At 38.8% G+C, this 144179-nt stretch overlaps 1 protein-coding gene across 2 annotated transcripts; it reads right to left on the bottom strand.

Annotated features, from left to right (window-relative positions):
• Window positions 1–32362: 32362 nt before the first annotated feature.
• On the bottom strand, window positions 32363–97034 carry SP3 (Sp3 transcription factor). 2 transcript variants are annotated; one of them, XM_037020624.2, is made up of 7 exons: window positions 96347–97034; window positions 95604–95740; window positions 95040–95165; window positions 86533–87892; window positions 46231–46423; window positions 36521–36717; window positions 32363–34097 (listed from the first exon to the last, which is right to left on the bottom strand). In XM_037020624.2, exons 1-7 carry the CDS (start codon window positions 96351–96353, stop codon window positions 33781–33783), a joined length of 2337 nt encoding a protein of 778 aa, XP_036876519.1. In that variant the 5' UTR covers window positions 96354–97034; the 3' UTR covers window positions 32363–33780. The 2 variants fall into 2 exon arrangements, with proteins under 2 accessions (XP_036876519.1, XP_036876520.1); XM_037020625.2 differs by lacking the exon at window positions 95040–95165.
• Between the last annotated feature and the right edge of the window lie 47145 nt (window positions 97035–144179).

The raw sequence follows: 144179 nt of genomic DNA, 5'->3' as shown, positions 1-144179 counted from the left end.
TTGAAGGTGCTAGTATGAATTCATGTTTTTTTAAATATATATTCAGATGCATAGATAGATTTCTGGTATACTCAGAAATAAGTACATGTGTGTGCATGCATGGGTTAGTATGATCTATTTCCTAGTCTTATCTTCTGAGAAGGCCTAAACTCAATGACACCACAGTGGTGATGAGCATACCCAGGATATAGATCTTGGGTTCTAAGTACCATTCTCCGGTAAAAGGAAAAGTGTGCAGCAAGGAAAGCAGGGCTTCTTAAAGAAGCAACTGACTCCAGGACTAGGGTAGACAAAACAAAAGATGAGTCTGGAGTAACTCAAGGTATTTGAAGAAGGAAAAGTCTCAAGAAAAAGGATGGAGGCATATCAAAGAGCATGAAAGAGCTCCCAATAGCCAAAGCTGACTAAATCATGCAACAAATAATAATGAGAGCATTGGATTATAATTCCTGGAATTAAAAAAATGCCCATGAGTCCATAATAATATCAATAAAAAAACTGAATAAATAAATCAATGAAAGAGATGGGACAGCACTTTTTTTTACAGAAAAAGGCCAACCAATAAATGTAGATGGAATAAGGGAAATAGAAAATTACTGTTAGAATAAAATAGTAATAATTGTTCCAGGCAAGATTCACTGATGGTTTCTAAAATTAGTGGGTAAAAGTTTGAGGAGAAATAAGATATTTGTGTAGTCTCAAAATATCTTCCCCAAGATATTTGCTAATTACAAAGGGGGTTATAATAACTGCAGAAACCTAGCAGACATCACTTTAGATTAACATAACCAGTAATGTGACATACTGACATCATGTACCCCTAATATCAGACTGAGAATATATCATTTCTGAGGCATTCTTACCACGAATCCATAACCTCAGTCTAATCATGAGAAAACTTCAGACAAAACCAAACTGAAGGATACTCAACAAAAAAACTGTAAAATCAGTACTCTTTACAAGGTCATGAGAAACAAAAAAGATGGAGGAAATATCACAAAATGGCAGCAATACTAAGAATCTAAAAATGATGTACAATCTTCCATTGGCTGTTGGAACAGACTTCAGTGGAAAAACTGGTGAAATTCAAATAGTCTTAGTTTATGTATATTATACCAATGGTAAGTTCCTAGTTTTGATCATTGTACTATTGTCATGCAAGGTGCTAACATTAAGGGAAGCTGGGTGAACTTTCTGAAATATTTATATTTCAGAACTTATAACTCATCTATAAGTTGAAAATTGTTTCAAAATAGTTTTTGTATTCTTTGTACCATTTTGCACAGAATATACAGCATAGAAAGCATAGTTATAGTACTGTATTGCGTATTTGAATATTACTAAGATAATGTATCATTAAAGTTCTCATCAGAAGAAAAAAGTGTAACTATGAATGGCAATGGATGTTAATTAAACATATTGCAGTGACCATTAAACAATATGTACAAATATTGAATCATTATGTTGTCCACCTGAAGTTAATAGGAGGTTATATGCCAATTAAATCTTACTTAAAAATTTATTTTATTTTATTTCTTTTAATACAGAGGGTGAGACTCAAGGGTCATTGATAATTAAAGGGCAAAGGAGCAGGAGGAGGAAAACCAGGGCCTGATGATACCATGTGAGCTTCTGGACCAAGCGAGGACCAAACCTAATTTACTCCAGGACTTTTTGGTTGTTCCCGGACAAGAGTACAAATGAGCAATTCCTAACATTATACTACACTGAAATAAGCATGACAAATTCACAGGCCTTTGCAAATAAAGAAGAGGAAAAGTGTGCAGCAAGGAAAGCAGATAACAGTTGAATCTACAAAATATTAAAACAGTGTCATATTGTTTTTTTTAAACTGAAATGTTTGTAAATATGCTTCTCTAATTTGCTGTACACTTTTGAATGCCACTTTCAGTTTGCAACTGACTTCACTTTGTGCATAGGGCTACCATTCACCTAAATAGTGTGCCTGAGAATGCAAGAACACTCAGCCCTAAATAATCATTCCACTGGCCATGCCATTGAATAGGCATCCATCTCCTTTTGGGTTAAGGCCTTGATGGTCTCTGCTAAAATGTAAATCCTGTGGCCCAATCTATATTAATCCAGATTTTATTTGGAAGACTAATATATTATCAATCATTAACAAGTTAGTAGCAATTTATTCATCAAATTAATTTTTGCCCCCAGGAGGGACTTGGAGGAATGGGACCAAGGGTGAGCTAATTTGTGATGAAGGCCTAGGAGGGAAGAAGGCTTTGAAGTCTAGGAGGAGAGACCTGGATAGTGTGCTGAATTTGGGAGTCCAGCTCGAAGGCACCAGAGAGAGAGAAGAGGCAGGAGCAGAGAGGAAAGGAATAGAGAAGAAGATGCCACAGGACAGGAGCAAGCCTGCCACAGACTCCTGTCCCCAGCTGCCATCTGCAGTAAGAACATCAGCCTGTTGAAGAGGCTCATCAGATCAGGGCCACCACGCATGGTTATACAGGTTGTCTCTGAACAAAGATTCAGGCAGGGATTGAAAGTCAGCCCAACCAAGCTCCCCTTGCCCGAGCCCTGAGCCCTGGGAGAGGCTGGCCCTGCCAGACCATGGCTTTGTCTAATAGATGCAAATATTCGGTGGCAGCTCTGCACCAATATAACTGACAAGGCTGTTTCATGGAGGAACAAGAGCCTGTTGGCACTTTCTGGTGGCACAGTCCTCCTCTACTTTGGGGAGTTGGACAGGGACCTTGGTGCCTTCCATGCTATGTACCCACTTCCCCATCATGCCAGTCGCCCTCCTGACACTCAGGCTTGTTTGGAGCGGGCAGAGGACAGGAGGCTGCAGGTCAGGAAAGAGCTTCATAGCAATTGCCAAATTATTTTTCAGTGGCAGAGCTGCTGGAGCAAAGTTTGTCCTGGAAAGTTGGCATATAAGGTCTACCTTTCGGAATGGTCAGAGGAGAAGGACAATGGAGCTTCCACTCTGCTAGAATTCTACTTAACAAAATTCAAAAAGGGAACATCTTTATCTTCTCTTTTTTCTGCTACACTATTTACTGCAAAAAATCCTAGAGTCCAAGTTAGAGAAACCACCATGCCCTGTAAGTCACTTCTCCAGACTGTTCTTAGGGGAGTGTTGATTTGCAAGACTGCTTCTCACATATTTTGACAGGGAGAAAGTAGCAGATTAACTCATTGTCTTTAGAGCAGTGTGGAGAGGCTTAGAAAAGAATCCCATCTGGCCTTAGAGTATCTTACCTGATGAAGATAACCAGCAAATGATCTATTTGTTTTTTCCCAACTCCTTTCTGCAACTTTTTCTCGGGCCAGAAGTGGAATTTGAAGCTAATGTTGGTCTAGTAGTTGCCTCGTGTCCCCCGATGACTGCTGCTGGCTCCCTAAAGCCCTGCGCACCTCAGTGAACCCAGATGCGAGCCCAAATCTCACTCAGGAAGGAAGCTGAGGCAGTCGTCACTGGCATTTACTTCCTTGTTTTTTCTTTCAGTATTCCCAAACAATGACCTAACGCAGCTGCTGAATCTAGAGAAGGCAGCCTCCTAGGAGCTTTTACTCTGAGGCACCCTCTGCCATGAAGCTCTTCTCCCTGCAGTCCACTGTCAAAATATTTGCGTAGGGTTAAATTAAGGTATGCATCTCCAAATGGCCCTACTAAATGGAAGCATGTCACTTTGGAAGGACAGCACATCATAGCTCTTTCCTCAATCATGCAACAATTATTCATTGACCATCTACTACATTTAATCAGGTTTCTGCTAAGCTCTGAGATATTGTGGTAGCCAAAATAGATAAGCGGAGTTTCCTGTCTTATTTGCCATTCTTATCAATCCAACTCTCAGCTTTTGTCACTCCTCCAGGTAGCCTTCCATGAGCATCAATTCTGGCTTAAATAACTCTCTTCTATAACGTTCTGTGCATACCCTGAGGGCATTTAGCACTAACAGGGAACTCCCAGCTCCCAGGATTTCAAATCCAGGCAAAGGTTAGTTTACATCTCAAAATCTCTCATTTTCATTTCAGTTGTAAAGGAGCACACAAAATATCTCTTTGTACTACTCAGAGGGGGGAAACATTGATATTCATTGCACAGAATCTGGAAAAAAAGTAGGTCTATATTGTTTCATGAATCTGGTCTAAATCACTAAAATCCATAAAAATAGTTACATCTTGTGAATAAAACATCTCTTGTGAGACCTTCCATAAGAAACTTTAGAAGATAATAAAACATGTGATAATGGGGAGTGCTAATTAACTCTGGCAAAGCCTTGAGAAGCTGTGTTTTGCTGCCTTAGGTGGGTCGTGCACACTGCACCCGTAGACAGGGGCCTTTTTCACCCAAGTCTCCCACCTCAATGGGCAAAAGAACTGAAGCTCTTCCCGCCACAAGACCCATAGACCAGATTTTATTTTTGAGTTTCACAATGTACCATCTTATGCCTTCCAGCACATTCCTAGGTCACTAGAAAGAATGATTTTGGTGACTAGAGCCTATAATTGAGAATTAAGACTGTTAAGGGCCCAGGTCCCATGTTCAAAATTTGAAATTAAAAACAGCCCTATAAATCATAGTAAAAGAGGTAAAACCAAAGTGAAACTGAAGTAGAGGGGCAAAAAATTATCAAGCAGGCTAAGAAAACCCCTTTATATCTAGTTTCTTTCATGATATGGAGTCTTCAGGAAATTCACAGTGTCTTGGATTCAGAAAGCCCTTTTTAAACTTTTCTCCTCTTTGTATTAAAAAAAAAAAATCCATGACAGTGTCAGCCTATGTTCTTAGGTTTCCTGGGCCTTAGAACCATTAGCCATTCTGTATTATCATGACGTATATTATCATTTTGAGCTCTTGATAAAAGTAAAGGCAATTTTCCATCACAGGGAAACAGTTGCCAAGTACTGACAAATAATATTTGCATATCTCCAAATGGGGTTTAATTTTGACTTGCTAAAATAAAACAAGGTTACAAGTATGTAAACTTCATAATGACCCATTTGGTTTCACAAAATAATTCAAAGGGAGATGGGGAAATCCACCAAATTACTGTCAAAAATATACTAAGGGACATCAAGACAAGTATGAAGTTAATAGGTTAATCTATGGAAACCTTGCTTTCTCTGAATTCTCTCCCAATCTTCTGTTGAATATTTAGTCTGTTGATAGTATGCTTTAATAATCTTAAAACAGGAAAAATAATTAGCATGTTTGTAATAAAAGGTGTATGGACATTGATGCTGTAATTATACATCATAATAAAGGATATAATTCAACACCCTAAAAGACAACTTGCCTGAAAACATGTAGGAGATGATGTGGGGATGTGTTTGGAGATGGAGCCATTTGGTAGTTGGAAAATAATTCAGGCAGCAAGCACTGTGTTCTCTTACCCAAGCCACAGAGCAAATGTAATTAAAAGGGGGAATGGAAAATATTGTGAGTTTGACTAAAACAAAAATGATCAGGACTTTTCCTGACTACAATCTCTTATTAGGAATGTCAGCATAAGGCAATATTGATGCCAAGAACATGAAACCATGGCAGATTGTCCAGGCTCTGCTTCATAACTACCTGTATGCAGACAAAGTGAAAAAGGCAGAAATAAGTCTGGATAGTAAGGATAGTAAATTTCGGTACTTCATCCCCTTTGATAAAAACCTTGCACTAGTCCCCTTCTAGTCTCTTAGCTGAATTAACATGCAAGAAAAAGAAGAGGCAGAGAGAAGGAAGATATAAAAAATCTGAGATTAACATAAAAAGAGAAAGGCATGTTCAGATAAAACATGGCTACCCTCCCCTTTTCTACCATCAAGGTCGCTACAGAAATGCCAGAGGAGTCTGAGGGCTGGGAAAGCACCATGCTCTCCAGTGTCTTCCTACTTGGAATTCTTCACAATGTTCAAGTTTTACTCAAGTCTTTCTGGTAAGCACAAGGTCCTGAAAAAAATAGTTAGGTCAGCATAACTTAGGTATATTTGACTAATACTAATGCCATACTCCAGACTAGAGGAATCAGTTATTTTTCTTCTAACATCAGGTTCCCCAAGGGGAGTGAGGTGGGTGAGATGGGAGAGCCAAAGGACCCGGTGCCAGAGGCTGGCAGCACAGAGAACAGCCCCTCCGAGGGGGGTCAGAGAGTGAAAGGATCACACAGACGTGCAGAGCGGTTCTTCACTTTGAGCTCAGACTGACCATTGCCATCAATTCATATTTCCCCCTGGGATGGGAACTGAGAATGCATCCATGCTCTGTCCTACTCAGCAGGCCCCATCTGCCCTACAAGGCACACAGTAGGTCTTCCCAGTGGACATTTTGCTAGCTGGGGCTGCCCCTCTCCTGGTGCCATGAAGATGCAATAGAAGCACCTCAGACAGAATGAATAGAAGGCAAGGTCCTCTTCGTCATTAGGCAGAGGAGGCGCAGTGCCTAGGTTCACAATATGTTTAGGGGTCCATGAAAATGTCTTTAATTCCTTTTAAAATCAGGAGAATAATGAATCCAATGATAATACTCCTAGGCATATACCCAAAGAATTGGAAGAGACATAAACATTCACAGCAGCACTATTCACAACAGCAAAAATGTTAAACAACTCAAATGCCCATCAGTGGATGAGCAGATAAACAAAATATTTATCAAAATGTTTATCAGAGGCCGAGCCAAGATGGTGGCGTGAGTAGAGCAGCAGAAATCTCCTCCCAAAATCACATATATTTTTGAAAATACAACAAAGACAACTCTCCCTAAAAGAGAGACCAGAAGACACAGGACAACAGCCAGACTACATCCACACCCATGAGGACCCAGTGCCTCGTGAAGGGGGTAAGATACAAGCTGCGGCCCAGCGGGACCCGAGCACCCGTCACCCCAGTTCCTGGCGGGAGGAGAGGAGTCAGAGCAGGAGGGAGAGGGAGCCCAGGACTGCTAAACACCCAGCCTTAGCCATCTGCACCAGAGCACAGACACAGTGTGTGCATGGGGTGCTGGAAATTAGGGAAACAGGAGAGTAAGACCTGTGAGCGGGTCCCCACAGCCGGCACCATGGGGACAAAGAAAAGCAAGTGCTTTTTGAAAGTCTTAAAGGGACAGGGACCCCACGGCTGGATGGAAACGTCCCAGGACACTTAGCCCAGAAGCTGAGAATCCCGGGGAACTCTGGGCATCCTAACCCTGTGGGCAGCAGGGTGGCTCGGAGGCCCCTCATGAAGATAAACAGCCTCCCGGCCGTTTCCCCTCCAACACAGCTCTGCCATATCAGAGCAGCAGCCCGAGGCAGGCCACGCCCACTTCAACAGCAGAGATAAACTCCATAGCAGCTGGGCAAGAATCAGAGGCCCCGTCTGCATGCAGCTGCCCAGCACAAGCCACTAGAGGTCGCTGTTCTCCAAGGAAAGGAAGGCCACAAACCAACAAGAAGGAACGTTCTCCCAGCCGTCACTCGCCCCAGCTCCGCAATCTATCTCTATCCCCATGAAAAGGCAGAATCTGAGACAGACAAAAATCACAGGACAACACCTGAGAAGGAGATAGACCTAACCAGTCTTCCTGAAAAAGAATTCAAAATAAAAATCATAAACATACTGACGGAGATGCAGAGAAATATACAAGAGCTAAGGGATAAAGTCTGGAGGGAGATTACATAAGTGAAACAATCTCTGAAAGGATTTATAAGCAGAATGGAAAAGATACAAGAGGCCATTGATGGAATAGAAACCAGAGAACAGGAACACATAGAAGCTGATGCAGAGACAGAAAAGGATCTCCAGGAATGAAATATTATTAAGAGAACTGTGTGACCAATCCAAAAGGAACAATATCTGCATTATAGGGGTTCCAGAAGAAGAAGAGAGAGAAAAAGGGATAGAAAGTGTCTTTGAAGAAATAACTGCTGAGAACTTCCCCAAACTGGGGGAAGAAATAGTTGCTCAGACTACAGAGGCACACAGAACTCCCAACAGAAGGGACCCAAAGAGGACAACACCAAGACACATAAAATCAAAATGGCAAAGATCAAGGACAAGAACAGAGAATTTAAAGGCAGCAAGAGAGAACAAAAAGGTCACCTACAAAGGAAAACCCATCAGGCTATCATCAGACATCTCAACAGAAACCTTACAGGCCAGAAGAGAACGGCATGATATATTTAATGCAATGAAACAGAAGGGCCTTGAACCAAGGATACTGTATCCAGTACGATTATCATTTAAATACAAAGGAGGGATTAAACAGTTCCCAGAACAAGCAAAAGTTGAGGGAATTTGCATCCCACAAACCACCTCTACAGGGTATTTTAGAGGGACTGCTCTAGATGGGAGCACTCCTAAAAAGAGCATAGAACAAAACACCCAACATATGAAGAATGGAGGAGGAGGAATAAAAAGGGAGAGAAATAATCATCAGGCTGCATTTATAACAGCTCAATAAGTGAGTTAAGTTAGACAGTAAGGTAGTAAATAAGCTAACCTTGAACTTTTGGTAACCACAAATCTAAAGCCTGCAATGGCAGTAAGTACATATCTTTCAATAATCACCCTAAATGTAAATGGACTGAATGCACCAATCAAAAGACATAGAGCCACTGAGTGGATAAAAAAACAAGACCCACCTATATGCTGGTTACAAAAGAGTCACCTCAAACCCAAAGACATGCACAGACTAAAAGTCAAGGGATGGAAAAAGATATTTCATGCAAACAATAGGGAGAAAAAAGCAGGTGTTGCAGTACCAGGATCAGACAAAATAGACTTCAAAACAAAGAAAGTAACAAGAGATAGAGAAGGACATTACATAATGATAAAGGGCTCAGTCCAACAAGAGGATATAACCATTATAAACATAAATGCACCCAATACAGGAGCACCAGCATATGTGAAAAAAATACTAACAGAACTAACGGACGAAATAGAATGCAATGCATTCATTTCAGGAGACTTAAACACTCCATTCAATCCAAAGGACAGATCCACCAGACAGAAAATAAGTAAGGACATGGAGGCACTGAACAACACAGTAGAACAGATGGACCTAATAGACATCTATAGAACTCTACATCCAAAAGCAACAGAATACACATTCTTCTCAAGTGCACATGGAACATTCTCTAGAATAGACCACATACTAGGCCACAAAAAGAGCCTCAGTAAATTCCAAAAGATTGAAATCCTACCAACCAACTTTTCAGACCACAAAGGTATAAAACTAGAAATAAATTGTACAAAGAAAGCAAAAAGGCCCACAAACACATGGAGGCTTAATAACATGCTCCTAAATAATCAATGGATCAATGACCAAATTAAAATGGAGATACAGCAATATATGAAAACAAATGACAATAACAACACAAAGCCCCAACTTCTGTAGGATGCAGCAAAAGCAGTCTTAAGAGGAAAATATATATCAATCCAGGCATATTTAAAGAAGGAAGAACAATCACAAATGAATGGTCTAATGTCACAATTATCAAAATTGGAAAAAGAAGAACAAATGAGGCCTAAGGTCAGCAGAAGGAGGGACATAATAAAGATCAGAGAAGAAATAAATAAAATAGAGAAGAATAAAGCAATAGAAAAAAATCAATGAAACAAAAAGCTGGTTCTTCAAGAAAATAAACAAAATACATAAGCATCTAGCCAGAATTATTAAGAGAAAAAGAGTCAACACACATCAACAGAATCAGAAACGAGAAAGGAAAAATCATGACAGACCCCACAGAAATACAAAGAATTATTAGAGAATACTATGAAAACCTATATATGCTAACAAGCTGGAAAACCTAGGATAAATGGACAACTTCCTAGAAAAATACAACCTTCCAAGACTGACCTAGAAAGAAACAAAATCTAAACAGACCAATTACCAGCAACGAAATTGAAGCAGTAATCAAAAAACTACCCAAGAACAAAACCCCCGGGCCAGATGGATTTACTTCAGAATTTTATCAGACATACAGAGAAGACATAATACCCATTCTCCTTAAATATTTCCAATAAATAGAAGAGGAGGGAATACTCCCAAACTCATTCTGTGAAGCCAACATCACTCTAATACGAAAACCAGTTAAAGACCCCACCAAAAAAGAAAACTACAGACCAATATCCCTGATGAACATAGATGCAAAAATATTCAACAAAATATTAGCAAACTAAACTCAAAAATACATCAAATGGATCATACACCATGACCAAGTGGGATTCATCCCAGGGATGCAAAGATGGTACAACATTCAAAAATCCATCAACATCATCCACCACATCAACAAAAAGAAGGATAAAAACCACATGATTATCTCCATAGATGCTGAAAAAGCATTCGACAAAATTCAACATCCATTCATGATAAAAACTCTCAGCAAAATGGGTATAGAGGGCAAGTACCTCAACATAATAAAGGCCATATATGATAAACCCACTGCTAGCATCATACTGAACAGAGTGAGGCTGAGAGCTTTTCCTCTGAGATCGGGAACAAGACAGGGAAGCCCACTCTCCCCACTGTTATTCAACATAGTACTGGAGGTCCTAACCACAGCAATTAGACAAAACAAAGAAATACAAGGAATCCAAATTGGTAAAGAAGAAGTCAAACTGTCACTATTTGCAGATGATATGATATTGTACATAAAAAACCCTAAAGACTCTACTCCAAAACTACTACAACTGATATCAGAATTCAGCAAAGTTGCAGGATACAAAATTAGCACACAGAAATCTGTGGCTTTCCTATACACTAACAATGAACTAATAGAAAGAGAAATCAGAAAAACAATTCCATTCACAATAGCATCGAAAAGCATAAAATACCTAGGAATAAACCTAACCAAGGAAGTGAAAGACCTATACCCTGAAAACTATAAGACACTCTTAAGAGAAATCAAAGAGGATACTAACAAATGGAAACTCATCCCATGATCCTGGCTAGGAAGAATTAATATCATCAAAATGGTCATCCTGCCCAAAGCAATATACAGATTTGATGTAATCCCTATCAAATTACCAACAGCATTCTTCAATGAACTAGAACAAATAGTCAAAAATTCATATGGAACCACAAAAGACCCCGAATAGCCAAAGCAATCCTGAGAAGGAAGAATAAAGTGGGGAGTATCTCGTTCTCCAACTTCAAGCTCTACTACAAAGCCACAGTAATCAAGACAGTTTGGTACTGGCACAAGAACAGACCCGAAGACCAGTGGAACAGAATAGAGACTCCAAACATTAACCCAAACATATATGGCCAATTAATATACAATAAAGGAGTCATGAACATACAATGGGGAAATGACAGAATCTTCAACAGATGGTGCTGGCAAAACTGGACAGCTACATGCAAGAGAATGAAACTGGATCACTGTCTAACCCCATACACGAAAGTAAATTTGAAATGGATCAAAGACCTGAATGTAAGTCATGAAGCCATAAAACTCTTAGAAAATCATAGGCAAAAATCTCATGGACATAAACATGAGTGACTTCTTCATGAACATATCTCCCTGGGCAAGGGAAACAAAAACAAAAATGAACAAGTGGGACTATATCAAGATGAAAAGCTTCTGTACAGCAAAGGACACCATCAATAGAACAAAAGGTATCCTACAGTATGGGAGAATATATTCATAAATGACAGATCCAATAAAGGGTTGACATCCAAAATATGTAAAGAGCTCACACACCTCAACAAGCAAAAAGCAAATAATCTAATTAAAAAATGGGCAGAGGAGCTGAAAAGACACTTCTCCAAAGAAGAAATTCAGATGGCCAACAGACATATGAAAAGATGTTCCACATCACTTGTCATCAGAGAAATGCAAATTAAAATCACAATGAGATATCATCTCACACGAGTAAGGATTGCCATCATCGAAAAGACAATCAACAGCAATGTTGGCGAGGTTGTGGAGAAAGAGGAACCCTCCTACACTGCTGGTGGGAATGTAAATTAGTTCAACCATTGTGGAAAGCAGTTTGGAGGTTCCTCAAAATGCTCAAAATAGAAATACCATTTGACCCAGGAATTCCACTCTTAGGAATTAACCCTAAGAATGCAGCAGACCAGTTTGAAAAAGACAGATGCACCCCTATGTTTATCGCTGCACTATTTACAATAGCCAAGATATGAAAGCAACCTAAGTGTCCATCAGTAGATGAGTGGATAAAGAAGATGTGGTACATATATACAATGGAATATTACTCAGCCATAAGAAAAAACAGATCCTACCATTTGCAACAACATGAATGGAGCTAGAGGGTATTATGCTCAGTGAAATAAGCCAGGCGGAGAAAGACAAGTACCAAATTATTTCACTCATATGTGGAGTATAAGAACAAAGGAAAACTGAAGGAACAAAATAGCAGCAGAATCACAGAACCCAAGAATGGGCTAATAGTTAACAAAGGGAAAGGGAGTGGGAAGGATGGGTGGGAAGTGAAGGACAAGGGAGGGGAAAAAGAAAGGGGGCATTACAATTAGCATGTATAGTGTGTGTGGGGTATGGGGAGGGCTGTACAACACAGAGAAGACAAGTAGTGATTTTACAGCATCTTACTATGCAGATGGACAGTGACTGTGAAGGGGTATGTGGGGCGGACTTGGTGAAGGGGGAAGCATAGTAAACATAATGTTCTTCATGTAATTGTAGATTAATGATACCAAAATAAATAAAATAAAATAAATGTTTATCAAAAAATACAATGGAATATTGTTCAGCCACCAAAAGGAATGAGGCGGTAGTAGATACTACTATACAGATGAATCCCCAAGACATCATGCTAAGGGGAAGCAGCCTGGCACAAAAGGGCTGCACATGGCATGACCCCACCTATATGGAACACCTGCTGTGGGTAAACCCATAGAATCAGAAAGTAGATTAGTGGTTCTTGGGCCTGGGGGGTGGCGGGGAGCCTTATGGAGAGTAACTGCTTCACAAGCACAGAGTTGCCTTCTTAGGTTAAGCTTTGGAATGAGATAGAGTTGGTAGTTGCTCAACACTGGCTGCATCAAATACCACTGAATTACACATTTTTAAATGATCACTTTTATGTTATGTGAATTTTATCTCAATAGAAAAAAGAAAAAAATATCCAACGTGGATTATATCCATCTTTACACCAATGTTGCCATAAAATACAATTTTTAAAAATTGTCTGAAGAGGCCCATAAGGCAAAAGTGCCTAGAGCCCACATGAGCTATAATGAATGCACTCCTGACTGAACATGCAAAGCCCAGGGGCAAGCCAGCAGTGGCATGAGATGTCGGTGGGAGGGGGAAGGCCCCGTGGCTGCAGCAGAGCAGATGAGGGACGCCTCACTGAGGGGGCTGGTGAACCCAGTGAACGACCAGCCAGGCAACAGCAAACACTCAGGGTGCCATTTGCAGTGCCACTAAAGTGTTTTAATGAGGTTGCCATTTTTAAAAAAGAATCACTCTGGGCTGCTATTTGGAGAATAGACTACTAGGGGGTCAAGAAGAATGTTTACAGCTAACCCAGATTAGAGAATATTGCCATAAACCAGGCAAAAAAAATGATGGCTCCTGGATAGGGGGGCAACAGAGGAGGTGTAGAGAGATACATGGCTTTGATACACTTGAACTCTCCACAGGACCAGTCTGGGAGATGAGAAGAGGAGGGCTATCAGGGCTTACTTCCACTTCTCTGGCATGGCCATTTAGGTGCATATGGTGATGCTATTTATTAAGATAAATACTGAAGGTCCAGGCTTAGGGGCAGACATTCAGGAACTGAGTTTTGAACACAAAGTTTGAGGTACCTGTGAAACTTGCAATAGAGAGATCAAATAGATTCAAAAATCTTGGCTGCAACTTAAATGAGGAGTGGAATAGAGATAGAAAACTTGGCAGCTATCCATGTCTGGAGTAAAAGGAAACCCCGGAATGAATGGGATCACCTTGTAAAAGCTTGCAAAGTGAGAAGGGAAATCAACTCAAGGTCAAGCTTTGAGAAAACTTGACATTTAAGTGTCAGGTAGAAGAAAAGTTAGCAAAGGAGAGAAGGGGAATGAGGTAGAAGGAAAGGCCATAGATGTCAAGGAAAGAGACTGTTTCAAAAAGGTGAGAACAATCAGCTGACCCAAACATCCTTGAGGTCAAACAGGATTTGAAAGTTTAAATGTTACATAGTTTAGTGACATGGAGTCATCACTGACCTTTCAAGAGTATTTTCAGTGGAGTGATTGAGCAGAAACCAAGTGAGAGTAAATTGAGAAGAGGTGCGGAAAAGGGAGGCAGAATGTGGACGATTCTTTCAAAAAGCTGATTATGAGGGTGAGGAGCAGGCAATAGGTGCTAAACCCCGACTTCACTCATTTCAGCTGCCTGCCCATCTGGCAGGAGGGAATTAAGCAGAAGAAACTTTACTGAAAACAAAGGAGTTAGCCACCTGGTGCGGCTCCTTCTTAGATCAGTGACTAGCATGACCTAGAAGCCTGACTGTCCAGCAACTTCCAGAAGCCACACTGTCCTGCTAATTTTATGACTGCAAAGGGACAGTTTTCTCTGCCCTTGTAGAGCAAAACCAAAGATAAATTGAAGTTTGTGCCTTGCTCACCAGCAGCCCTCAAGTTGTGGGGGAAAGCCTCATGAACAAAGAATAGACCACCTTGAGTTGGAGCCCAAAAAGCCATCCTCAAATACTGTTAAGCCTCTATGCCAACAGCAAGAAGTTGGCTCCCGTGAATCTCAGTTGTTCTTCACGCACAGATTGTTAAGCCACCCAGTGCCCACACTGAAGGCTGAGCAACCCCTCAGGGATTCTCCTGCATACGCCCCACACCAGCGGTTCTTAACCACTTACTTTGTCCCTCCAAACCTCTCCTGCCTGTATCCTAAATTTAAATTCTGGGGTACAAGAAACATCCCAAAAGCTATCCTTTTATCCTTTGCTGATTGAAGAAGGAAGCAGCCCAGCAGAGAGGAGCCCAGACAGTTCCAGAAGCCTGGCTCTGCCCCTTTTGCCATGCATGTCAGTCAAATGATTTCACAGGGCAAATACAACATTTTCCTTCCTCACCGACTGTGATCAGAAGGTTGGGGGTGTGCCTATGCAGTCTCTAGTTTCCATTTCAGGGCAGATGCACCAACTCCAGGATTAGAGTAGATGTGAAGAGACTTCAGCCAAGAAGACCCCAGAAGCAACTTTCTTTGTTTTACTTTTGTTTCCTGCCCTGAATTCAGCCTCTCAAATAAGCCTTGAGCTGAACTGTAGAGCCTGAGTTGATCAGCCCTGATGCTTTTTCTCTGAATGTCATAGGAGGTTTGCTAGGTGCCCTTAGGCACACAGCCCATGCTAAGCCGACGGAAGGCCCACACTCAGGCTCATGCCTGCCTGAGGTGCCATGCATGCTCCAGACATCACATCTGTGCACACTTAGCAGGATTATGTTGCAGCTCTCAGAGAATTGTGTTTAAGAAAAAAAAAAAAAACTCGTTTTCCCCTAACTTTGAAATACAGGGAATAATACGTTGTTATAATGGGAAAAAGTATGGGAAACTAGAGAAACCAGATATAGAAGTTTTTCAAAGTCAGAAAGGTGATTGTAGTGAGAATGTCATTGGCCTCTCTGACTACATCTTTCAGGACAGAAACTATGAATGGATCAATCTTTTTATCCCAAGGGCCAAGCAAATAGCATCAGGAGCAAATGATGTTCCATGTGGGAAAGAAAAATAAATGGCAGTCAGAAGAGGACAGAGAACCCCATTCCTGCTCTCCCTGGTTCACACAGTGCTGCCCAATGCAATAAGGTATTTTTACAAAGTAGAAGTATCAGAACTGGAAAAGGAGAGAAAACCTTTTTCTGACTTGAAGACAGTGTAAGTGCAGAAAATCTTATAGAATCTATAGGCACACTATTAGGACTCATTAAGAGAATTATGTAGATTGTTAGACACAATCAACTGATAAAAATCAGCAGCATTTATATAGACCAACATTGATCAGTTTACACATTTAGCTTAAAAAAGCCTGTTTCTCATACCACAACTTAAAAATACACTACATGGGAATAAATGTTAAACAAAGATGTGTAAGACCTTTCAAAGAGAAAATAATTAATAAAAAAGACATTAAAATAGACTTAAATAAGAGGAGATACAGAATGTCCATGGATGGGAAGATTATGTGCATCCTCCAAATAATATAAACTCAATGTAATTCCCTTAAAAATCTTAACATAGTTTTTCAATGGTACATGACAATTTAATCCTAAAACTCATAGAAAGTGGAGGTCTTGAGATGGTGGTGTGAGTAGGGTCGTGGAAATCATCTCCCAAAACCATATATATTTTGAAAATACACCAAATACAACTATTCATAAAAGAGTGACCAGAAGATAGAGTATACCCGCCAGGCTACATCTACATCTGCGAGAACTCAGCACCTCACATAAAGGGTAAAATACAAAGCTGTGACCCAGTGGGACCCAAGCACTCCCCCCACCCCAGCTCACTGGCAGAAGGAAAAGAATCAGAGTGGGGAGGGAGTGGAAGCAGAGGACTGCTAAATAACCAGCCCTAGTAATCTGCACCTGGAGCACAGACACACATTGCATGGTGTACTGGATATTAGAGGAATGGAAAAGCAAAATCCAAGACTAAGACTGCAAACAGGTTCCCACAGCCAGCTGCCCAGGGACAAAAGAAAAGCAGGCACTTTAAAAGTATTAAGGGACAAGGGCATAACAGGTGTACAAAATCGTCCTGGCACATTCCCAGCAGGCTGGGAACTTTAAGGAAATTCAGGCGCCCTAAGCCCCTGGGTGGCAATGCAGCTCTGAAGTCCCTCATGGGAATAAGCAGCCTGCCATTCATAGCCCCCACACAGGCACTGCAAGCACTGGCTGGCCCACCATTGCTGCAGAACAGCCAGTGAGCAGCCCCACCCACAGCAACCACACAGAGGCTTCTCCCAGCACATGGCTAACTGGGCCAAACCCAGAGGCTGATCCTTGCCCACAGTCAACTGACACCGACAGTGGAGACCAGTGCAGAGTCTGGAAGGCACAAAGGGGCTTTATTCTCACGGAGAACATGCGCTGCTCATCTACAACCCCCACCAGTACCCTAGGCTATCTCAAGAGCCACCCCACCCATGGCAGCTCAGGAGAATAACCCAGAGGCTGCCTCCTGCACCTGCCTGACTGGCACAGGCAGAGGAAACTGGCACAGAGTTCAGGAAGCATGTAGGGGCTCTGTTCTCGCAGCAAACACACACTGTTCATCTGCAACCATCACTAGTGACCCAGGCCATCCCAAGGGCTGCCCTACCAATGGCAACTGAGGGTATCAACCCAGAGGCTGCTCCTTGTATGCAGTTGCCTGGCACAGGCAGTGGAAAATGGCACAGAGTCTGGAAACAAGAAGGGGAGCCATTCATGCGAGAGAACCTGTGACCCGCTCACCTGTGACCCCTGCCAGTACCCTAGGCCATCCCAAGGGCCATGCAACACATGGCAGCTCAGAGGATTAACCCAAAGGCTGCTCCCTGTATGCAGTTGACCAGCACAGGCAGCGGAGATGGTCAAGGTGACCAGAACACAGAAAGGGACTTTGTTCTCTGAGCTAATACACACGCCACTCACTAGTGAACACTTCCATCACAATGAAAAGGCAGAAGAAACTTGTTCAGTCCAAAGTCCCACAAACACGAAAGAGAGGGCCTGGTGAGATGGAAATCACCAATCTTCCTGAAAAAGAATTCAAAATAAAAGTCATAAGCATGAGGATGGAGCTAAAGAGAAATATTCAAGAGCTAAGGGATGAATTCAGGAGAGAGATAACAAAAATGAAACAAACAATGGAAGGATTTAAGAGCAGACTGGATGAGGTGCAAGAGATTGTTAATGCAACAGAAATCAGAGAACAGGAATACAGAGAACCTGAGACAGTATATCTCTAGGAATGAAAGAATATTAAGAGAACTGTTTGACCAATCCAAACAGAACAATATTTGCATTATAGGGGTACCAGAAGAAGAGAGAGAGAAAAGGATAGAAAGTGTCTTTGAAGAAACAATTGCTGAAAAGTTCCCCAAACTGGGGGAGGAAATAGCTTATCAGACCATGGCAGCCCACAGATCTCCCAACACAAGGAACCCAAGGAAGACAACACCAAGACACATAATAATTAAAATGGCAAAGATCAAAGACAAGTACAGAGTAGTAAAAGCAGCCAGAGAGAGAAAAGACATAACCTACAAAGGAAAACCTATCAGGCTATCATCAGACTTCTCAGAAGAAACCTTACAGGCCAGAAGGGAGTGGCATGATATATTCAATGCAATGAAGCAGAAGGGCTCAAACCAAGAATACTGTATTCAACAAGATTATCATTTAAATTAGAAGGAGGGATTAAACAATTCCCACATAAGCAAAAGCTGAGGGAATTTACCTCCTACAAACCAACTCTATAATGTATTTTAAAGAGACTGCTCTAGATGGAAGTATGCCTAAGGCAAAATAGCTGTTACCAGAGAAAATAAAACCACAGAAAAGAAAGCACACCAAACAAATACTACCTAAAAGCAAAATAAAATCAGCTCTCCACAAAATAAGTCAAGGGAAACACAACAAGAACAGAATAAAACACCTAACTTAAGAGTGGAAGAGGAAGAAAAAGAAGGGAGAGAAATAAACAATCATCAGACTGTGTTTATAATAGCATAATAAGTGGGTTAAGGTAGACGTTTAGATAGTAAAGAAGCTGCCTTTCAACCTTTGGTAACCACGAATCCAAAGCCTGCCATGGGAATACGTACATATCTATCAATAATCACCCTAAGTGTAAATGGACTGAATGCACCAATCAGAAGACACTGAGTAATAGAATGGATAAAAAAGCAAGACCCATCTATATGCTGCTTACAAGAGACTCACCTCAAACCCAAAGACATACACAGACTAAAAGTGAATGATGGAAAAAGATATTTCATGCAAATAATAAGGAGAAAAAAGCAGGTGTTGCAGTACTTGTATCAGACAAAATAGACTTCAAAACAAAGAAAGTAACAAGAGATAAAGAAGGACATTACATAATGATAAAGGGGTCAGTCCAACAAGAGGATATAACCATTATAAATATCTATGCACCCAACACAGAAGCACCTACATATGTGAAAGAAATACTAACAGAGTTAAAGGAGGAAACAGAATGAAATGCATTCATTTTAGGAGACTTTAACACACCACTCACTCCAAAGGGACAGAGCCACCAGATAGAAAATAAGTAAGGACACAGAGGCACTGAATAACACATTAGAGCACATGTACCTAAAAGAAATCTAGAGAACTCTACACTCAAAAGCAGCAGGATACACATTCTTCTCAAGTGCACATGGAACATTTTTCAGAATAGACCATACAAAAAGAGCCTCAGTAAATTCAAAAAGATTGAAATTGTACCAACCAACTTCTCAAATCACAAAAGTATAAAAATAGAAATAAATTGTACAAAGAAACCAAAAAGGCTCACAAACACATGGACGCTTAACAACATGCTCCTAAATAATCAATGGATCAATGACCAAATTAAAACAGAGATCAAGCAATATATGGAAACAAATGAAAACAGCAGTACAATGCCCCAACTCCTGTGGGTCACAGTGAAAGCAGTTCTAAGAGGAAAGTATATAGCAATCCAGGCCTATTTAAGGAAGGAAGAACAATCCCAAAGGAATAGTCTAAATTCACAATTACTGAAACTGGTAAAAGAAGAACAAATGAGGCCCAAAGTCAGCAGAAGGAGGGACATAATAAAGATCAGAGAAGAAATAAACAAAATTGAGAGGAATAAAACATTAGAGAAAATTAATGAAACCAAGAGCTGGTTCTTTGAGAAAATAAACAAATAGATAAACCCCTAGCCAGACTTATTAAGAGAAAAAGAGAGTCTACTCACATAAACAGAATCAGAAATTAGAAAGAAAAAATCATGATGGACACCACAGAAATACAAAGAATTATTAGAGAATACTATGAAAATCTATATGTTAACAAACTGGATAACCTAGAAGAAATGGACAACTTTCTAGAAAAATACAACCTTCCAAGACTGACCCAGGAAGAAACAGAAAATCTTAACAGACCAATTACCAGCAATGAAATTGAATTGCTAATCAAAAAACTACCCAAGAACAAAATCCCAGGCCAGATGGATTCGCCACTGAATTTTATCAGACATTTAGAGAAGACATAATACCCATTCTCCTTAAACTTTTCCAAAAAACAGAAGAGGAGGGAATACTCCCAAACTCATTCTATGAAGCCAACCGAAACCAAGCAAAGACACCACAAAAAAAGAAAACTACAGACCAATATCCCTGATGAACATAGATGCAAAAATACTCAACAAATATCAGCAAACCAAGTTCAAAAATACATCAGGAGCATCATACATCATGATCAAGAAGGATTCATCTCAGGGATGCAAGGATGGTACCACATTCAAAAATCCATCATCAATACCCACCACATCAACAAAAAGAAGAAAACCACATGATCATCTCCATAGATGCTGAAAAAGCATTTGACAAAATTCAACATCCATTCATGACAAAAACTTTCAACAAAATGGGGATAGAGGGCAAATACCCCAACATAATAAAGCCCATATATGATAAACCAACAGCCAACAACAAACTTAACAGCAACAAGCTGAAAGCTTTTCCTTTAAGACTGGGAACAAGACAAGGATGCCCTCTCTCCCACTTTTATTCAACACAGTACCGGAGGTCCTAGCTACAGCAATCAGACAACACAAAGAAATAAAGGGCATCCAGATTGGTAAGGAAGAAGTCAAACTGTCACTGTTTGCAGATGGCATGATATTGTATATAACAAACCCTAAAGAATCCACTCCAAAACTATTAGAACCAGTATCTGAATTCAGCAAAGTTGCAGGATACAAAATTAATACATAGAAATCTGTTGCATTCCTGTACACTTAATGATGAACTAGCAGAAAGAGAAACCAGGAAAAAATTCCATTCCCAATTGCATCAAAAAGAATAAAATACCTAGGAATAAACCTAACCAAGGCAGTGAAAGACTGCAAGACACTCCTAAGAGAAATTAAAGAGGACACTAATAAATGGAAATTCATCCCATGCTCTTGGGTAGGAAGAATTAATATTGTCAAAAATGGCCATCCTGCCTAACACAGTGTACAGATTCAATGCAATCCCTATCAAAGTACCAACAGCATTCTTCAACAAACGGGAACAAATAGTTCTAAAATTCATATGGAATTACAAAAGACCCCAAATAGCCAAAGCAGTCCTGAGAAGGAAGAATAAAGCAAGGTGGATCTCACTTCCCAACTTCAAGCTCTACTACAAAGCCACAGTAATCAAGACAAATTGGTACTGGCACAAGAACAGAGCCACAGACCAGTGGAATAGAATAGAGAGTCCAGATATTAACACAAACATATATGGTCAATTAATATATGATGAAGGAGCCATGCATATACAATGGGGAAATGACAGCCTCTTCAACAGCTGGTGTTGGCAAAACTGGACAGCTACATGTAAGAGAATGAAACTGGATCACTGTCTAAATCCATACACAAAAGTAAACTCGAAATGGATCAAAGACCTGAATGTAAGTCATGAAACCATAAAACTCTACTTGAGTTGGAGTGGGGCTGGGCCTGGAGGAGAACTGGAGAGAACAGGGCGAAAACAAGAGGACATTGCACAGTAACCTATACTTCCAGGCCCAGGATGAAGTTGAATGAAGTGAACGCCATGGAGGGAGCTAGCTGGGCTTGAGATTTCCTTACACTGCATTTAATCCAAAGGGTTTTGTCTACAGCGTGAATGGACCTCTAGAGTGAGAGGCTGTGGAAGGTACCATGCCAGGGCAGGTGTTGAATGGGGGTTAAAAGGTGGAACCATTAAGAAAAATATATATTGTTTCTGCTACAGTTAATGTTTGGTTATGCTTATTGGTGTCAATTGTTTAGATTTTCTGATACCTTTTTAACTTGTTATAGTTGCTTGTTTTAATCCCAGATGAAATTTAAATCCTTTTGTCAAATTCCAAAATAAAATTGCACTTTTTTCATTGCAAAGGCCAAGGCCAAGGCTTGGGACGAGTACGGGAAAATGTGAACTCCTATACACTGCAGATACATGTAATTTGGTATGTACACTGTGGAGATCAATTTGGCTGTATCTGGTAAAATTTGCAGATACATACCTCAGAGAAACACACATGGTACAAGGAGACATGTCAAGTTTCATTGCAGCGATGTTTATATTAGCCTAACTGGGAATCATTGAAATGTGCATCAACAAGGAAATGGATAACAATTGTGACAGACTCATTCAATGCCCTACAGCACTTAAAATGAATAATTTAAACATGCGTTAGCATGGATACATCTCAAAAACATGAGTGAAAAAACAAACTTTAGGTTATATACACTATGAAACCACTTATATCGTTTCAAAAACAAACCTACCTATGTACACAGATACTAAGCATACAAAACCATTCATTCATGGTATCATTATGAAAAACATCAAATTCAGAGCAGCAGTTACCTCTGACTGAAGGGAGAGAAATGGAACAAGGCAGGGCTACGTAGAATTCAGCTATAGCTATAACAGTTTCTTCTTAAAAGAGACAAGCAAATATGTGTAAAATGATAAAACTGTAAAAGCTGGATGGTGGGTAGATAATCGTTATATTGTTTTTTCTGCATGTTTGAAATGCTTTATAATAAAAGACAATACGAATACTAACGATTTTGTTAATAATTGGTTGCTGACAAAAACAGCTAGGTGGATCAAACGAATGAATAACAATATAGGGTGGGGATAATTATTTCCAAGTGAAATAATATTGATTTCTCCAAGGCTTTCATTTACCAATACTCGACTGTGTGCCAAGCACCGTGGGAAGTAGTTTACATGCAATAGTTTAACTAATCTCTTCCATCACCTTAAGAAGATGATGCTATTATTTTCACCATTTTACATATTAGAAAGCTGAGGCTGAGTGGAAAAGTAGAGTCCAAGGTCACATAGCTAGTAGGTAGCACAGCCAGGACATAAATCCAGGTGTGTTCAAGTCCAAAATCGATGCACTACATTGTATTGTGAAAGGTTTCACCTTTATTGAATGACTCAAGATGAAAAAGCTATAGAAAGTTACCAAGAGTAAAAATGAGAAAGGTGCAATTAACTAAGAATTTTTAAAGGATCGGACTGTGAGGAAGACTAAGTAACTGGGTAAACAATTAAAAGTGAGGGCCAAACTGAACCTGAGTCTAAATACATAATGAGAATACACCATGTGGTGTGAGATTAACTGTAAAGGTAATGTTGGCATAGAGTCAGTATTCTTTAAGACCAACTACAGACACAGACTCAGCCCTCTGATAAGAGCATCCTGACCATAGTTACACTTCTAGGTCTTTTAAATCAGTTCACTTGGGCACATTTTGTGGCCCTTCAAGGTTCACCCCTTCTGAATCATTCAGGCTCTCTATTAAGTTCTCCCTCATCTAAACCTGACTTCCCTGGCACTAACCATGACTTTTTGCTATTATCTTCTACATGACCAAATCATCAACTATTTCAAACCATTGTATTTTATGCAAGAAGGAATTCTGTTGTAGTTGGCATTTATTTTGTAGCAATCAGCAGATCCCAAAATTAAGAAAAAACCTAAAGATGATAGTAGGAGAGTCTCTGTAAGGTTTAAAGAGTTCTTTTAAGGACGAGGAGTAGGAACTGCAGACAGGCACAAAACAGTGGGACAAAACTCCAATTATTGGGACTCAAAGCAAACATCTTCATCTTTTTCTTCTGGGGTTGTGGTCTCCCATTTTGCCTTATTCTCTTTCTGCTTCACATCCATGCTACAAAGGAAACCTCCCGAGACACCAGTTTTCCAATTTCACATCTTCAGGAGAAATCTTTGACCCAATATCCACTCCTTGTTCAATCATCTGAACAGCTCTTTCCTGAAGAGGCAGGAAGTAATATTCAGAAAACAGGAAAGTTGGGCAGATGTCCTAAAAGTTATCTACCCTAACATTCCCGGTATTTTTATTGTCTATTAATTGAAGGATTAGACACTATTTGGAGTAGGCTGCATTTCTTTAATGATGTTCCAACTTAAGGTTGGAAGCACTAAATGATAAGTTGAATCAAAATGAACCTAAATATTCTTTGGCTCGTGCCGACACATTAACATGATAATATACACTTACAGGAGCAACATTGTGGTTACCAGATTCAACCCATTATCAAGTCCCCACCACATACCCCATTACAGTCACTGTCCATCAGCATAGTAAGATGCTGTACAGTCACTACTTGTCTTCTCTGTGCTTCCTCCTGCCCTGCCCCCTACCCTACCACATTAAATGTGCTAATCGTAATGCCCCTTTTTCCCCTTATCCCTCTCTTCTCACCCATCCTCCCCAGTCCCTTTCCCTTTGGTAACTGTTAGTCCATTCTTGGGTTCTGTGATTCTGCTGCTGTTTTGTTCCTTCAGTTTTTGCTTTGTTGTTATCCTTGACAGATGAGTGAAATCATTTGATACTTGTCTTTCTCCTCCTGGCTTATTTCACTGAGCATAATACCCTCTAGCTCCATCCATGTTGTTGCAAATGATAGGACTTGTTTTCTTCTTATGGCTGAATAATATTCCATTGTGTATATATACCATACCCTCTTTATCCATTCATCTACTGATGGATACTTAGGTTGCTTCCATTTCTTGGTTATAGTAAATAGTGCTGCGATAAACATAGGGGTGCATCTGTCTTTTTGAAACTGGGCTCCTGCATTCTTAGGATAATTTCCTAGGAGTAGAATTCCTAAGTTAAATGGTATTTCTACTTTTAGTGTTTTGAGGAACCTCCATACTACTTTCCACAATGGTTGAACTAATTTACATTCCCACCAGCAGTGTAGGAAGGTTCCCCTTTCTCCACAACCTTGCCAACATTTGTTGTTGTTTGCCTTTTGGATAGTGGCCATCCTAAAGATATCTCATTGTGGTTTTAATTTGCATTTCTCTGATACTTCGCAATGGGGAGCAACTTTTCATGCACCTGTCCATTGGCCTTCTGAATTTCTTCTTTGGAGAAGTGTCTGTTCAGATACTCTGCCCACTTTTTTAATTGAATTGTTTGCTTTTTGTTTGTTGAGGTGTGTGAGCTCTTTATATATTTTGGATATATTTCAACCCCTTATCGGATATGTCAATTATGAATATATTCTCCCATACTGTAGGATGTCTTTTTGTTCTACTGATGGTGTCCTTTGCTGTACAGAAGCTTTTTAGTTTGATATAATCCCACTTGTTCATTTTTGTTTTTGTTTCCCTTGCCTAGGGAGGTATGTTCATGCAGAAGTTGCCCATGTTTATGTCCAAGAGATTTTTGCATATGTGTTTTTCTAAGAGTTTTATGGTTTCATGACTTACATTCAGGTCTTTGATCCATTTCAAGTTTACTTTTGTGTATGGGGTGAGACAATGATCCAGTTTCATTCTCTTACATGTAGCTGTCCAGTTTTGCCAACACTGACTGTTGAAGAGGCTGCCATTTCCCCATTGTATATCCATGGCTCCTTTATCATATATTAATTGACCATATATGCTAGGGTTAATAGCTGGACTCTATTATGTTCCACAGGTCTATGGGTCTGTTCTTGTACCAGTGCCAATTTGTCTTGATTACTGTGGCTTTGTAGAAGACCTTGAAGTTGGGAAGCGAGATCCCCCTGCTTCATTCTTCCTTCTCAGGTTTGCTTTGGCTGTTCGGGGTCTTTTGTGGGTCCATACAAATTTTAGAACTATTGGTTCCAGTCTGTTGAAGAATGCTGTCGGTATTTTGATAGGGATTGCATAGATTACATTAGGCAGGATGGGTATTTTGACAGTATTAATTCTTCCTGCCCAAGATCATGGGATGAATTTCCATTTATTAATGTCCTCTTTAATTTCTCTTAGGAGTATTCAGGGTTTAGGTCTTCCCCTTCCTTCATTAAGTTTATTCCTAGGTATTTTATTCTTTTTGATGCAATTGTGAATGGAGTTATTTTCCTGATTTCTCTTTCTGCTAGTTCATCGTTAGTGTATAGGAATGCAACAGATTTCTGTGCATTAGTTTTGTATCCTGCAACTTTGCTGAATTCAGATATTGGTTCTAATAGTTTTGGAGTGGATTCTTTAGGGTTTGTTATGTACAATATCATGCCATCTGCAAACAATGACAGTTTGACTTCTTCCTTACCAATCTGGATGCCCTTTATTTCTTTGTGTTGTCTGACTGCTGTAGCTAGGATGTCCAGTACTATGTTTAATAAAAGCGGGGAGAGTGGGCATCCTTGTCTTGTTCCCCATTATTAAGGAAAAGCTTTCAGCTTCTCACTGTTAAGTATGATATTGCCTGTTGGTTTGTCATATATGGGCTTTATTATGTTGAGGTACTTGCCCTCTATCCCCATTTTGTTGAGAGTTTATATCATGAATGCATGTTGGATTTTGTCGAATGCTTCTTCAGCATCTATGGAAATCTTCATGTGGTTTTTGTCCTTTTTGTTGATGTGGTGATGATGATGGATTTTTTAATATTGTACCATCCTTGCACCCCTGGGATGAGTACCACTTGATCATGATGTATGATCCTGTTGATGTATTTTTGAATTCTGTTTGCTAATATTTTGTTGAGTATTTTTGCATCTATGTTCATCAGGGATATTGGTCTGTAGTTTTCTTTTTTTGTGGTGTCTTTGCCCGGTTTTGTTATTAGAGTGATGCTATCTTCATAGAATGAGTTTGGAAGTATTCCCTCCTCTTGTATTTTCTGGAAAAGATTAAGGAAGATGGGTATTATGCCTTCTCTAAATGTCTGTTAATATTCAGAGGTGAATCCATCTGGCCCTGGAGTTTTGTTCTTGGGTAGTTTTTTGATCACCGATTCAATTTTGTTGATGGTAATTGGTCTGTTTAGATTTTGTTTCTTCCTGGGTCAGTCTTGGAAGGTTGCATTTTTCTAGAAAGTTGTCCATTTCTTCTAGGTTATCCAGTTTGTTAGCATATAGATTTTCATAGTATTCTCTAATAATTCTTTGTATTTCTGTGGTGTCCATCATAATTTTTCCTTTCTCATTTCTGATTGTTTATGTGTGTAGATTCTGCTTTTTTATTAATAAGTCTGGCTAAGGGTTTATCTGTTTATCAAAGAACCAGCTCTCAGTTTAATTTTTTTCTATTTTTATTCTTCTCAATTTTATTTATTTATTTTGTTTTTTATTATGTCTTCTCATGACTTTGGACCTTTGTTCTTCTTTTTCCTATTTCAATCATCATGTATTTAGACTTTTCCTTTGGGATTGTTCTTCCTTCTTTGAATAGGCCTGGATTGCTATATACTTTCCTCTTAGAACTGCCTTTGCTGTGTCCCACAGAAGTTGGGACATTGTGCTGTTTTCATCTGTCTCCATATATTGGTTGATCTGTTTTAATTTGGTCATTGACCCATTGATTATTTAGGAGCATGTTGTTAAGCCTCCATGTGTTTGTGAGCCTTTTTGTTTTACTTGTATAATTTCTTTCTAGTTTTCTAAGTTTGTGATCTGAAAAGTTGGTTGGTACAATTTCAGTCTTTTTGAATTTACTGAGGCTCTATTTGTAGCCTAGTATGTGGCCTATTCTGGGAAATGTTCCATGTGCACTTGAGAAGAATGTGTATCCTGCTGCTTTTGGGTGTAGAGTTCTCTAGATTTCTTTTAGATTCATGTGTTCTAATGTGCTGTTCAATGCTTTTGTGTCCTTATTTTCTGTCTGGTTGATCTGTCCTTTGGAGTGAGGGTGTGTTGAAGTCTCCTAAAATGAATGCATTTCATTCTATTTCCTCCTTTAACTCTGTATTTGTTTCACATATGTAGGTGCTCCTGTTGGTTGCATACTTACAATGGTTATATCCTCTTTTGGATTGACCCCTTTATTATGTAATGTCCTTCTTTGTCTCGTTACTTTCTTTGTTTTGAAGTCTATTTTGTCTGATACTAGTACTGCAACACCTGCTTTTTTCTCCCTATTTGCATGAAATATCTTTTTCCATCCCTTCACTTTTAGTCTGTGTGTCTTTGGGTTTGAGGTCTCTTGTAGGCAGCATGTAGATGGATCTTGCTTTGTATCCATTCTATTACTCTGTCTTTTGATTGGTGCATTCAGACCATTTACATTTAGGGTGATTATCGATAGATTTGTACTCGTTGCCACTGAAGGCTTTGGATTCATGGTTACCAAAGTTCAAGGGAAGCCTCTTTATTATCTAACCATTGAACTTATCTCACTTATGCTATTATAAAGTCTGATGATTCTCTCTCCCTTCTTTTTCTTCCTCCTCCACTCTTTGTATGTTATGTTTTATTCTGTATTCTTTGTTTCCCTTGACTGATTTTGTGCATAGCTGATTTTATTTTGCTTTTAGTTAGTATTTGGTAGGTCTACTTTTTTTGCTGTGGTTTTTTCTCTGGTGACAGCTACTTAGCCTTAGGCATACTTCCATCAACAGCAGTCCCTTTGTTGGGGTCTCAGAAATGTAGCCTGGCTCGTGTACTGTATCTTCCATTCACTCTTTAAGGAATAGTTTTATACGCTGTATTTTCAAAATATATATGGTTTTGGGAGATTTCTGCCACCTTACTCACGCCGTCATCTTGAGATCCCCTTGGTGTTTGTTTTTCTTGAGCTGTTTCTTCACCAGTCTTTATTGAGAGAGAATTGGAAAGGGTCCTGGGCTCCATGCATGTTGAATTGTAAGGAGGAAAGCCCAAAATTGGAAGCAGAGATCAGGGTGGGTAAAATACTGAGGCTGAATCTCAACTCTGCTACTACCTCTTTGTGGGACCTTGATCAAGTCTCTTCAATTCACCATAAAGCTGTGGTTAGCCTGCTCAGGTATCCTGCTTCCCTTCTGCTCATCTTCCTGCTCACAGGTAGTGAAGTCCACTATCAATTTAAGATTCTACAGTTCTCTTTTCACGTTTTTGTATTTAAAAGTCAATTGTGAAGCAATCCGCACATGAACCACAGTGAAATAGTTAGAACCCCCAAACACTAGTATTTTCACTACAGAAAAACACCATCTCCGATTAACAAAGAAATGTGGGGAAAAAAATACTGAGTCCCAGCCAGGCACTATGCTAAATGCTTACATTTTAATCCTCACAACATTGTTATCCTTTTTATGGATGATGAAAAGGACTTAAGAAGGTAAGAAATACACACCCAGTATCCCACATCTACTATGTAACATAATATGGCTTTAGAAGGGGGAAAATGGGTTTAGAAGAGAAGGGAGTTGAAAGCTGGGGTGTGGGAACAGAAAGGTAAAGGAAATAGAGACCCCTATTCAGCATATTTTTACTACTAAAAAACTATTTTAAATATACAATGATGAATTATTATGGATGTTACATGACAGCATACCATGCAGCTTTTTTAAAGTTCAATTTTGTTATGCATTTCCAAAGTAAACAACGGTTACCTCTGGGTAGCTGAGGTCATTTAAATGACTTTATACTCATTATTTCCTCAGTATCAATATAAAATGTGTCACTTTCATAGAGAAATTTTTCCAAGTTTCTTCTTTTCTGACTCAGCCACACATCGGCCCTTCTCTTCACCACTAAATTTAATAATCTAGGCTTGCTGCCTCCATAGCCCTATCCCCTGTACCCTCAACGAGTCTTTTACTCAAATACTCTTAACTGCTTCTATAGATCACTAGGAACTCCTTACTGCCAAAATCAACAGCCTTTTCATCCAACTTAACTGCATCTGATGTTCATCACTACCTTAACATTTTCTGTATTATCTATGACAGCCTTCTTGGTAACTTCCTCGACAAATTCCTTAAGTGCAACTCTTTTCCAAGGTTCAGGCCTTTGCAAACAGACCCCCATGTAGTATTTGAACACTCTGGACTTGAATGAATTTGACATGCATTTTTCTAACATCTATGATTCCAGAAAGATTAGGAATCACCAGTAAAGATTAAATTCTTAACTCCTTTGCAATTTGACACCCCTCCTCCTCCAAAACTTTTCCACTCTATGTCTCACATATTCCCCTATCACTCCTAAGGTATCACTGCCCGGGTTTCCCAGACATCTCCATGCAGAATTCTCCCTCTTCTAAGTTTCCAGAGCACTTTGTATCTGCCATTAATACATATTTACCACAACATATTTGGTTATATACAAATTTGTCTGAACAAAGCAAGGGGTCAAATCAGTTTATCTTTCTGAAAGAAATAGAGGTGATTTCACCAAGATATCAAATCTTGTTTCCAAGGTATCAACCAATTTGTTTTATGCTCATTATCACACTTATTACACAAAGTTTTAAACATACTAAAACTGAAAACCAAATTGTCTAATAAATAGCATGACCATGTCAATTTATGTATTTAAAAAAGCATTATTAGTAATAACCCATTTCAAACAATATTGAATACAATAAAAATTCTAATGAACAAAAACTTTGGGGTGTGTAGTTTTAGGACCTTAACTACAATTAAGGAGATGCTTGCTTTATTTAAGTGGTTCTAATCCAGGAATGTTTATCAGCCACTTGAGAATCTGTTATGAAATATATACTCTCCATCCTCAGAAATGTAGATTTAATAGGTCAAGGATAGAGCAAGGCATGTGGACTTTTAAGTGTTCCCAGCATTCTCTGATAAACACTGGCTAAGAATTTTCTATGAAATATATTTAACATGACTTCAACTTATAGTTTTCCACTGTTTAAGCCTTTTCACTATGCTTAAATTATCTTAAACAGTTTCACTATTTTGCTCAAAGTTACTAATAGGGCACCTTTTTGCAATAGGTGTACTCTAAAGCTTTATGTTCTTTTGGTTTATTTAATTACCTCTCAAAGTCATTAAGTTTTGATCTACAGAAAATGTAATTTTCTTAAGTGGTGCTGTCTTTAAATTGAGGTACACAGAGTATAGACACCCTAGGTACCCTAGATGAGCATGCTGATTATGGAATTATTTGTATGTAATGCTATGTACTAACTACAGACTTTACAAAAATAATTGATGAAAACACCAATTAAGGAGTATACTTACACTAAGAAATATTATACTCATACATGATACTAATACTCTACAATTAGAAAAAACTTTACAATTCTTCAAATGGTAAGTTTCCAGAGTATACTCAGAAATTTTTAAATAAAAAAATAGAAATAATTTCCTAGGGAGACATTGAATACTAACTTTGATTTGTTTGGTAAAGATTCAAAGTTTTCTGGTATATTCCTAGTGGGCACTCAAAATCTGAGAACTTAAATAATTCTCAACACTACTTTCTTCATTGTATTAAAGTACTAAGAACTGATAAAATATGCTTGGACACTCATGATCAGAAACACTTTATAAACTTACTGTAAATTTTCAACAGTATGTAAAAACATCTCTACTATCACACTCTAAAAAGCTTTTTAATCTCTTGACTTAATGGGTATTTGCTCAAGGAGCAATCTCTTCACATAATCCTCTTCACACATCCTAAGCAATAAAAATTATCTAAAAGGCGTTTCAAGACTCAAATTCTAATCCTTGTAATTTAAAAATAACTGTTATGTTCCACTGATTAATTTCTAAGCTTCCAAGCAATACTTCCTATTTCACAGCACAAACTCAAGGGTCACGTTTAGAAAATCTTTGTGTTTATATGTGTATCCAGAGTTGCCCTATGCATTCGAAGATATTACTGAAAGTATCAGATTGGGCCTGGAAAGTAGACAATGGAAATCTTTACCCCCACTACATACATGTGGAAAGTAACTGGATTAATTTTAAAAATATCTAAAATTCAGTCATATTAGTATTCTGTTAATTTTTCCTTTCCTCCTGCCCTGGTTTTTTCATGATTAGAAAATACACATTTCAGAACATAACCTTTTCAAATAACTCTTGCCATAGTTAACCAAAGACCGTCTTATTTTATTATTTTCAACAATCTTGAAATGTAAATTCAAGTTTTTGATAAATCAAAATATTCTGCACTGCTTTAACAGGAAACTGAAAAAAGGTTTGCAAAATAGATTGATAAAACTTATGAATCAGTGTGGGCTAAGAGTTAAAAGATTTTTTTTTTATTTATTATTTAATAAGCTAATTCTTAGGTGAAAAATTAGTCATCTGCTGCCTCTATTCTTCCCTTTTTAATATACCTGTTCATTAATTTCAGTCTAAAATCAATAATCTGCAAATAAAAGGCTAAATGAAGAAAACTAAATGACACAGATCTTCTTACCCCATAACCACTTAAGTATTTTAAATGCATAGGAATACAACAAACTCAAAAGAAAAAAAAATAGTGTTTTATTAACTACCACACTGTTATGATACACTTTAAACGTACAATAAGGTAGCCTTTAAATTTGAGGTGGTCTTAAAAATAACAAATGAACAGAATTCCAAATTTTTGAAATAGGTGAACTGCTGCAGTTATAGGATACATTTATGAAAATTGTATAGCTCTTACAAGACCAGCAATGAAACTTTATTTTGTACATTTTTAATAATTGAAAATATAAACAATTAAAAAATAAAAAGAAAATACAGAATAAAAAAACATACATTTCTCAATTAAATGTACTGGATACATATAAATTTTAAGGGAAGAAGCGAAAAAGGAAAATGGTTGATATTTAAGTGCAGACTGACTACCTAGACAAAAAAAAAAAAAAAAAAAAGACTTAAAAAAATATCATAAAACCTCTAGTTTACTATGACTAACATCCATATAGTTGGAGTATCGTCACTATGGAAGTGATTTTGTTATGTTTGCATATGTTATACTTTACTGGTAATTTACATGATGGCTTTTAAGGCCCTGGCAGACATAATGGATTTTGGAAACAAGATTGGATTAAAAAAATCACTGCTAAGACGCAATACACCTTATGTTTTGGTCCTCCAATATTCAAGAAAAGGGATAATTCACTATAACATTTTCTTACCACCCAAATGCCTCAACCTATACATTTTAAACTTTTTTTTAAACATTGGTTATATTGCCCAACTTCATTATTGAAAGGATATTAACAAGACATTATTTTGGCAAATTAAATCTTTAAACATGGCTTTTCAATAGGATTTAAAAGGTGACTATCCCTAGAGTTCCATGTTAAAATGTAGTTTTCAAAATCTTACAAGAGTAATGCTTAAAATATTGTACATAGTTAACCTAATTAAAATAATTAGCTTCAAAATGACAAATCGATAAAGCTAAGTAAAGCCTACACTATGTAACATTTGCTTGGAAACTTGATTTGTCAGTTATGCATAATAAAAATTCCAGTCATCAAGAAAATTACAAAAATTTTTTAATCATAACATGATTTCTTTCACCCACCAACTTTTTTTATCTTACAATAGATAAATACCAACATGTTCTCATTTTTACACTAAACCACACAGGATTGATGCATTTGGTTAGACTACCATTCGCATTGTTAAATTCAATTTTCTCTTTATATAACTTGGTAAAATTTCATTTCTTCTAGATTCCAAAAGTACCTACAAAACCCATGCAATTTTACCATTTTTAATATACTATGGAATATCATACAAAGTAAGGCATTTCAGTGTCTGTATAACCAAGTTACTGTCAATCCAAAAAGTTTTGCACATCAATAAAAAGATATCTAAGAACTTAGGAACAATATTCTTCTCACTACTGTATAAAAATAACCACAATGAATAAGTATTTGTGTAATATTTACTCCATTGTCTCATTTCCAGAAACTGTGACAAGCTGTAAAGGTATTTCAGTGTTGGTAAGGATATCCTGATTGCTGGTGGTGGAAGTATTAACAGTTCCTATTCCTGAAACAGAACCTTGTTGAATATTTGCAAGGATAAGTGTCGTTCCTCCTGCAGTAATCAAAGTATCATCTCGTGTAGCTTCCACAGATGCCAGCACTGTACTGCTAGAGTGAATACCTTTTTTATTCTGATGTGTTTTAATATGTTTGGCAAGGTGGTCACTTCTCATGAAGCGTTTTGAACATTCTGGACAAACAAATTTCTTCTCACCTGTTAAGACAAAAATTCAGTTACTTAGTTTTTTAAATTCAACATAATACACTGCTAATTCACTGAAGAAGAAATAGGTCATCACTGATAGTTGGGACAGGGAGCAGAGTACAATAATCATATTGGTTTCATGAGCTGCCACTGAGAGATTTCTCTCAGAATATTTTCCCTCAAAATAAATGTCATCTTTATTTTTTGATGAAAAGCAAACTTCAAACTTAATAAATTACCAACTGATATTAAGGTAATATTTTAAAACCTCAACTATGCTAATAGTTGACTTTGAAACATCTGTCACAAGATACCATTCAGCTAAAAAATGACCAACTGTAACATACCTCTTTAAAGAAAATACACTGTTTTAAGCTGTATTTAAGATAGTATTATGTCATATCCATGATACTAAACTTTTAACTCTTAAATCTGAATTCAACCACACAGAGTATTTCTAGATTAAGCAAGGACACAAGCTTTGGTCCAATAAAATTGCATAACCCCAAGAACAATGGAGATAGCTAGCTCACTTGATTTCAGCTGGAACAATCAGTATCAAAAACAAGCTAACTATATCATGACATTAAAGTTAGTAAGACCCTAATGCCTAAAATTTACTTCCAGGCATGAACAAAATACTTTTTTTTAGTACAAAAGACAGACTGACTTTCTATTATGTTAAAAACCTACTATGTAAGAGGATTACTTGGAAGATAAGGTAAAAAGTCAAGCTAAAAGGAATCCAGAGAAATCAATCAATCAACAAATCTGGTATTTTCTTAAATGTCTTATTTCTTATTCTAGCACCTCTAACTCTATATTGCAATGACACCCTAAGTCTTTCCCTCTTCAATCCAACAAATCAACATCAGACCACCTTCTTTAAATACCAAAGTTTATTACAGTACTTCACCACTGTACTAAGTGGCATGGGAAGGCAAGAGCAATTCACAGATAACTAAACAGTTTATATTCTCATTCTCCACTGCCTAAATTGCAAGGACCTCCATAATGTGGCTTAATCCTACTTAACAGAAATGTGTTATATAAATCTCTTTACTCATGTCAAATGACCTCTTACCTCTTCTATTCACATACTATTCTATTCTTCTAGGAAGATGTTTCCCAAAGTTTCTCTTGGAAGAGAACTAGAGAATTAGTTAGATGCTCCACAGCAAATGGTACAATTTGCTACACACACACTACCATCCCCCAACTTCTGAGATGCATGGTGCTAAGATTCAATTATAAAAATTAAACATTCATTTAAAAAAAACCTAAAAGGTGCTGCCTTGAAAGTACTATAGTAACCCGCTTTAATCCAGAGTTTCCTACACTTATTTAATCATATAGACCTTTTCTTTCTTTTTACATTATTTTTACATCCTGCTAAAGAAATTTCATAGGAAAATTTTGTTATAGGGCCTTTAAGGTCTCCTAACCCAGCTCATTGCCCCAAAATGTCTTACTATCCCAAGCAATCGTGACCTTGCTTCTGAGCATACTTTATCTACTTTCTTGTATTGTTTGTTTTAGTTTCAAACCAGTTATGCTCACCTGACTACCTACCTGATGAGACAGAAACTAAAACAAGTAGAGCACCTATGTACTACTAAGCACTTCAGTTTATTTTCAGTTTATTTTATATATTTAAAGCCAGTGTTGGAGATGTAAAAGGAGAATCAGGTTATTTGCTTCATCTAACAGAGAACTTGGATTTGAATTCGGATCTAGAAGGTTTCAAAATTCATACTGTCCTCCATTTCACCAACTTCTTTCTTCTAAGCTCTCTAGAGATTGTATATACATTATATATTTTTCAATTCTTCAGTGTTGGGCACAGACTGAACACTTTGATCATTACATGGTAGCAGGAGAAAACGAGCTGTAAGATATATTAAAAGGCTGGGTCATTCCAACCACACAACACCATGTAAAAATAATTAAATGCTATGGTATCAACAATGTTTGGCTATTCCTCAATGAAAAATCTTTTGCTTACCTCACAGATATTAAAACAAGAGAAAAGGTGAAATGCCTGAATTTATCAGAAGAAAGGAATTACTCTTTATTATAGTGTTAAAGAGGAGGATAAATAAGACAGATCAAGAGTAGAAGCAGACAACTAATTTAGAAGGTTAACACAGTAATAGCATAAATAGGGCTTAAGAAATTCAGTAATGTCAAAACAAAACCGAAAAGGTAACCACCTAAACTAACTTAAAAAAAAAAAGCTAACTAAAGTCTGCATAATCCATACCGGCTTGTCTGGAATTAAGTGTTTTTAAACTGGTATTACTAAAGACAAAAATTCGATATAATCGGTCATATTTTAAGAGTCCATTCAAGTAAGAAGTGCTGAAAAAAACTTTCCAGGCAGTATGTAGCCCTATAATTACTTTTGTCTGTTAAAAGTAAGTATTAGTAACCTGTATGTGTTCTTCTGTGCCTCTGTAACTCATCACTTCGAGTAAATCTTTTACCACAGAACATCCAGTTACAAACAAAAGGGCGCTCCCCAGAATGCCAACGCAGATGTGCTCTCAGATGTGAGGTCTTCCCATAGACTTTACCACATCCTGGTATATGACAAATGTGTTGCTTCTTCTTCCCAAGATTGGTACCTCTATAAAACACACACAGAATATATACTTACATGAAAATACTCAAATGGATATTACCAGTTATATCATATATCCCCATGTTGAAATTTAAATAGAAGACATCACCATGAGGTCAATCAGCAACCAAGACCATGTAAAATCAATTTAAATAAATTTTTATATTTGAATCTTTAAAGTCTTAAGTTATTAATTTTACTATAGGATTAATGGGATCATTGTCTTAATATAAATATGTTCAAAAATTATATAATCTAAAAGGACATCAGAAAGAATATATAATAAGGCTATTTATCATTCTGTCAGAACTATTCACAAATTCTATACATAAGCCCCATCGACTGAAATTAGTTGTATGAGAAATTAAAGTCTTCTCAGAGTCATGATGTCAGCCAATTTAAAAAGCAAATAAACCAAGAGTGAATGCCTAAATAATCACAGAATTAAAAGGTAGGTAAGCACCTTAAGCAGACTTCAACATGATTTAAGCATATTTATTCATATATTTGTATGTCCACACCCTGCACATACACTTGAATTAAAAAATCTAGACAAAGCTATTGTCTTAGCTCCTTTAGTACTATATATATAATATATATTATATATAATATAAATCAAACTTAACGTATTAAAATTCCCTTCATACTAACCATGCAAAGAAACCCAAAATTACACATCAGAGATATAATAAAATACAGTTTCTCCACAGCACAAAATTTAACATTTGCTCCATTTCAGTATTTGATACCAAAAACAGGGTTTGGGAGGTATGTGGCTTATTAGATGAGTTAACACAGGTATCTTAGCCTAAGCAAAAAGAAACTCTTTGACTCTATAACTGATATTCAAATAGCATTACTACTACAGAAAATGTTTTACTAAAGCTCAAAAAAATTAGGCTGTTTACTGAATACATGAGTTTGTAAGAAACATTTTAGACTCATCCATTATTAAAACTGTATTATATAAACCTTGTAATGTAATGTTTCTGAGATAAAAAAGGGTACACTTAAGACCCCCAACTTCTATCCTCCCCCAATCTCACAGTCCCTAGGAACAGCCTGTGAACTTTCCTTAAGCCTACAAATCCTCCTGTATATAATACCCCTATCGCTTTTCAAACTTTATTGGAAAAAAACGTATTATTTCCCCACATTTATATTTTAATGTACTCACACTCAGTAGCATGTGAAATTGCCATAGGACAAACAGTGCTAAACGGTGCAGTGCTGGCTGTTAGATGCCATAGGTGTTCTGAACAGGGAGACATCAATGTGGGCTCCAGTAGTTAGAGAAGGCTTCGTGGAGGAGGTGGGTAGGATTTAGATAGAAAGGAGGGAAGGCATTCCAGGCAGAGGAATAGCATAAGTAAAGACAAGGAGGAGTCATGCTGTTGTCTCAAGGGCAAGGACGTCATAATCTACACAATTCTAGTTTCTGCTCCAGTCCACCCCCAATTTCTACAACTCTCTTCAAAGAGCTGGGTTGAGTGAAACAGACTTTTCTGGCTCACCTGCAATGCCAAAGTCTTAGCCAATGTAGCCTTTTAATTTAATTATATTTTATTCTTAAATAGCCCAAAGATAAAAAGCAATGTTTGTGGCTACTGGTATACAAATCAATTTTACATACAGTGTTCACCATAGCAATTTCACAGAGACCCAATTCAGTTCACTCTTGTACTCATGATTTCTTACCTCTTTTCTAAGTCTACCACTCAGGTGAGTCAATGTATTTTTTATAAACACAAAAGTGCTACTTTATTAACTTATTTACCTTGAGAGCACTAACAAAGCTCAAGATTGTGACAAATTACAACAAATCCATCTGGGTTCTCAAAGAACCAAGAAGCCAGGAATGGTATTTTCCACTAAATTACAGGAAAACAAGAAATACTGTTTGAAAATGGGACAGAAATCTAAGAAAGAAAAAAATGGGGACAGTGGCACACACAAATATATAATTTAAGGGAAAAACCCAATACCCAGGGTCCAAGTTTTTATTTAAAAAGGATATTTTATTCAAGAAAAGATCTAGATATGCTAGATATGGATTTATGATAATGTGATGTGAAGGAAGGAATGAAGAGAACCAAAGTAAATTTCTCAACAAACTTCAAGTAATAAAAGATTTAAGCCCCACATCTTTTTCTTGACTTTAATAATCAAACAACTAATAACTATTATATAACCTGGAAAAACTAATAATTTTAAGTTTCTATTCTGGAATGCCTAAACTTGTTCCCAACAATTTAATGTCAAGATAGAGTGACACAGAATAAATAAAGCTAAACTCTCGGTAAAGAGATTAAGAATAAAGTTAAGCAAATCAAGTTTTTCTTTTGCTTGCGGTGGGACAAACAGGACACAAACTGAAATGCTGACAGGGAAGAAAATGGATTTTGCAGAGCAACTTATTAAAATATTGATTGATGTTTGACACAAAACCTACATAACAGTAATGCCTTTAAGAACTAATTTTATTAAAATTATTTTTTTCTTCCACTACAGCAAAAGTTTCTGAAGGCTGGTGGTTGGAACTAGCTAGATGATCAAATGGATACAATTTTTGACACCTAATTATATTTTACACCTTGTTCAAGAAGGTAAACAAAGAAATTTAGTTCTCTAAAGAAACCACCTAACACAGATTCTTCTTTTTGATTTTAAGAATATGGTTGAGAAAAAAGTACATTATTCTAAAATATTTTAAATACCACCTCTCTTACACCTTTGCAGATCATTTTGGAATATTTTGAGTTTACTCTATATGTTATACTTCTATCAATTAGACGTAGTGATAATCAATGATACAATTGTGCTTACCATGCATATACTGGTTGAATTTGGTTCAAATGAGCTCTAAGAAACAATGCATTTTTTTTCCTTAAGAGTTTCAATTTTGATTGCTTAAAAGTAAGTTTTTAAAAAACGAACTTATAGAAGTTCTAGGAAAAATAAATGTGAACACTTTTATAATCCTTGGAATAGAAAAGACATAATAGCATGATAAACAAGACATCCCATAAAGACTATCCAGCTAAAAATTCTGTACTAAAAAAAGTTTGCAAACTTGATGTAAATAACTCTTTCTTTACTTCTGTAACTGCATTTTGCAAAGCTGAAGGGCAACGTAGAAAACTGGGGAAAAAATATCTCTACATATGATAGTTAAACACAAATTAACAGATTCACAGACAATTCACAAAAGAAATTTCAAAATGGTAAAATAACACACCAAAAAAACATTCAGTTTCACAAAGTAAAAAAATATACTAAGTAAAAACAATATTGAGCATTGTTCTTCTGTCAGAATTTAAAGGTCTTAAAAAATTGCAAAACCCAATACTAAAGAAGATAATCTTGAACCTTTGGTAACCACAAATCTAAGGCCTGCAATGGCAATATGTAAATATCTTTCAATAATCACCCTAAATGTAAATGGACTGAATGCACCAATCAAAAGACACAGAGTAACAGAACGGATAAAAAAGCAAAACTCATGTATATGCTGCGTACAAGAAACTCACCTCAAACCCAAAGACATGCACAGACTAAAAGTCAAGGGATAGAAAAAGATACTTCATGCAAACAACTAGGAGAAAAAAGCAGGTGTTGCAGTACTAGTATCAGACAAAATAGACATCAAAACAAAGAAAGTAACAAGAGATAGAGAAGGACATTACATAATGATAAAGGGCTCAGTCCAACAAGAGGATATAACCATTATAAACATAAATGCACCCAATACAGGAGCACCAATATATGTGAAACAAATACTAACAGAATTAAAGGAGGAAATAGAATGCAATGCATTCATTTCAGGAGACTTAAACACTCCATTCAATCCAAAGGACAGATCCACCAGACAGAAAATAAGTAAGGACACAGAGGCACTGAACAACACACTAGAACAGATGGACCTAATAGACATCTATAGAACTCTACATCCAAAAGCAACAGGATACACATTCTTCTCAAGTGCACATGGAACATTCTCCAGAATAGACCACATACTAGGCCACAAAAAGAGCTTCAGTAAATTCCAAAAGATTGAAATCCTACCAACCAACTTTTCAGACCACAAAGGTATAAAACTAGAAATAAATTGTACAAAGAAAGCAAAAAGGCTCACAAACACATGGAGGCTTAACAACATGCTTCTAAATAATCAATGGATCAATGACCAAATTAAAACAGAGATCAAGCAATATATGGAAACAAATGAAAACAGCAGTACAATGCCCCAACTCCTGTGGGTCACAGTGAAAGCAGTTCTAAGAGGAAAGTATATAGCAATCCAGGCATACTTAAAGAAGGAAGAACAATCCCAAATGAATAGTCTAACAAATTGGAAAAAGAAGAACAAATGAGGCCCAAAGCCAGCAGAAAGAGGGACATAATAAAGATCAGAGAAGAAATAAACAAAATTGAGAAGAATAAAACAATAGAAAAAAATCAATGAAACCAAGAGCTGGATCTTAGAAAAAATAAAATAGATAAGCCTCTAGCCAGACTTATTAAGAGAAAAAGAGAATCAACACACATCAACAGAATCAAAAACGAGAAAGGAAAAATCACGACAGACTCCACAGAAATACAAAGAATTATTAAAGACTACTATGAAAACCTATATGCTAAGAAGCTGGAAAACCTAGAAGAAATGGACAACTTCCTAGAAAAATACAACCTTCCAAGACTGACCAAGGAAGAATCACAAAATTTAAACAAACCAATTACAAGCAAAGAAATTGAAGCGGTAATTAAAAAACTACCGAACAACAAAACCCCCAGGCCAGATGGATTCACCTCGGGATTTTATCAGACATTCAGAGAAGCCATAATACCCATTCTCCTTAAAGTTTTCCAAAACATAGAAGAGGAAGGAATACTCCCAAACTCCTTCCATGAAGCCAAAATCACCCTAATACGAAAATGAGGCAAAGATCCCCCCAAAAAAGAAAAATTACAGACCAATATCCCTGATAAATGTAGATGCAAAAATACTCAATGAAATATTAGCAAACTGAATTCAAAAATATATCAAGAGGATCATACACCACAACCAAGTGGGATTCATCCCAGGGATGCAAGGATGGTACAACATTCGAAAATCTATCAACATCATCCACCACATCAACAAAAAGAAGGACAAAAACCACATGATCATCTCCATAGATGCTGAAAAAGCAATCGACAAAATTCAACATCCATTCATGATAAAAACTCTCAGCAAAATGGGTATAGAGGGCAAGTACCTCAACATAATAAAGGCCATATATGATAAACCCATTGCTAGCATCATACTGAACAGAGTGAGGCTGAGAGCTTTTCCTCTGAGATCAGGAACAAGACAGGGATGCCCACTCTCCCCACTGTTATTCAACATAGTACTGGAGGTCCTAACCACAGCAATTAGACAAAACAAAGAAATACAAGGAATCCAAATTGGTAAAGAAGAAGTTAAACTGTCAGTATATGCAGATGACATGATATTGTACATAAAAAAACTTAAAGACTCCACTCCAAAACTATTACAACTGATATTGTAATATAGCAAAGTTGCAGGATACCAAACTAACACACAGAAATCTGTAGCTTTCCTATACACTAACAATGAACAAATAGAAAGTGAAATCAGGAAAACAATTTCATTCACAATTACATCAAAAAGAATAAATTACCTAGGAATAAATCTAACCAAAGAAGTGAAAGACCTATACCCTGAAAACTATAAGACACTCTGAAGAGAAATTAAAGAGGACACTAACAAATGGAAACTCAGCCCATGTTCTTGGCTAGGAAGAATTAAAATAATCAAAATGGCCATCCTGCCCAAAGCAATATACAGATTTGATGCAATCCCTATCAAATTACCAACAACATTCTTCAACAAACTGGAACAAATAGTTCAAAAATTCATATAGAAACACCAAAGACCTCGAATAGCCAAAACAATTCTGAGAAGGAAGAATTAAGTGGGGGGGATCTCGCTCCCCGACTTCAAGCTCTACTACAAAGCCATAGTAATCAAGACAAGTTGGTACTGGCACAAGAACAGAGCCACAGACCAGTGGAACAGAATAGCGACTGTAGACATTAACCCAAAGATATATGGTCAATTAATATATGATAAAGGAGCCATGGAAATACAATGGGGAAATGACAGTCTCTTCCACAGATGGTGTGGGAAAAACTGGACAGCTACATGTAAGAGAATGAAACTGGATCACTGTCTAACCCCATACACAAGAGTAAATTCGAAATGGATCAAAGACCTGAATGTAAGTCATGAAATCATAAAACTCTTAGAAAAAAAACATGGGCAAAAATCTCTTGGACACAAACATGAGTGACTTCTTCATGAACATATCTCCCTGGGCAAGAGAAGTAAAAGCAAAAATGAACAAGTGGGACTATATCAAGCTGAAAAGCTTCTGTACAGCAAAGGACACCATCAGTAGAACAAAAAGGTATCCTACAGTATGGGAGAATATATTCATAAATGACAGATCCAATAAAGGGTTGATATCCAAAATATGTAAAGAGCTCACACACCTCAACAAACAAAAAGCAAATAATCCAAATAAAAAATGGTCAGAGGAGCTGAAGAGACAATTCTCCAAAGAAGAAATTCAGATGGTCAACAGACACATGAAAAGTTGCTCCACATCGCTAATCATCAGAGAAATGCAAATTAAAACCACAATGAGATAACACCTCTCACCAGGAAGGATCGCCACCATCCAAAAGACAAACAACAAAAAATGTTGGCAGGTTGTGGAGAAAGGGGAACCCTCCTACACTGCTGGTGGGAATGTAAATTAGTTCAACCAGTGTGGAAAGCAGTATGGAGGTTCCTCAAAATGCTCAAAATAGAAATACCATTTGACCCAGGAATTCCACTTCTAGGAATTTACCCTAAGAATGCAGCAGCCCAGTTTGAAAAAGACAGATGCATCCCTATGTTTATCGCTGCACCATTTACCATAGCCAAGGAATGGAAGCAACCTAAGTGTCCATTAGTAGATGAATGGATAAAGAAGTGGTAAATATACACAATGGAATATTATCCAGCCATAAGAAGAAAACAAATCCTACCATTTGCAATAACATGGATGGAGCTAGAGGGTATTATGCTCAGTGAAATAAGCCAGGCGGAGAAAGACAAATACCAAATGATTTTACTCATATGTGGAGTATAAGAACAAAGAGAAACTGAAGGAACAAAACAGTAGCACAATCACAGAACCCAAGAATGGACTAACAGTTACCAAAAGGAAAGGGACTGAGGAGAATGGGAGGGAAGGGAGGGATAAGGACGAGGAAGAAGAAAAGGGGTATTACAGCATTTATAATGTGGGGGGGGAGGAATGGGGAGGGCTGTGCAACACAGAGAAGACAAGCAGTGATTCTACAACGTCTTACTATGCTGATGGACAGTGACTGTAATGGGGTTTGTGTGGGGGTGTACTTGGTGATGGGGGGACCCTAGTAAACATAATGTTCTTCATGTAACTGTAGATTAATGATAAAATAAAATTTAAAAAAATTTTTTTAATTAAAAAAAACACCAATGCGAGACATAATAAAAAAAATGATAAAATCCAAGGATGTGGGAAAGATATTCTCACATATCACTGGCAGAAGTATAAATTGATACAGCCTTTCTAGCAGACAACCCCCCTTTGAGCCAATAATTCCACTTCTGCCAACATATACTGATGAATAATCAGACAAATGTGTAGAGATGTGTAACAATAAGCATGACAACAATAAAATTCCCATGAAGATGTTAAATTCTTTTACATCAGTACAGTAAAAACACTCTACAGCCATAAAAAACTGATGTAGACTCTATACTGACTTGGTAATATGGTCACAAAAGTTTTCAAAATAAGAGCAGACATGTAAAACAGTGAAAATAAGATGACTCTACTTAAAAATATATGTAAAGTCTGGAAGGACAAATATAAAAATGTTACAATGATTATCATGAAGTGGGCCAGGACTGTGGTATTCTTTTAATACTCTTCTGTATTTCTGAATTTTTACAAGCATGTTAGTTCAATAAAGAGAAATTTAAAAGATTTCATTTTAAAGGAAAGAATAAATAAAACAAAAGGCCAGGTCTTGACCCTCAATTAGACATGATTTTCAAGAATTGTCTTGAAAGTTCTTCTAAAAATGAGAATTTCAGAAAAGTTATTGCCTAACCAGAACTTCATACTTATTTCAAACGACCAAAACATTTCAAAGAATAGGTAAAATTTCAAACAAGTGAATAATTACCAGTAAATACAAATATCAAAGGATCAGATACAGAAGCAGATCAGCAGTACAGCCATAGTGATTAAGGCTCTGGAGTAAGAAACTGGGTCCAAATTCTAGTTGTGTATGCCCTTAATAGTCATTCAACCTCTCTATTCCTCACTTATAAGAGTCTGGAACATAGTAAGCTCAGTGTCAGCAGTTATTAGTCATTATTATTACTGCAAACGGGCTGGCCAATGTGCAAAATCAGTAAGACCAACTCAAAGACAGACAGAAAGCCTCTACTAGATCAAGCTCATAAACTGTACTAATAGTATTTTTTATGTTTCAACAGTGCATTTCTGAGAGAAGTACATTAAAGCATTTTATTATGACTAGAGATTTGGTTAATACATCTTTAGAGTTCTTTCAGTCTTTGTTCTATGTATTTCAAAGTTGTGGGGAAAAGGCACCAAGACTATTCAGTCTTCCTGGTGAAAACTTCATATTCTTGAGAAATATAACCCTATCTATCTATTTGATGATTTCACCTTAATCCTACCTTGTCTGATAGTTAACATTTGCTATCCAGGTTTTAACATTTGCTTAATAAATCTTTCCCATCCCTCTATCTTCAAAATTCCTGTGCCAATTTATTTGAGATGCCTCTTATATAATCAACGTAAGGCTGGATTTTATATTTCTGAAATATGATCTGAATCTCAATCCCTTAGTTATTAAGTTTAACCCATCCATGTTTAATATAATTCACTCATCTGTTTTGAGTTTACTCCGATAGTGCTGTTTTGTCTTAATGTTTATTTTTAACACTGAATCAAAATATTAGTTCTATTTCTTTTAAAAATTACATTATTAAGGCTCATTACTCTTATCAGTGACTTCTGAACTTATTTTTATATAATTGCTATTCTCAAGCTAAGAATCAACTTTTGATTTTAGGCAAATCACATTGCTGGTTTGCAAACAAACTCTGATATGGACCTATTAAATGGTATCTATTATACCTTTTTTTTTTTAAAGCAAACTAATTTTAGATTTTAAAAAGACACTTAGATCTGAGAATTCTATTTCATATATTTTGTTCTCTAACTTTTTCTGCCACATACATATAGACACACAAAATGATCATGTAATGAATAATTTCCCATGATTAAGTGACATGGCATGCAATAATTTCAAAAATTAGGATAATGATATATTAGCAGTCTTAAAAGAAAAAAAAAGGATGTTTTCATGTGTGCATACCTCCCACCACCTTCTTTACAGTTGGGACAGGTGCAAGCCACCCTCCGAAGTCTTTTTCCTTCTTGATGTTGTTGGTCCCCTTCTTCATCTACCACCTGTACTCTTAAGTGTGTTAGATCATTGGTATTCAATGTAGAATCACCACTGAGCTGCCACTCTTCAGGATCAGGTTCTTCTTCCTTGATCCTAATATCTAAAGAAAAAACAAATGCAGATGAGAAGCAGCCCACTGGCCCAAAAAGATAGTATGAGATCTGAGCATCTCTAAGGTAAAGTAAATACTATGTATAAAAGTCAAAAATCATTTTTGTAGAGCAAAATCATTGCTCCTTATTGCTTATGCTTCTGAAACAATCTATTTTATTCTAAATATCAGATTAAGCCAAAAAGAGAACAAAGCCAGCATGAGAACTTGCTTGTTAAAAGTTCACTAAAAAAAGTTTTTTGGGTAAAAAGTCAGAATAATCTGCAACTTCAATTATAATTTTTCAATTAGTCAATAAATCCAGTAGTCAATTCATGAGAACAAATTCTACTGCCTTAAACCTGTTATAACTTGTTAAACTATGCCTTTCTGTAGGTATTATGTGAATGCAAATGAAGATGCCATTCACTTGAATCTGTTACTCACAGACTTAAGCTTTAAAGTCAATTATTACTACATTAACCAACCACAATGGCCACACCACCAGGTGGACGGAAGTATGGAAGTATGAGAGAGTTTCTGTTTTTAAAGCAGACTGAGAAATAAAATGAGCATGTGATGGTGAAAAAGACTGGATATGGCAAGAAGTTACATCATTTTCTCAGCAGAGCCAAACATATTTATTTATATCAATAATGATACATCACTTTCTATATGGAACTATGAGGTTTTTTTCATTTCAGAGAACTGATTATTGTTTAAAGAAATAATACATGAGTTTACAAGAAATACTGAATATAACCATCTTTGGTAAAACATAAACTTCCACAAATTTTTATTTTGAATCATGTAAACTAAAATCTTATTATTTTAGGTTGATATTAATCAGTAATTGGTACAAAAATAGCCTAAAAAAATCAAATGTGCCCAGTAACTCCTGAATTTATACTAATGAAAACTGTAATGTACAAGCAACAATTAAGAGAAATGCTCAAAGAGTTTAAAACTAGTTTATTAGAATAATAACAAAGAATGGCGAGGGGGGGGAATGGGAAGAAGAGGGAACTCTGGCCTGAGGAACAGAATTATATGGTGATGCCATTAATGGATGAAGTTCAGGTGAAGGTAAAGAAAGACAGTTAATGAGTTGAAGGTGAGGAGTTCACAGGTGAACTGTTTGTGAAACACAGAAGTAAAGACGCAGGACCTACAGGTCTGGAGCTCAGAAAAACGGGCATGTGCTGGAGATAAACAGGTAATCAGTATATACACAGCGATAGCGCCAATCTAAAGGAGGAGGTTAGATCACTCAGGGATTATGAGTAGAATGAGAACAGTGGCCTCTGAGGAATACAAACAGGCAGAAGAGGAAGAACCTGCAAAGTTAAGGAATACCCAGAAAAATGTGCTACATTAAAGAAAGAAAAGACAGGAAGTGGTCAACATCAAATATGGCAGATTCAAGAAGCTAAGAAAGTGAACAAGAAGTGAGAAAGTATTTAATAACACAAATAAGTTTATCAAGAAATCTGGCTTGAGAGAGACAAAAACATGTCAGTAAAAGCTTAAGGGGATCAAACAAAAGAGGGAGGAAAGAGTGTTTAGTTTTGTTTTTAAAGACAGGAAAGACTTGAATATGTTTAAATGCTTGCAAGACAGATTCATTACAGGGGGGGGGGAGACTGAAAACAGGAGTTAAGTCCCGAAGTCATGAGGAGATAGATGATCCAGAACTCTTACAGGTTTAGCTGATGGAGCACAGCCACCTCTTCCTGTACTACATGGAAGAGACACAGGCACATTCATTCATCCAATAAATAACTACCTACTACGTGCTACCAAAAGTGCTAAACCCCAGATACAGAGGTAAATTGCTTTCTTATTTCCTCAGTGACAGGATGAAGAGTATAAAATCCCTCCAAATACACAAAATAAATGAGTATTGACCTTGTTCTTTTATCATCAGGTGTCTACTTTGCATCATATGACATTTAAGTTCTTGCACAAACATTGCACAGTACTAGCTTTCACAAGTTAGATAAAAGACGTAGCATATGGATTTCCCATATCCAGAGCTGGATAAAATTTAAGCCCATAAAATGAGGAATTTTATCAGATGTTTTTAAAGCTGCTGGCCTTATACTATTTGTGACAAGACAGCAGGAAAAAAGGAGGACAAAAATACAAGAATGGATAATCTAGTCTCAAGAGGCAGAAGATTTAAACACAGCATAGAAATCAACAACAACAAAAAACTAATGAGAAAGGGTAAGAATGAAATGCAACCTAGGGGGATAAAGATATTTTAGGAAGTTCCTGCTATTGCTAATTCTCTTACTACCTACAAAATGTGTTTAAATAATGTGGCATGGACATGGGTACCTACAATTTAGCTTTCTTATTTAATCTAAATACAACACAGACAACAGACATATCCAAATTGAACACATCTTGTTCACACAAGTCTTCTCCTTGCCTCCCCTTTAGTTAATATCATTATAAGCTACTTAATTGCTCAAACTATCAACTTCAGGTGAGTCCTTGTCAGTCCATTCCCAGTCCCTCATTTCCCTCTCTCTTTTTACCAATCCATCTTCTACACAGCTTCCAGAATTTTCTTATTTAATAAAAGTCTAATGGCATCACTTTCCTGAGTCAATCTTTGCACTAAGTCTCTATTTTTTTACAATATAAAGTCCAAATTCATTAACTTGGTATTCAAGAACATTCTCAATCCGGCCCCAACCTGCTCTTGCAAATTTCAGTATTAAAACACTGACATTCTCATTTTCAGAACACGGCCTTTCTCAATGTCACACACTTGTATGTGCCTCTTGCCTGGACTGTTTTCTAGCTTTTTCATCTAACTAACCTCTAATTATCCTTCAAGACTAGTTCAAACGCACCTCCTTTCTACATGCATATGGTAGAATTAACTCTATTTATTGGTTTATACATCCCTTTAGATAGTGAATGTTTCACTCAAAAGTGCTCAGAAAATACAATCTGACTAAATGAACAAATCTTCCCTAAGGAGGAACCTCCAATATAAGTAATAATCTACCGGAAATGCTTTGCCCTCTATTTTTCTATGCTCATTCTGCAAATAACACATAAAGAGAAGATTTTTATAAAATTAAGAGGCAATTCGTACGTACAAGACTATAAAGTGTTCACTGAAGAGAACAAATTAATTGTCCAACAAATGTCATACTTATTGTTTAATCATTTCACTTGCTCATACACATCTGGTATGCTTTTTAGAATCTTAAATTATAAAATTAATCTAGTAAATCCTAAATAATAATTCCCCTTTGTCAACTACTTAGCAATTTAATACAAACACCTTAAAAAGAAGTCTTCAGTACCAGGCAGTCAAGTTTACATCTTCCTCAGTATCTTTGTGTAGATAGGAAAACATTTTTTAGTGTTTTATATTAGTATCCTACATGGTACCTAGTTATTCTTCGAAATTTCTTCGTTCATAAGGCTCAGAAGAAGGGGAAGTAATAATCAATAAAAAATGGCCCATAAAGCATGAAAAGAGACTCAATATTTATTATTAATCAGAAAAATAAAAATTACAATCACAATGAGATATCCTACACACCCACCAAAATGGCAAAGTAGTAGAGCAACTGAAACTCCCCCACATTGTTAGTGGGTGTGTAAACCTATGTAGCAACTCTGAAAAATCTTCTGACCACATTTTCTAAAGCTGAACCTATGTATACTCTCGATCTATAACCGAAGCAATTCTACTCCAACAGAAATGCATACACGACACCAAAAATACACCCTAAATTGTAGACAAGTCATATATCCACTAATATAGGAATGGAAAATAAATCATGATCCAGTCATACAATGGTGTATGTAATAATGAAAATTAACAACTTACATGCAACATAAATGAATGCCACAAATATAATTTTAAACAAAAGAAGCCACACACATACACAGAGACTTTCTCTTTATATATATATATATATGTACATGAATTTCATTTATATAAAGCTCAAAACAATGGGCAAAACTACTCTAAGGTGACTGCCTACCTTTTAGAAGGGTAAGGACAGGGGTACAGGGAGATTGCTCAGTTGCTGGTAACATCTTATTTCTTGATCTGGGTTGTAATTTTTCCTATGTGACATTTTTAAAAATCCATCAAGTTATACACATACGGTTTATTCATTAAGTACATAAAGATGATTCCAAATAAAAATTTTTAAAGTAATCTACAGGAGATTATTTAGGAACTCTGTTTAAAAAAATCAACTTCTTTTGTTGTGGCTTCATCTCTAGTTCCTATATTATCAACTAGTCCCTTCCCTCAACCATAAGAATTAAAATAAAATATAAAAACCTTAAGATGAGGGTACTCCAAAAAAATTCAGTCCACAGTTTGAAGTTTAGAATATAATGTTAGATACTCAACAAATACTTGACAATAATGTGCCAGTCACTGTTTTAGGATGTAAGGACAAAACAGTTAAATGTGTTAAGTTCATGCCTTTAACTAACTTTAGTCTTTAGCTGCGAGAGAAAACAGAACAAACAAGTAAATTTATAGTATTTTAGGAAGTGGTGAAGTGTTATGGGAAAAAAGTAAGGTAAGGAGGGACAGGAAGTAAGTGAAGTACTGCTGTTTTAAATAGAGTAGTCAGATAAAGCTTTGCTGATACAGTGACATTTGACCCTGAAGGAGTCAAAGGAGAAAGCAAGGTGGGGGAAAGTACTCCAGGCAGAGGGAAAAGCAAGATGGATGTATGCTTGGTATGTTCAGGAAAAAGCAAGAAGACCTGTGAGGCTAGAATGGAATGCATATGGTGTAAGAGTACTAAGTGATTAAGATCACAGAGGTAAAAATGTGTGAACGTGGGGAGAGAATAAGATCATATATGATGTTATACACTCTGTATTACCTCAGACCATTTTAAGGACTTTATGTTTTATTCAGAGTGAGGGAAGTCAGTGAGGGATTAAGAGTAGAGAAGTGACATAATTTAAATTACACTTTATTAAAATAAATCCAGCATCACTCTGGATGCTGTGTTAAGGAGACCTGATGGGAGACAAGAGCAGAAGTAAAAGACTAATTAAATTAGAAGGCTGCTGTTACTACCAATCAAATGATGGCAGTGGCCTAAAACTAGGTTGATGAGGCAGTGATAAGAATTGGTCAGAGTCAGTAAGTATTATGCAGGTAACTTCAAAGACATTTACTAACAGATTTGATAATGCAGTTTTATGTAAAGTGTGAGAACCATAAAAGAGTTAAAAACAACTCTTAGGTGTATATCCTGAGCAACTAGAAAGATGGAGTTGCCACTAACTATGAGAGGGTAGAATGGAGGTAGGAAAGATTGTGGCAGAGGGATGCCAATAAGGGGCCTATTTTTGGATATGAAAGTTTTGAGGTGCCTATGAAATATGCAAATGATGGTGGTGATGAGGCAGCTGATGGATGAATCCCAAGTTCAGGTTGGAAGTATGCCTGTAGATACAAATTTGGGCATCATGCATATTAAGAGTTGCCTGGAATGGAATGTAGATAGGAAACCCTGGGTCTCTTCAAAGTTAACAAGTAGAGGAGATTAAAAAAAAAAAAGTCAACGAGACAGGAGGAAACTGGTGTCTAGAAAACCGAGAGAAGAAATCATTTCAAGACCATAATCATATGTGTCAAAACACTTGATAAGTAAAATGAAGACTAAAATGAATTTTGCATGTAACAATGTGGTAACCACTGGCAATTTTGACAACAACTGTTTTAGGAGAGCAGTGAGGACACAATCCTGCAGACAGTAACTTCAAGAGAATGCAAGGAGATGAACGGGAAAACAGGTACATATAACTCTGTCCAAGAGTTCCATTGGGAAATCAAGCATTATAAACATGGCACTAAATTCCTAAGCTAGCCCACAAAGATAAGATTTAACACATAAGAGTACCTAAAATAACATAAATTAGCCTTTATATTCAGCAGCAATACCTGCATAACATGCACTAGCAATATAAAAAATGAATATGCGTATTTACACTTGAGTTTCTGTACCTGAGGAAAAACAAGTTTAAATGCCAAAAATATAAGCAACAGAAATAGAAATTCTCAAGGGGATCTGCATACACATTTAACTTTATGAACTAACACTTAACAGTGCTTTTTCTTATTACGTCTACTCTTTATCTCAGAATGATTATAACTGTTTTCAAGGCCTACCCCAATAAAACAAGTTTGTGAAAGGGATATATAAATGAAAAAAAACTTCCTGGACAAGAGTTGAAGAAAAAGAGAGGGAATTGGACTTGACATGATGAAACACACACACACAAACAACATAGTTATGAAGACTAATTTTCTTTTATTAGCCAATGCACAAACACAAAATTATAGTACTATATAGCTTAACATGTTATTAGTACTTTTTAAGTAGAGAAATACCAGAACAGGAGAGAATGTGATAGAAATACAATCTCCTGGAGTACAGAGTGTGGTGGTGAGGGTTCAGAAGGAACCAGCTTCCCATAGCCACTACTATGAAGCACTGCTGACTTCAAAGAGATTGGCCGCTTTTGTGGATTAGGAAGAGGATGAAGCCAGCAGTCTCCAAATCTTACTGATGATTTGACACTATTAGTAAAGTTGTGAACATGCATTTCATAAATGTGTTTATTAAGCAAGGATATACATGTACTATTACTCTAATTGACTATGAAATGTTATATAACACAAATAGATATGATAGACAATTTTAATTGTTTTATTGAGCAAATTAAACAAGTTTGTGAAATTGCTTAATTGCTCAATATCAGACAGTACGTCACAACGAAATATTTAGGGTGAGGTTCCACATTATTAATAGCAGATGCAGAGTGTTTACCCTGTCATTTTCTGTTGTTCATCAGTATTTTCTTTTCTACTCAATCCATAGTTTCTTTTATGAACACTAAAGCCACTTGTCCACTTTGAAGTTTATTCAGTTAAAACCAGAAAGTATAAATCCATTTAATCTGAGCACATATATAAACAGTAATACACAGCAACACACTGAAAGCACAAAAAGACCAAGCATATCACATATAAACACAAACACGGGTGACATGGAATCAGTGAAGGCACCAATGCAATCTGTGTAATCAATATTTGTTAGGTATTATAAAACTCAGGATATGTCTAGCTTTCTATTAAAAATATTGCCAGAAGAAAATGCTAAATGCTTCCTCCTAAGACTAAGTTGTTAATTATTTATCAGTAGAGCTAAAAGAATATTTAAGATAAATTCTTATCAAGTATGGAATGTGCATATTTAATTGAAATAACTAACACTAGATAAATATGAATTACAGTACTGTTGATAAAATGAGACATTCTCCTTTATCAATAGCATATCATTAGGATTTTGTTCTTATCAAAGGCTTTCATACTCTGCCTTCAATTTTTTGAGCACTGATGAGATTACTTCATTTGATTCTAAGTTTATTTTATTTACATTTTCCCTTTAATCAGTTTCACCTGCAATAAGAAAAACCCACCTAAACAGAATTACAGGATAATCCTACAAGACCCAATGTATTATTTTAATTAGATCTGCATATTCATAACTATTTTGATTCCTATGGATATTTCAGAGGTACAAAAGACTTTTTTTCTAATTGTTCTTTCAAGGGCACAGTTCTATATTATAAACATGGATTCCTAAAAAATATAACCTTGCTAGTTTAATCAAACTAAGTTAACACTTTAGAGGAGGGTTTTAAAACCAACTTTTATTCCTTTACCATATATAAAAAACATATATGTATTATCTCTGCTTTTAACATGAAGCAATCTTTCCCACAAACCCTATCTCCTTACATTTGGATCATTACTCTTCTATGATTGCTACCATTCCCCCACTTAAAATTAACCTTTAATTTCATATCTACTTATCTTTTTAAAACCCCATTTTTTTAATAGCAGTTTTTCAAGTTAACTTCAAAGCTTTTCTACCCAACTGGAGATCATTCATTAATAGTATTATTCTTCCAAGTAAGTCTAAATAATATGAGCTTTTATAATATACACACATAAACCAAAAATGAATTTTTTAATATGCCTTGTAGAAAACATCAGTCATAACACAAATAAATTAGAAAAGACTATGTGACTTACAATTAATACACTGTAAAGAGTGAAATATTAACTTCACTTTATTTAATCTGAAGTATTAAATAAGTCCCTGTTACGGTAACACTGTTCTACTCAGGTGGTGGTGGTGGTGATGATAACTAGCATATAAGATTTACTACTTGTAGACATTATTAGAAGCTCTTAGCATACATTAACTTACTTCATGTTCCCAACTGCCTTAAGGTATTTTTGCCCTGCTTTCTGAAGAGAAAATACAGAGGTTAAGCAGTTTCCCTCCAGTCACACAGTTGAAAATGGACGGCATGAGAACAGAAGACAAAGATAATTATTCAAAATCATGTTACAAGTACTGCTGAAGACCAGTTCCCCATCATTGCTACTTCCCAGGAATAGCAGCTTTAGGTTATCCTCCTTACATATGAATATGTCGTTTTAATTGTAGTTTGATCATATGAAATTAATGTGACTTTAAAACTCTGGGAAGGATTTTCTAAAATGTTGTATGTACATACAATGGAATATTGTGCAGCATTAAAAAAGAATGAAATCTTGTTACCTGTACAACAGGGATGATGAACCTTGAGAGCATTATGCTAAGTGAAATATGCCAGCCACAAAAGGACAAATTATGATTCTACTACTATGAAGTATATAAAGTAATCAAAATCACAGAAACAGAAAACAGAAAGGTTGTTGCTTAAGGGGCAGGGAGAGGGAAGAGGGGAATAGGTATAGAGTTTCAGTTTTGAGAGATGAAAAGTTCTAGAGATCTGTTGCACAACAGTTTGAATATACCTAACACAACTGAACTGTACACTTAAAAATGGTTAAGATAGTAAATTCAATGTTATGCTTTTTAGCATGATTTAAAAAATCTGGGAAAATCTCCCTTGTTGCTTCCCACCCTCACAAAGGACTTATTTTAGGAACCTCACAGATAAAATCTTCCATGTCACAGATAAGAAGTTCAGAATAACTATGAAAGATAAACATCAATATATAAGATATTACTGCAGGGAGTACTCTTTCCTAAGGCTTCTTCTTTCCCTCACAAACTAGTTGAGAGACAACTTTTCCTCTCTTCTTCAGATTAAAAAAAGATTAAAGTTACTCTAAAGTTAACAAAAAAAGAAAAAAGAAAAAACTGTTTTCTTTCATCACTTCCCAGGTTAATATAATACCAAAAAGGATGATAGTTCCCAATAATCCCTTACTGCTAAGAAAAAGTAAGAAAAGTCATTTATTAAAAGCAGCTATCTCTACTCTCCCTGTTCAAATCCTAACAGTACCACACATTCATCCTAAGAGTAGATCCAGTTTTAGAGACAGCTGAAGATGAACTGAAGTAACATATTTATGAAAAATGGTAAGCATTTAACTGGGAACTGTTATATAAATATAACTTGGATACTACAGTAGTTTACATTGTTATCACCTAATCCTCTAAATATTCTATCACTACAATAAGTAAACACCTTCCCAGTCTAAACATTTAGGGACAAAACAGAGTTTTTGTTTTTTAAGTCTTCTTTAGTAAGAAGGGGGTAAATACACAACAGCAGTTACTTTATGTATGATTTTATTAACCTCCCACCAAATAGATAAAACCCATCTTCTTGGCGGGGAGCAGGAGAGGAGAGGCTGTGTGTGTGTTGTGTTGTGTGTCTCTAAGAATGTAAGTAATAGCTCTATAATAATTCTATTACTAATTCTTTCTAATTTCATGTTGCAAGAAAACTCTTTTAAATTGGTTTGCAGTCATCTCTTAAAATACCCTTTAAAAAAACAGCCATTAAGAACAGATTTCAGTTATGCTTTTTAGATACTTTATGTTATCGTAACTCAATGAAATACATGGCAAAGGCATTTAGCATTATATAAAATTATTTTCACAAGTTCAAATATCCTGGAGTTTTTTTCATTACATTTTAATTGTAAAAAACTTTCAAAATGTAAATATCTACCATTTCAATGTGTTTTAATCAACTGTATATCACTTAAAAAATACATTGTAAACTCCTAAAATTCAAAACCTCAGGACATGAGTTTTTTAGGATGGCAGCACACTAACTAACTACAGTTTATCACACAATGGAAATCTCTCTAGAATTAGTTACACATTTTCCAACTTTCTTTTAGCAGGAATCTCAAAATATTATTTAACCTATCTAATGACTCAATTCATTTTTACAAATATTTTTTGGTATTAAACAAGCCCTAGAAAATCCTATTAAAAAGCCCAGAATTCTAGTTCTTTTTAATTATTTCATCTTTTTTTTTTGCCTTCTTCCTAACTCTGATAGTAAAAACTCTCCCCCCATTCCCATATCCAAGTCACCAAATCCATCTTCCCTTCTAATGTGTATCTTCCAAGTCATTTCTAAACTTGGCAGTCAGCCACAATTGTTAAAACTGTATATAAAAATTAGATAAAATAGGCCTTAAGAAAGTACCCGAAGCTTTTCTTAAGAAATATAAACCCCCAAAAATGAAGATGGCCATAGTGACTATACCTGTTTCAGCAGGGACTTTCAACTGTTTCCTTAAAGGGCACTGTCAGTGTCAGTGGAAAAGGACCCAGGACCATAAGATGAGCTATACACTGGAGTTCTACCTAAGACTTATTCAGGAAAGGCTTCTACGCCAGGACTGGAGTAAAACTAATGGTACTGCCCCTGCCGCTATGGCTACAATAATGGTTTTAGGGTTTTTCCCTAGCCTGTGAAGTAAAAAGATTTAAAAAAAAATTATTCCCTTTAAAACAAAAGATTCCCTTCTCTCAATCCTGTTTCAGAGGTGCCTATTCTTTTTTTCCTAAGGATTATTCATAACACTTCCATAGATTCTCAGCAATCTTAATCAGATTCACCAAAAATAGAACACAATGCTTTAAATGATCCAGTAAACCACACATATATAGCTTTGAACAGTTACTTCTAGTTATGTTTTAAGTTCCACTGCTTTCTATTTTTTCCTGTGTTTTCTGCCTATGTAATCTCTTGCCATATTACCTATGAAGACATGCTTAGTCAATGTGTGGGCTTGGCTATCACAAGAATTGTACTTTTGCCCTCAAATTTCAATGTATTCAATTCAAACATTGATTGAGTACCTACTGTGACTTAAAGTATAACCTAACACATCAATCAGGACTAGTAAGGTTGTGCTACAGTAACAATTCATCCCCAAATCTCAACACACCAAAAGCTTTCCTCACTAGTTTTATATGTCCAGTTGTGTTAGCAAGAGAGATCTCTCATCAGTCCCTCCAGAACCTAGGCTCTGCTTGACACATACTTCCAAGATTGCCTTGCCAAGGAAGATTAAATAGAATGTGGTATATCAAATCCTGCTCTTAAACTTCCATTCATATTTTATTGGCCAGAGTAGGTCACATGGCCATGCCTGACTTAAAAAATGACAGGAAAGGGTAGTCCTATTAAAGTGCTTAGAAGAGAAGTGACTATCAACAATTCTGATTCCCAAACCCCCTGCTGGTCAAATATTCACTTTACTCTTCTCCCCTTACAAGGAACATATTTGTTCCCTCCCTGCATAAGATAATATGAAAACCCTGTCTTGTTACAATGTCAAGTTCAAAGTCAAAGGATGATACAGAAATAACCTCTCTTTCAGGTTCAGGTGTGGCCCCTCTTCAGAGAGGCTTATTTACTAAAACAAGTTATCTACTTCCTTTCACACACACAATACACAATGAAAGAACAAGGTTAAGTATAACCATAAAAACACTTCCATTCAAAAGAGGAGAAACAGGAGACCCAATGGGTCAGTGGTTAGTAAGACAGTCAGTGGTTCAGAGTAATTCACTGCATAGATAGTTCAAGTGCTCTCTGCCCTGGGGGCAGGGGATGCTCTGACTGATCACTGCGAGGAGTTTCACGATCCAAGAGTTCTCTGTGTCTCTTTAGTTCTACCTTCCAGTAGTTCTTTCCTTGTCTGTTACCCTCCTCCATCACAGCAGAAGTGGACAAGGTGTGTCTCCTCCTCCAAGAATTCTCAGCCTGCTGGTTAGAGGTTAGTGAGTGGGGACTAACATAAAATCTCCCACAGTTAAAACTTTCTGCACACTTTTTCTATGTTTGTAGTTCCTTTAGCTGTACAACTCCCTGAAAACTAGGCTTATCTGTTAGATTCTAGCCATGTCTAAGTGCCAATATCTAAAAACACAGCTTTTTTCTACATATGCCTCTCAGACTTACTACATTTTCTTTGCTTTTGTGCTCCATAAGATTGTGGGTCTATTTATTTCTATTTAATTGTGGCTACCTTGGGCTTACCTGACTTTAGTGGGGAATTGTTTTTAGTCTCTTTTCCCTAACTCAATTAAAAGGCACCACCCTCTTAGACCTTTACTCTGAGTCACCTTAATGTATTCAGACATTTTAACAAAGATGGTCATAACTTTGACTGGATCCTTGCCATAGACAGTTCTAATTATCTGTTCACGTCTTACTGATTAAAGGAGGGAAAATTAACTTCTTCCAATTCTACAAATCCCCAAATTTCTGCACTCTTCTTTACTGCTTCTCATTCCTACTTGCAAACAAGCCAATCATTTTCTAGCTCCCCTGTGGGTAAAACTGTAATATTCTCAGAATATTTCGCCTGGCTTTAGTACATCTGCATATCAACAGGCACTCAAGGGTGGAGAGAGTATGGCTTTAGTGCATTTGCATCATTCCTCTGGGATGTAGAGAAGTTCCTCTCCATATCAATGGGTAATTACCTGGGCAACCAAGGGCCTGTCTGAACCTGAGAGGTTAAGGAGATGGGGCTGGCTGGCTTGCTGGCTTCTTCAGGAGCAGAGGAGAGAGAGTCAGCCCTAGACTACAGTTTGTAAGCAATAAGCAATAAACGGGTTTTAAATTTTTTCTCCCTTTGACTGATTTAGGTTTGTAGAGGTATTTTGTCCCGGGATTTCCTTTCCCTGGAATTATATCCGCCCCCTCTGTATCTTGTCGAATGGAGCCAACAACAGCTAAAATACAACTTGTTTTCCAACCTCCTCCCCTAAAGCTACAAATTCATCAGGTATGTTACACTTGTCTTCCTAGTTGTTTCAGGCAAGTTTTACCCAAATGCTTCTCTGTATTGGTCTTCCCAGCCTCTAACATTGTTTCCTTGCTGCCTGCCTGATCCTTAAGCCAATGCCACATCTGAGGTTTTTTGTCAGAGCACCTTTTTGCTTGTATTAATTTCGATTTTAGTCAGGATGGCTACACAGATGCTGCCCAATAAAAACACAGCCTAAATCACATGTAATTTTAAATTTTCTAGCAGCCACATTAGAAGCTTAAAAAGAAAGTGAAATTTTAATATTTCATTTAATCCAATATACCCAAAATAAATTTCAACCCTGCAAGCAATACAGAATTTGAGATTTTACATTTCCTTCCATACTAAATCTTCAAAATCTAGTTTGTATTTTACACTCAATCACATCTCAATTCAAATCTAGCCACATTTCAAGTGTTTAGTAGCACCACACAGCTCATAGCTCCATGTGAGACCACAGGGGGCAAGGTAAGACAGCAGCAAACGGCCCAAATCTTAATGGCTTAAAACAGGTTTGTTTTCCATTCATGTCCATCAGAAGTCAGCTGAGGGTACTGCACACTCTCCTCACCCAAGGATCAAGGATGGACAGCAGTCATTATGGCATATTTCATTGGCCAAAGCAAGCTACATAGCTACATCCAACTTGGATGTGCTCAGAAAGAAAAACAGAAACATTAGGTAGACAGCACTAATGACTACCATGACCATTTTTTTAAAGATTTCTTTTTCATTAAGGTATTGATATATACTCTTATGAAGGTTTCACAAGAAAAACAATGTGGTTACTTCATTCACCCATATTATCAAATTCCACCCCGCCATACCCCATTTGCAGTCACTGTCCATCAGTGCAGTAAGATGACACAGAGTCACTACTTGTACCATGACCATTTTTTAAATCATAACTTAAAACTTCCGATTACATCTTTAAGGAGTTTCATCCTTTAAATTTTCCTTTTTTTTTTGCCAATAATTACCCACATCAAAAGGCAAAATGATGAAATTACATACTTCTACTACTGGCTAGTTGTTAAAATAGGAACTCTAGAACAAGTAGTTTCTTTACTATGGAACATGATTTTTTTCTTCAACAAAGTTCCTGAAGATTTGGTAAAAGCAATTAAAAAAATGTGAGAAGACCTCAAATTTTACTTCCTTTTACTTTTTCTTTTATTCCTTTTACTTCATTTTGACAAACAAGTACTTAAAATCTTTAACCTCTTGCCAAGCCTTTCTACAGCTGATACAAGAAAAGACTGAAGGAAAATTAAATGGGAGGGGAAAAGGCCATATTTATTCCTTAAAAGTGGAGTGAAAGAGAAAAACAAAAATATTCTTACCATTTTTCATAAAAATTTCTTTCTTGACTTTGTAACTTTCTGCCATTTAACACTGCAACATGAAAACCAGTTGCCTTTTTATCCAATTTATTACATCAAAGCTTAAAGCTTTACTTTCACAGGTTTAAGGCTGAAACCCCCTTTCTTCTAAAAACAAATGTTTATTATATGCTATTCTACCTTCACTTAAGCATCCAAAGAAAGAATTTTAGCATATTGGAGAAACCCAAGATAATGGCTGGATACATTAAAATATTGGGAATTAAAGAATATCCCAGGTAAGGTATAAGTGGTAGGATATAAAAAGCATCACAAGGAGATTATGTAAAAAACATAGCAAATTTTCCTTAGGGAATAAATGTACTAGTATATACGTGAACTGGTTTCATATAGCAGTTAATGTCTCCCTACAAAAATCTTTGTTTTGAAGTTGGGTGTTCTAACTTATTAATTAGGAATCCAGGATAAAATAAGCTCTTTTAAATTAAGTAGCCCAACCAACAAAACAACCAAAACCCAAACTCTACTGAGTCCAAACTAAACTTTCTGATACTAGGTATCAGGAAATAGAAATAACCTGTTTCCTGCTACCCAAAGAAATATATTACCCATTAAAACTTCATAATCCTAAAAAACTATCTGAGAAATGGTGGAAAATATTCTGATTGTTTTATTGATGTCAACAGGGTAGCTAATTAAGTTACCAATCCCAAAAGATTTTCCAAAGCATTTTCATTTTATAACTCTATGCAGTATCTCTACCACTATTCTACAGCATTTCATGTAGATTAGCTCTATTGTACACAATTTCAGTCCTCTCTCTCTACTACCTACCAACAGTCATTTCAACCCAGCACCACAAAGTCAATCCATGAATGCTGGTATCCCTTTGCTTCCCCAAGGTCAATTTACCTTCTCAACTCTGCCAGTGACACAACCTTTTTAAAAACAAAGGACTCATCTTTTATTCCCAATAGCAAATCACCACATACTATAGGTCCATCTTTTGACATGTCTAGCATTCTCACTTCCTTATTCTATCTCTGTGTAACTGAAATAGCTTCCTACCTTCTTTAGTGATAGTTTCTGCCCATTCCAATCTATTCTTGACGTGCATATTTCAAAAAATGATTTCTTTCACTACCTGTTCAAAACCTTAACCTCCTAAGTTAAAGACATTAAAATCCTCACTGATAGTATTCACACTGCTCTCCACTCTTAAGCCAAGTGTGTCCTATCCACAACTAGCTCCCAAACATCCAAGCCTTCTGTTTATGCTATTATATAGCATTTTCCAACATGTTCTTCAAAATTAACTAAATGAAATACTAATCCCTCAAGATGTATAATCTAAAATTTAAAGAAAAGGGATATTGTTTCCTTTCCCTAAACAGTCATAGGTTTATTTCCCACAGGATTTCTCAGAAACCCTAACATGCTAGTGATAATTTTCATAGCATATTTAATAATACCTGTTGATATCCAAAAGATGACAGCGTGAGAGGAGACACAGAGGCTTCCTTCTAAAACTGGATACAATTAGAAAATTTAATTGGCGCAACTAATCCTGAGAGAGCAACAGGAAAGAGGACGGTATCAGACTGCACACAGCTGGAGAAAAGAGCAGACTTCACCGAACAGGGTAACATACCAGAGCTGTGGCTCCGCGGGACCCGAGCCCTTCCCCCACCCCAGCTCACTGGGGGGAGGAAGAGAAACGGAGCAGGGAGGGAGTAGAAGACTTGGGACTGCTGAATACCTAGCTCGGGAGATCTGCGCTGGGAGCACAAACCTACATTTCACGGTGCTTTCATGAGACTCCCATGACTACCGGGTTGTAAAGTTAATACAGGCAGAGTTCCTGGGGAGAGTGAGATTCCGGCCGCTTGTGGAAAGCAGGGATCCATATCCAGCTACTCTGGGACAAAAAACTTATACCTGTGTGCCCGGCCCACTGGCTCAGGCAGTGGAGACAGGCATAGCAGCTGGGAGGCGGGGAACAGCTCTTTCCTCCCCGCAGGCACCTATACTGCTCCACTGAGATCCCCAACATTGCTTCAGGGGCTGAGCAGCTCCAGAATAGAGCTGCTGGACACTAGAGGGCGCCATATACAAACATGAAACGCCAAAGGAACCTTGTCCAGAGTAAAATTATTAATACAACTCCCGAGAAAGATTTAAATGATATGGACCTCGTGACTCTTCCTGAAAGGGAGTTCAAAATAAAAATCATCAACATTCTAATGGAGGTACGGAAAGACATCCAAGAACTCAGGAATGAATTCAGGTGGGAGATCCAATCGTTGAAGAGCATGGAGAGTATTAAAAGCAGGTTGGATACGGGTGGAGGAGAAAATAATTGAAATAGAAACTAGAGAAGAGGAATAAAAAGAAGGTGAGGCACAGAGAGAAAAAAGAATCTCTAAGAATGAAAGAATATTGGGAGAACTGTGTGACCAATCCAAGAGGAACAATATTCGCATCATAGGGATACCAGAAGAAGAGAGAGAGAAAGGGATACAAAGTGTCTTTGAGGAGGTAGTTGCTGAAAACTTGCGCAACTGGGGAAGGACATAGACTCTTAGGACATGGAGATCCACAGATCTCCCAAAACAAGGGACCCAAGGAAGACAACACCAAGACACATTAGTAATTAAAATAGGAAAGATGAAGGATAAGGACAGACTGCTAAAAGCAGCCAGAGAGAGAAATAAGATCACATATAAAGGAAAGCCCATCAGGCTAACATCAAACTTCTCAGCAGAAACATTACAGGCCAGAAAGGAGTGGCATGATGTATTTAATACCATTAAACAGAAGGGCCTGGAAACAAGATTACTTTATCCGGCAAGATTATCATTTAAATTTGAAGGAGGGATTAAACAATTTCCAGATAAGCAAAAGCTGAGAGAATTCACCTCCCACAAACCATCTCTACAGTCTATTTTGGAGGAACTGCTATAGATGGAAGTGTTTCTAAGGTTGGATAGCTGTCACTAGAGGTAATAAAACCACAGTGAAGAAAGTAGAACAGCAAATTACGAAGCAAAGGCAAAATTAAATTAACTATCCTCAAAGTCAATCAAGGGATAGACAAAAAGTACAGAATTTGATACCTAATATAAAAAGAATGAAGGAGGAAGAAAAAGGAGAAATAGAAAAGAACATTTATATTGTGTTTGTAATAGCATACTAAGTGAATTAAGTTAGACTCTTAGACAATAAGGAAATTATCCTTAAACCTTTGGTAACCACGAATCTAAGGCCAGCAATGTCAATATGTAAATATCTTTCAATAATCACCCTAAATGTAAATGGACTGAATGCACCAATCAAAAGACACAAAGTAACAGAACGGATAAAAAAGCAAAACTCATGTATATGCTGCATACAAGAAACTCACCTCAAACCCAAAGACATGCACAGACTAAAAGTCAAGGGATAGAAAAAGATACTTCATGCAAACAACTAGGAGAAAAAAGCAGGTGTTGCAGTACTAGTATCAGACAAAATAGACTTCAAAACAAAGAAAGTAACAAGAGATAGAGAAGGACATTACATAATGATAAAGGGCTCAGTCCAACAAGAGGATATAACCATTATAAATATATATGCACACAACACAGGAGCACCAGCATATGTGAAAAAAATACTAACAGAACTAACGGACGAAATAGAATGCAATGCATTCATTTCAGGAGACTTAAACACTCCATTCAATCCAAACGACAGATCCACCAGACAGAAAATAAGTAAGGACACAGAGGCACTGAACAACACCCTAGAACAGATGGACCTAATAGACATCTATAGAACTCTACATCCAAAAGCAACAGGATACACATTCTTCTCAAGTGCACACGGAACATTCTCCAGAATAGACCACATACTAAGCCACAAAAAGAGCCTCAGTAAATTCCAAAATATTGAAATCCTACCAACCAACTTTTCAGGCCACAAAGGTACAAAACTAGAAATAAATTGTACAAAGAAAGCAAAAAGGCTCACAAACACATGGAGGCTTAACAACATGCTCCTAAATAATCAATGGATCAACTAACAAATTAAAATAGAAATCAAGGAATATATGGAAACAAATGACAATAACAACACAAAGCCTCAACTTCTGTGGGACGCAGCGAAAGCAGTCTTAAAAGGAAAGTATATAGCAATCCAGGCATACTTAAAGAAGGAAGAACAATCCCAAATGAATAGTCTAACGTCACAATTATCGAAATTGGAAAAAGAAGAACAAATGAGGCCCAAAGTCAGCAGAAAGAGGGACATAATAAAGATCAGAGAAGAAATAAACAAAATTGAGAAGAATAAAACAATAGAAAAAAATCAATGAAACCAAGAGCTGGATCTTAGAAAAAATAAAATAGATAAGCCTCTAGCCAGACTTATTAAGAGAAAAAGAGAATCAACACACATCAACAGAATCAAAAACGAGAAAGGAAAAATCACGACAGACTCCACAGAAATACAAAGAATTATTAAAGACTACTATGAAAACCTATATGCTAAGAAGCTGGAAAACCTAGAAGAAATGGACAACTTCCTAGAAAAATACAACCTTCCAAGACTGACCAAGGAAGAAACACAAAATCTAAAGAAACCAATTACCAGAAAAGAAATTGAAGCGGTAATCAAAAAACTACCCAAGAACAAAACCCCGAGGCCAGATGGACTAACCTTGGAATTTTATCAGACATTCAGAGAAGATATAATTCCCATTCTCCTTAAAGTTTTCCAAAAATAGAAGAGGAGGGAATACTCCCAAACTCATTCTATGAAGCCAACATCACCCTAATATCAAAACCAGGCAAAGACCCCACCAAAAACAAAAATTACAGACCAATATCCCTGATGAACATAGATGCAAAAATACTCAATAAAATATTAGCAAACCAAATTCAAAAATACATCAAATGGATCATACACCATGACCAAGTGGGATTCAACCCAGGGATGCAAGGATGGTACAACATTCAAAAATCCATCAACATCATCCACCACATCAACAAAAAGAAGGACAAAAACCACATGATCATCTCTATAGATGCTGAAAAAGCAATCAACAAAATTCAACATCCATTCATGATAAAAACTCTCAGCAAAATGGGTATACAGGGCAGGTACCTCAACATAATAAAGGCCACATATGATAAACACACAGCCAAGATCATACTGAACAGTGAAAAGCTGAAAGCTTTTCCTCTGAGATCAGGAACAAGACAGGGATGCCCACTCTCCCCACTGTTATTCAACATAATACTGGAGGTCCTAGCCACAGCAATTAGACAAAACAAAGAAATACAAGGAATCCAAATTGGTAAAGAAGAGGTCAAACTGTCACTATTTGCAGATGACATGATACTGTACATAAAAAACCCTAAAGACTCCACTCCAAAACTACTAGAACTGATATCGTAATACAGCAAAGTTGCAGGATACAAAATTAACACACAGAAATCTGTGGCTTTCCTATACACTAACAATGAACCAACAGAAAGAGAAATCAAGAAAACAACTCCACCCATAATTGCATCAAAAAGAATAAAATACCTAGGAATAAACCTAACCAAGGAAGTGAAAGACCTATACCCTGAAAACTATAAGACACTCTTAAGAGAAATTAAAGAGGACACTAAAAAAATGGGAACTCATCCCATGCTCTTAGCTAGGAAGAATTAATATCGTCAAAATGGTCATCCTGCCCAAAGCAATATACAGATTTGATGCAATCCCTATCAAATTACCAACAGCATTCTTCAATGAAGTGGAACAAATAGTTCAAAAATTCATACGGAAACACCAAAGACCCCGAATAGCCAAAGCAATCCTGAGAAGGAAGAATAAAGTGGGGGGGATCTCACTCCCCAACTTCAAGCTCTACTACAAAGCCACAGTAATCAAGACAGTTTGGTACTGGCACAAGAACAGAGCCACAGACTAGTGGAACAGAACAGAGACCGTAGATATTAACCCAAACATTTATGGTCAATTAATATATGATAAAGGAGCCATGGACATACAATGGGGAAATGACAGTCTCTTCTACAGATGGTGCTGGAAAAACTGGACAGCTACATGTAAGAGAATGAAACTGGATCACTGTCTAACACCATACACAAAAGTAAATTCAAAATGGATCAAAGACCTGAATGTAAGTCATGAAATCATAAAACTCTTAGAAAAAAACATAGGCAAAAATCTCTTGGACATAAACATGAGCGACTTCTTCATGAACATACCTCCCCAGGCAAGGGAAACAAAAGCAAAAATGAACAAGTGGGACTATATCAAGCTGAAAAGCTTCTGAACAGCAAAGGATACCAATAATAGAACAAAACGGTACCCTACAGTATGGGACAATATATTCATAAATGACAGATCCAAAATATATAAAGAGCTCACGCACCTCAACAAACAAAAAGCAAATAATCCAATTAAGAAATGGGCAAAGGAGCTGAAAAGACACTTCTCTAAAGAAGAAATTCAGATGGCCAACAGACACATGAAAAGATGCTCCACATCGCTTGTCATGAGAGAAATGCAAATTAAAATCACAATGAAATATCACCTCTCACCAGTAAGGATTGCCACCATCCAAAAGACAAACAACAACAAATGTTGGCAAGGCTGCGGAGAAAGGGGAACCCACCTACACTGCTGGTGGGAATGCAAATTAGTTCAACCATTGTGGAAAGCAGTATGGAGGTTCCTCAAAAAGCTCAAAATAGAAATACCATTTCACCCAGGAATTCCACTTCTAGGAATTTACCCTAAGAATGCAGCACTCCTGTTTGAAAAAGACAGGTGCACCCCTATGTTTATCGCAGCACTATTTACAAAAGCCAAGAAATGAAAGCAACCTAAATGTCCATCAGTTGATGAATGGATAAAGAAGACGTGGTACATATACACAATGCAATATTACTCAGCCATAAGAAAAAAACAGATCCTACCATTTGCAACAACGTGGATGGAGCTAGAGAGTATTATGCCCAGTGAAATAAGCGAGGCGGAGAAAGACAAGTACCAAATGATTTCACTCATATGTGGAGTATAAGAACAAAGAAAAAGTGAAGGAACAAAACAGCAGAATCACAGAACCCAAGAATGGAGTAACGGTTACCAAAGGGAAAGGGACTGGGTAGGAGGGGTGGGAAGGGAGGGATAAGGGCAGGAAAAAAGAAAGAGGGCCTTACAATTAGCATGTATAATGTGAGCGGGGGGCATAGGGAGGGATGTGCAACACAGAGAAGACAAGTAGTGAGTCTACAGCATCTTACTACGCTGATGAACAGTGACTGTAATGGGGTCTGTGGGGGGGACTTGGTGAAGAGGGGAGTCTAGTAACCATAATATTCTTCATGTAATTGTAGATTAATGATAATAAAATGAATTTAAAAAAATAATAATACCTGTTAATATCTTACAAACCATCTTTTGGGAAATGCTGCGCTACTGAACTGTCTTCTTGATAGGCTGTCTCTATTCTCATTTATATTCTTTTTTGCCTTGTTGGTAAACATCTTCCCCTCATCTCTTTACTTATACACATCTAGATGCCCTCCACTGAGGTTTCCCTTCTCTATGAAGTCTTCCCTGACAACTGCGGCTCTCTTTCATCTTCAATCTCTGAACTTCTCTACCATTACCTGTATCATGCGATTAGTAACATTATATTAATTTATATTGTCAATTACACATTGGTTTATATTACTGATTACTGCTCCATGTGTCTGCTTTAAATACCTCTACCAAATCCGTAAGCTACTGGAGACTTCATTGGAAACTTGAAAATGTACATACCTCTCTTACAGAACACAGTCTTAAAACAGAGCTAATTATTTGACTTACTTGACTAAGTACAGTTCCACTGTAAGAAACATGGTTCAACTTCTCTCTTCTCTCAATTTCTTGAGCCTTTATTATACCTATGCCCCAACAAGGCTGCCAAAATGTAAGCACCAAAAGATTTATTTTAAAAATGTATCTACAAAATTACTACACAGAAAATCTGTTACATTCCTATACACTAACGATGAACAGAAAGAAAATCAGAAAACAATTCCATTCACAATTGCATCAAAAATAATAAAATACCTAGGAATAAACCTAACAAAGGAAGTGAAAGACCTATACCCTGAAAACTACAAGGCATCATGAGAGAAATTAAAGAAGATGGAATAATAAATGGAAACACATCCCATGCTCATGCACAGGAAGAATTAATATAGTAAAAATGGCTATCCTGACGAAAGCAATCTACAGACTTAATGCAATCCCTATTAAAACACCAAGAGTATTCCTCAACAAACTGGAGCACACAGTTCTAAAATTCATATGGAAGCACAAAAGACCCTGAACAGCCAAAGCAACCCTGAGAAGGAAGAATAAAGCTGGGGGGAATACACTCCCTGACTTCAAGGTCTACTACAAAGCCACAGTAATCAAGACAATTTGGTACTGGCACAAGAACACAACCATAGACCAATGGTACAGACTATAGAGAGCCCAGATATAAACCCAACCATATATGGTCAATTGATATACGATAAAGGAGCCATGGACATACAATGGGGAAATGACAGCCTCTTCAACAGCTCGTGTTGACAAAACTGGACAGCTACATGCAAGAGAATGAAACTGAATTATTGCCTAACTCCATACACAAAAGTAAACTCGAGATGGATCAAAGACCTGAATGTAAGTCATGAAACCATAAAACTATTAGAAGACCACATAGGCAAGAAACCTCATGAATATAAACATGAGCAACTTTTCCTGAATGCATCTCCTCAGACAGGGGAAACAAAAGCAAAAATGAACACATGGGACTACATCAAACTAAAAAGCTTCTGTACAGCAAACGACACCATCAGCAGAACAAAAAGGCATTCTACAGTATGGGAGAATATATATGTAAATGACATATCTGACAAGGGGTTAACATTCAAAACATATAAAGAACTCACACGCCTCAACACCCAAAGAGCAAATAACCCAATTAAAAAATGGGCAGAGGATCTGAACAGACACTTCTCCAAAGAAAAAATTCAGATGGCCAACAGGCACATGAAAAGATGTTCCACATCACTCATTATCAGGGAAATGCAAATGAAAACCACAATGAGGTATCATCTCACATCAGTTTCGATGGCCGGCATCCAAAAGAGTAAGAACAACAAATGCTGGCGAGGATGCGGAGAAAGGGGAACTCTCCTACACTGCTGGTGGGAATATAAGCTAGTTCAACCATTGTGGAAAGCAATATGGAGGTTCCTCAAAAAACTAAAAAAAGAAATACTATTTGACCCAGGAATTTCACTCCTTGGAATTTACCCAAAGAATACAACTTCTCAGATTCAGAAAGACATATGCACCCCTATGTTTATTGCAGCATGTTTACAATAGCCAAGATGTGGAAGCAACCTAAGTGTCCATCAGTAGATGAATGGATAAAGATGTAGTACATATATACAATGGAATACTATACAGCCATTAGAAAGAAACAAATCCTACCATTTGCAACAACATGGATGGAGCTGGAGGATATTATGCTCAGTGAAATAAGCCAGGCAGAGAAGGACAAGTACCAAATGATTTCCCTCATTTGTGGAGTATAACAACAAAGCAAAACTGAAGGAACAAAACAGCAGCAGACTCACAGACTCCAAGAAGGGACTAGCGGTTACCAAACGGGAGGGGTGAGGGAGGAGGGAGAAGGGGATTGAGGGGTATTATGATTGGCACACATGGTGTGGGGCGGGTCATGGGGAAGACAGTGTAGCACAGAGAAGGCAAATAGTGCCTCTGTGGCATCTTACTACACTTATGGACAGTGACTGCAATGGGGTATAGGGAGGGACTCGATAATATGTATGAATCTAGTAACCACAGTTTTTCATGTGAAGCCTTCATAAGAGTGTCAAGCAATAATACCTTAATAAAAACAATTGTAACTTTCACCTTCATACACATGAAAAACCAAGAATACTTTGCTGTAGTTTAGTGTGACTGGCTATTCTATTATCAACTACCTTCTTCATATTAAAGGCAATAGGGCAGGGAGAAAGAGTATCAATAGCCAAAATCCATCTTTAATGTTGTCATAGAAACATAAAGTCCTCTTGACTCTTGTGAAAAAGTACTCACACCCTGTCCAAGCTGTTACTATGAACAAGGCTCACTAACCTCAACATCACAAAGGACTTTTGACACCAAAATTAAAGTCCAATCTTACTTGTACATTAGATTTCTTCTTTAAAAATTTAATAATTCAAAATGTCCACTAATAAAAACAGGAGAGAATGAAACCTACATTTTTCAAAAGTTTTTATTACAGGAAACCTCAAATATATACAAAAGTAGAGTAACATAACAGATCTCAAAGGACCCATCATCCAGCTTCAACGATCAACTCTGGGACCATTCTGTTTCATCTAAACCCCACACTGCCTCCACATTATTTTGAAACAAATCCCAGACAATATTTCACCTACAAATATTTCAGTATGCACTGCTCAAAAATAAAGAACTTAAACATTTTTTATATCTCTCTTTATGGTATTCTTAGAATACACAACACCTGTAGTATTAAAAAAAAAAAAAACACCCTGTGGGAAATCGTTTAATTCTTCTAAATCTTCACATGCAGGCAAGATTAAATCTGAATTCCTTTTCTTCTCTTGGATTTTTCCCCCCAGTTTTACAGGTTGGCTTCTGAAACAATTCTAAATGTCAAGAGTCTTTAAAGGTGACAAACAACACAACTACAACTGGCAGTGGTATGAAATAAACAGTACCATGTATATCATACATCTGGACAAAGTTAGCATTTCTGAAGCAAAGAGGTAAAATTTACATTTTAACATTACCACACAGATCTCTATCTCTTCTGTATCTATTACTGATATGTCTTCATTTATTTATTGTCAAAAAAAAAACAGAAAGATGAATAAGAAATGATTGCTGAATTCCAAAAGGAGACAAACATGTTAACTAAAATACAAGACAAAGGAAATGGATGTTGTTAAACAAGCAGTAATTGAAAGGAAGGAGGCAGGAAAAGCGATGGGACAAGGTAGTAGCTGAGCTAAACCTTGAAAGATGTCAACCAAGTTTACTTTTCACTGTTCCTGAAGTATTATCATTCAATGTTAGTATACCATTTATCACATTATGAAAGAATCTTCTAAATGTCTGACCCAACGGTTCCCAAAAGGAATAGGGGAGAATTTTGCCCCCCATTAAAGAAATTGACCATTTTAGGTCAATTAAAACTAATAAAACTGAAATAAAAAATCATACCTAAATACAACTGAAACAAAAAATAAATAAAAGCAATGGAAGAGCCAGTGAAGATTTTAAAGAAGTCAACTATATGACCTGTGTCTAGGGAAGATAACTAATGTAAAGAACATACTGGAACAACTTCCAGTATCTTTCAAAATTAAAATGTACATAAACACTATCCCAAGGGTTTTGCTTCTAAATACATATCCTTGAGATATGCATACTCTAAGGGGAGAAAAAATACACGTGTATAAGGGTATTCAGTGCAGCATTATGTGAAGCAAAATTGAAAACAAATACCTATCAATAAGGATCTTATTAAGTAAGTGACAAGATACTTGTCCAAGAGGATACTGTTACTGCCAATGCTAAGATGAGACAGCTATATACCTGCAGTATTAAGATCAAACACAAATTTTTTGTTAACTGACATATAGTTGATACACAGTATGATGTTGGTTCCAGGTGTACAACAGAGTGATATAACAGCTCACCAAGATAGGCAAGGATAATTACCATCCTTAAACATACAAAGATATCAAAGATATTACAATATTGACTCTGTTCCCATGTCATCCTGTGACTAAATTATTGTGTAATTTGGAATTATTTTATAATTGCTATTTTGTACCCTTTATCTCCTTCACCTATTTCATCTATCCTCCTCCCTCCTCCTCTAAGGCAATCACGAGTCTGTTCTCCCAACATAAAAATTGTAAATGCAGAACAATGAGTACAGTAAGGTACAATTTCAGAGAATGGCAGAGAATATGTAAGTATGGTAATGTTTGTAAATGTACCCTTCCACCAGGCATATTCCATACATTAAAAAAAAAACATAACAATGGCTACCCTAGGGAAAGGAACTGCAGGGGTTAAGATGAAGAGAAACTATTTGTTTAATTATTGTTAAGACTTAGTGAATCTGTGCCTTATGCAGGCATTGCTTATTCTATTCAAGAAATAAATTCATTTTCTGAAAAGAATTTTAAATGCACTGGGAAGAGGAAAGATTAGAGGCACAAAAAATAGATGAAATGTTAACAATCGCCTAGGAGAACAGTAAAAGCCATACTGACAAACAAGAATGGAGAGGGATCACAAAAACATGGCAGAGATAAAACCAGACTCAAGAACTTTCTACTAGAGAACAGACAAGAGTTAACCCTGCATCTGTAACCAAGTAACTAAAGGACAACTAGAGAAAAAACACAATTGTGCTAATTACTCAAGTGGGCACCACAAAACCCCTGCAACTCTACATTTCACCAATAACATCATTTTCCAGCTCTATCGCATGACCATGTTATATCTTTTTCCTTCTTAAATATCTAACCCCTGACCTCCTCACCCATCTCAGCCTATTGTTTATTACAAAAGGAAATCAGAGGAATATGACAAGAATTACCTTATCTTCCTACCAACAAATGTGCACCTGCAAAGCTCTACCCTTTGCCCTTCCCATTAAAACATGATTATCCCCACTCTTATCTGTGGCCAACCCCTATGCTTATGTCCTGTGTTTCATTTTGCTTGCCTTCTTAAAAACTTTCCTCTCTTATACCTTTTCTCCTGAATCAATTTCTCACTTATGTTACTAATGTTACTGGGACAATCCCAGAAAAACCCTCCTTTGACCTCAAGGTCCACCTCCAGCTACCATCTCCTTTTTCAAAGTTCTTCGAAAACCTTTAAAATGTGCCTGTAATTACTATCTCCACTTCCTTTCCCTTAATCTCCTTTTTGATCATTCTATTCAGGCTTTCCTCCCTCACACTCCACTGAAACTACCTATCACCAAGAACCAGAACTCCCATTCTCTACCATCTTATATACCCTCTACCATATCTCAAGGGTAAGAACTTTAAGAGGCTGGCTCCAGGATATCACTCGCTCTTGTTAGCGCTTTCTGTCTCCTCTACTTCTTGCCCTCTTAATATTGAAAACGTCCTAAGCTTCAGCATCTCAGATGAATCTTGGTTATTTTAAGTTTCAGATATTCAATTTCTATTTAGTTCTTTTACAAATTGGTGTGTCATTTTTGTTATACTCTCCAACTCTGATAAAATGTTTCAACCTTCAAGCTTTTATCTCGTAGACCATAGTAAACAATTTTTTTAGTCTGTTTGATAATTCTAGTATCCAGAGTTCCCATAAATCTTCTTTCTGTTGTCCTCTTTGTTGTTCGGTTTTTGTTTCTGCTGTTTCTCACACATGCTCTCTCATCTCTTCATATATGCCTGGTTTTCTTTGATTCTATGCTAAACAGTGCTTTTGAAAAATCTAGAAAAATAATTTGAGGCTTAGAATATTAACTAGTTTCCAATCTCATCGCCATCTATACTCCCTCCCTACTATGTGACCAATTTTCAAAGCAACTGCACTTCAAGATCACTTGAGGACTTTAAAAATACATCTTCGCTAGGACTCATGCAGAGCAAATTTAATTATTAGAATTTAATTATTAGAATTGGGAGGAAGGTGAACACAAGTTGTTGGGATTTTTTTTAACTTCCCTGTGAGATTCTACTATGTAGCCAAATGTTGAAAAGCTATGACTCAAATGATTTCATCTAGTCACAGCTGTCTACATTAATGATTCCTAAAATTTTCTCTCTAAATATCCCAATCTAAGCTCCAGATTCTGATAGCCAACTGTCTGGTTGAACCATCCACTTGAATATCTACAGGCATTTTAAAATTAACAACGCCAAAACAGGAGTCTTAATTCTCCCTTCACTCCAACTTTCCCCAGACTTTATTATTAGCCTAACCAAGCTCATTGTCCTCTTTTGCCTCTCTTATTGCATTACACAGTACTTACTTTTGCCATTTCAACCCCCACCCTCCAGGCCCACCTGCTACAGGGATCTGCCAGAGGGATCTTTTTTTTTTTTTTTTACGTAATCATAGTTTATTGTATTTATTTATTCTATGAGCATTTACTCTCCACCAGACATTGTTCCCTGCACTTTACACATATTATTACCTCTTACTCCTCAGAACAGAGGGATCTTTTTTTAAACATAAGAAAATGATATTATTTCCCTACTCAAAACTCTCCAATGTTTTCCTATATTAAAAAATAATCCAAATTCCTTACCATGCCTACATTATCTGGCCCCTACTTCCAGTCTCATCTTCTAACAACTCATTTGCTGATCTCCAGGATCTCCAGCCACCTTAGCTCATTCCCCCTTCATGGATACTCTTTCCTCAAGATCTCAATATGATAGGTTCCTTTCTCAATGGTCAGATTTGTACTTTAATTTGCTTATATGGAGATCTTTCCTAATCACCCTATCTAAAATAACAATCATCCTCCACTGGTTTTTCCATATTGCCTATTATTCCACAAAAATATTTTCGTTATTAACACTAATTTTCTAAAATTAATTTAGATAATTAACACTAATTATCTAAATGTTTGCTCATTTGTCTTTATCCACTAAAACAAAATTCTTAAGAGTGAGGACTTTGCCTCTCTCACTGTTACAAAGAACCTAAAAATCATTATTACCGGAAATACTGTAGGAGGCCCTCAAACATTTGTTGACTGAATGAATGACGACTGACTCCTCTAATCGAGGTTGCTGGCAGGATGATGGTACTATTCATTGGAGAATTTATGAAAAGGTGTCACATATCAAGCATCCTCACATAATAAAGCTGGACACAAAAACTGTCCCTAATTACCACTAAAATGAACAAGTAGTTTTTAGACTAGCTTTTAATAAAGTTATTCTCTTAAAATAATACAGCACTATAGAACAATATATCAAAGAAAGCAAACTAATAAAAACCACATATTAGACAATTTCCACTCTATTGTGCTTATCCAGAATTCTAACTTGCATTATTACTGGCTATATTATGGAATAAATTTGGTTAATCACTAATATACCACTTCAGAAAATAAAAAGGTACTTAAAAAAAAAAAAATACTGAGCAGCTACATGTTGAAGATAAACCTAATGAGTTGAATTAGTTTACCTCTTAAGATTCCATGGTTTATATCACATAATACTGTTTATTATACTTACCAATTTTAAGATTTGAAAAGGTAAAGCAAAAAATTAAAAAGGGAAACAAAAAAACTAAATAGATATTTGAGGCTGCTGTATCACTGTCAAGTAATTGGTCATAAATCTGTGAGCACTTTTCCACAGAATACTAAGAAAATAACGTGACCAAAAATACACATAAAAATTATTTTATTTTAAAAGGCACATAACGTATCCTAGATATTTTTCTAGTCATTAGGTTTATAATTTCAAATTCCCAATTTCTTGCACAAACTGTTGAACTGCATTAGGTGACTTGTAAATCCAAAACTATGCTTCAAAGTTTCTGAATTACTCTGCTAAACAAAAAGGTCTATTAAGAATTTATATGTGCTAAAACTCACTATGACCAAACTTAATGACTAACAAGTGGAGAAAATATATGTGGTATATGACAGAAGATTAACATCCTTAATACATAAAGATGCCTTTAAAATTTTTTATTTCCTTAAAGATGTACTACAAATTATTAGTGGGGGGAAAACAAGCAAAAAATATGAAAGTCAATTGACCAAACACAAATAGCCAATAAACACACAAAACTGCCCACAAGTTTCCTAGTAATAAATAAACACATTAGATACTATTTATGTCCCCCACCAAAACTTTGCCCTTTTGATAAACTGAGATATCTCAGTATGGATGAAGTATGCAAACCCTATACTCTCATACAATGCTGGTGAAAGAGCATTTTGTAATATATGTCAAACCCTTAAATGATAACATTCTTTAACTGAGAAATTCCTCTTTTTGTACTTCTGCATAAGGAAATAATTGGAAATGTGAGAAAAGATTTCTATGCAACAGGAAAAAATGAGAAATAACCTAAACATCTAACCATAGAGGATTACTTAAGTAATGGAACAGCCATACAAAAATACTTAGTAATGAAACCAAATAACCATGTCGTAGTTTTCTACAGACATGAGAAAATGCACACAATGTATTGTTTGAAAAAATGTTTTAAGATGTTGCGTATGTAACCCTAACTTTATAAAGACATTTACAGTATATAATATGCACAGAAAAAGCACTAGAATATTATATAGCAGAATACCAGAAGACAATTTACCAACTTTATTGGCTATGGAATTACTAGTATTTTTTTTCCTGCTTCCTTTTCAGGGCTGTCGTGAATTTCTGTATCTACTACTACTATTTTTCTTTGCTACATTGCTTCTTCCTTCCCCATTTTCTTTTGGATTGACAATTTTCTACCTCCTACCCAGTTTAGAAGTTAAAAATTACATTTTTATACTCTATTTATATTTAAACCCAAATTATAAATTTCTGTAAAAAGGGCAACTATTCTTGGGATTATTCTTCTAAAAATGACAAGAACCTTTTACCCACAGATAAACCACTACAGTCCCAGCACCCCTATTTCTTTGTTTACATGCTTAGCATTCTCCTTTTTTTTAAAACACTACCAAGAATAATGATAGACATGTATTAAAACACAACTGATAAAAAATGAGATCATAATGATACTCCAAAAGAAAAGAGAATCTCTGATGGCAGCTAAGATGGCACCAACTCATTCTGAAAATAAAAGGAACGAATAGTTTATCCTGCATTTCTTGTAATAACTGTGCTTTTGGGTAACCAAATAGCAAATGAGGGAGAGGTTCTTTATGGTAGAATCATAGCTATAAAAACAAAAAGATTAAGAAAATTAGAAAAATCACCATTTTACAAACCTTAGTAAGGAATTCAAATGACAATGAAAACCTGCTAAAACCATTACTTGAAAAGCTAAAACTTGGAGGCATTATCAACCAATATTGAATCCTAAATCAAATCAATTCTAAAAAGAAATTTTTAATCAACTGGGAAGATATTAAGTCATATTAAAGGATTACTATAAATTTAAGGTATGGTAAATAATGTACTGTGCTTATGCTTTTAAAAATGCTTCCTCATTAGAGCAGTTCTCAAACTTTTTGGTATCAAGATCTCTTTAACTCTTAAAAATCACTGAGGATTTTCAAGGAGCTTTAGTTCATATTAGTTAAACCTATGTACGAGAGAATGGGATAAGGGTGAACGGCTGACTATGAAGTAGAACATGGGAATGAGGAGTGGTGAGATGATACTCTATCTTGATTATGGTGATTACACATTTGTGAGCAATTGTCAATGTGCAGAATTGTGAACTTCAGTGCATTTAATTATATTTTTATAAAAAAATTTGTTTCTATAATTTGAGGATCTCAAAGGGCCTTTGTTTTTTTTTTTGGCTATAATCTTTATTTTGAAAAAATAAATAGCACTGATAATCCTGTCAAACAGGTTACCCTGTTTACTACCTTACTTCTGACAATTATTATGCTAAAATATACAATGAAGTTATGGTTCTGCATATCACTACTTATCCATAGTGTTAATGCCACTTGATTAAATATCCACTGATTCTATAATTTTGAACACTTTTTTTTTTTGAGAAGGCATCTCTCATATTTATTGATGATTGTTAACAATAAAATTCTATATAGGGACTCAGTGCACAATCATTAATCAACCCCAAGTCTAATTCTCAACAGTCTCCAATCTTCTGAAGCATAACGAACAAGTTTTTACATGGTGAACAAGTTCTTACATAGTGTATAAGTTCTTACATGGTGAACAGTGCAAGGGCAGTCATCACAGAAACTTTCGGTTTTGATCACGCATCATGAACTATAAACAATCAGGTCAATTATGATTATTTGTTTGATTTTTATACTTGATTTATATGTGAATCCCACATTTCTCTCAAAGGGCCTTTATTTACATAAGTATTATCAATACTTGCCATATTAGGAATAAAAAGTGGGAAAACATTAAAGGTGTATTTATTGATTTTAAAATAACTCATAAAATATGATTAAGTAATATTTTTTTTTTAAAATTTTTAAGTGAGAATAATTTGACATTTTTGCAAATCTTTTTAGTATCTGGCTTATTAGAAAACAGCTTGATCTTCACACCTGTTTGTGTTCAACCTGTTGTCACATCACGTAGCCTCTGGAAAACTCCGCTGTACACTACTTGTGAAGTCAAAGTGAAAAAGGTAAATAATATCTTAGTGTTATTACAAGAATAGCTTTGACCTCATGGTCCCCATGAAAAGGGTCTCAGGGTACACACTGAGAATCATTCCATTAGTATTCTGGGGTAAAATCATACAATAATTAGGATTTGCTTTATTACAGCAAGAATAAAGTGTTAAGTGATGGAAATAGAGGAAACAGGAGCTGTTAAAGCTAGGAAATGGTAATATTATGGCTCATTATACATTTCTCTGCTTTTGTGTATTTTTGAAATTTTCTCTATTTTTTTAAAGTTGTAATAGTTTACTAGTAAAATTTATTTTTTATCCATTTCTGTGATCACTAGTATTTCCTCTTTAACTCTCAGTCCTTGAATATTTTAAATGTCTTCATTATATGCGAACTCATTATATGCGAACTACTGGTTGTTTTCTCTCAGTACTATGAGGATATTACTGTATGATCTTTCAGCATCTATGTGGCTGATGAGAAGTTTGTAGGTCTGTAATTTGTTAGTAATATGACTTTTCTGTCTGTTAAAATCTGTATTATCTCTTTCTCCATAATTTTACTATATGTCAGGAGTGGACTTGATTTTTATTTATGTTAATATTTGAAGTAAAATTTTCATCTGTAGACTGTACTTCTTTAACACAAGAACATTCTCACCTACTATCTCATCAAATATTACTTCTCCTGCCATTCACTCTATTCTCTTTTTCTGGAAGTCCTATGTTGATGGCTCTCAATCTACCTCTCAAGTCTCTCGACTGATCATTCATTATTTCTATGTTATAAATTCTGGGTAAATTCCTTAGTATAATACTATGCATTCTTTCTTTTGCTATGTTCAGCCAAAGGGCTGTCCTTGTTCTAACCCACTCCAAATTTTTCTATTTCATCTAATATAAGAAAATGTTGACAGGACACAGCACCAATCAAAAAGAAAAAGCACTATCAAACATTAACATGTCATGGATTTTAAAGATAGACCCTTATTTCAGAAATGTTAAAATCTTAAAAGCAATGTGTGTCTTTGAATCAATGAAAAATGTTTCTCATTTCTAGAGTTTCTGTTTATTTTTTACCTTGTTTCACAATTTTTCTAAAGATGCTATAGCTTCCTTTATTTCACTGACAATTATAAATACAGTGATTTTAGAAATTTAACATATTGTCCTAGTCTTTTCTTTAATTTGACATGAATTCATTTCCAAAGTGTTTATTTTATTGGCTATCTTTCATAGATTTTGCCTCCACCATTTTGCTTTTCAGACTTGAGCACAATTTTTCTCTACATATTATTCCTCCACACCTGCTATTTTTTCACATGCCTCCACCAAGTCTCTATGGCCCCAGTGCAGACCCAGATCTTATACAGTCTTTAGAGGTAATACTGGATATCACATATCTAAATACTGAGCTAACAATTCAGTGATCCAGATTGGTTCAGATGCTGATCACAAGACTGTGTTGACATCCTCCTATTTGTGTCCTCATCTCTGTAAGTGTACTGCCTTATTTAACCCATACCTTAAAGTAACAACAGTTTTTTTTCATTTCCCCTTCAACAAAAAGGGGACTACTCCAACCCCCATTTTAAGCAGTGAATCTGACTCTTGGCTCTTCCTCATGCGGGTGCTTTTATCTTTATTAATAGATAATTAAGTAGGATATAATTCCTGACCTAAATAATTAGCAGGTATGTTCAACCAATTTTTAAAAAGTAACTAAAAATTAAGCAGGATTAAAAAGCTGTACAGTGTAATTATGACAATACTGAAAAATGTATATGACACCAAGTTTTATTCCTGAGATGAGATTAGACTTTCATTTTCCACATTAAAATTTCCATGTTTTGTTTGCCACATCAAACATGTATTACTTTTGTAAGCAATCTTTAATAAAATTCAGAAAACACATATTTACATTAAGACTGAAAATGAGTAAACCAAAAAAAATATTTTTGGGAAGTCAGAATACGAATTATTTTTCTCAAGGTTTAAAATAAAAATTTTAGAAAATTCCAAAATATTCAGTGAAAGACTATGGCCCGCATATGCTGTTACCCAAATAAAGAGTTCAGAATGAAAATAAAGCTGAGTACACTGTGTAATACCTAACTAAAATGTCCTCAGGTTGTGTTAATAATGAACTGTTGTGCAGTCTATATAAAACAATAGCTAGGTTGATCTATTTGTGCAACAAGATCTAACAATTATTTTAAATCCATATGGACCATAGTCACATATTTTTCTCCATTCTTTCCACCACACTCTGCTGTTCAAGCACAGGTTTAGCCTTTTAGCAGTATAATTAGACAGTTTTGACATGTGATTCCTTGAGTAAAACCAATAAAAATTGTTTAAAAATTTTTAGAAGACATTTCCTCCACTTACCAGGGAGAAAAAATACATAAGGCTAGTACTTTCCCTCCAAAAATGGAAAAAAACTAAAGCAAAACAGCCCCCCAAAAGGTACATTATTGATGTAAATTAAATGGTAGAACACCAAGTCGGCACAGTATATTGGGGGAGATAAAAAAGGCTAGTTACAAAGACGTGGAGACAGTTTCCTTCCCCCAAATGTCAGAATAGTAACAGGATTATTCTGAGAAAGAATTATATGAGATAATATACCTAAAAATATCTAAATAGCACCTGGCACAACGGAAGTCCATAAGTGATCTCTCCCTTTTGCCCTTCAATACTTATTAAATAATTAACTGTAAAGTTTTAAAAATCCAACTTTTTAGTGTTTCCACTCTCTCACTACTAGTTTTAAAAGCAGTTACCAATTAATCCACCACTACGTAGTTTTCCATGGATAATAGAGAATTTTAAGCATTAGGTTTTCTGCTTTAAAGTAATGACTTGTATAAACCTTTCTACCTCAAACATCTGACTGCATTTTAAACATACACAGTCTTTAAATCTGTATTTAGGTAAAACAAAATCTGGCAAAGGACTAAAATCTGAGAAACTGAATAAGTATTAGCTTAAGTTTTGGGGAAATTCCCTCAGCAGAATAGACACTGGGAAAGTAAGTAAATTCAAACTGCCTCCTCATCCAGTTTCAGATACATTAGATAGCAATGGTAGACAAAGTGAAACTTCAAAAACACAAGTCCTCTAAAACAGCATGCATCTCTCTGCGAGGAAGAAAACAGAAATATACCAGTGAGTGGGGTTGCAGCTTGGGATCTGATCAGCTCTATGCTCCAAGGAAGACAGGGGCTTGTGGTTTCCAAGGAGTTAAAAGGCACTAAACATACCCTTCAGTAGAAGGGGTCCAGAGTCAGAATCACTGCTTAAAACAGGATGGAGTAGAGGTTATTTTTGTTAAACGAGAGAGGGAAAAAAAAAAAGGAAAGAAAGAAAAATCAAAGAAATTCCAGAGCCCTGGTAAAGAACTGCATTATTATTTATTTTGGAAAATCATCACATTATTTCCATACTTACCAAACATAAAAATGCAAACCAACAAAGTCAGTTTTAAGCATTTCATCTGGGCATATTATGCTCTAACACAGATAAAAATGTTTTAGTCTAATTTTCTCAGGCAAGACACATCCTATAATAATTATCATCCTCCTCGTCAATTAAGACAGTACACCAAGGGACAGTTTTTCTATTACCAAAAATCCCCCAAATTTACATTTCCCATGTTTATTGCTAAATATGCTACTATATACTATGCATTTTTATTCTCTCTTTAACTTCTAATTTTCTTCAAATTCTTTGTCTATTCCTTTAAAAGGGGCACAATTCAAATTTAATGGCCCTTCTGAGTGCTTGTTTCCTTGCCACCATTCAATAAACTAAGCTACCACTTCAAAAATCCCATTTTCTATTTACTTCATACAATATTGCTTTTTTGGAAATGAATTTTATTGTATTTTGGAGATTAATTACTGCCCTGAAGCACTTGGTCCTTATACCAATCTAATTTCATGACCAACATAAATCCACAAAAATCACAAATAAATTCTCTACAGAGATGTTTTTCTAGAATGTATAGATCTCCATAACCTTAACTTTGTACAAGCTTTAAGGGCCTCTAAAAACTATCTTCTAAATACCCAGAAGTCTGTCATTCTATGAGTATTGTCAACTTTTTGGTCTCAGAACTCCTCCTGAACTCTTAAATATTGCTGAGGTCCCCCCAAAAGGTTTTGTTCACACAAGTTATATATTTCGATATTATCCTAAAAGAGAAATTTTACATTTAGTTCAAGATTAATAAACCTGCTTTATGTTAGCACAAATCAACACTTTATGAAAATTTTTCCAAAAATATATAAAAGTTGAATGTAAATAGAGTCCTTATTTTATATTTTTGCAAATCTCTTTATAAATACCTAGGTTAAAAGATGACAACTAGTCTCATATTTGCTTCTACATTCTATCTGTTACATGTGGGTTTGGGCTGGAGCATATAAAGAATATCTAGCCTCACAAAGATACACGGCTAGAAAAGGAGGAGTAATTTAATGCCTTTTCAGCCATTTGTGGGTTTTTTTGATAGTATACCAAAGTTGACAAGTGGCAGTTTCTTAAAGGTCAGTTGAAATGTAGGATCTAAAACCATATTGGTAAACCTTCCATATGCTTGTTACTGGTCTACAGAGAACTCTGAATGGATCTTTTATCATAATAGTATCCACAAGAATCTTATTTACTCATATCAGTATCCATCTAATCAGGAAATATTTAATTATTAAAAAGCTACCAAGTTCATAGTAGATCTGAGTGTTCTAAAATTCTAATTTTTACAGGAGAGCCCAAATTTTATTACTGATAGCAAATATTTTTGTTTTTTACCTTTAAGCAACAAGATCACTCAATTCATTTTTGAAAGAAAATGTGCCACTTAAATATGAGTCTCTCAACCAGTTTGTCAGTCATTCTTTTAAAAACAGTGATGAAAACAGCTTGTAATTCAGCTTGCAACTCATACAACTGCACAATTTAAAAAAATTTCTTTTCAAAGACAATCATCTTATGGTATGCAGCATAAGTGCTGTATTAAAGCATACTTCCCATTTTGTCACAGAATATTACACGGACATACAGCAGGAACTGCAAATCAGAAACACAAGATACCACTTCACACACATTAGGATGGCTATAATCAAAAAGAAGGACAATGGTAAGAGTTAATGGAGATGCAGAGAATTTAGAACCAACCCTCAAACATCGCTGGTGAGAATGTAAAATGGTGCACTTTGGAAAAACGTTTCCCAGTTCTTCAAAATGTTAAACATACAGTTACATACAACCCAACCACTCAAAATATGTCCACATACAAAGCTGTACACAAATATTCATAGCAGCATCATTCATAATAGCCAAAAAGGGGAAAAGCTGTCCATCAACAGATAAACAAAATATGGTAGATCCATACATGAAATATCTTTCAACCACAAAAAGGAATGGAAAACAGATACAAGCTAATACCAAGTTAAAACTAATAATCTTGAAGATATTATGCTAAATGAAAGAAGTCAGATACAAAGGACATGTATGGTATGGTTCCAACTGATAGGAAATAGTAAGCAAATACAGAATAGGCAAATCCAAAGAGCCAGAAAGTAGTTTAGTGGTTGCCAGGGGATCAGGGGAGGGGAGGGGAGGGGAGGAGATGAGGAATGATTTTAATGGGCATGAGATATTTTGGGAGGGGTGCAGGGTTATGAAAATACTCTAAATTCAGATAGTGATGATATCTGCACAAGTCTGTGAATATATTAGAAACCACTGTGTTGTATACTTTAAGAGGTGAATTTTATGGTTCATAAATTATTTCAATAAAGCTATTATTTTTAAAAGGATATACAGCATTCAAGGGTCAAGAGTTAGTAAAAATTACTTTTGCCTGGTTTATCGAGATCAGTCTTCAGTGAAACTGCCATTTTTCTTTAACTACCAGCACAAGATCACGAAGCATACAACTACTAGTACAGTTTAGTGACACTGCTTTACCTTGTACTAAAATACAAGCCATTTTAGCCACCATCAGTGAAAAAGGCAAGTAACTTTAGTATTAGAAAGGTAGTTTGACATCAAGGACTTCTAGATGGTGTCAGGGATCCCCCAGGGGTCCACAGACCACTCTTTGAGAACTGCCGCTCTAAACCACAGCTTCATAAGGCTCAAATGCAATGAAAGGCTTTCCAAGTACAGATATGAGGCTTCAGGACAATTCCTATTTTCTAAGTATATAACATAAACTTCTCAAAAGAAAAAAGGAATCTTTATGGTGATGGGAATTACTTCAATAAATTAAATTCAAGTGTCTCAATTCAAGAATTTGGAACCACTGACTCAGTAGTGGGTTGTAACAATAATACAATCTCCGTAAGAACCCAAATACTTTTAAGTGTAAAAGTAAGGATTCAGTGCACAAGAAAACATTTTATAAAATGTCATCTAAATAAAAATACTATCTCTTAAAACTTTACTATTTAATTATTGCACAACATTCAAAAGGTGCACTTCTGAAATTCCTACCCATATTATCAGTACTAATGTATCTATCTAGCAGAGCTAAGTTTAATGCCCACTACATATTTGTAAGAATAAACTATCGCACAGAATCAAAGAATTTTAGGTCTGGAAGTTACCCTAGATGCAGTTACCTAGTCAAACAATCCCATTTTACATGATGAAAGAACTGAACTTGGGAAAGAAAAAAAGAACTTGACCAAAACCACATAGCTAGTGGGTGAAACATAAGACTTCCAGGTACCATGCTTTCACTATGCCAATCTGATTCCCCAACAAAATATAAGGCATGCAACATTTAATTTACACCACACCTAAGACAACCAAGACACCTTACCTGAGAAATAAAAATTTTTGTTTGACAATACCAACCAGATGTGAAAACAAATGCAAGGTAAGACTACAAAATGTAAGCTACAAAAATATAAGCAAAAAAAATATTAGAAGTAAGCAAAAATTACAAATGTAATGGCCTAATAGAGAAATGAATCCTTGACTTCAAAAACTACAAACTTTCAATGAAGGACAATTTGGAAGACATTTTGATGTCTACTTTTTACACAGACACAGGGAAAGTTACCATCACCTTTAAAGATAGCCACATGCCATTAAAAACCTAAAGCAAAAAACTTCCCCACATATTAACAAATCACTGAACTTAATCTATCGACAGTATGGCATGACTTAAGACTCACCTGCAGGACTGTCGGCATTCTCTCCTGGGTGTAGCTGTATACCAGCAGAATCTATAGAGTTTACTGTAACTGTCTGTAGATTTGGCAATTGACCAGTGCTTAGACTAACTGGAGCTGAAGTCAAGGCTCCACCTGTTGCAACTTGACCAAGTGTGAGGGTCTGAACAGGTGTCAGAGTTATCTGTTGGGCAGCAGTATTCTGTATTTGCAAATTCTGCAAGTTCTGGACCCCTTGTACTTGAAATGTTTGCCAAGTTATCTGTCCAGAAGGGGTCACTGTCTGTGCCTGAATTAAAAAGGTTCCAGGATTCAGCTGCAACTGAAGATTTTGCAAAGCCTGTTGTGATATATTTTGACCACTGGCTTGCACACCATGGATTGTCTGTGGTGTAATACCTTGCACAATTTGGGCTTGACTGGTTGGCTGCTGAGACTCTTGAAGTTGTAGATGTTGTACGACAGGCTGCGCTGTAGAAACCTGAATATTTTGAGCCTGTGTCTCTTCAGAAACAGGCGACTGGATAAAATTTCCCTGAAGATCTGAAGAATGGACTTGCCCACTAGAAGTAGTCAAGCTATTTGTGTTTTGTTGTAATATACCTGTACTATCTATAGTAACAGGCAACTGTGATGAAGAGGATGTTGGCACAAATAAATCTGTATCAGTATTAGTTTCATTAATATCAGGAGACACCCGCTCACCAGTCCTTTCTGAATTGTCTGAACTATCCATAGCTTGTCCTGTGTTTATCAAATGTCCATCGGCATTAATGCCTGCAGTCATTGTCTGAGAACTGCCTGAGAGTCCCAAAGAATCTAGATCGACACTATTGATTGGTACAAAGGTAATATTTCCTGGAAGACCAAGAGGCACATTAGCAACTACTTGGGCTTGGCCAGGAAAAGATGAACCACCAATTGCAACTCCCTGAACCTGGACTTGACCAGTCTGTGGTATGAGATTCTGGATATTAGCAGGAGGTGTTCCAGAGGCAAGCAAGGTTTGATTAGAGCCAGGAATGATCTGAATTTGACCACTTTCTTGATTTATACCCCCATTATCTGAAGAGCCTGTGAAACCAATCTGAACCTGCTGAGCATCTGTTGACTGAATCTGCGGTATTACTTGATATTGAACACTGGACACTGTACCATTTGATGAATCTGATCCTGGTGCAACTGAAAATATTTGTTGATTCTGCAGATTCTGAAGGGGAAGAACATACTGCCCACTCGAAGTAGCAGCACTTGGAATCTGTACTAGATTACCAGCTTCATCTTTTATAGTTGTAGGAGTGGCTGATAAAACCTCCCATCGGTTTGGTGCTCCTCCTAACTGTGCAGAAGCCAAATCACCTGTCTGGATGAAGAAAACGAAAAACGTTGTGATATATATTTGTGGTATATTTCAGCCAATCCTCAAAAAACTCTAAAAACTGATACAAATTCTACTACCTGAAAATAAAAGTCTCTTAATAACACAACAGAGTTCAAATACAGAAGTATTACTGAAGAAACCATAATAATAATAATAATTATCATTTCCAATTTTATTAGTTATTGCAAAGATAATCCATGCTACTTGAGCAGAAAAAAACTTTAGTATATTCTTTGTTTTACAACTAAAAACTTATCTAATCCTTCATCTATGATCTCTGATGCAATACCATTAAAAATAAATAAATAAAAGGAGAAGTGGCTAAAAGAGATTATGGACAGCTCAAACCAAACAGGCCTTAAACACTGCAAAGAACGTGAAAAGTATACAACCCACTAAAAATATATCACTAAGTCAAGTGCATATTTATGTACAAAAAAGAAACATTAGTGCTGTGTTGTCAACTCATCTGAGTTAGAAAAATTAAGATTAAGATTTGTCTATTACTGCTATAAAACCTTAAAGCAAACAATTAAAGCTACCCTTTTATGGCATGTACTAATGTACTCCAGAGTAAACTCTTGACTAGGGCTATTCCATTAGCAAGCCATCAAATTCTTTAAGTTTCCCCATGCCAGTAAAGAAAAAAAAATAAAATCTTAAAAATATTTAATGAGGAAAGGTTATTGCTCTGTGACCACATGATAAAATCACCCCATCTGAAAGGTTTTTCTAGAATCTAAAACCTGGAGGATATATAGATTATGGCTTTATCTACTACTCTATCTAAAATTCTGCAATAGAATGCCAAACATACATATCTGTATTGTGACTTGCTAGAATCCTAAGTATCATCCCCACATTTTATGGATTAGGCAACACTGGAAAAATACCAATGTACAAAAACAGAAAGCCATAGACTACTACATAGCATTGTCAAAGGGTGAATTTTTTCAAGGGAATAACACCAGTAATGTCTAACATTTGAGAGCCATTCTCTTATATGTCAAGTACTATGACAAGGGTTTGGAGGATTCTATCATCTCCTTAAAACAATCCTATGAGGCAGGTGTTCTTATTATCATCCCATTTTATAAATGAGAAAATGGAGGGGCAAAAATCACATGACTACCAAATGGCCAAGGCAGGATCGAAAAATGGGCAAAGTCTAACTCCAGCATCCTGGCCCTTAAATACTACACCATACTTGTCTCCTAAAGACATGGGGAATGAGACCATATATAAATTAACATAAAAAGAAACCATTCCTATCCCACTTTCTTCAAAATCCATATGTGATTTCCTGTAACTCCACATATCACTAGACAATGGAGACACAAACACACCTAGCCCAGCATCCTCAAACTAGGATCCATGCCCGGACTTCCAGGGTTCTTTGACTGGTCGTGAGATAGCATACCAGCTTCATGAGAAATTGCAATTAGGGGGGGTTGAAGGCATAACCTAGGGTTTCAACATATTCTCAAAGGGAATCTATGACCACAAAAAAAAGTTAAGACAAATACTGTTCTTTCAACGTAAACCATCCCACAGAATTTAATAAAAATACTAGAGAACCAGAAGATCTTACAAGTCTCTTAAAATCACTACCTAATGTTCATGCAAATGCACACCTGAAAAGTCTACACTTCAATGAATGAACCAGTTTCATGACTCACTTCAAGACCTTTGGGCTTATCTACCAAGATGAAATAAGCATAGGAGTAAGCCCACGAGATACACAATCTTTACAGTCAAATGTTTCAGTCTATCCAAGCAGACATACACATACATGCTACTACTATGTGAATAGTGGTGTACACTAGGCATGAGATCAAAACACTTTTCAGGAACATAGAAGATTGAGAAAAATAATATTTCAACTAAGAGGTATTTAAAGTAATCAGAATAAAATTCAAGATTTCACTGTAGGCAGCTAGGAAGTAGACGTAAACCGAGGCACTAATAAAGGTACAGGAAAAATGAAGCCACAGACCAAAAGAAACTCTAAAGTCTGTACTTTGAAGTTCAAGTCAGGATCCAGAAAAGCCTTATATTCACAGAGAAAAGTAATGGGGAAAAGGACCAGACATTTTTATCAGGGCCTGTAGTAAATGGCTTCATAGAGCCTGCTAAGGAGTTTGGGTTTTATCCTGCAGCTAGTTAATGAAAGCTACACAAGGTATAGCTTTTAAGCAAGTGACTGGTGAAATCTTACCTGTTTTATAAAGATAAACTAAGACCTAGAGTAGGAGACAGAAAAAAAGGCAAAAGAAACTTAAAGGCAGAGAAACTGTGGGACCCAGTACAAATGTCTAGACCTGAACAAAAATAATGATCTATATTTTAAATGCAAACATCTGAAATTATCAAATTTAAATTATTAAAATGTAGACAAAATCAAATAGTATTCTTACTTTTCTATCTGGTATAGAAATTACAAGCTTAAGTCACCTTTCCCAATATCAGAATAGCAATTCATGTTTCATTTCAGTCTCCTGGAATTTTAAATAAAAATATTTAAATCCACACCTTATGCTGAAATCTACACTAAAGAACACTATCTAAAATCCAATCCTTAAGGTTACTGCTCTCTTTGGAGAATCAACTGTTGAATTTTCTGACTACTACCAAGTTTATAATTATTCAACTTGCATCAAAGCATACAGTATCTCAGGTACAAATTAATTCTGCACTAGTGGTATTTTGCCCCTTTTTCATCCTTAAAGAATAGTCAAATTATGGCATCTAGAGTATTTTTTTTAATCTCAAAACAGAAATAACAGATATTCAATTGTAAGTGAACAGCATTCTAGTCAAGAAATTCCTTGAAAATAAATACTACTCAAATGACAAGTCTTAGTAAATACTACCCCAAGCACCCTCCTCTAGAAACTAAATAAAAATAAATTGTAGTATCACTTTTCCCAACAATGCAGGCTATTAATTGAAAGGAAATCCCCAAACCCAGGACAAAACGATGTATTTGAACTTTTTGAATAAATCTAAGGTGAAAAGCATACACAAAAAACATTTATGAAGCCAATGCCTGGGGGAGGCTGGGAACAGCAACAGGTAATTTAAACAAAAAAAAAGCCAACAAAAAGGATTTTTTTAATGATAAATGTACAGTTTTTTTTAATTTATTAAGTTTTTTAATAGAATTGAGGAAAAAATCTGAAAAGAAAAACTGAACCAGAAAAGTACTAGTCTCTCATGATTTAAGCTAAGACTACCTTGGGGGAGGGGAGTTTTATTACACTAAAAGAACTCAGAAATGTGTCGTCCCAGGTAGAACTAGGGAACTGTGTATAATTTAGAGCAGCAAGCACTCAATTCACGTTAAAAATGGGAACTATATTACCTTGCAAGGTCATAAGAACTAAAAGCAAGTGTTAAACTGCATAAACTATAAAGCACTATGTAGTCCTAACATATTACTATAATTACTAAGATTATAAGGACAAATTTGAGAAACAATCATTAGATGCCTAGCACAATTCCTGGCACAAAAATCTGTATTTATTGAACAAGGGTATATACTTTTATTTCATTGCAAAGAAAATGATAGAAAAATAGATCAATAAAGCTACCCTTGAGACACTAGTCTTTTATGAAAAACTCTATACCAATTTTAAACCTATTTCCATAATTCCACTAAGAATTTCATCAGCAGCATACCACTAAAAGATAAGTTAGAAAATCATCCAACACCAAAAAAAAAAGTTGTAAAAATGTTTGATTGTAGACTACTGGAAACACCATAGAAATAAAGGAAGAGAGACATAAAAACATATAACCCAAGCAAGAACTAGTTTTCAGTTTAGGTTAAGATAACCCTCTCCATTAAGCTTACACACTAAAAGGAAAATCTACCAGTTTCTATCAGTAACTCTTAATATTTTTATTAGACAGCTACTACCACCTAACATGGACTTTGGCATTATTGTAAAAAGTTGTAATTGCAGGTACTCTAAGCCTCTCTCTGTACATAAACACATAATCACAGGGTAGAAAGGACCACAACCAGAGTAGCCCTGGGATGTTGCCATAGCAATTCAATACAAGGGCATTCTCCAGTGCAACCAGGCATAAAAGTAGAGGGGGCAGGGGAAGCTAAGAGAGGGAAAAAAAGAGGCTATCTTCTCAAATAATACCTGTGGAAAGGAAAAAAGGAGAAATTCCTATCACTTATTGCACAGCATTTGCAAAGGATTATTAACTTCTCAGCTCTCAGAAATGGCTTTATGAAAGCCAGAAACAGGTAAGGACAGAGTTTTAACTGGAAACAAGAACAGGTGTGAAGCTAAAGGTGGAAACAAACTAAGAACCATTCTTAGGTAAGTATGTTTCTTAAAATCTTCAAGGAACACTAAAAAACTCAAAACAGACTTAAAAACAATTCCCCAATGAATTCACTGCAATGACAGTATAGGCCTTGTTTTAATGGTGAAAATAACCTTTTTTTGAAATAATCTTTCATTTTTTGGCTTATCAACATTTACATAATAAATTAATGGAGACTAAATTTACAACCTAAACTGAAGGTAAGGAAATGATTTTTGTAATATTTACTTCTGCAGTTTATTAAAGTACCATGAAATGAGCAAACTAATAATCCATAAGTGCACACAAGTTAATATTGCATAAAGGTTTACTTTTCCTATATCCTGATTTGTCACTGTAATCAACTACACAACTTCTAATAATGAAGTACAACATCAAACCAACTTTAGAAGTCCATGCTGTGGGACATTACAGGTGAAATTACTTAGTAATTAGACCTATTCAGCATTGTACTAAGGGTAACCAAACATTCTTGGCCAGGCTCCAGGAAAAATCTGTATCATATTATAACAAATTCTAAATTCAAAGTATTTAAAACAAATCTTCAGAGCAGCTGATTGGCTTTTCAATGCCCTTTTAATCTTAAAATATCAAACTGAACTAGAATAAAGCTGAACTGTATGTGTGAATTTCCACTTGGTTTTAAACACAATACTATATGCAATGTGGCATCCTGGACTGGATTCTAATATAGAGAATGTGCATTAGTGAAAAAACTGATGAAATTAGATTAAGTCTGTAGTTTATTTAATAACACTGTATTATTGTTAGGTTTCTAGTTGACAAATGTACCATGTTTATATTAAACTTAGGGGGAGCTGGGTGAAGAGTATATCTCTTCTACCTTTGCAACTTTTCTATAAAGTTATTCCAAAATAAAATTTTTCAAAAGCACAGCTACAATAAGCTTTTATAGACCTCTTATGATTCTCAGTAATTTGAGTAAAGTACCATTGATCTAAGCACACTGTTAAGTTGGAAAAGAAATCCCAGTGTCACTTATATTCTTTCATTTTCTGAGATGTACATGTCTGAAATTTATTTTTAAACTGGAAAAATAATTTTCCCACTTGCTTAAACAAACATATTCAAGCTAGTCTTACTGATTTTACTCAGTGAAAATTTTCAGGCAAAAGTACCATACATACAAAAAACAGTGCTCTGATTCTAGATCATGTTCATCTGGAGGGAAATGTGACTTCAGTAAAGATTTGGTAGTTAAGAGGAAGAGCTGAAGAGGCACTGAAAGACCTTCCTTCCAAGTACATAGGCACAATAGGCTGAGACTGGAGATAGTGATTTAGTCCTAGGGCTGAGACTCACATATGCATATTTTTCATCCATAACTTCCTCCTTCACGTCTTCCCTCACCCACAGGTGAGCTGATATCTAAACTTGGTAAATTGCAATGAGTTATTTGTTCTAATTTCAACTATTGAAAAAGATAAATAGAAGCAATCTACTTTGCAATTTTAACAAAGCACTGGGTTTTTTTTTTTAGATAAACAATTTGTTTAGGCATTGTGGGGCTAGACGGATATAGTATCATACTTTTAATAAGACACTAAACTATTCACATCCCTCTGGAGTATAATTTGAAGCACTAAAATTACACATACAGTATTTAACAATATGGTCTAACATTAACTTCACTTGTAAATCCTAGACACACTAAGAATACCCTTCGGACTATACCAAATATCAAACTTCTGTGTCTATGGTGACTATTTACAGTATTACTACACGAATCAATTCCTATAACACACCTCCAAAACACCCAAACATGACGGCGAGGTTTCAATTACTTTAGTAAGTGAACACATCTACCTGTTAGAAACTGATGCAACATCAATGAGTCAAATATAAAATTCAAATTAAGTCTATAATACTGTTTCTAGCTGAATTGTATTAAACTCTCATACACACTGGCCAGCTCCTCCCCCTGCTCCAAACTGCAAACAGTACAAAAAGAATCCCACCACATCCTATCAGAATAGTAATCATAAAAAAAATGAAAATACAGCTTTTACCAACCAAACAAGCATGATATGCATTAGCATTCATGTAAATACAGTTCCTTACGTGTAACTGTGTTTGTAACTGTATTCATATTCAATTTCAAAAGCCAAAGTACTAACTTTGCTGACTTCAGAGGTCACTAATTGTTCCACTTCATCCACTTATGAAAAATTACTGCCAATTTGAGTAGTCTGCAAAAACTAAAACTCAACAGTTTGCAATGACCCCTAAAAGAGCACTTAAAAGTGTTCACTCCTGCACACAAAAGAGTGATTCAAAGGGTAAACTTCATTCCTTTTTTTTTTAACGTTTATGATTTAAATCAGTGAGGTTCATTAAGTTCCAGCAAAAAAAAGCTCCAGGTTCAAAAATACGAGAAACTAAAGACACTGCCTCTGTAGTTGATACTATCTGTGGCCGATAGGCTGTGCTTGAAAATTTTGTAGTGCTCAACGAAGGAGTTTTCGGCACAGATGTGAATCGCTCTAACATCCATTTTGGAGTCGTCTCCCCCCGCCCTCTCAGACTTCATTTTGTAGTGAATTCGGATCGAGGTGCCGTAGTGACAATTCAGAGAAAGCCTGGACTGGCTTCTGGTCCACGCAGGCCTGCGAGAAGGCAGGAAAGGGCACCCTGGCTGCGCGATCCGCCGCCCCGCGAACGGCGCGGGCGCCCGGGAGGCCTCTGGGCGGGCGGGCCGCCTCAGGCCCGGGATGGCGGGCGCACGGCCTCGGCGGGGGCGGGCCGCGAGCGCGAGACTCACCGCTCCGGCGGCGGCGGCGGGGGGCCCGGCGGCGGCGGCCGCCTCCTCCTCGTCGTCGCCCGGCGATGGCGGCCCTATCTTGCTGCAGGTAGCGGCCAGCAGAGCGAGCGGTGACGGCTGAGTGTCCTACCCCCGGTGGGCGGGTTCAGAGAGGGAGACAGGGAGGGAGTGGCGGTTAGGGCCGGGCCGCCGCTCGCACAGGAAGTGCGACTCGGTCCTCGCCGCCGCCGCCGCCGCCGCCGCCTCCCGGCCTCCGGCTCGCGTCCTCCCGCTCGTGCGCAGCCCCGCTCCCCGTCCGCGGGAAGGCGGGCAGTGCGCCGAGCCCCCTCCTTCCGCCCGGAATGCACCCCGGGAGGGCGCACACACTCACACGCGCACACACACGCACACACGCTCACAAAAAGGCGGCGGGAGGGGAGCGCGGGCGGGGTCGGAGCGTTGGCGCCTCGGGCGGGCAGCTCCCGGGGCGGGGGGAGGGGAGGAGAGAGGCGCGGAGGGAGGGGAGCGGCGAGGGGAGGAGAAAGCGGCGCAGGGGAGCCGGGCCGCGGCTCCGCCGCTCCTCACCTGGGCCGCCGCCGCTACCGCGCCGTTCCCGTGCTGCTGCTGCTGCTGCTGCTGCAGATACTCGCCGTGGCCGCCGCCGCCGCCGCTGTCCACGTCCAAGGCAGCCATTTCCTCTTGTTTCACGGGCTTTTCGGGAGCTGCAGGCACAGCGCGGGGGGGTTGGGGTGGGGAGGAAGGCGGGTGGAGGAGAGGGAGGGGGCCCCGCGGGCCGAGGCGAAATCACTCGGAAAGCTCGGGCCGCGGCCCCTTCCCCTCCCCCACCCGCCCTCCGGCGGCGGCGGCGGCGGCGGCTCCCTCCTCCCTCCCGCTGCTGCCCCCGCCCGCCGCGGACTGTAACCCTCCTCCTCCTCCCCTTTCCCTCCTCCTCCTCCTCCCCGCGCTGCCCCTGCCCCCTCTCCTCTCCTCCCCTTTCCCTTCGCGCCGCTCGCTCGCACTCGCGCTCGCTCCTCTCGCACCGTCAGTCACTCACACGCCCGCCCGCCGCCCGCGCCCGCGCGCAGGGGGATGCGCTCCCGGAGGACCGGGCCGCAAGCCCCGGGGCCCGACGGGGACACGGCGTTGCTGGGGCTTGACGGGGGACGGTGGCCGGCGGGGAGGGGACGGAGGCGGCGGGGAGTGCGGCTTTCTGCTCTCACAGACACTCCGTCGCACACACGGGGCCGGGAGCCGGCTGCGGCGGCCCCGGGCTGGCTGTGGGCGGCGGCGGCGGCGGCACCAAGGGTTGCTCTCTCGGCTTTACGTACCGGTCATAGTGTGTTTAGGGCACCTCAGGCGGGGCTCCCCGCCGCCTTACACATGGTGAGGAGCGAAGGCAGCGGCGGCGGGAGAGGATGCGGGAAGCGGCGGCGGACACGGCCGGAGCGGTCCGGGATTTTTTTTTCCTATTTTGATTGACTGTGCGGGAAACACAAAAGGTGGAGCCTCCAGCCCAAAAGGGGGGAAGAGGGTGACAGCCCGCCCGGAAGTCCCGCCCCTCTTCTCCGTCCTTATTCGCCGCCACGCTCTCCTTCGGCAGTACTCATTGGCTCAGATTGCAGTCCGTCGCTCCGTTAGGCAGCACGCTTCCTGTTTGCCCCCGGGTGGAAGGGGAGAGACAATGAGCGGCAGTGGCGGCGTAGATTCCTGAGAGCGGCCAAGGCTCGCCTGTTATCCCGCTGTGCCCGCCTCGCTCGCGGGCTGCCACTGCCAGGCCAGAGGCGCAGGCCTCTCCCACCTCGCAGGCGCTCTGTGCTGGCCCCGGCAAGCTGTAGGGGACCTGAGCTGGGGAAGAAATCCGTCCCCCGTGCCTCCAGCTCCACTCGACGCTTTCTCCATCCCGGCGGCATCCCCGGCCGGATCTCCCCAGGGCCTCGAGCTCTCGGAGCCGCCGCCAGTGCTGCTAGGAGGCTGCCGCCGCCGCTCAGCCCCGGGGCTGGTGCTGCGGCCGCTGCTGCTACTGAGCAAACCAGACCCGCCCCACGAGCCCGGGGGAGGGAGCTGGTATTGGGGGAGACACCCCCTCCGAGGCTGGAGGAGGATTTTCTCTTACACACATTCAGCTCTTAGATTCAGTCAGAGCCATTTCTTTCCCATCCCCCTTAGCCCCAGGTTTCCCACCCGTCTCCCACTCTTACCCTGGAGCCAGACATGTAAAAGGGAAAAAAAAATGTAATTTCACCTCACATACCGGAGAAGAGCTTGCATTCCGTCCACTGGCACCAAGACTGGCAATTAACGTATATTTCATTTAATAACGTGGTGTGTGTGTGTGTGTGTGTGTGTGTGTGTGTATATATACACACACACACACACACACACAATGTACATACATATTCAAAAGGGCAGAATCCTTTTTTTTAAAGTCATAATTTTGCTGTACAAACATGGTATTCCCTGCCTAATCATCTTGATAACAAGGCAAACACCTGAAAAAGGTCATCAACAACTGCCAACATTTAAAAAATGAATCTCAGCGGAGTATTTTTTCTCTTGAAACATTTTAATCATACTTTAAAATATCCTTTCACTTACTGGGTTAGGTTAACACTTTAGCTCTTTGGCATCCTTGATATATCTAGCTGTCATCCTCGGGGCAGGGAGGTGGGAGCAGGGGAATGCTCAGGGCGGGGGTGGGGGGCGGGGGTGTGTGCAGGGGAATGCTCAGGGTGTGTGTGTGTGTGTGTGCAGGGGAATGCTCAGGGTGTGTGTGTGTGTGTGTGTGTGTGCAGGGGAATGCTCAGGGTGTGTGTGTGTGTGCAGGGAAATGCTCAGGGTGTGTGTGTATGTGTGTGTGTGTGTGCAGGGGAATGCTCAGGGTGTGTGTGTGTGTGTGTGTGTTTTGCCAACTAAGAGACATCTCTGCCTGTTACCTTTAGATCTAATTGCCAAGAAACAAGTCAAATTCAAGCAGTGGAAATAATATGTCTACAATACCCTTTTTATTAGAAATCGGACAATAATCTGATGATTATATTTTGTGTGATAAAGTTGTGCTGGAGGATGGTGTTGTACAGTCCAAGCAGGTGAACTAGATTTTGCCCACACTAATAAAAAAAATTCCGACCTATCCGTGAAAAGACTCAGTTGGGTCTCAGTTCTAAAGCACTTACACTTGCCACCAATGCTCATAGAATCAGAAACATTGTATGGTTACTTGGCACTTAATTGCACAAAAGAGAACTTCCAGGGAAATGACCTAAAAACCATAAACATGAAGAAACAGGATTTGAAATTCTGAATCCAAGAATAGGCTTGATCTCTTCAAATAGTAAGACCTTTGGTCTCATATTTAATCACTTTAAAAGGTAAATACTATAAACACTGTACTCTTAAAGAAAAAGTGTGGAAAAAGCTGATTTTTGAAAGAAAAAATAAAGGGAAAACTTGAAGAGGACAGAAGTGAAAACGAATGGGAGAGAGGGAGGTAAGTCACAGCACTGTCACTCTTTTTTCTTAAGTGGATACATCAGAGAAGGATAGCACTTTCCCAAGGAGAGAAAATTCAGGCATCTGCAGATGTTTTTTCAGGAGTGGAGATGTGTTTTATGGGTCTACACACATACTATCTCCATGCCCCTTTAACAAAGTCCAGCCACGCAGAGAGAGCAAAACACTTGGACACAGGAGTTCATTCCCTCATTGTTACCAATTGAAAAAAGGAATGAAATCATTTTCAAACTTGTTTGCTTCATAGGCCATTTCGACAAGATGACAACACTTGATCTCATCTTTCTGAAAAGAGAAAATATTCTCCCAGAGCTAACTGTTCTGCTTTTAATGAGATATTTTTAAGAGATACATATACCAAAAGTATTAATACTACAGATCAGATTCAGAAGACCCTCTCAGACCACACTTAAAACAGAGTGATTATCATGGACTATCTTAAGATGGCTGGAAATGAAGATAGTCTCTGGAATGAACACCTTCCCTTAACTATTCAAGTACTATAGTCAAATCTTAAAAATACAGTTTATGTTAATTAAAAGATCTGTTTTCTCAGAAAGCGAGTGGCACCTGCTTTTCTAAATACTTAGGAATACAGAATTGCAGTTGCTTATCAGGAAGGGAAGCACTGTGCTGGGTATTATGTATACTTTGTCCATTCCAAAGATGATTTGAGGAAGTTCTGTGCTAGCCACTGTACATCCAAGTAGATCTGCATGTCACTTTATTTCCCTTATCCTCAATTTCCTCACTTATTTTATCTTACATGTGTTCAGTAAGTTTTCTTTAATCCTTTGGAAACCGTGATGAATGTCAAAGGGCCTAAATGACTATTATAAACCCACTGGCATGAATTTTCACCCTCTTCAACCCCCTTATTCTCTACAGAGATGAGACCTCTAAACGATACTTGATTCAAAGCTGCAGGAGACTAGCTATTCTATATTAAAAACAGGAACAGCTCTGGTTAACGGCATTGCACCTAAACGACTCTGCTCTTTCCTTCACAGTCCTTACTGCCTTTCTTCCCTTTTGAGCATCTATTAAGCAGACTATATGAAATTGCCAATATTCAACCATTTTTTTAATCTAAACAGGTGGCAATTTTGTATCATTTTGCCTAAATCAGTGTCTCTTTAACATAATCTTTGCTGCCATGATTGTGGACAGTCCTTTTACTCACCCCTAGATCTCTTTAATTTTCAGACTGGATTTCAAGAATCTTCAAGACTGTTCTACACATAATCACTATCATATTTCGGAAGTATTCTAGTTGACATTGACAAGATATACTAAACTCCTTCCATATTTCTTCCCTACTTACTTAAAATATGCCTCAAAAGCCATATTGCTTGTCTTTTTCTTAATCTACCAAAAGGAGAGGTAACATTTTAGAGTTTTTGCTACGTGCCAACTCCTTCACATCTTTAAAATCTTCAGGGCCCTAAAAGATAAATATTACAGGCTTATCATTTTATAGATGAGAATGAGGCTTAACAAGAGTATAAGATTGTAAGAATTGCTCAGTATCATTTTTCAAATAAGTGGAAGAGACAGGATTCCAACCCACATGCTTCAATCTCACCAATTAACAAATCTTCTAACATGATCAGTTTGAGATTCACCCATCCATTATGCAAAAACAAAGAAAATATAAAACAATGAAGTAGATAAAATAGGTACATATTTATAAGGAAGATCATTTTTAAAGCAAGTCTTAGAATGTGAGTTTCTTGTGTTAGGAGTCATCTATTTTGAATGCTCTAACTAATACCTAATATGTTATGGATGTTTAATATTAAGCAGAAAGATTGTCAAGACAATTATCTTGTGATAAAATGAATAATGAATAAAAATTACAATTGACCAATAAATACTGTACAATAAGAAAATTAAAAATGAAGCTCCCAGGTGATCTGTTGATCTATCAATTTATGAACTTCTGGCTTAGAAAAATTGATTATCAGTTGAAACATGAAGCAATATGGTTTCCATATCTATAGCAAGTGTTATTAATATAGGATTTATGGGTAGAGTTGAGGTTATCTCTGGCTTTACATGGAAAATAAAACATGATTATATCTTTAGTTTTATTAGCCTTTAACTGAAAGTTTGAATTTCCTTCAAATAGAAATTTGGGCTGTAAATATTAGCAAGCCATGGTATAATCAAACATTTGTGATTTTGTCACTAATAAAAATCACAGATATTTCCATATCTGTATTTTTCCCTATTAAACTGCAGTTGTATAAATATCTATAAATGTCATTGTCAACACTTTTGAAATTATGATTGCTATTATACTACAGTGAGACCAGATTATTTAATATTTCAATTAAAAACTTACATATGACTACAAAAATAATAAAAATAAGTAAATACCATACAATAAAATTTCTTCAACCTTATTAATAGTTCACCTCGCCAAGAGCACCTTTCCCAAATGAATTAGACCCTCATTTTCATTCAGGCTCCACACCAACAATATCACAATGATACAAGAGGACTGATGTTTTTATAACTCAAGGAATCCCATTCTCTTTACCCAGGCTATCAACATCCCCAGGTATTCTAAATTTTCTAATTATCCATAATACTTCTGAAGACATCTTCATGTCAGTCCAGGAAGCTTAGTTCACTGGCAGATTTCTGAATCACTTTAATTTTCTGAGAAAAGATGGTTTATGTATTTCTACCTTCTTAATAATCTGTCTTCGAAGAACATGGAATGCTAGAAAATGTCTTGTTAACTATCTCAGAATTATACAGATGCTAGAAATTCTGTTGGTTGCAAATTAGCAAACTTACTAGGTAACTTAACAAATAATGTTGATAAATAACCTAATGCCACTAAAGAGTGGTGTCCTTAAATGATATATACAAAAACTTTCAGCATGAACTGTATGCATACTTTATTTCATGATTCAATCTCTACCTTATAATGGAATTTTTGTCTACCCTTTAATCCTTTAAGCCAGACATAGCCATCAACTGTTCTCAAAAAAGCCAACCAGATGCAAGGCCTAGTTACAGAAGGTAAGACGAAGAGGAAAAAAAAAAGAGTGAAGTGGCAGGGATATAGTTGAATAGAACTGTAGAAAATATTGAAAAGAGTTTTTTCTGCCTTGATAGAATTTTTTCAATTATCCCTAAAATGTAACATATCATCACCCCATTTCAACGCAAGAGGTAGAGTAAAAAAAAAATACAATTGTACATGTACACATACATATGGATACATATATATGTATATATATTCACACACATACTGTATATAGTATAATCCACAATGGTTATTAACATTGTATATTCATTAACATTTAAAATAAATGAAAGATGATTTATCATGGATAAGTCTCAAAAAATAATACTGAGTGAAAAAAGCTGGTTCTAGCATGATGAACAATATAATATAATTTATATAAAGTTTAAAAACATACCAACTTACATTCTATACAATATGTGAATACACAGATGTGGAGTAACTATAAAATCTTGCATGGGAATGAGAAATGCTAAATTAAATAGTGATTACCCTTGGTATGGAGAAGAGAATGGGATTTGAATGGGCTTTCCAGGAGCTTTGTATTTGCAAGTTTTACTTAAGCTAGGCTGAGTATATTGTTATTATTATATTGTTTCTGTTAGTAGTCTGCCTGAAAAAACTTCATAATCATTATTTTAAACAAACTGAAATAATAAATTAATAAATGAGTCTATGGCAAAGGTAGTAATAGCATCCCTGGGCAACTGATTGACTGAAGGGGTGGAGGGTAGGAAGAAAATAATTCTCATATGACCAAGTTTTCTAGTTAGTTAGTTAGTTAGTTTAGTAAGTTAGTTAGTTTAGTAAGTTAAGTGGAAAGATGAGCTGGAATAAGGAATATAGAAAACAGGAATGGGTATGGGATGGTTAATCATGAATTCAGTTTTAGATGTGTTGAGCTGGAGGTGCTAGCAGGATATCCATGAGGATATATATCCACAGACTATTATAAATTTGAACCCAGAGCTAAAAAGAGAAGCAAGTGCAGGGCATGGATTTGGGGGCCTGTGAAATAACATAAAAATGGGTCTCTGCCCCTGGTTCCTGGCACAGAGCTCCTAAAACTCTCGTGATTTCCCAAGTGATAAGAGCATTAGGTGCATCTTTTGTTCAAATATTTAGTCTTTGACCCTGGATCTTGACACAGAGCTCCTAAATCCCTTGGAATTTCTTGGATAATAGGAGCATCCTTTGTTCTTATGAGGTGACGTTCCTGAACGGGCTCCTCGATGGGGGTTGGTCACTAGAAAGAGCAATCCATGATTTGAACTTTGGAACTTTCAGTCCCAACCCCCATCCTCCAGAGAAGGCTGCAAAATGAGTTAATCATCGGTCATGCCTACGTGATGAAGTCTCCATAAAATTCCCTAAAATACAGAGTTCAAAGAGCTTCCCAGTTGCCGTACATGTGCAAGTGCTAGCAAGGTAGCATATGCACAGAGAGAAAATGGAAGCTCCACGCCCCTTCCCCAAACTTCGCCTGTGTGTCTCTTCTAGCTATTCGTCTAGATCCTTTACGGTAAACTGGTGAACATAAGCTTTTTCAGGTTTTCTCAGCATTTGATACTGTAAACATTTCCTCCTTTAAAACTCTCTCCTTCCTTGAAAGGTCACCTGGTTTTCTCTCAGATGAGCATTTCTCCATGTCTTTGCAAAGCTATCCAACGAAACTATCTGTGATGATGGAAATATTCTGTTGGCACTGTTCCTTACAGGAGCCACTAACCATGTGGGCCTATTGAACACTTGCAATGTGGCTAATATGACCAAGGAACTGAATTTTTAATTGTATCTCATTTTAATTAATTTAGATGTAAATGGCCACATGTGGCTAGTGACCACTAATATTGAACAGTATAGTTTTTGGGGTTTCTTTTCCTCCATCTAGTCCCTAAATATGAATATTACTCCAGACTCGACTCAGGTTTTGATTCCCTGACTTTTTCCCAAGCTCATCCTCTGGAAGCTCAGCTATTCCTATAACATCAGCAATGTCTCTAAATTCAATCCCAAATCTTATCTTTAGTTGTCCCATGTCACCTGAGTTCCTCAAGAACTAAATTCCTCTTGAATGGCTCACTTTTACTCAAACTCAGAAAATTTGAAGCTGAACCCATAGCTTTCTCTACAGAAACAGAAACATCTCCCTTCTGACATTTCTGTTTCTGCCAGCAATGTTCTCATCGTTTTCCCATAGGGCTGTGCATGAATTTACGTTTGACACACCTCTCTCTTCTCTCATTAGCAGGCAGTTATCAGGCCCCAATATGTTTTCCTGCAGAATTTCTCTCGGCTACATGTTTATTGAAATCACAGAATTGCTTGAAACCCACCCTGCAAGATGCAGCATGGCTCCTAACCTCAAGAAGCAGATAGTCCAGGTAAGAGACCAAATGTAAACATACCCAAATTCAGATAGTACAGAAGAGAAAGAACAAAAGCCAAAAATACCCAAGATATGTTGCCCAAGGAGTTCCCTCCAAATTCAGAAATCACTGAGAGTCAGTCAGCTGCTTCTGCAAGAGATCAAGGCAAGCTTTGCCTCGGCTGCATTTCTGAAGCCATAGCCAGTATTCCAGACTCTCTTGCTCCTTTTTGTTCTGCACCTGCCACCAAATTAACCTCCCTTTACCTTGCTCAAAAATCATTAGTGATGCCCCAGATCTAACGCATTCAAGGGTCTCTCTCTTAACTCCTCACTGCCCCGTGTTTAATCCCCTTTACCCCTGAGTGTTTCCTTAGTCTGCCGCAAGGACTGTCCTTCCCTCTCCCCGGTGCTCATGCAAATTCTAGCAAGCCTTTAGGCTTCCATTCAAAGTCTTAACCTCTTTCCTTAAAGCCATTGCTTCCAGCAAGTAGTGTTTCCCTTGACTTTAACTTTTCATTACATAGAGCCTGTACCCTTAATATTACACCTAATTCATGAGAGTGCTGTCACCACAGTTTAAATCATAAGCATTTGTGCACAAGCAGGCTGTCTCACCCTTCTGTGACTCTCAGGGAAGGAGACAGGTATGGTTTGAAAATAAAACAGCTCTTCTTTTGTCCTACTGAGACTTTGCTTTTAAGCTATGCATTAACTTATTTGAATATAAAATTTAAAGGAAAACCTTACATTTTTATGCATTATTAAAAAAGACATGTTGTTTAATAAAATAATTCAAGAAACAGTTCTACAGTGTTGAGCAACAAAAGATAATCAACAAATATCTGTTGAATGATTCCTTGATTTCATTAGCCATGGATTTGGCTAAGGGAAAAACTGCCAGTAATATAGGGACCACAAAACTAGTATTCACAGGCTGAACAAATAAATCATCAAAAACTTACAAGGAAATCTTTAAGTGTTTTTGTTACATAGCATTGGATACATAAAAATATGTGAATTAGAAAGTGTGGTAAATAATAAACTGGTTGACCCTATCACTTAACTTAAGACATTGCTGGTGTGAATAGACCACCCATAATTTAAGTAAGGGTTCTATCATCCTTCACAGCCAAGTGTCACTATTTTTGCTCTACTTGTATATATTCCAGTGAGTTATTTTCTTAATTTAGTACATTAAAAATATAATTAATTTTTGTATTTAAAATACTAATATTTAAATTAATATTTAAATACTAGTCACCATTCCTGTCTTACTCAAAGTATTTGAATTACTTCATTTCTAGCATGCTTACTCATCTCGTGAGTTTTTACTTTTTTAGTCCAGTTTGAGCATTCTGATTTCACATTACTATAAGATTATCTTCCTACTTCCGATTTCTCCACACGGAACTGAGTAAGCCGCTTACCTGCTCATGTTCCTCGTCTACATAAGTTATTCCGTTCCTTCGTTGTACTGACTGTCCCTCCCTCTGGTTTTGTATAACAAGCTTACTGCACGTTTCCTCTTCTAAGTCACTGACATATAAAATGAATAAAATTGGTCCTAATTGATTCCTGGGGCTTTGTAATCCATCCATTCCAAACTATTCCACACTTCAATACCAAACTCTATGTCTGATCCCCTTGAAGTAGTTCATCCCTGCCCCACACTCCTCTCACTTCTGAAGTGGCTGTTTGTGTGCTGCTCTTGTCATGGTGCTTTACCCCCAAGCACTGCCTCCAGGCTTCCCTCAGCTGATGCCTGTCATCAGGCACAGAGGTCACTTCACATGATTGAGGCAGACAAAATGTGGTTCCACGGAGACTCTTTAAATTAAATCATGACTTTCTTCCAGTCATTGATTTTCTACAAAATGTACCAATGTCTTGCCCACTGTTGAAATCAGTCATTCTGAATCTTGTACTCAGGACAAAAAGAATATTTAGGGAACAAATAATAATTAAGATTTTATTTATCATAACTGATACAGACATAGTCTATAAGTATTTCTAGTCACCTTTATCTTTATGATGAATTCAAACATCTGTTAAGTCAAGAAGGAAATATTTTAATTAAAATAGTCAAAATCTAATAGAGTAGTCAAAAATTCATAGAATTGTGCCCGAAAAGGGTGAATTTTACTGTGTGTAAGTTATCCTGTAATTTTTTAAATGAAAGAAAAAAGTAAATAGAATCTTCACATTAAAAAATCTAGAATACTGAAAGTGAAAGGAAGCATAAGAACAACACAGGGACCTGTACACAGAAGGGTAGCTAATCATGGCAACTTGTTGAGGAGGAAACAGGAGCATATGAAAAAAGGCTTAGAAACAACTATTTTGGGAGTAGGTACAATCCATGGATAAGCAATGGAATGCAAGCAAGCACAGACTATTTAAAGCTTACTTGATATATGCTAAAAGTGAATGCGTAAAAAGGCCCGATGAACAAACCCGTAGAATTCCCCACGAACACATACATATCTCTGAAAACGTATCAGCAAGATAATAAAGATCAGAGCCCTGAATCCTTGGATGTATCTGCCTTGTCCACTTGAAAGCATAGTCCAACAGAAAACTTGACACTATTGTCCTTCTTTAGCCTATGATCTCACTTTTAGTCAGCTATCCCCAATTTGTTTCATGTCTTGTTTTTAATTTATTTAGTTATTTTTTAATACTTTCTATTTTGGAATACTTTTAGACTTATGAAAAAGTTACAAAGATAATACAAAGTTCCCGTCTACCTCTAACCCAGTTTCACCTACTGTGAGTTTACCAAAGGTTCCAGTTTTCTTGGGCTTGTCATGGTTTCAGGACCAGAAGTCCCACATCCCAAGGAACTCTCCCAGGCAAACCTGGATGGTTGATCACCTTACAAGTGATGTGAACATCTTATATTACTGTGGTACATCTGTGAAAACCAAGAAACCAACACTGGTGAGTTACTACCAACTAAACAACAAAATTTATTTGGATTTCACCAGTTTTATCACTAATGTCCTTCTGTTCCAGAGTCTAATTCAGGATACCATACAGTATGTGGCTGTCATATCTTAGTGCCCCCTGGGCTGTGATAGTTTCTTAGGTTTTCTTTGCTTCCCTGACTCTTTAGAGGAGTCATTGTAAAGTATGTTGTAGAATGTCACTCTGTTTGGGTTTGTCTGATGTTTTTCTCATAACTGGTGTTATGGGTTTTGGGGCCTTTATTTTTAACACTGCCAATATCAATGCTTTTTTGCATGGTTGCCTTAGCCATTGTGGACTTGAAATTCCTCAGAACATCATTTCAATTTTTCAAAGGGGAATCACAGAATGAATTTTTTACTCTAGATACAGTTCTCACATAACTATGCCACAAACGGCAAAATCAAATTGCTTCAAATTCAAAGAATCTTATTTAAACTTTGGAAGTGACAGAGCTCATTGGCCGGTTACCTTTGAAGCCATAAAGCTTCTCCACTGGCACCAGCCTCAGAAGATAAATATATACTACCATTTGGCTAAATAGATAAAGCTATTTTTTTTGGAGCTTTATTTTTCTAGCTCCATATAAAGATGGAGCTTTATTTTTCTAGTTATGAAAAGAACATACATTCTTTGCATAAAATTTAGAAAATAGAGATAATGAAAAGGAAGAAAATTAAATTACCTATAATTCCATTACCCTAGAAAACCTTTGGTTATAACTGAACCTTTTTTTGTATCCATAAAGTCTTTTATTTTTTTGTAAAAATTAGGTTATCCTGTTACATGCTAATTTTAATTAACTTTTAAAATTTGATATATCATGACTATCCTGTACACAAATACCTGTAACATCATTTTTAATACCTGCATATTTCATAGTATAAACATACTATTTAACATTCTTGTAGGTAAATATTTACACAGACTTACTAAAATTTCCTAAGGTTACATTCCTTTAAGTGGACTTGCTGTTCCAAAGGGTGTCCACAATTGTAAGGCTTCTGACTTGCACTGTCAAATTGTCCTGCAGAGTGGTTTTACCAATATATACATGCATTAGTAACTTACAAAAGTGAGCAGCCATATACTCACCAGCTCGGTTTTTATTTTTATTTTTAATGTGCCAATTTAATAATCAGAAAGATCACTTTTTTTGTTTTTTCAGTTGTACTTCTTTGATTACAAGTGAGGGTTTTTCTATGGTTAGTGCCATTTGTATCGCTTGTACTGTGCATTACTTGTTTATATCCTTTATCCAACTTTTTATCAAGGTATTCACATTTTCTTATTGATTTGTAAGTGCACATTAATGACATTAAACTTCTCTCCTATATACTTCAAACATCTTTTTCCCAGCTTTTCATTTGCCTTTTAATGATATTTAGATATTCAGAGGTGTGGAATTCATTTTGTTTTCTGCCTTTGGTAGCTGTTTTGGTTTTGGTTGTTTGGTTTGTTTTTAAGATTGAGCTCAGTCCCGAGTGGAGTCCTGGTTGTTCCTGTTTGGGCAGCTCCCGTGCGTCTCGGAATCCTGTAGCAGGGCAGTTTCAGCCCAGGTTGACATGCGCCCTTTCCTTATGTGAATTCCCTGAGTCTTCTTCACAGTCCTACGTTTTAAGAGAGAAAAAAAGAAATGAAAGCAAATTCAAAAGCACACTGCCCTGAAAACTGCCAAAATCAGGCTGCTGCTGCCTTCCAAGAAAATAAATTCCATGGATAATAACTCTCAGTAGGAGAAAAATATATCCCTCCTTTTAAGGCATTTCAGTCCCCATACCTCAAAAGCATCTCTTTAAAGTGTTAGTGTTGTGCAGAGCAGGGATGCCCAGCCCGTGTTTGTGGGCAGCCCTGCCCCCAGGCTCTCCCTGGCCTCCTCCCCCTTGCTTCCATTCTGTCATGTCTAAAGTCACAACAATTAGAGGGCAAATGGAAGGATGGAAAGTTATTAGAAAGAACTAGAAAGACTTAAAAGCTTTCTTCTTTCTCTTTTTCTTTTAAATGAAATCATTTAAGATAGCAAAACTTTTACATTAAATTTAAAGCAAGACAAAATAAGTGAAGAAAAAAGAGAAGCTGAAGAAGGCCTGGTTAGCAAACAATAAACACAGTCACTCTTATGAGTCAAGGGGTCTAGGGAAGGTCTCCTCCTCACACACTCCCCAGACTATCTTCCTGTCGCAAACTCACCATAAATAGTTCCTTTCTGATGTGCCTGACCCAATATCCAGATAGAGTATTTGTGAGTAACTGTTGGAAATATCGTACGTCTTGGGAAGTACTAGGGTCTGAACTAGCTGTTTGTCTTCAAGTCTTCAGAGATTGTCATCCAGAAATCAAAGGGTACCTACAGTTCTGCCTGATTTGTCCTTTCCAGTTGAGAAGGGAATCCTGATGGAGACAAGAGCCCACCTGGCCTTGATTAGGGTGAGAGTGGGAATTAGGAGGGGCTGCTGCTGAAGTGCAAGCATGTGCTGACTCTGCCCTCTGGGTAACCTGCCGTCATTCTGAGGGAGATACCACACTGATGTTAAATGGCATAAAAAATAGGAAAAAGGATAAGATTGTCACTTCAGCCTATTCACAGCCCTCAGAGGCTGGTCCAGTTCTGAAGCTGCAGATCAGAACAGCTCAATATTCAGCCAGCAACCCCAGGTCACAGTCCTGATTCTTAAAGGCTCCAGTCCCACTCCTGCTCAATGAAGCTGTGTTACAGAAGTGTTTTCTTCAACATTTGTAAACTGCCTGCTTTCTAGAGTTCCCTTTTTGGTGACCTTATTTTGACATTCAGCTTCAATATTACTTCAGCATGGAAGGGGAGTGGAGGAATCACCTAGCCTGAGCCTAAGCTGGTCTCAGAGCCAGGATTCAGATTAGTCTGGGTATGTCAGATGGAGTTGCCAGGAGTCTGTCTGCATGAGGGATGAAAGAGGCTCATAGAAAATAGCATCCTAAGGCAATGAATGGGTGTGGGGAGGACACATCACAGATATCAGAATCACCAGGGAAACTTTAAAAAATATGGATACCCTGAACAAATGCATCCCCCATTCTGACTGTGTGTGTACCCATGGGTGCAACTAGCAAGTTGCACTGCTTTAACACCCAAATTAGCCCTCAGTGTTATGCAGATCAGCCTGCATTGGAGGGTGGGGAGGTGGGCACTGAGGACTCCAGAGAACACAGTGTGACTTCTGCACAGTAGCGTTCCCAAGGCTCTGGCAGTGTGGCCCTGCTGAACACTGAGCACGGATGGCGTTCACACTTCAGGGACAGACTGCACCGGGAATTCTTAAACTGGAGACCGTGGATACCTGGGAGTCTGAAAAGAAGCTGCAGGGGTCCATAAATTTCTGAAAACTGTATGCAGCTTACTGGGAGTCTATGTTTTATTTTTCTGGAAATAGGTTTTATAAATTTCTCAGGTTCTGAAAAGAGAATGCGATCTCAAAAAGTTAAGGTCATCAGGGCAAGCAGAATTGGTAAGATTTGAGAATATTACTATTGTAGATATGGGCCAAAGCTGAAAAACTATTGTTTTTTTCAGTTAATGTGACTTATTTTTACCTCAAGGCATCAGTACCATGGTGAAACATTGGTTATGTGAAAATATAAAATCCCACCTATACTTCAGGTTCACCTCAAATGCCTCCACCCCAGCCAAAAATCATTGTGCTTGCCTAAGTTTTGTTTGTGTACCTCTTGTAACACTTAACACATTTTATCTCGTATTTTAGATATGTGTGTAAAATACCAACCTCTCTTTTACAAACTATAACCCTGGAGAGTAGGAATCATGTCTTACTCATCTTCTTTCTCTTACCAACATAGCACACACTGACTTCGCTTTCTTGTGTGAGAGAAAGAACAAACCATAAATCCATCCTATCTGCCAGGTCTCTGTATTCTCTCTACTAAAAGCAACTAGTCTTACTTCATTGTGAATTATGCGTTTTAAATGTATTTCTTATAATTTGTATTGTAGTCAGTTGACTTAATTGTTTACACATCACCCAATATTTACCTGCCTTATCTGTTTACTTGCTTGTAAACTGCTTGGAGGGCAAGGATCACATATAACCCAAACTATGTAAACCTACATGCTTCTTGGGAGGAACACACAGGCGCATGGATGCATTCAGCGCTCTGACCAGCACACCTGCGAGGAAATCTTTCCTAAGGAGACACAAACCTGGGCAGGACCGAGGTTGGTAGAAAAGAAAAAAGCAACCCCTAGTAGGAAGTAAGCAGAAGAGCAAAACTGTGAGCTCAAAAAACTAAACTCTTTAGGGGAGATACACCCGGGAGAGAGCAGCCTGAACCCGCCTGAAAAGAGAGTGCAGACCGGAGGCGCCCGGCCCGGGGGAGGCGTGGCCTGGCGGCAGCTCCGGGCTCTAACTTCGGCCCCAAGCAGGTTGCTTCTCGCCCTGTTACCCTGTCACCTTGTTTGGTTTGTTCCTTTTTTGTGTCAGGCTTTTGTTGTGTTAAAAAACCCTGACTGCTGTCATTGTATGTAAAATGATGTTAATGAACCGTTTTACGCGCTAAGTCTGTTTTCTGAGGAGAACACAGGCAAAGCAAGGTATTTTTAAACGGGTCTGAGCGCATCCCTGATTACCAGAGAGGCGCGCACAGACATGGCGGTTTGCTCATCCGTTTCTCCTTCTCGCAGTTTAGTATTTACTTCCTCACATATCTACCCACACATCAACACACCCTTAGTTCTGTACAAAGGCTCTAGAGGTCTGCATGACCTTACCATTTCAGCGTAATGACTGAATCGTTAAGGTTTGATTAGTCTGGAGATGTTTATTAACTGACAGTGGGCAGAGTCATAACTGTCAGACCAACCATCCTCAGGCAAGAGTCAAACTGGAGAAAGTGCAAGTTGTGAAAGGGAAGGCTACAGGTAGGCTGCAAGGAGAGTAGTGATTAGTTAGTGACCTGACCTAACCGCCACTACAGAGACTGGCCCTGTAATACAGGGTGAACGTAGTTAGATAAATTAGATAACCTCACACTGTTCATTTAGTTTATCACAAGTCTGAAGTATTCATTCATCATTCAATAGTATTTATTGAGTGCCTGTGTGTGGCATCCAACATTAAACAGAGTAAAAACCACTGCCCTGGTGAGGTTAGCATCCCGACAGCAAGGAGTCCCATCCAGGCATCATCACCTATCAGTCCTTGTGGTAGTTGCATCTTGTCTAGGTCTGAACTCCTAGGGGTCATTTTCTTGTTTCTGTTATTTACATCTCTGGGCCCCGAATAAGTTTGTTTTCAGCTTACTGAAGTCTTTGGAGAAGCAGGGGTTCTGCATCTCTGAGTCCCAGGCTCAAGCCACCCCCTCTCCCATAGGCTCAGGCACTGGTCAAATATGACATTTTCCTTACCACCTGAGCCTGTATCTTTTTAGGCTCTGGCCACTGGACATCTGTGACTTCTGAGAGAAACTTCCAGGACAGAGGGTGAGAAAAATATGAGAGATTGTCTAGTTTACCCCACTACCTCCCAGAGGTGGAGGCCGGGACCCAGGAGAGCAGAGTGACTTGACGGCGTCACACAGGGGAACCCAGGCTTACCCCCTCCTCCCAGTCTGGAGCCTTTCCATCGCATCATAAGGAACAGCCCCTGTGGCATCATCAGGCCCGAAGAGCTAAAAGGGCTGCAAAGCAGAGGTGCAGCAGGGTGCATGGGCAGAGAGAGCTCACACCCGAGAATGACCCCAGTGAGCGCAGAACACCATGGCCACCTGAAAGCCACCCCAGGCGAGGTGCTTGAGGACTCCCATGTCACCTCCTCTCTATCATCCCAGATGATTAAAACAGGCAAAGGAACTGGAGGTAGGTGTCATAAAGGTTAATACCAAACCAGTCAGACTACGATTAAATTAGAATTTAGAAACCTCTGTTCCACACACTAATCCATTTATAGGTTTTTATAATTGTTTACTCATTTTACTAGAATAAGCTTGTTTTGAAAGTGTCCAGTGTTGTCAAAGCTGGGCTGGACTATGTTAAGAGGAAAGAGAATTTTTCTAGAACTTATTCAATATTGGTATTAGGAGCAACAGCTGCCTGACCCAACAAGGGTGATGATTTGGGACAGAGAGAATGGAAATCATAGGAAGTTTGAGCTTGCTTACCATCTGAGATTCTTCTCTTAAAGCACCCTGACAAAACTTAAAGCTAATAAGAAATCATGAGGTCCAAGACACAAATACATAATTCATTAGCTTTTAAGTCCTTCCCAACAAATCAATCAGCACTTAAGTATGAGCATGGCTGTGGAATCAGAAGACTTACATTCTTCATGTACCAGTTTTATGAATTGGTTCAAGATCCTTAACTTCTTGGAGTTTTGGCCTCTCCATCTATAAAGTAGAGATGATAAAACCTGTCTCATCTTCCTCTCTGCATTGTGAAAATTACATGAGCAAGCATGTGAATACTTTTTTTAACTGTAAAATCTTAATCATTGTCAATTAACATTCAACTTGAAAACTTTCCTAATTGAGCTCAATCTTAAATGTAGTAACAATACAAACTCGAAACTCTGCTTTGGGGGAGTTCCTACAGGCATAATCATAGGAATAAATATTTTTATTTCTTTTTAAATAAAAAATACAATTTCTTTCCTTTATTAAGGAAAAGTTGAAAGAAAGAAAAAAAAAGGAGCCCCTGGGGTGAGTTTTTTGCTACACACTACCACCCACTTTATAGAGCAGATATTGTTCACTCAATTGCTGAGTGCTGGAGCAGAACGAGATTCAGTAGTACCCGCCCGTCTTTCAAAAGGGCTCACATTAGGACTGCTGGTAAAATCTTGTTTCTTCAGATGGTCTGTTTTCATTTTCCACCACGGAAATGTTTGTTATTTGATCCTAAATTGCATGAAGACCTTCTTTGCTGAGATAAGCAAAGCTTTGCCACTTTTGGTATCTTTGATCCCAAACTAATTCTTCGGACTCGGCTGCCCAGACAAGGTGACTGATTGTCAGGCAGATACTTACGAGAATGCACATAACTGAGGGACACCCTTGCAATGCAGTCATTCTTAAGTCCACATCTGTCGACCTCTAGGGCATAATTAACAATTTTTTAAATTGTACCTTGTGTAACACAGCCCTTGGGGCACTTGTAGAGAAAATGAGCACATTATAACAAATAAAATATTACAGAACAACAACTAATAGCTTACTAATTAAAAATAAGGACCCATGAAATAGTCTTATTGCTTGGCCACTGGGGAGGAGAAAAGTCCTTTAACCTAAGACTGGGATGCCTTAGAATTAAGAGACTTTTGCTAGGCAATGCAGGAGAAGCAGGCAGTGGTCGAGGGAAGGACTGGAGGAGAAAAAGAGCCAGCTTTTCTAGGAGGGCATTATTTCTTCCTAGTAAATTATAATGGACCAGTACCGCCCTGAGAACCATGGATAGGAAGGGTGCTGTTTGGTTTCTTGACATGTATCCAACTTTAAATAACTAACTGAAGCCTTCCCTGTTTCACTTTCCTACCAGAATTAGATCTGATGTCATCTCCCTCATTTTCCCAAATAGAAAAAGTTCTATGTTATTTTAAAACTTAAATAGACCTTATCTATTCCATACATACAAATCATGATACTAACTAAAAATATGTAAGTAAGTGTGCACATGGTACACTACACACATGTAGACACATACCTTCCCACATCTGTGAACTTGCTGGCCCTTCCACAGAGGACAACGCAGGAAAACATGATAAATCTACTAGCCCAAATACAAAGCCAGTCCACTAGGCATTCTTAAAATAAGAGTATACTCCAATTTTTCTTCAAGCCTCCCCAAAGTTTTGCATTGCTATCAAAATATTTTTGGAAATTCTGTAATGTTTCTCCTTTTCCCTTGGCTTATTTCTGGCAAGGACTAAACCCCAAAATATTTTTCCTCTGGGACACTGAAATAACTGTCCCAAAGCAGCTGCCAGAGCTATAGCTATTCAAGAGATTTGGGACAGATTTCCAAGGAAGGCCGCAGGCTGTTTTAATTGTTTGAGGCAAAAGCCCCCCCTTCTGAGATTCTCAAAGAACAGGTGTGCAGGGGCCAGAGTAACCTTCCTGGATTCTCTCATTTTCATTCACCACTCTATCTGCAGTTTCACTTCTGTTTCTTCCCTCCTTTTGTCTCTGCCCCACCCCCTACTCTAGGTTTTCTATTAGATGTAAAAAAAAAAAAAAAACCCTATAAACTACTCCCTCTCCCCACAGCGCTCTGAGGTTGTATTTATCCTCTGCTGCTTTTCCAAAGCTCCCTTACTATAATGGTGCTACAGAGCTGGGTTCTTCTTACTCAGGAGCACCTCCCTCAAGTTTGCAGCTATGTAGAAGGTGCATCTGGTAAAGAAAGAGAGAAAGAAGGAGGTCTCCACCTTCAAGCGCAGCTGCCTGACAGGCCCAGCCTGAGGGGAGCTTCCTGCAGACCAGGCAGGTGCAGACCCATGATGTACCATGTGGGGAGCTTGTCTGTGCTCCTGCCCAAGATACTCACCTTCACATCAGTGGCTCTCAACCCTGGTTGCATCTCAGAATTGCCTAGGAATTGTTCCAAACAACTTTTGCCAAAAAACTGAAAAACAAACCTTTGTCCAGGCCCGTTGAACTGAATCTCCAGCTTGGGCCTAGGCGTTGCAATTTTTTAATAGTTTGCAGATGCTTCTGTTGTGCACAAGGGTTAAGAAACACTGATTTAGATTCCTCCTGTGGAAGTTATCCAACCCAGCGCTTACTCCCTTCTTTCCAGACACACCCCAGGAGATTCCTCTGCCTGTTCTCACACCAAAGATTTCTGGGAGTCAGGAACTAGGATATGATGGCCTGGGGGATGCAGTTTCTTTTGAGAAGGGAAGAGGGTTGGAAAGAAGGGGTGCCAAGGCTGGAGGAGGCTGGCCATGGTGGCCCCCATGGCTCCGGACATGATGGCACACAGCTGGTACACAGGAGGCCCCCTCCTCTCTCCCCGGAGCCTGATCCTCTGAGGACTTGGCAGCTGAGATGCTTCAGGCAGCAGGATGCTCCTTTCTGTCTTGCCTGGGTGGAAGTGCGGGCAAACCTAATTGTGGAGGATGCTGGAGACTCAGGAACTGTGAGGCAGTGACTTGAGGTGACAGTCTCCAGCTGGCTTTTGCCAAATTTGTTTAATTTGACAATTTAAAAATCAAGACACATCTATGCTGAAAGGGTTAGGATACAACAATGAATATGATTTTACATGGAGCTTTTAGCTGGAGAGACACACAGCTGCTGCCATGACTCAGTCCATTCCTGATCACACGAAGGCCAAGGCCGGGGACTCAGCTAGCCAGGTGTAAAGCGGTTCCTGAAGCCCCCAAACCACAGTGGTTTCTTCAGGCCCTCCAGCTGCTCAATACACAGTTAGGAAAGAATAAGGAGGCCCCTCCTTGGAGCCCAGAGTTCTAATGAACCTCCAGGGGGTTCTGAACACCCTCTGGTTGCTTAGGCAACTGGTGGGCACCATCCAACTCTTCTAGGCCAGCGACGCTGCTGGGAGAGGGGCCTGCCCTGCCTCTTAGCTTTTGCTCAGAGACTCTTGGCTGCCTGCCTGCCCTCCTCTGGCACGTTTATGGCTGCTGTTGCGCTCGGGGCTTATTCTATACAGAGGTCTCCCTGCCTCCACTCATCTTTCTTCTAATCTGTCTCTCTCCCTAGATGTCTCAGAGTTTATGTGGAAAGCATGTTCTTACAGCCTATTAAAAAGACTTTTGGAGTCTACTGTGTCCAAGCCATGCGTGATGTAGACTGAATGGGAGGGTGTGACTATTTTGCATGCTCTGGGTAGAGTTGCCAAATGTTTCTGGGTTTCCCCTGGCATGGTTCTGACTTGTAAGCATCTAAAACTCAGGTCCTTGCCCTCAGAAACAACCATGAAAGCATGGGCGGCAGGAGTAATACAGATGTGCAATATGGATAGGGTACAGCTGTACAGGAGCAAGGCTTTTACATTTTTTTTAAAGTTAAACCCTCCCCATCCACTCAACCTTGGTGCTTCCAACTTAATGAAGTTCCATTATTTGGAATTTTGGGTTCAAATGAAGACCAAATAAGAATGAATGATCTCTTTTGGATAATTATACAGCAGAGCCCCAGCCCTGGCCTGAGCTGTACCCCACCCCACTCCACCCCACCCCACCCCCACCAAACCAGCACTTGGCAGCTTGTGCTGGTCACCGCCATTCCTTCCCAGAGTTAGGCCATCCAGCCTGACTCCTTAGGGGCTGGGGACAATACCTTCTTAAGGCTTCAGCATAAATTAGCAAACACATGCAACTCTCAACTTTCAGAAAAGTTTTTAAAATGAAATGAAACCTGTCACCTACTCCATTTGCATTCTAATTCCCAAGTCAGATTCGAACACTGACTGTGATACATCTTTAAAGCTTGTCAGAGCAGTCCCATTCCCAGACAGGGGAACAGGAGTGCCTACAGGCAGATCCTCCTGCGGGAGGAGGCGGGCGGCAGGGGGCACGCCCTGCCTGGAACAAACACTCCTATGGCATGGGGTTCTGGCTTGGTTCATTTTTAGAAACCAGAAAAACATGAAGTATGAAGAGAGCTCCAGTTCTAACCATCCCACTCAGGCCTGCCCCAGGCACAGCTAGGAAATGTGCCCAGAGGGTCAGGCCAGGCATCTAGCCCTTCAATGCCCCATGGAAGTCAAGGCCCAGTCAGACACCCTGCTCCCTAGTCCAAGGTAGGCAGGAGCAGCTCAGGGGAACATGCATTTCACACATCTTTGTGCACAGGACAGAAGAGAAGAAAAATCAGACAGGTATGTCTGGGAGTCAATAATAACAATCATCACAGAAATAAAATAATAATGTCTACTAGGAGTCTCACCCTGGTTCTACTACTTAGAGGCTTTGTGACTTTGGGCAAATCACTTAACCTCTCTCTTTCTTCATGTGTAAAATGGTGACAATTATCCACCCTGCTTTTTGTCCCAGGGTTGTCATAAAAACCAGATGAGATCATGTGTTTTTTTGAAAACTATAAAGGTGGTTTGTAAGCTATTCAGAATATTCATTTTTTTAAAGCCTTACTTAACATCAACACATAACCAGTATTTAGGTGGTATTGATGCCGGGGTTCTTGTTTGGGGAGCCAAAGAATGAGCTTCACAAACAGTCAAGGTAGGAGAGCAAGGTACAGGCTTTTATTTAGAGATAAAGTGAAAGGACAGAGCTCTGGCTCATGCCAGGAGGGGACAAGAGAGTCCCTCGTTGGTGCATTGTTTAGGGGCGTTTATAGGCAGTTGAGGATTTTTCGAGAACATAAAAAAACTTAGGGGTGGGGACTTGTTAAGTGGGTCCTGAATATTAAAGATTAACTTAACGTAATGAATTTCCTGCCTTGATTTCTCTCTGGGACACCGGTGCCTTGGTCTGGGAGCACATCAAAAGGCTGCCTGCCCAGCCCCCAAGGTGGGCTGAGGTATTGTCTACTTGCTAAAGAATCTTGCCTCTTGAACTTCCTGGGTGTTAAAATGCAATCTTATCTTTAAGATGGAATTCTTCCTGCCTTTTACCATGTCGTCTACAGCTGGGTCTGCATGCTAAGTTAGTTGCTCAGTTTGCAAAATCACCTCATTAGATCTGAAGGAGAAAGACAACACATAGGCCTGGACCTTTTAGTATGCTAAAGAGAACCTTACACATGATTATAAATGGTTAGCATAATAAAACATGTGCTACTCTTCTTTATCTGGGGAACATTAACTGATTTCACTGAAGAATGATTCTAGAGCTCACTGTTTAACATAGAGTTTTAGCAGGGGGATTTCCTTGCATGTAGTTACATTGCTCTGACTGCAAATATCCTGCCCTGCCCCCTCCGGGGGCCCTCACCCTATTCTGACTACATCTATGGTCCCTGTCTCAGTATCACAAAACCAGATACCACACCTAAATATTATACCTAGTAGATAAAAACTGAATAATCTATTGATGGCTAAATATGCATATCATAGTCTTCTTATAATATTCCAAACTGTTACTAGGAGATATGTTGCTGAGGATATGTAAATAACCTCATTGCATAAAACCAGTTATCATGGCATTTGCTAAAGTGGGCTTCTTGTTAATGGTGTGGTATAGTTTCAAGGGTCCCTGAGGGGTGCTCTGCACAACTCTGAGTGGGTGGTGCAAGTCTTTAATGAGGCCACATAAAAATTATATCTATTCTTACTGAATGCAGCTATCTCCATGATTTGTGAGTAGGCTGCTCAATGAGTTCAGAAAAACATTTCCCTCTAGCTCCAGCTGGCAAGATGTCAAGATTGAAAAACACATTTCCTGGTTCTCCTTCTTGCCCCAATTGGGATGGATGACGCTAATTCTCACCACCCCATTTCCTTAAGCTATTAGCAGTGATTGAATCTCTGCCCATCCCAATGAGCCACACAGACAATTTGAATGCACAGCAGTACCCGTAATAGAGAGAACTATGTTGTGAAACTTCAAATTTATTTTTAATTTCCTCTCTGACAGACCAAAGTGAAGCCATGGGTTCCACTCTGCTATGGGCACTTAAACACCAGCTGGAAATTCTGGCATCCTCCAGTTTGTAAGAGTTTGCCTCTTCCATTAGCCCCAGATCAGATAGAGGCATCGCCCTTTCTATCTTGATGGCTTGTAGTTCACAGAAAAGGTTCATCTTGATGGGGAGGTGGTGTAGAAAGGACAGCCAGAAGCTGATGTCCCCGAGGAACTGGGAATCCAATAGGAGAGATGATGAGATAGCTGAGGGCCCTTTTACCGTACATACATCCACCAAACACTTTTAAAGGACTATTGAACAGGGAAGGAGTTTCATGAAAAAACACACAAAAGCATTACAACAATATTCACTCTTTCTTAAGTGACCAGGCATCATTTATCTGCTATAAGGTTTCAGAGAAGAAAAAGATAGTAACATTGAAAAGATAGTAAATAAGTCATCATTGACCATTATTTCTCTTCATTCTCACAACAAACCCATGAGGTACTATGATCCCATTTTATAGGTGAGGCTTAGAAAGGTTGAGTTGCTTGCCTAATACTCCATAGATGTTTGTGGCAGAGCAAAAATTCCAACCCAGATTTATCTGATTCTCATGCCTTTGCTTGTAAGCATTACAGTTGTCTGCTTTCCATTGCCCACGGGGGTCAGTCAGGAAACCTTTGGGAAAATGAGGATTGAATTGTTTCTGGAGGGTAGTGTATGGTTTGGAATGCCTTGAATTGTGGGAGAAAAAAAGAGAGTTTTCAAATTGCTGAGTTTGTATCCCCAGGGCCCAAAAAACTACCTAGTATATGGTAGAAACTCATCTGTTTAATGAATTAGTGAATGAAAGAATGAGTAACAGTACAAACAAAGGCAAGGAGAGGAGTATAAGGATGGAAAGCAAGGGCTGGGAAAAGGAAAAGGAGAGAGTGGAAGGGGAATGTAGAACAAAAGAAGAGACTGGGGCACTGCCTTAGTCATAAGGCAAGGACCAGGCCCTGAGGGCATCTGCACCAGGCAGAGCTGTTGACGGAAAGCCTAAAATTCTAGGGTGAGAGGTTTGGATCTAGTTCTAGGCATCTTTGTAATTATTCCTAAAGAGGAGCATGTTAAGGTGAGAGCCATGACTGAGGACTCATCTGGCTCTGGTGCAGAGGGGCTGGAGGTAGAGGGACTAAGACAGACCAGCAGATGATTGCACCCATCAGATGAGAGCCCTGGGGAACTCGCTAGGGAGCCCCTGGGGGCTCTGAATGGTGAGCTGGGGCAATGGGCTTGCTTCTTGGTTAAACAAACAAGCATCAGGCATCCCCTCATGACTGAATGTTCACAGCAAGCAGAGGACAGCAGGGAAATATGTGAGCTGTCTGCATCGCAAGCATGGTCAGATATGGAGATACTTGGAAAACATTCAGCTTGGCTTCACTACACAAATAAATATGTTCAAAAATTTTGGATATCAGGTCAGAGGAATGGGCTGCTGGTCTGAGAAACTGGTTACAAGTGCTTTCAGTGATCTTCTTTGGCCTGAGATTTTTTTTTAAACCCTCAAATTGGAGCAGTTCCTTTATCAAACTTAGGGGGATCCTCTTGCTAATAAGAGTCATGAACCACAGGCAGACATTACTATAGACCCTCCTCCAGCCAGATGGCAAACATGTGAGAACGAGGGCAGGGCCTTCTCTTCTTCGGGACCCTCACAGGGCATTCAGCACTGGGCACACAGCGCCTCACAGGTACCTGCTTCCTTGACTTCCTAGTAACTGAGAGAACTTCTGCCTTATGTCTGATACAGAGCTGGCACTTAGCTGCTTCTGGTAATGCTCAAAGAGCTACTGGAACTCCCAGCATATGTGCCCAGCATCAATTCTCTGTCTATACTTTGTTCACATATACCCACAGGGGTTCAGCCTTCAAGAAATGCACGTTAGGGTTCTCAGATATTGGTAGTGCCCTTTGGACTGAAGAAGATTTGAAAGTGCAGATATACAGATGTCCATTCACTCATTCAACAAACATTTACTGCATGCCCACTACAGGCCAGGCTCTGTTTATGGCATTAAAAACACATGAGTGATATGGAAGCAATCTAAGTGTCCATCAATAGATGAATGGATGAAGTACATATACACGATGTAATATTATTCAGCCATAAGAAGAAAACAGCTCCTACCATTTGCAACAACATGGATGGAGCTAGAGGGTATTATGCTCAGTGAAATAAGCCAGGAGGAGAAAGACAAGTAGCAAGTGATTTCACTCATTTGTGGAGCATAAGAACAAAGCAAAACTGATGGAACAAAATGACAGCAGACTCACAGACTCCAAGAAGGGACTGGTGGTTACCAAAGAGGAGGGGAATGGGAAGAGTGGGTGGGGAGGGAGGGGGAAGGGGATTAAGGGGCATTACGATTAGTGCACATAATGTAGGGGGGCACGGGGAAGGCAGTATAGCACAGAGAAGACAAGTAGTGACTCTGTAGCATCTCACTATGCCAATGGCCAGCGACTGCAGTGGGGTATGTGGGGGGACCTGATAATACGGGTGAATGAAGTAACCACAATGCTGCTCACGTGAAACCTTCATAAGAGTGTAAATCAATGGTACCTTGATAAAAAAAATACATCAGTGAACAACAATCCTGCCTCTGTGGAGGTTCCCTTTTAGTAGAAAGAGACAGATAGTGAAGAAATGTAATAAATAACTAAAGCATAGGAAGAAAGTACTAAGTGCTATGAAAGCTGGGGAGTGGGGTGGTATCACGATCTTCAACGAGGTGGTCGGGGTGGGCCTCATCGCCACGGCAACACTGAGCAGAGACTTGAAGGAGATGATTGTCTGTGCTGCCCCTTAGTAATAACATGTAAATTTAAAGTCTTTCTTAAAACATCTAACTTCAAACTTAGGTAAAAACAAAGCATCAGCTTATATCTGGTATAGAATATACCAGAGAAACTAGTTATATTAACTAGTTAAGAAACTAGTCAGACACATATTTCATATACTTGTGTCTTATCAACAAAAGCAATCAGAAAGCTTAATTTTCTGAAGCAAAATGTGTTAAAATACCATCTCCAAAATCCTGTCTGTGTTACAAAGCTTCCCTTGTTAACACTCTGGCCCTACCTGTCAGTATCATTCTCTCTCAAGAACTGGTCGTTCTTTGAAGACTGAAATAACAACTGCTCTCTTCCCAGGATTAAAAACAGAACCAACTTTTTGTAATGTACAATAAATAGCCAACATCAAGTCTTAGCATTAAGTCAGTGGCATATGATTGAGTTATGAAAATTCCCTTTGCTGGAGAAACAGTCATACTGCCCATCCAGCAACCTTTATTTTGCACTGGCACTGTATTTGTGGATTTGTGGGAAAAAAGAGGCTAGGAATTGTGGACTGGACAAATTTGATACCTGTCTAACCAGTGATAATTCATGTTCAAGCGCATATTGTTGAAGTTGTAATCTCTGTTCAGATTCCAAACTATTTGTTATATGCTTATTTTCAAGACTTCAGATTCTGATCTGAAAAATTACTTTACTGGTTAGCTTGCCAGGGGTCCAGCCTTGAACAGAGCCAGTTTAGATGAAGTTCCCTTATGGGAATTTCAAGATTCCTGAAACACAACATGTGTCTGGAAAATTAGAAAGCCCACATGTGTTTGTTACGTGATTATAACTGGATTTGTGACTGGCGTTCATGGCTACCATAACACCTGAGTGATTCTGCTCGAAGATTCACCCAACACCACCTCCGAGCGTCTGCCGCCTGCCCACTCTCCTCTGGCAGCGCAGAAAGCTCTCTTCTGACTGGGCCAACAAGGCTCAGGCCTTCCCCAGTTCAGCTGCCAGCCCAGAATGTGTGGCTGAAGCACTTTTGAATACTCATGTGAAAGGCACTCAACTTCTGCTTTTGGGTCATTTAGTAACAGTTGCTTTATTTCCTTTTCTTCTATTAAGCAATTCTGTTTGCACAGAAAAATACGACCAACACATGATTTTTTTTTTACCAACTACTAAAAGCAGTGATAATACACTAATTTGTGTCAGACATTCACATAACCTACACCATGCATTGCGTGTACCTGGCAATGTGCATGAGTCCTGTCAGAGGAGAAATAACAAAGAACTTGCATGACAAAAAACTGCCTTTACAGAGAAAAGAGGTGATTTGACTTAACAAGAAACACTTCCTGCTTCATGCAAAAATACTTCAGACTCTGAGGCATATTATCAGGTTGATGTTGAGAGCACCTGTTTATTTTCTCCATATTTTGCAAGATGCTCAATTCCAAGTCTTGGTCTAGAACCAATAAATACCCTATTAAAGCACAGGAAGGTTCAACATATAAACACTAACTCTTTACCTATGTGTTTTCGAGGCTCCATTCCTGACTTTCTACAGGCACTGAGCAGCTTGGACCTCACTGTAACCTCAACCGTGCCCCTACTGTGCAGCTGAATTAACTGTGACGACATAACGTGATCCACCCAAGATCCAAGTGCAGGTGTCCACACCAGAACTAGGACTCAGACCTACTCACTGCCAGGCCGGTGCTCTTTTGCCCAGGGGTACACAAGTAATTAACAAAAGGTGAAACCATTCCAGCAGCTTCCTCAACAGCCAGCCTCCCCAACACCCACCTTCTGAAGGGAAACTTGTAAAAGATTCAGTCTTCTGTAATTTGTGCACCACACGTGCAGTGTTTATTATTTACTTAATTATTGATTTATTATTTGACAAATGTTAAGTACCTACAATGTGCAGAATATTACGGGAAAAACAAAGGCAGTCAGACATGCCCTCATATCCCACCATATTTCCTTGTAGAATAAATAAGAAATGTACTTCAATAGCTACAAACAGAAACCAGAAAGTTGTCTTTGTTTTAAGACAGGCCCAGGAAAATGGGTATGACTGTTGACTAAAAAAGGAGGTATCCTTTTCTGGTTATAGATCATAAACGGCTTTCTGGAGGGCCCATTTCAGCTGTGGCTTTTAAGGGGTGGGGAGGATTTGGTGAGGAAAAGCTAAAAGGGGATGGACGTTCCAGGCTGCAGAAGGACTGGACTCTGCTGGTGGCACATGTGCAGGCATCAGCCCCGAGAGGGTGTGACAGACAGGTAAGGGAGGGGACAGCAGTGACTGTGTGCTCCTGAGCAGCGCTCCCTGGAGTTCAGGGCATGCTCTCTGCGAGCATTCATATCTCTAAGCTAGCCAGGCATCCCCCACCCCCACCAACCCGGTTCTGACTGTCCTGGAGAACAAGCAGGCATTTGCCAAGTGGCCCAAGGGATTACATGCCCTTGCCCGGCTCTAAAGGGCTGGGGAAGAACGGGTGGTTGAATGCTGCCCCTGGAATCGCTGCCTGGGAACAGGATGCATTCTGTCAGCTGGTTGGGAAGCAGCCCAGTGCTGGGTCTGGCTCTAGTCCAATCTAGTTCCAGAGCCAGGAGGGAGTATGTGGCAAGGGGCAGTGGGTGCTCCTTCGTTTCTAGCACTGACTCAATTGAGGCAGGAGGTGGGAAAGGGGAAGGTTGGTCAAAGTGGATCTAAAATAGGAATAGGCAGAAAAACTACAAGTCATTTGAGAAGAATGATCGATTCTCAGAGTCTGTGGTAGACAAAATTAGGACAGATAAGAAAGTTCCTTTTAGCACCTCCTATAACATATAAGGGTCCCTTGTAATTTTAGTTCAGTACAGAAACTAGCAATGTGCTAGTTGGAAAAAGCATGATCTCTGGAGTTCCACCTCTCTGTTCCAAGTTCCTTCCTTGTCAGGAGGAGAGTGAAATTCTTATTTACCTAAAATGAGGCATCGGCAGGGAGAGTTCATGAATTCAAGATGAAGTCTAGGAAAAGTGGAGTCAGTGAATAATAATTTGTCAGCTTCTGTCCCGTAATGCAAGAAAGATAGAGGTCTGTTCTCCATGACTGGTAGAGTCTTAAACAGAAATATGTATAGCGCAAATGTGGATAAGATAACTAGTTACTTTTGCCTGAGAGCTGTGATCCTGAGAACAGTCAACTCTCTCTGTTCTTACTCTACACCCACCAATCTGCCTTCTGATCTGCAATCTGGTTTCCTGAGTGGATTTGCTTTACAGCGTCCTGTATACATAAACCAGTCCCAGTTTTCAAACAAAGCCTTTCTGCTATTGCATTCTTTTTCATGTTTGAGTCTTTAATCATATTCTCAGAGGTCCAGGAATTTTTCAGAATAATTTAAAAATTTTGTGTTTTCATTCTAAATCTAATATAAAAACTGTAACACAAGTATCATCTGATTTTCCACCTTCTTACAAAGTAATGCCATGTAATATCAATGCCCTGACTAGATTTGCATTTATGACTGTTTTAGTCAAGTGATCACCTAAAATCTCAAAATGTAAGTGTGAATGCAATGTTTCTCAAATGAGATATATTCAAAAGTCTATGAGTTTTCAAGTTTGAGAAGCATTTCCTATTATAAATAATTTGACAAACTTATTTATGCATCGGTCTCTTATTAATTTGGCTATAATGAATTAATCTGTTCCAGCTTAATCACCCTCAGTGGAGGGGCTGAGTAGTTATTGGATCTGTAAATGGGGATCAGATCTATGGTATCCATATCAGTATATTGCCAGTCAGTGAAGTAGCCAGCCAGATGATCTCCTCCTGAAAAGCTCTTCTCTCTTCTCTGTGACAGGTAGATTGTGATTGGTCAGTCAGACAAACGAATCTTAGATTTGAAGTAGACTTTCTGATCCTAGGGAGATCCTTTAATCTCTGCTCTCAACTTTGTAACATAGACAATACTATTACTATTACTATTACTACTACCACCACCACTGCCCCCTCACCCCCCATTGATGTTGTGCTATAATTTCAGGCTTTCTGCCATGCCAGGTGTGTCCATCCTGGTCCTGCCATAGTTCTAAAGGGCTTACAATTTGCCAAGAGATGGATGAGATGGGAGAGGCCTGAGAAAAAAACGTTTTGGGAAAGTCATCCCTGAGGTCTCAAGACTGACTTTGGTGCAACTGTGAAAAGCTTCTTTTAGGCAAAGCGTGCATTTGGGAGCCATCTCAGAGTCCGGGTCAGAGGAGCAGGCCGCATCCTTCTTCATCTGGGGGTGCTGCTGCTCAGCAGTCAAGCAAGAGTGCCAACATTCATCCTGATGAGGGCCCTCCTTGACAGTTCTCTTCTCCAACATTCATATCCAGTTTATCAGAAAATGATTGGCTCTGCCTTCAAAATATATCTAGCAACCAACTGCCTCTCATCACCTCTACTGCTGCCACTGTTGCCAACCATCAACATTTCACCTGGGATCTCAGAGTTTCCTCTCCTAACTGGTCTCCGTGTTTCTGGTCCTGTCTCCACTACAGCAGCCTGAGTGATAGTTTAAAAGTCATGTCACTGCTTGGAATCTTCTACTGGTTCCCCATCTCACTTGAGTAAAAGCCACCGACCCTGCCATGCCCTACAAGGGCATGGGTCTCCTGAAAACTCTCTGAGCTCGGCTCCTCCTTACTTCCTCACTCTACTCCAGCCATACTGGCCTCTGATCTCTGTTAACATACCAGGTGCACTCAGCTTCTGATCAGGGACTTTATACTGGCTGTTCCCACTGCCTGGGAACATTCTTCTTCCAGAGATTCACAGAGCTCCCCTTCAAGTCAATGTGTCAGTGAAGCCTATCCAAGATACCCCATTGAAAATTGCAATGCCTGTAGACCCTTTGCATTCACCCAAGTCCCCCTACTTGGATTATTTTTTTCTAGATTACTATAATACTGCTCAACTAGTATATTTATTGACTTACTGACTGTTTCTCCCAGTCAGAATGTAAGGAATTTGTCTGTTTGTTTTATTGATGTACCTCCAGTTCTTAGAACAGTATTTGATTTGTAGCAATAGCTGGTACTCAAAAAATGTTTTTGAATGAATGAATGAATGAATTGGACTGGGTTGGACACCCGCTCCACTTCTGAACTTTCAGGGAGCAATGCCTGAGTCCTGAAAGCTAGGAGTAGGACCTACCAAAGTCGGACCAAGCTGGATGCCTCCAGACCTTACAATTTAGATTATGCTCTAAGAAAGACTGGCAAGAATCAACAGACTATCAGGGAGGTTAACAAGTACATGTGCTGCTTATTTAAAATGATTATTTTGAGGTCCCACCAAAAACTTGCACATCGAAATTTCAAAGGGTCATAAATCCTTTTATCCTTCTCCTCCCCCTTCTCCTTCTGTTTCTTTCTTACACTTTTCCTTTTCTTTTTTAAATCAGTAGCCCCAAGGCGATCCTTTTATTCACTAAAACTGAGACTGTCCAGGGAGTGTGTGTGTATGCTTGGCAGGGGCCACGTGGCTGTACTGTGAGGCCTAAGTGCTTTAACCCTTCAGAAGAAAGAATATATGAACAGAAGGTGGGAGATGTTCCTGGATTTAGGAAAAGGAAAGCCAAAGACCAAAATTAGAGGAGGGTTTTTCCCATACATACAAGGGACAAAGCCTCTGGGGGTGTGCTGGAGGTTGTTGGTATTCCTTGGCTTGGGGATGCATAGCCCCAATTTCTGCCTTCATCTTCACCCACCATCCTCCTGCACGTGCACGTCTGTGTCCACGTTTTCCCTTTTTTTATTACAGAGATGATGTATATGTATTGATGTATAAAATTATTTACATTACATTGTTAAGAGACAAATGTAGGTTTGATATATGTATGTATATATGTTTTATATATATATATATACATAATTATACATTTTAAAATATTTGTGAATATTTACACATAGGCAAAAATCTGGAAGAATACTTCCAAGTTGAAATTGTTATGATCTTTGAGAGTTGGAGTTCCAGTTAGATTATTTCCTTTTGTTTGCTTATCTGTGTTTTTTAATTTTTCTAAAACAAGGATGCAATATTCAGAAAACAATGTTATTTTTATTTCTGTTGCTTAAATACAACTAGATTAATATTTTGTTAAAATTCATTTCAGTTTGTAGGACTAGATTTTGCTTTTGATATTTTTATGGTCATATGTAATTAATCACTGAATTTAAAAGAGAATTTTTATTTTTTTGTTCAACAAAAGAATATTTATTTTTAAATTCAATTTTTTTAAACTAAAACAAAAACAAAAACAGTTTACCCACTTCTCTCACCTCTCTACCCCCTGCCTCTGGCAACTAGCAATCTGTTCTCTGCATCCATGAGCTTAGGGTTTTTGTTTTTTTTTCCAGATTCCACATATAAGAGACATCATACTGTATTTGTATGTTTCTGTCTGACTTGTTTCAATCCATGTTGTCTCAAATGGCACCATTTCATTCTTTTTTTAGGCTGACTAATATTCCATTATACATATATGTATATGTATATATACCACAATTTCTGTATCCTTTCATTCACTGATGGACATTGAGGTTGCTTTCATACCTTGAGTATGGTAATAATGTTAACAATGAACATGGGGTTGCATGTATCTTTTCAAATTAGTGTTTTTATTTTCTTTGGATAAATATCCAGAAGTGAGATGGCTGTATCATATAATAGTTCTATTTTTAATTTCTCAAGGAACCTCTGTGCTGATTTCCATAGTGGCTACATCAGTTGACATTCCCATCAACAGTGCCAAGGGTTCCCTTTTCTCCACACCCTTGTCAACACTTGTCATAAATTAATTGACCATGTATACATGGGTTCATTTCTGGGCTTTCTGTGTGTCAATTTTAATGCCAATACCATGCTGGTTTAATTACTATAGCTTTATACTATGGTTTGAAATCCAGAAGTGTGGTGCCTCCAGCTTTGTCTCTCTCTTGAGATTACTCAAGCTTTTGTGTATTTACTGTAGGTTTTTGCACTGTGATTACCATGAAACTTACACATAACAACCTTTATCTGTTACATTCAATAACAACTTTGTTCCCATCACTTTTTATGAAGAGACCAGTCATATTGGATCAGGGTCACTCTACCCTTAATCTTACCTAATTACATCTGCAATGACTTCATTTTCAAATAAGGTCCCATTCCAAGGCACTAGGAGTTAGGGCTTCAACTTATGAATGTGGAGGTGCACAATTCAACCTGTAACACTAACCATTTCTCTCTTCGATTTTGACATCAATGAACAACTTCCTGGTTACTAAGATGGTTCCCTCAGGTATCCAAGAGTTAGCAGTGAAGGTCCTGGAGAACATAACATGAATCTTCTGGTCACTGGAGATAAATGTCCCCATTGTGAACTGGCATTCTGTTCACTCAAGAGTCTTCATTGAGTCTGGCTAGCATGAATCAGCTCCTGAGAGTCTGATCATTCTAGTTACATTCACAGTGTGAGTTTTGGGGACTATGCAACTGTGATGACCCCTCATTAGGCCTGTCTGCAGAACTGGTTAGCTTCTCTCTCTGACATTATTGCATCCTCACTATAACTGCAAAAGGAAGCTCCATCTTAGATGATTCAGAGAAAAGCTAGTGAAGCCAGGACATGTGCCTGTGCACATCCCTTGCCAGTCCTGTTTCCCAGCAATCTCCATGCCAGACGTACTTCCAAGATTCCAGACTTGACATTCTCAAAAATGAAGAATATTACACTGTGGGCCCTTATTAAAAAGTGGATAGAGGTACCTGAGTCACAGGTGGGGATTCCAGATATTTTGCCACAGATAGTTCATCCTCTCCTGGCCCCACCTTTCCTGAAAACAGACATTTTGAAAAGGGGTAAACTTCTGAGAGCTAGTCCTGTAATCAGGATAAATAAAGCTATTAACCCAGGAAATTACCCAACTGCCTTCACTATGGTCTCTGGCAGGACAGCCCTCAATACCTTTTGTATCTGGGAGCTTCTACGGAGGCAAAAGAAGATCATAATTTCAACTTAAACAAATATTCTTGCTTGTCATATCCTTTTCTGTCTCTATGAAAAATCTTGCAAGTCCTGTGTCCCTGGAGAGAAGACAGGGCTGAAACTTAAGTGGAGGTTCTTAGAAGCCCCAGACATTCTCATAAACTAGGAAAAATGCTCTTTTAGATTAGCTTAGACATTTAATCAATTAATCTCTTTATTCTATCCATAGCAAAGGACATAATCAAATACCCTTAAAATGGCTCAGTTATGGTTGATTAAATAGATAGCATGAACTCTGTGGGCTATTAGCACTAACTCTAAGCTTCAGAGTTTTAAATCCAGGCCAGGTTTCTTTAAAACTCATATCATAACAGGCAGCCAAAACTTGAGTGTGATGAGATTTCCAAACCCCAGTGGCTGACTCAGAATTTTTTCCCTCCATCTCTACATATCCAAAATGTGATCATTTTTATCAGTTAAATTATATATACTTTTTCTGAGTAACAGAGTAATATACACTGACTGTAGAAAAATTGGAAAGGGCTAAAAAGTATAAAGCAGGAGAAAAAATACCAGTCATAATCCTACTAGACCACAGCATCAACTAAACATTTGACACATTCACTTGAAACGTCTCTTTCGCAGTTTTTAAAATATATCTTGAGATTACTATACATGACACATTTTTATGGTCCTAAACTGGTAACTTCATATATTGTTTTCTTCTCCTTACCCTGCCCCATGTAGCTTTTCTTTTTCATAACTTCAAATTTTCTAGAAAAATCTCTCTCTAGGTATCAGTGAGATTTCATTAATCATTCTGTCAATAAACATTTTTTTAATACAAGCTGTTCAATGTATGGGCATTGAATCAGTCTGGGCAATGTATCAAACTGATGACATTGAATATACATAAAAATAAAAGTGAGTATGTTGGAAGAACTCAAAAAGCAGGTTGAGGAAACAAGCCATCTATCCACAAAGACAACACATGTCAAGCAATTCTGTGTAATGAGTTAGGTGGCAGAGTGAAGGGGTGCAGAGCAGGAACACCAAAGGTAGCTTTGGAGAAAGCAGGCTCATGGCTCTGGTGGATAAGACTAGGTAAACTCCACATGAATGAATCACTTCATTTAATCCCCCAGTCAGCCTTGTGAGGTGGGTATTATTTTTATTTCCATTTAACCGAAGTGGGAACTGCCCTGTAGGGAGAGTAGGTAATTTGCCTCAAATCATAGAACTGGTTAGTGGTGAAGCTGAGAGAACCGAAGGCTGTCTCTAGAGTTGGACTCTTAACACCACCTCCTGTGAGACATCCAGAGGCCCAGGGGAGACCAGGGAGTCAGGAGTAAGGGGGGCATCCGACCGGGTGGTAGCAGAAACACAAGCATGAGCCAGTAACCTGGGGTTGGGTGCAAAGAACAGGCAAGAAGGGAGAACAAATGCAATAAACTCCAGGGCTTCATGATCAGCTTTGCAGGAGGTCAGCACGCGCAGGACACGGGAGCCAAGGTCGGCCGTCTGCGCTGTTCTTGACTGAGCGCAGCGCTTCGGCCACATGGGGGATGAGACTTCCCTGGGGACCTCCTGCCTTTTTGAACTTGAACAAGCCGCCTCGCCCTCCCCTTCGAGTGGCCCTGGCACTTCATTCCACCGCTCACTGGAGGCCTGGGGACAGGGTTTCGGAGAACAAAGCCCCCCGTCCTTGGTGGACGCTCACTCCAGCTCACACACGCGGTACACACTGGCTTCACGGACACTTTCAGCCTGGAAGAACGAAAGCCCACACACTTCCCCTGCAAGTTTCCGAGCAGCCAGGTGCACTCTCGGCCGTTGCTGGGTACAGAAGCGCAGCCACACTCCAGTCTTAAACTCAAGTTCCCGAGGCAAGAGCAAATCCGAAAGCGCCTCGGCTGGCTGCAGCGCCCGCCGCCGCTCCCCGCGCCGCCCGCGCCACGGCCGTCCCTCCCCTCCTCGGTCTCCCCCTCGTCCCCACCCCTCCTGCTCCCCGCACAGGGAGGCGGCCCCGGCCGCAGAGAGAACCCCCGCCCCCCGTCCCCGGCTGGGAGCTGTGGACCCGAGGCGCCGTCGCACCGCCCGCCGGTGTCCCGGCGCTTCCGGCCCCAGATTCTGCACGCACTGAGCCAGGGACACCTTCCAAGCAGGTTAAAGGCGCCCGAATGCGTCCCGAGGAGGCCTTTTTCGGCAAATACCGCGTTTCACACCAGTGGCTCCTTCTTTAGGACCGGGGAACTGAGGCTTTGCAACTCCTTAGAGAAAATGTTTGAACGCAGGTTGATTGGGCTTGTGGCCCCGATGCACCGTGTAAAATGGGAAACATTTTAGGTGAAGGAGCAGAAATCCCAGTTCAGACCCAGCTCGCCGGTCCTGGGCCTCTGTGACGTCCCTGACTGTGTCCTCCAGGCCCTGGGCACGTGGTCTTTAGTGCCTTCCCCCGGTGGTCCTCAAGGCTTCCCTAGAGAACAACAGAGAATTACAAATCTTAGGAATTTGATGTGATGTGCCGACTTTCTGATGTGATGAAAAAGCAGAAGGATATGCTGAAGAAAAAAAGTCAGGACTTCAGAAGATGACAGGATCTAGAACAGAAAGACGTGGCATTGCCGCTTGCTGGTTTTAGGCCTTGAACAAGTCACTGAAGCTCTTTGAGACCTTTACTTCTTCTATAAAATAGAATAATACTCCCTACCGTCAGGGTTGTTGTGAGGAAAAGCTGAGATAATGCATGTAATCATGCAAATGGTAAAATGCCATGCAAAGTAAACTATTATATATTCAGAAATTTATGGCCCAATCCAGGGAGAAAAAGAAATAGGATACTTAACCCTGACTTCTAAGAACGCAGCGAGAGCCATATTTCCCAATGCTGTTTTAGCAATATCCTGATGGAGACCCCAGGGACCACTAAGACTATCACAAAATTCTTGCAGAATTGTCTTAACCAGAATACTTGCATTTCACCACCATTAAAAAATAGCTTGCCATTTAGTACATCTAAGAAAAGGGAACATTATGAATCAACAGTTGAGCGGCAAAGTAGTGAAAATGTAGATGAAGATTAAGAAACATTCAGTTAAACCAAATAAAACAAGTCATTTGTTTTTTTACTGCAGAATTTCTTAGAGCCCTTGATATGCATACTGTGACTCAAAAGCGATTTCTAGGAATCAGCACTGCAGGATTGATGGACCTGTCAATAAATTTGCTTGAATACCAAGCCTATTCTTTATTCACATCCTCATCACAGGCAACCTGGACAGATCTCATACTCAGGATTTCTAAACTTTTGGGCCTGAGGCATATCATTGCAATTTCACCTTCCTCATCTGTAGCCAAAGGCTTGCAAAGAATTAAACCTCATAGTTGGTTAACCAAACTTTAAGTGCCCATGTGCCAGGCATAGCCCAGGGCTATAGGTACAGAAGCACATAAAAGAAGTAATGCTCCAGCCCTCAAGGAGTTCCCAATCTTAAGAGGAGACAAACACAAATGACAACGGTGACAATATGAGCCGCTGTTCACTTTGACCAGCTGTCAACTGGTTTAGAATGGGGGTCTGGCCTCAAACTCAAATGCTTACAGAGAAGAAGAGACAGGAAACATAAATCTGAAGGGCTGGGGCTGCAGAACCAGAGAAGACAGGCCTGGCCTGAAGGGAGAGCCGCCATGAGGCATATGAACTCATTGTTGACATGCAGGGCCAGGTTACTGCATCCCCCAATCTTTCAAGAGAAGCCAGACATCTAAATTTTTATGTGAAATCACCAGATTGTAAATGTTGTTGGGTAATTCAAACTTTTAGAAAAACACCTGCAGGATGATCAAAACTCATTCCATGGGCTGCTAATTTGTAACTTCTGGCCTGCAACTACCCACGCTACCAACAATTAATCCAAAGTTTGACAAGAACACAAGAATGTTGAGAAACACTGCTTTATATGTGCTATCACTAAAGAAAGCATAAGTGCCAGGAAAATAATATTTAATCTTCATAACTATTCATTACATGGGCGTAATATGTGCTGGTCTTATTATCATTTTGATGTAATAACCTATGTGAGTGAGTCATAAGTATATGCTACCTCAGTTTATCCTTCAAAAAACAAAAACAAAAAAAACCTTGGGTATACCTGGATAGCAAAAAACTAAATTTTCCCAAGTAAAGCAAATGAATAGAAATGGTGAAGGGAACCTACATGTTTGTTGAATCCAAAATACTGTTTCATGGTCCCATCCTTTTAGGTTCACAGAATACTTGAGTTTGGGGAAGAATCCTGGTGTACACACATCCTATATTTACATAATTGCCAATTCTCTTATATCTGCTACCCAATACAATCTGCATTTGTTTTGTTAAAGACTATAGGTTTTTGTTTGATTTTTAAGGAACGGAGTTCTGAGCAATGATGTTGAATGGTTACCAAAGGGGAACCCAAATACTGTCCAGCCAGTTTGGCTAAGATTACTTCAAGGAGAAACAAAAAGGCCATCGACTCAGTTGGTCTCTCCTATTTCTCTGACTGCTCTTTCTCAGTCTCCTTCATGGGCTATTTATTCTCTCCTTCCTCATGTTAAGTGAACACTTGATTCTTTCTCTTCCTCCTGGATGAGGTTACCCATGCCCACAGCTTGTGCTCACGTGGACACTAGGACTCTTGTTCTGTTTCTCCAGTTACCCCTCTGTCCTAAACTCTAGGTCAGTGTGTCCACAGACAAGACACTTTTAAGGGGTCCCACAGATCCCCCAGACTCATCATGCACATGACTGAATACATCCCCTTTACCCCACATCCTGATCTTCCTCCCCTTGGGTATGATATCTATTACCTGTACTAACAACCCAGAAGTCATCAGAAGCTCCTCTTCCTTCTACAACCCCCCATCAGCTCAGCCACCAGGCCTGATCTCAGGAATCTTCTATTGCCTCTTCACCTTTACAAACTACCTTGGTTGAGTTCTGCTATCACCTGGACCAAGCTATCAGTAGTGACCTCCCTGCCCCTCACCTCAAAGCCCTCTAACTCCTCAGTGCAATGAAAACAGTGCCACTAGAGTGACTGAAGACACACATCTGTTCATGTCACCACCTTCTTTAAGTCCTTTACAGCTCCCCACCAGTGTCTGGATAGCATTAAACTACTTTGCCTTGGGAGCAGTGTGTTCTACCATCTGCCCCCTACAGACCCCACTCCAGCCTTCTCACTGCTTCACTCCTTGCATGTTACGCTCCAGTGAAAACTATTCCTATTGTCCTAATGTTGGTGGGGTACAAATGTTTGCAACTCTGCCTTTGCCCAGAAGGACCCCTATCTTCCTCACAGTGGCCAGTGACCCAACCAGAGATCAGAATGGACTGCCAAGGGGCTGGAACAGACTGTAGGGGGTCCCTCCTAATATGCTGAGCCCCTACCAGAGCATCCTGGGGTGGCTTTGCAAGACCCACTGACCATCTCCACCCTGCAAACTCCTGACTCATTTAACAACCTCCCCTCTCACTTTTCCCAGCCACCTTGCCTTTCACACTCCTGGACCTCAGGAACCCTGACATTTGTCAATGGTGAACAGACGTGCATCCATGAATGCTGGAGGGGCTTGTTGCCAGTGTCCTGGTCTTAGTTTGGAGAAATCTGCCTCCTTGAATAGAGCCTGATTTTCTCCTACAGGCCCTTGTCCATGCTCTTCTGTTCCCAGCCAGGTCAGAGTGGATTTTTCTTCATAGAGAGGAGAGACCCCACCTAGCCACTGGCTGAGGTCGCCTGACATTTCTCATCATCAGAGCCCATGCAGCCATAGATACTGTTGGTTAGGATGAGGCTAACTTGGGCATTCATGTTTTTCAAACGTGAGCTTAATAAAAGAAAAATATTAAATTAGTAATGACCCACATGAGTGTAGCTTCAGCTGCACACTAATGCTAATAGTAAGAAAACCTTAAGGTTCTTGACAAGAAAATTCACTGGGGTTTCCAGGGAGAGGGAAGGCATCATCGTGATACTCTGTCCTACAGCTAAGATGGGGCAGGAATTGCCTTTGATGCTTGACTCTGTGTGCATGGAGACGGAAGCAACTGTCCCTCTGCAGCCATGAATTGTCAATTTAATTATCTATTACTATCCCGCAAACTGTAAGGCATTTGATATTTTCTCTAAGAAAACATCTCCAAATTGTCAGCAGTCTCCCTTGCGTTCTAATTATTGTCACTAACTGTATTGGTTCCATTATTTTTTTTTACAAAATGGGTCCCTCAGCATTGGCTGATCATAGTTATCATTTTTTTAATGGTCAAATTTGATGGATTTACAAAGTTTTCCCAAAGCCGCTGGCCATTTAGGCCTCATGCATTCAGTGCAAGGCAAATGTGAATTGAGAAATTCTGTCTCAGCCATTTGTCAGCATCTCAGAAGAGAAAATGTCAGCAGCATGTGATGGTGATCAAACTAGTTATGAATTTGAATTTGGCTGTTCTCTTTCTCAGGATTATACCTGTATGATGTTAACCATCTGTTACCTTTACATTTCATAGTTTTTTTTTAACTAGAGAGTTTAATTTTTTGGCCATAATTCTTGGCCTACTAACCATGGGTAGAATAACACCAAAGGAACCAGAGATGTAGTCTACAAAAGTAATAATTAAAAAGCGATAATAGCTAATAGTTAACAAGTGCTTACTATATGCTATGCCCTGTGCTCAGGGCCTTGTGTGTAGTGACTCACTTAATCCAACAAAAACTCTATGAGATAATTTACTGTTATTATCCCTATGTTCCCATTGAGAAACTGAGGCACAGAGAGTTTTATTAAGGTTACATAGCCAGGCAGTCTGCCCTTAAAACCAATCGCTCCCACCAAAAACAGCACTATCTTCATTATCATCAAAAAATACTTATTGGTTACTTATGATGGCCATGTGAACTGTTTTACCTGCATTCTTTCATGTAATTCTCACACCAACCCCACAAGGAAGAATGATGATTATTCCCCAGTTTACAGAAGTGAACACTGAGGCTTACGTAGTTATGTGCCCAAAGTCACAAAACGACTAAGTGCTGGGCCAGGAGCCCGGAGTCTGTCAGACTCTACCACTGTGAGAGTTTCCTGTACAGATAGGATTCCAATCCTGGCAGAGCAGCAGGCCCTAAATAAAGTCACTGTCATATCAGCAGGGAAATTAAAAATGTCCTGGGAGGTCCTTTGGAGAAATGGCAGATGCTAGGGCAGGGGGCAGCTGGGGCTGAAATTGCAAGGTGAGCTTGGGCATTTTACACTGACAGAGAGGAAAGTAATGGTCGAAACAAAGCAAAACACAAAAAGGATGAGGGCGTGTCAAAAGGACACAGAAGCAAACCTGAAGAAGTTCCCAGTGTCCAAAACCAGAACAATTTAAACATAAAATTAATAACAATAGTTATTAGATTATAATTCAAGGAAAAAATATATATCCGTGGGTTCATACCATATAAATAAATAAATAAGCAGAAGAGACAAACTGTCCTTACAGAAGGATTCCAAATTATAACTGTAGATGGAATGAAGGAAGTAAAATACCCCATTAGAGATCCACGGTAATAATTGCTGCAGGCAAGATCCACTGAGGAATGTGAAAATTAGTGGGTGAGACTTTAAGGAGAAACTGGATCTTCATGCCGGCTCAAAGCATCTACCCAAAAGTATTAATTAGGTACTGTGGTGCTTTTGACGTATGTCCACACATTCTCTGAGGCTTTCTCCTCCAGAGCAGGAGGGTGATTCCTTTTCTCTTGACTGTGGGCTGGGTTTAGTGACTTGAGGATAACAGAGTACAGAAAAAGAAAACCAGTAGCTTTACAGTGGTGGAGTATGACAGATACCTCCTTGACCAAGTGATCAAGGTTAATGTCACCTGTAATGTGTCATGCTCGTGTCATGAACCCCCTGAAAACATTTCATGAGCACCAACCAGGTCAGAGCATGAGAACTATATAAGCAAGCCTCTCCTTCCCCTCTGGGTCCTGCCCAACTCATTTGTTTCACAAAGAGCTGAAGAATAAAGCTTTCTGCAGAAGAATCCTGCTGTTGTTGCATGCTGTTCTTGCCGGCGAGGACAGGGCATGCGACAAGTGGTGCCGAATCCCGGGAACCAGAACATCACCGGCACAGGGAGGACCCTTCAGACATCTGGAGAGGATTCAGAACTGCAGGTCAGAAGAAAGCCCGGAGGGGTAAGTTCCGAGAGGCCCCTGCTTTTTAGGATGATGGTTGATGGTTCTCTGTAAATAAGGAGGCACCATGGGGAATGCACCGTCATTAGTCACGGCGCTGCAGACAGCTCTCAAAGAGCGAAACTTGAAGGTCTCCAGCAAAGTCTTAGGATCTTTTGTGAAGGAGATAGACCGTGTGGCCCCCTGGTTCATTTGTTCAGGGTCCCTCTCAATCCCGAGCTGGGACAAACTGGGGAAAGATCTTGATAGAGAGGAGGAGGAGGGTAGCCTGAGGGGAGGCACCAGGCCCCTCTGGAAACTGATTAGAGCTTGTCTGCAAGATGAGAGATGTGAAAAGGTAATAAAAGAAGGTCAGAGAGCATTGACAGATATCCAAGAGAGCATGTCAGAAACGGAACGGGAAACAGAGAGCGCGCGCGGCCAAAAAAAGGCCACAAAAACGAAGGTAAAGAAACCTCAGAGTGAGGGAGAAAGCCCGCCTAGGGCAAAAGCGAAAGAGCCCCGAGAAGCGAGTGACAATCGCCTCGGAGAAAATAGTAAATACCCCTGGAAAGAGTTGAGGGACCTCCAACTCTCCAACAGGGAATCTGAGGAGGAATTAGCATCCGCAGAGGAAGGGGAAGAAAATAAAACCGCAGAGTGTAGAAGTAAGGGAACCAGCAAAGTTGAAAAGCGGACCAAGGAAAAAATGAAAGCAGGGTGTCCCCCGACGCCCTTTGCCCCGCCACCTTATGTGAGTGGCGCACTCTCCTTTTGCCACCCAGATACTCTTCAGGCAATTAGACAAATGTTTCCTGTATTTGAGGATAACGGTGTACGCTCTCACCAGCCCCTGAGCCATAAACAAGTTAAGGAGTTAGCAGAATCCGTTCGGGCTTATGGAGTCAGTGCTAACTATACCATAGCACAAGTTGAGAGATTAACAGAGACAGCCATGACACCCGCAGACTGGCAATATGTAACTAAGGCATGCCTTTCTAGTATGGGGCAATACATAGAATGGAAGGCATTGTGGCATGATATCAGCATGACCCAGGCACGCGCAAACGCGGCCGAAGGACAGCCTGCGTGGTCATATGATATGCTGACGGGCCAAGGACAGTGGGTAGCCAACCAGACCGCCTTCCCCTTACAGGTATACGCACAAATAAACACGTGCGCCGCCAAGGCATGGAAAGCCCTCACCAACAAAGGAGAAGTATCAGGCAATTTGACAAAAATTATTCAGGGGCCGAGCGAGCCATTTTCTGACTTTGTCGCTCGTATGATGGAGGCCGCAGGCAGAATATTTGGAGATCAGGAACAAGCGATGCCCCTGGTAGAGCAATTAGTATTTGAACAATGTACCAAGGAATGCAGACAGGCGATAACACCCTGGAAACAGAAAGGGATACACGCTTGGTTGAAAGCCTGTAGAGAAATAGGAGGGCCACTCACCAATGCGGGCCTAGCTGCAGCCATATTACAGAGCCACAAACAAGCCAGGATCACTAACAGAAGTATTAAATGCTTTCACTAATCTGTCACGAGGCCTGTCCCAGTATCTTTCAGGAAACTGGTCCCAAGACTTCGATGGGACACTAGAGGAGCTGCGGCGAGAAATTATCCACATCAACTCCACCCGTCTAGATATCTCCGTAGCGGAAGGACTCTCTTCCTGGTTCCTCAGAGCTCTCTCCCACGTCAAGGAGTGGGCGGGCATGGCTGGGATGGGCGTGTTCATGCTTGGAGGTCTCATGCTCTTACTCTGGTTGTTATGTAGACTCCGCAACCAACATAAGCAGGACAAGGTGATCCTTGCTCAAGCCCTAATGGCGATAGACGTTGGCGCCTCTCCCCAAGTGTGGCTCAACATGCTTAAGAAGGAAGCTCAGCTTTAGCTTGAGGTAGCTCTTGCACCCTGAGCCCATGTGGCACTGCACCAGGCCCGAGTACCTCAATGCTTAATCACAGCTTTCTTTAAGAAGCTCATGGTGCAAGAGGGTTGAGAAAAAGGGTCCAAACCCTTTGTACCAAGCGGTCCCAACGCCAGCCAGAGGATGCGAGGCAAAGCACTGCAAGAGGTCTTGGACCCCTCTGAGAGGCATGCCTGACTGCATAGGGGTAGATGCCCAGAACCCCTCTCCAAAAAGGGGGCATCAGGAAGTATGATGGAGGTCAGGCCTCTGTCTCCGCCTCTGCTGGCAAGTTCCGCCTTGAGCTTCTGTTAGACAAAAAAGGGGGAGATGTTGGCAGCCGCGCTCAGAAAATAGCGCCCCATGCAGGGCAGCCGGAAGGCCCCGAACTTCCTAATGACAAATCATCCCACACCACTAAACTACATGCTAATTGCGCCTTGGCATAAGGACCAATGAGACCCACCAAATGGTTATGCTAATAAGGCATATGGAGCCGCACCAACCAGGTCAGAGCATGAGAACTATATAAGCAAGCCTCTCCTTCCCCTCTGGGTCCTGCCCAACTCATTTGTTTCACAAAGAGCTGAAGAATAAAGCTTTCTGCAGAAGAATCCTGCTGTTGTTGCATGCTGTTCTTGCCGGCGAGGACAGGGCATGCGACATATGACAGATACCTCCTTGACCAAGTGATCAAGGTTAATGTCACCTGTAATGTGTCATGCTCGTGTCATGAACCCCCTGAAAACATTTCATGAGAAGGCTCTTTCCCTCTGTGCTCTTCCTCAAAACCCATAACCCCAGATAGTCATGAGAAAACATCAAGCAAACACAACTGGGGGGACATTCTACAAAATACCAGACCAACACTCTTCAAAAGTGGCAAGGTGTTGAAGACCAAGGGCAGCCTGAGGAACTGTCACAGCCTGGAGGAGACCGAGGAGATGGGACAAGTGAATGCAACACGGGATTGGCATCGGATTCTAGAACCGAAAAAGGACTGTCATGGGGGAACTGGTGAGAGCTGAATGAAGGCTGTGGCTCAGTTAATAGTCTCCTGTCACCCTCAGCTTCTCTGTTTGGTTGCCGTACCATGGTATGTAAGGTATTAGCACGAGGGGCGGGCTCTGAGGAGGGCAGCGCTGGGAGTGAGGGCCTGTGGAGGAGGCGATCGCTAACCCCCCCGACGTCTGCAGGTTCCTTTGTAACTAGTTAGCGCTCCGTGTGTTCTCTCGTTCGCCTGAACCCACTCACCCCGGTTTTATGATTTTCTCTATGAATGCTTTTCCAAGCCTGGAAGGGGATTTGAGAAAACAGACAGTGGCAACAGGAAGTGGCAGAGCGGGCCCAGAGCAAGGTCCTGTTGGTGGGAAAACAACGAACCCCAAGCTGTAATACAGACTGCAGTTACTAAAGTATCATCATTGGCTATTAATTATAACAAATGCAGCATGCTAACATCAGCTATCAATAATTGGGGAAGTTGGGTGTGGAGTAGATGGAACTCTCTATGTTCTTTTCTGAATTTTTCTGTAAAACTGAACTATTCTAAGAAATAAAGTCTATTTAAAAATAAAAATAAAAAATTGCCCCACCTGTGCTCCGAAGGTAACCAGAGCATGGAAACTCACCCAAGGCTCAGCAGAGCCGCCCTGATGGCGCCCCAGGGCTGGTGAGTGTACCCAGAGAGGGGGAGGCAAGAGGCAGAGGCAGCACAGAGACGAGAAGGACCGGGGACGGTGGGACACAGGCAGGCAGAAGAAGGCAGGGAGGGGCGGCAGTGGGGAGCAGAGTGCCGACCCCTGCCCCACCCATGACCCTCTTACCTGCTCCTCCTCCACCCACTGCCTTCGAAAAGCCTGTAAGACTACTGTGCCCTCCGGATTCCCTGTCCATCCTTTTCCAGCCTGCTGTCTGTTCCCGGGGCTCCCTGCCCATGGCTCCCCAGGGCCCAGCCCGTGGAGGCCCAGGCAGGATCTCTGGTCCGAGAGGAGAATGGGGTTCCGAGGCTCCTGCCCACCCGTGGGCCTCACCCGGCCAGGTTCCTCCAGTGGAGGCCGCAGCTCGGTGGCTGCCGCTCCTCTCGCCCCTTCAGGACTAGGCACGGGTCGTGGTTCCCTGCAGTCGGAGATTCCTGGGTGCTGCACCATTCCTTGATGGCTTCCTTGAAGTCTGCCCACATCTTGGTAAACCCTCCCATTACTAAACTCTCCTTAGTGACTCAGTTGAGTGCATCATCTGTTCCCTGTTGGGACCACAGCTGATAGGAAGTTATCCATTATGTTTGTTGTCTGTTGTTTATCTTCCCCTTTAGAACAGAACCTCCATGAGGGTGCTGCGTGTCCCACACAGGACTCACTCGCTTTGTGGGGCAGTCAGGCACCATTGAAATGTGGCTGGTGAGACTGAAAGCAATTTTTAATTTTATTTAATTTTAATAGCCACATGTGACTAGCAGCTACAGTGCCCATCTAAGAAGCTTTACTGAGTGTTAAGGCAACTCTCTAGCTACTGGAGTCCATTCAGGGCTTTAAAGAGTAATTCGGTGGTCTTGACTGTTTCCCTTGCCCTGGGGAACTGCAATGCTGGGCTTTCTGGCATTTTCTCCAGGCAGGCAAATGGGAATCTGCACCATGAAAATACATTTACATTTTCATTTTCCTGCAAACTTTGTGTCTTGGATAATAGTTACAGTGTGCTCACCAGGCCCTTACAAACTCCCAACTTACAAAAGAGTTCTGGCCCCTAGCCCAAGGAGTCTCCAGCTGCTGACTGACCCTGCCTGGAAAGTCAGATTGGAAGAGACACAAATGTCCTAATCCTCTTCCAAACCACTCTGAGTAGATTTTATCCAGTGACCTGTAAAACCAAATTAGTAAAAGGACACTTTGATTCCAGCTCATTAGAGAGCTTCTAAAATCTTTGAGAAAGCCAACACAACAAATTTCTGTTCTGGGGGGCCGAGAAATGCATCCCATTTTCAAAAGCAGAATGTCCTTGCTTTTTCATAGTTTCTGTCACATCATTCAGCATACGGAAGATATTTTCTGAGGCTTTCACAGGGATCCCCAGTGAAGGTGGGAAGCAGTTTTGAGTGGGAGAAAATACAGTGGCCCACGGAGGTCAAGTGATTTTCTGCAGGTTCTGCCAAGTCCCGTCCTGCTCTGGTCTCCTGACTCTGGTACAGAGAGCATTTGCACTGTTCTTATTATTACCCCCAGGAACTTGCTTATTGCACAATATCAGGAAATAGTCCACATGAAGTCCTGGCCCACAAAGCATACATGTTCTGCTTTTTATTCTGCAGCTTTTTTATAGTGTGTTTTCCTTTCCCATAATGTCATCTGGAAGTAATTCCTCCAGCAGCTGGATTTGCTTTCACAATTGGTAAACACATAGAATGGAAGGCAGGCAGAGATGTGGAGTGTCAGCAGAGGAGCCTTCCCCCTCCACACTTGGCTCACGTTCTGCGGCTTCTCTTGGTCTTTGCACAGCCTCATCAAAACGGAGAAGGTCTTCAAGCAAGCGACCCACACTGCATTTCCTCCTTCAGAGGGTCAACATGTTCTTTAAGGGAGAAATTTTCTGAATACTTTGCAGATAAAATTGATCTGATGCAGACCAGATTGCTAGTCGCCAAGATCTCTAAGCTCCGTGGAGGGGCCCAGCAGAGCAGCATCTCTGCGAAGCTCCCGCATCCTAGTACATCGGCATTTCTGGGGTCCCAGGGGAAGCCTGTCTGAGGGCAAAGGCTTCCCAGACCCGCTG

This window comes from Manis javanica, chromosome 12 (genome assembly GCF_040802235.1).
Source record: "Manis javanica isolate MJ-LG chromosome 12, MJ_LKY, whole genome shotgun sequence".
Lineage (NCBI taxonomy): Eukaryota > Metazoa > Chordata > Mammalia > Pholidota > Manidae > Manis > Manis javanica.
This window is presented reverse-complemented; position numbering and strand designations above follow the sequence as displayed.

Coding starts and splice junctions, on each gene's coding strand:
- SP3 (XM_037020624.2), bottom strand. Junction 95,166..95,603: donor CGGTAGCGGCGGCGGCCCAG/GTGAGGAGCGGC, acceptor CACCGGGGGTAG/GACACTCAGCCGTCACCGCT. Junction 36,718..46,230: donor TGTAAAGAAGGTGGTGGGAG/GTATGCACACAT, acceptor TGTGTTTTATAG/AGGTACCAATCTTGGGAAGA.